The sequence below is a fragment of the Bactrocera dorsalis genome, chromosome 3 (assembly GCF_023373825.1).
Source record: "Bactrocera dorsalis isolate Fly_Bdor chromosome 3, ASM2337382v1, whole genome shotgun sequence".
NCBI classification, from domain to species: Eukaryota; Metazoa; Arthropoda; class Insecta; order Diptera; family Tephritidae; genus Bactrocera; species Bactrocera dorsalis.
Genome location: NC_064305.1, coordinates 62,435,126 through 62,576,408, shown reverse-complemented (window position 1 = coordinate 62,576,408; position 141,283 = coordinate 62,435,126). Strand labels below are relative to the sequence as shown.

Here is a 141,283-nt window from a genome sequence, read left to right as displayed (position 1 = left end):
TATGCCATATATATATGTATGTACTTTGCGTGATACAGTAACACTCGATAAATCCAAACTTTCTGTTCACAAACAACAGAACTGTCATGAAAGAATTTTTCAAATATAGAAATATACAGAAATTATATGAGCTTCCATATGTAAGAAATAAATTAGCAGATTTTTAATGTTCGACAATAATTTCACTACTGAACATGATACTTCATCAATCTGCAAACTTCTATAAACTTCTGGAAACGTATGTTTTCGATTGTTTGGTAAAACGAACGTTCTTATTTGGGTGTAGAGTATAATAATGCATATATCTTCCAAACGAATAAAGCTATATCCTCCATATTAGCACGAAATTAATTTTTTCAACCCTGTTTAAGATAGTCTGAAAATAAATGAAATCAGATGATAACCCACCCGCCCACTCTTCATGTAACAGTTTTGTTCGGAACTACTTAACTATCGCGATAAATCAATAATCAAATGCGTCAGAAAAATTATTATTAACATAACGGACGACACGATAATGCATTATAGGAGTCAGTGTCAAAATAAGACCATGAGTCATGCCATCTTTTGACCAAAAATAGTCCACATCGCACTAAAACTGTTAAAGCCTCTAGGCAACAAGTATGTGGACCCCAGTGCATTTAGCTGACTATTTACCGAAAATATTGGTCATTGTGAGATAAATAACTGAAATTCAGAGAATCCTTTTCTGATAATAGTATGTTTGAATGTCAAAAACTTCCCTTAGCCCCCATATACCTAATATAAAGATTTTCGAACTTCCGGGTGAATTTATACCGCATACCGCATATATCTAAATCGGGTCGAGACTGCACCAACTCCCATATTTCAATATAAACTTTTGCCTGCACCTGAAGGAGTTTCCCTACTTTGATTCTTTCAAGCTGCAAGCGCTTAAAATATTCGGTTTCATTCTAATTTAGCCCTTCCTGACTTGAATTTTTTCCATTTAACCAAACTATAACTACTTATTGATTCTCCCTCGTAAGTTGAGGGAATTTAAATATTTTCCATATCATAAGAACCATAAAAACCAGAAAAATAGGGGAGTACTATACTAGGTTTAGATAGTCCATTATTTAATTGTTTATATTTATATAAATCATTGATGGCGCAACGAGATAAGAAATGAAACAAAAACAGAAAAAATTTTTAACTTCGGCTTCAACGAAACTTAATATGAGCAATTTACACAAAAGTGTGAAAAGATCTTTATTTGGCTTTTGATCGATCAGTTTGTATGAAAAGTACATTCTATGGTAGTACGGTCTGAAGAAATTTCGGAGATAATAATCTCTGCCAAATTTCTTGCGAATACTTCGTCAAATGAAATACTCTTCCATACAAGTACTTGTTTCCAATCAGTAAGTAGCATAGCAGCTACATGCTATAGTGGTTTGATATTGGCGGTTCCATCAATTGAGCGGCTCCTTCGGTAGAAAAAGACGTGTGCTAAGTTTCATATCAATATCTCAAAAACTACGAAAATAGGTTGCGTATAAGGCAAAGGAAAGGCTAAATAGCAGCTATGAGGTCTTCGAAATTTTTTTCAGAGTCTTACAAACTTCATGGCGAAATTTATTTTCTAGATCCTGTTCATAATCTCAATTTTTTTGTTTCTCATTTTCTTTTTCCTAAGCTCAAAAAATGACTGAGTTAGGGGGTCTAAAGGATGAACGCCTAATTTAAAAGTCTCATAGCTTCATAATGGCGAACCCATATCGAAATGTTGGAGGACCGTAACAACAAATGCATTACTCTAAATCAAAGCTACTCACGCCGTAGCACATTTGGTACACTTTGGCGCTCAACAACAACGCGCTGGCTCATATCAACATCAATTACAACATTTTTGAAGAGAAATAATGCAAAATGATCACAGCAAACAAATTGACATGCGCTGTCGCCGCCAAGCTTGCGGTGGATCACAAAAATCGATCACCATTCATTCGCAGCCGACTGATATTAGCTCACATTCACTAAGCTCTAGCAAACGTATTTGGTTTGTTGTCAAACCTATCATTGCTTTCATATAGGGTCTATAGAAATATATGTAAATTTGATGCGAAGCACTTTTGTCATTACGGAAGCTATGTATGTATGTATGCTGAATTTCTATACAAAGTATAGTATATTAATATAATTAAAAGAGTAAAAATTTAATATCGAAGAATAAAGTCATCATTTGACTCCAAAGATTGTCTCTCATTGTTAAGCCAAAGGCTTTTCAATGGTCCAATTTACAACAGACTTTATATAAGTCAAACTATTTCAAGAGTTTTTTACTGTAAAATTTTATAAATAATTATTAATTATGAACATTATAATATAAATATTTTTTTCTGGTTACTTTATCTTACACAACTACTTATATATAAAAAGAAGAATGCTAGTAACTATATCTACGTGACTTTGTCAGCAACTTGCAGATAAGCAAGAGAGATATCAATATGCCGATACCCTGTGAAGTACAAACAAAAGTAATAATAATATATAATATAATATACTTATTAAATATTGTTTTTCAATTTTGAATCTCACCTCAAAGCCAATAAGCAGCGAATGACCCAAACGCTCATAGCGATAAATATTCATATAAGCACGCTTTAGCGCCACCAAACAGCCTTCACCATATGGATAAATGCTGCGCAAGCCGCTCTGAGAACGATAGCAAGTGAGCGGTATTTTCACATTGAGATTCACATAATCCAAACTACTCGAAACGCCACAGCATTCATACTTTACAAAGAGAAAATTAGCTTCATTGACATACATATTGATATATATCACAAAATCTCACAGCTTACCGTCTCCTGTATGGGATCCATAGCGCCTTTCTTCACCAGCTCCGACATCCAAGCTGCGGTTAGCATTTTCTCTGTTGCAGCCATTTGTTTGGTCTCATTATAACGGTATAACTTCCATATATGCGAAGCTATCATGGCTATTAGCATTGTGACATACTAAAATTTCAACAAAATTGTTTTAAAATTGTTTTTTTTTTCCTGTTGATTTATAGTATGTATAATATACTCACACAACAGAGTATCCTAACGGATCCATTAATAGCGCCCAAGCAGCCCACAAATGAGGAGAGTACCAATAAACTGACGGAAGCCAGCTGTACAAGTTTCTCTCTATGCTCAGCTGAGCCTTCTGTGAATTTCTCCAATTCATATATGCAGGCAACCACTGAGAGTATGCCAATTATCTATAGATAGATCAAAATTTTTATTCCAGAAATATATTTTTAGTACAAATTAAGACAATTTATGTAAAATTATGATTATAATACTGATAGGAGCTGTGATAGCAAAATCATAGTTAAACCATTTCGTTTTTTTTTTTCATAAAAAATTATATGTAGTCAAATTTTAATATCTTTTCAAGGGCAGTTTAGTCAAATCAACATTTAAGGATGTAATATTAAGCAGATATGGTACACGTAATGGGTTATTTTAGCAAATAACTGTATTAGCCTTGGTGTTGGTGCCTTTGATTTTCAAGCATAGAGCAAGATGATCATTCCTTGTCAGTTTTAGTTATTTCTGAGTTGCAGAAAGGACTCAAGTTGGTTTCAGCGTTTTGAAGTACTCATAGCTGAAAGTTGGAAAGTTTCGCCATTTTGTGAACAAGAATTAGCCAGACTATAACCTACATAATTCTGATTTTGCACAAGTTAGCAAAAAATATATTTCTTATGCCAAATTTAATATCATAACCGATTGGGTTCAACCCCGGATCAGCATATATAAAAAAAAAACGAAAAGACTTTTATATTGCCACATCTAAAAGAGTTGTCAGCAACTTCTGTCTGTTTTTGCTCGATGCCCGCCAATTTCCAATGTGTAGAATAATATATAATGCTTAGGGTAATTATAGATACCTATAGTTGAAGAGGGAAGCGAGACGCATTTGCAGACAAAAAGGAAAGAGACCGAAATGTGAAAGTACGAGTAGGTTACAAGCTGGCCGACAGAGGTAATGCTCGAAATTTCGACAAAAAGATGCAGCGACTAACAGAAGGTCTTAAGACCGAAGCATACTCTTGTAGAAGCTCCAGAAGTGATCAAAAGCTCCGTCGGAATTGGCAAGAATCTCTTCGATCTTGTCATGAAACAAACAGTCGTCGCACTCACGACTTGACTCCCACGTCACTATTGAAAGTCATAACTTCATTTTAGATAACTTCGTTTACCGTGGAACCAGCATGGCGGAATAACTCTTGCCAATAGGTGCTACTTTGGACTGAGTACGCAAATGAGAAGTAAAGTCCTCTCTCGACGAACAAAAACATAACTCCATAAGACGCTTATTATTCGCGTCCTGATATATTGTGCAAAGGCATGGACGATAACAACATTTGATGAGTCGACGTTACGAGTTTTCGAAAGAAAGGTTTAAAATTTATAGTCCTTTGCGCATTGGCCACGAGGAATATCGCATTTGATGGAACGATGAGCTTTATGAGATATCTGACGACATTCACATAGTTCAGCGAATTGAGAGTCACCGACTGCATTGGCTAGGTCATGTTGTCCGAATGGATGAAATATTTCCAGCTCTAAGGGTATTCGACGCAGTAGACGCCGAGGGAAGCAGAGGAAGAGAAATAAACCCGGCTATAACCGCGTAAACGTTGTCTACGTCAATAAAGAGGAAGATGAAAGTAAATATCATATAAAGAACAAAAAAAATACTTTATTTTTATAATATATATATATTTTTTTTTTGAAAACTAGAAAGAATTATGAATTTTCATATCTAGTTCGGATCCTTCCGGAAAATCATATAATAAGTGCTGTAATATGTACTTAGAATCCTTCTTTTTATAACATTAAAAATGTTTTTTTTAGCGAGCATTATTGTGAAATCTGATAACAGAAAAAAATTCCTGAGGAGCTAGCTATAAAGAATATGGTTGATGCGGAAGCAATTCGAAGCCCATATCGGATGTTTTTCGGCGATTCAAACGACCCAATAACGCAATGTAATAATCGCTGTTAATGTTCTTTCCTTTTTCAAGATATCCAATAAAAATTATTCAATGCGCATCACAAATACAAACGCCATAACCTTGCAAGCCGACTGTTGCGTTTTTCCACGCTTTGGAGCGGGTTCGTCATGTGGGACCCTCTCGTGACTGTCACATAAACTTTGGAGTGAAACGATGGAGCCATGTTTCATTCATTGTCACATAAAACTCGGGGCTATTACACTTGAACATTTCCAAACACTGCTCCGAATCATCAATACGTAGTATTTTTTGGTCAAATGCGAGCTCGCGCGGCACCCGCTTTGCACAGAGCTCTCTAAAAGTCTAATATTCGTAAATTATATGATATCCACGTTGAGTTGATATCTTTAAAGTGTCTGCTATCTCTAACAACTTCACTTTACGGGCATCCAAAATTATTTTGTAGACTTTTTTGATGATTTCATCTGTAACAACCTCTTTTGGGCGTCCACTGCCTGTATCGTCCTCTGTGCTCATTTCATGGTTGATTTTTTTGGGGCAGGGTCTGGAAACTCGTCATTAAAGTAAGTTTTAGCTTCAAATGCATTGCTTCCCTTCAAAAAGCAATATTTTATGCACATGGGAAATTCTTTTTTATCTATTTTATCATAATAACAAAAGTTATTTCACTAAGATTACATAGTTCACATACTAAGGATGCCTTAGCTGTAAAACTTTACAAACGCCTTTTGAAGATTTGGGCTAACTAAAAATTATATGGATTTAATTCTACTAGCGCCATCTATGTGTCAACCTTTTTAATCGTCCTGCTACTAAATGGTAGCAGTACGCCACATAATGGGTTAGCTCTAGTTTTATGGTAACATGACTTTTTTAATTGTTATTTATATCCGAAAGCAATAATGCTCCCTCCGAAGAAATTATTCAGGCCAGATAACTATAGCATACAACTGCCATACAAACTAAACGATAGGAATCAAAAGATTGTTTTCTATTTTTAAAGGGTATTTTAGCTGCGGTGCAACCGAAGTTAACGTGTTCTCTTGTTTTTACTTATTTTACAACAATTATTTTATAATTATAGTTAGCATGAGTTTTTGCAAAAACTCAAATTTATTTGCAACGATGCATATACAGTCGATAATTTATGGCTGCGGGCATCCAATAGTTGATTTGAGACATTACTCATACGGCATGGTTGCCCTCGCTATCCTGCTTCTCGTTGGTGAAAAACGACACTGAATGATTTCTTGTGGTACTATACTTATAGGAGATTGATATTAGCAGTTGCAGATTCTAAGTAAAAACAAAAAACTTGTTTCATGACAAATGTATCTATATTTAAGTAAAGTTTCAATAATTTAGGTTGCGTGTACGCCACGTTACATATATTGAAAGTGAACCTGAACACCCAAAGCAGGTAGTTGAAATCAGAAGTGGAACACATAAACTTTTAATCCAAATTTCTTCAAAATTAAACTTAAAAGAAAATGTCCATTTTTATATTAAAAAATAAAAATTGTAAATCAAAAATATCTTTAAATTGTTTGTTGTCACACTTATTAGTTCAACATGAAAAATTAGTGCTTTTAAATAAATATTATGTTAAATTAAAGTTATTAGTGTAATAGATATAATAATTAATGGATCATTTGAGACATTTTACGGCTCAAATAACCTTGTATTTGTCCTACTTATGGCCAAGCCGAAAAAAATGGCACAAGACGTTTTTCAGCCAATGAAATTATTTGCGTCATAAAAAATGGAAACAAGCTAAATGATAAGAAATTAAAACGAGAACAACAATAAAAAATAAAATTAATTTCGTGCGATTAATATTATAGTATATGAGTATGTATGTATGTGAGTAAAAATCTTAAATTAGCTTAAAATATAAGAGAACGCATGCTTGTAAATACATATTTGTGTATACATTATGCATATGTACTATGTATATAGATTTGTATACAAGTCTCATTTGTTTGTGTGTTTATATATTTATATATGTATGTCTGTAGTGTGACAACTTGACATTGTCTAGTTAAAAACAAATTTTTCATTTTCCACGCACAATAAAAGGTGTCAAAAACATGAAAGAGCATTTTGAGCATGAACCGAAAAAACCGAAATTCATGGAGATCAACTTAAAATGAGACATGATCCATAAAAAAAATATATGTATGAACACATTGTGGATAAAAATAGTGGATTAGTGGCAGATTAATAAATATTTATGCAAACATACATATGTATATAAAAGGGTGCCCGTTATTTCTCAAGCAGATTTTTATTTTGCAAACGGCGCTGAAGTTTCAGATTTTGACCTTAAAAGTTAAAGTTATGCATCACATATACAGAATATTCATAAAATTGCCTTATAAACTCGATGATGCTCATACGACATGTAGCCCAGAGTAAATAACAATAGTTTATGGTCATCTTAGTACTATGATGTTAGCGGGTGTTTTTTTTAATATTTCATTTAAAAATACAGTGTTATTGCAACATTAGAAGATAAGTTTACACCATATTTCGAGTAATATTTTTTTTTGTACAGAATAAAAATTAAAAACTCCAAATATTTGGATATTTGAATTGTTCAGCTAAATTTTGAGGTTACGAGAATGTATAAACATAAGTGATATATTTTTTATTAACTCCTTTTTTCATATAACTTTTTTCTATAGGGCTTTCAGTTTTTTCGGAAGTTTTTAACCCTTAAAAAATATAACCATGACCCTCCCCTTCTTTTTCCCGACCTTAAGTCACCCGTACATAAATTTTCCTTCAATTTTTCTTGCTTCATCTTCCACTTCCAATGGTTTTCAACCCACTTTGAATTTCTTTCACTTTTTACTATTTTCAAGGCGTTTTCGACTGGTCTAATGGTACTATATGCATGTTCAGTACACTTGTTTGAATTCGTTTTTTTAGAGAGCTAAGTTTTTTTTATTCACAACGGACACCCTAATGTAGTATATCCACGATTATTTAAGTATGCGAAGCTATAAAGAAATATCCTCTGATTTATTATTGACCACAAAGTCACAAGGCTACCATATTACTGCCAAAGATTAACAATAAGAATGAAAAGCAAGTAAGAAAGGGTTAAGTTCGGGTGCAACCGAACATTTAATTTCCGCATAGTCTTCAAATATCAAAGCCAGGGTTATATTTTAAAGTGTTGCAAAGCAAGTGTTACGTGGAAGTCAACATCTATTGTTCGAAATTATGACAGGAGTACAATCGCATTTGAAATCATTTGTATTACTGAATAACATAATGCTAATTGCCAATATCAGATATCTTATATTGTGACAGAAAGGCTCGAAATTGAAAATAGTGGGGCCAAAGTAACTGGTGCTGTGGATCACATATATAAAGAGTTGGAGCTTAGACCGATTTCGATCATATTCAACTAGTGCCAAAGAAAATACTAAGTTTCTGTTAAATATCGTACATATCGACCTAAGTAAACTGTTTAAAATAAACTACTTGTATATGTATTAGGAATCGCTAGGGGTTGTATATTATCCGAGTTCATCCATTTTTAGCACCAAGAGTTATTATTACCTAAATTACTTTTACAATAAGTTTGAAATTCCACATATTACATATATAGAGGTGGACAATGTATGGATCCGCTTATGACCATTTTCAGCCGAAGGACAAACAAATACCATATAATAGAAATAAACGTTATGAATTTCATTAAGAGTGGAAAGAAACTTTATGAAATTCATTAAGATAACACATATATTGACCGGCATATATGGTACAAAATCAAACGGAAATACGAAATTCGATATTAGAGAGCTAGGAAAACTATTGACCCGATTTTGCCGATTTTTGATACAAGAGCATATTATAATCAGGAAAATATGCCCTTTAAATTGACTGAAAATTTATGATCCGATTTCGTCTATTTCTACCTAAGAGTCGATATAGCTTGAAGGCACTAATTATGCAAAGTTTTGTTCCGACATTTTCACTGGTGCTTGATTCATTTACTTTAAGGGGGTATTCTAGTCTAAAAATTAAAAAAAAAAACGGAATTTTTTTTGTTTATTTTCAAAGTTTAACTATTCAAGAATATGTGTACAAGAGGATTTTTCAAAATTCAAATTATTTTCGGAGATATTGGCATTTTTCTGACCCGGCATCCAAACTGGTTCGGCCGGAACGCGAAACTTTAAACGCGTTTTTCTCAAAACTGACTTTTTCGGAACGATGCCCACGATTTCTCAGATTCTACTCGATCGATTTACTTGAAATTTTTATAGAGTCTTCTTTGTAGGCTTGTCTATAGTTGGAACTAGCTCCATCTCCAAATTTTTATTTTTATTATTTTTAAAAGAAAGAGTCAGAAAAAGTGATTCAAAAACACTTTTTTTTAGGCAGTCGCCATTTTGTGAAAAAATTTTTCCCCCACTTCTCCGTAGTTCCGACCATTGCGACATTATTCTAGATTAATAATCTTTTTTTCTTTTTGGTTTCAGATAACTAGGAGGGTTGAAATCATGGGCATGGTCACGTGGAAATTTTTAGAGACCCCCCACTTCGTCAGCTCATAATTTTTGAAATTTTTTACTTTTTTTAGTTTTTAATTTTTTTCTCTACTCTTCTAAAATTAACAAATAACTAGTAAAAATATGGATAACAAAAATATTAATTGCCTTCTTTTTACGACACTTTAAAAATTACCTGAAATTCATGCTTCTAGACTAGAATACCCCCTTAAAGTTAGAGAAATAGATGAAATTTAGAACTTTGATTGATGCGGTTGAATTCCTATTTTACCAATTTTCTCACATACATACAAGTATGTACTATATATCAACATAATGCGATGGAGCAAATTTGGTTGAAAATGGTTGAGACATTCCTGAGATATAAAATTTCACCTATAGGTGGGCAGTGCCATTTTCCAATTTGTATACCGATTGTTAAGAATTGCTTATGTACCATATTGAAAGCTGTGCCTAGTGAGTTCTTGTATTGTAGTAGTTTTCCACATACAGGTGTGGGCGTGCTCATCATCTCATTACACCTATTTTCACAGAGTATAAGAGGGCGGAGCCATGCTCACTATTAAAAATAAATAAACTTATCTTATATTGCGGCTTAACATGACTTTAGTTTTTTAGTGACATTATGAAGACGCATAACAAGTTTCATTACAGTATCTCGATTTTGATTCAAGTTATCGTTGGGGCGGGCATTTCAACTCATCTCGTTATCCGTTAACACATAACTCTGTATCTATCACGATTAGATTTAGGTGTTACAAACAACCATTAGGTAATCGAGATAGATATAGAGTTATATTTGATATACATATAACTAAACTACTTAAGCTACAACAACCAAATTCGCCAAGAGCAAAAAAAAAAAGAAAATTAAAAGAAGTACCAACTTATGAAAATGTATGAAATCGGAGGATAACTCCCTATATAACGGTACTGCTAAGAACTACTAAAACAATAAATCAAAAACAAAATACGCCAAAGACATCAAATTTTTCTTCTGAGATGGCTTTATAGGAGCCGGTGTGAAAATTGGACGATGGACATGACACCGCCCACTTTTTGGTGAAATCAAATAATTCTGGAACCGACTGACCGATTTCGACTAAACTTAGTACGTGGCATTATTTTCATAACCTTATATCACAGTGTGAAAATGGGTGAAATCGGACTGCAACCACGCCTACTTCCCATATAGTACAATTTTAAATTCCTTTTGATTCGTTCAGTTTCCAGTACACCAATCAAGAAGTAATTACTATAAAAGGTTACAATTTTGCACCAATAATTTCATTGAAGTATACCACCTTATGATCAAAAATTGCTCAAATTCAACTAAAACTGTTTCTAGATACCAAATATGTGGCCTCCTGACAATAGTAAACCTGTGTATCAAAAATAGGTCAATACTTTCCTGAGCCTCCACATACCTAGTATAAAGATTTTGGAACTTTTGAGTAACTTTATACTGCATATATTGTATTAGTCAATATTTGAGTTTTCTCAATGAAAATTACAGAGCATATTTTACTCATAACAGTGTATCTTTGTGCCTAAAATAGATAAAAATGGGCGACAACTTGACCTAGCCCCCATATAACTGATATCAGTATTTTCGAACATCCGCTTAACTTTGCTCCATATGATTGGTGATTGTATGTGAGGTACTTTAATCAACACCAGGGAACATTCTTTTAGTATATGTCATGATAACAGTTAATAGATAAAAATGGGTCGATACTACCCCAACTGCCATATAATACATATAATACAATATAATATTATTCATATATTCTTTTTATGGACCACTTTCTTTTGTTCACTTTATTTCAGTAAGATCACACGAAATTAATAAAAAAATATAGAAGATATTTTTATAAAATATTTTTTTTTTCACAAAATATTTCTTGTATGCAGAGATTATAACTATATATTTTTTTATCTGTAGTAAACATTTAACCCACCAAACTCAGCGTGTTGAACACGATCACGGTCCATTGCAGACAGGATCTGCCAAAAGCCATTGTTAACGGCATTTTTCTACTTTATTACTTTAAAATTATTTGCATAAAACTTTCAAACTTTTTTAATTAATTTTTTGTTTATTAAATGTGAATTCTACGCGTTGACTCTGCGACTATTACGGCCTTTTTCACAAACACAATTTATTTCCAGAACGCACAAGGTGCTTGCGGCACCTTTAAAGACGAACGACAAACTGTCACATTGAAAGCGATTTCAGATTTTCAAAACACTTGCATTTTCAAAAAATTTCGAACAACAAAGTCTCATTGATGTGTGAAATGTGGCACTTTGTGTGTTTGTTTGTATGTGTGTGCGCATAAATGGGCGTGTGATGAGTATGTTGTTGTTGAGTCTCATCTCAGCATAATCATATTCATAAAATTTTGGTATATATCTTTTCCACACCCCGCCGTCTTTACCCAGCCTCCTCACACCGAATTGTGACTACAGACCCGCTGACGTGACACACGTTCACCGCTTATGCGTTTATTAGCTAGCGAAAGTGGGCGACGCTGATGGATATATGTACATATGTTTGTTCTCATCTGCTTTGGAGGCGCAGAAAGGCGCGAAAATTTCGCGGTCACAATTGAAATTGCCAAATAAACAGACTCATCAGTTCTTCTGCTGCTGATCCGTTCTGTGTATTTTGCTTGTGTATATTTTGTGTTTTTATTTTATTTTTACTTTATTTTTTAATTCTATATTAGATATATCAGTCACAATGTATTTATTTTTAAACTTATTTTATTAGCTTATAAATATATGGACTCAGTTGAGTTCATTTGGTTTTCCAAATCTCATTGTATTTATACAACTAGACACTTGTTAAGCCGTCTGTCAGGATCGTTATAGCGAGAAATTGCGCGCAAGCTGATGGATTTCATGAGCACCTAGGTCAAGTCGATGGATTTGTTAAAGTATTCGTCATGCTTCATATTCTTAAGAACCATGTATGTATGTATATTCGAATTGTTATTATTATTAAACAAATTTTAAATGAATTAACTTTTAATTCTTCTCCTTTACTGGCGTAGACACCGCATACGCGGTTATAGCCGAGTTAACAACAGCGCGCCAGTCGTTTCTTCTTTTTGTAATGTGGCGCCAATTGGAGATTCCAAGCGAAGCCAGGCCCTTCTTCACCTGGTCTTTCCAATGGAGTGGAGATCTTCCACTTCCTCTATTTCCCCCGGAGCGTACTGCGTACGACATGACCAAGCCAGCGCAGCAGCTGCTCCTTAATTCGCTGAACTATGCCAATGTCGTCGCATAACTTAAACAGCTCATCGGTCCATCGAATGCGATATTCGCCGTGGCCAACGCGCAAAGGACCATAAATATTCCGCAGAGCCTTTCTCTCGAAAACTCATCCGAGGTTGTCATCGTCAATGTTTTTGCACCATATAGCAGGAAGGCGATGATAAGTTTCTTGTAGAGTTTGGTTTTAACTTCTCAATTGCCTACTTAGTCCGAAGTAGCACCCAAGAGTTAGTCGCTTCTTTATCCATTCTGGAGAAAACAGAACTAACGGCGCGATTGTTGAGGCCAACGATATCAATATCATCGGCGTACGCCAGCAGCTGTACACTCTTATAAAAGATAGTACCTTCTCTATTTAGTTCTGCAGCTCGAATTATTTTCTCTAAGAATAGATTGAAGGAGTCATGCGAAAGGGGGTCGCCTTGTCAGAAGCCTCGCTTGGAATCGAACGGCTCGGAGAGGTCCTTTTCGTACTGTCAAATGCAGCTTTGATTTGGCGCATGGTGAATATCTAGTCAGTTGTTGAATTTCCAGGTCTTCAGCCACACTGATAAGGTCCAATCAGACGACAATGGGCTTTAACCTTTCACACAATACGCTCGATAGTTGCGATGTTGAGGAGGCTTATTCCGTGGTAGTTGGGACAGATTTTAGGATCTCCTCTTTTGTAGAATGGACAGAGAACACTTAAATTCCCGAGGATTGAAATGCTTTCATCCCAATCATATTCTTCGCAGACGTATTTGTGTAGCTCGGCCGGCAATCCAACGGCTCTCGCCGCTTTGTGTTCTTCATACGGGTAGCTGTGGTTCGGACTTCTTCATGGTCGTGCAATGGAACGTCTGCTCCATTGTCATCATTTGGGAAATCGGGTTCGCCTTCTCCTGACATTAGACTTCCACTGAAATTCAGCAGGCTGGAGAAGTGTTCCTTTCAAAATTTTAGTATGCTCGGGGAATAAGTCACTAGATCACCTCTGAGGGTTCTACAAGAGTATGCTCCGGTCTTGGAATCTTCTGTTAGTCTCCGCATCTTCTCGTAAAATTTTCAAGCATTACTCCTGTTGGCCAGATTTTCATACTCACGCATTTCGGCCTCTCTCTTTTTATACTCTCGCAACAAAGTTGCTAAAGAGAGTATTATAGTTTTGTTCACATAACGGTTGTTTGTAAGTCCTAAAACTAAAAGAGTTAGATATAGGGTTATATATACCAAAGTGATCAGAGTGACGAGTAGAGTTGAAATCCGGATGTCTGTCTGTCCGTCCGTCCGTCCGTGCAAGCTGTAACTTGTGTAAAAATTGAGATATCGTGATGAAACTTGGTACACGTATTTCTTGGCTCCATAGGAAGGTTAAGTTCGAAGATGGGCAAAATCGGCCCACTGCCACGCCCACAAAATGGCGGAAACCGAAAACCTATAAAGTGTCATAACTAAGCCATAAATAAATATATTAAAGTGAAATTTGGCACAAAGGATCACATTAGGGAGGGACATATTTGGACGTAATCTTTTTGGAAAAGTGGGCGTGGCCCCGCCCCCTATTAAGTTTTTTGTACATATCTCGGAAACTACTATAGCTATGTCAACCAAACTCTATAGAGAAGTTTCCTTCCAGCATTTCCATATACAGATCAAAAATGGAAGAAATCGGATAATAACCACGCCCACCTCCCATACAAAGGTTATGTTGAAAATCACTAAAAGTGCGTGAACCGACTAACAAAAATCGTCAGAAACACAAAATTTTACGGAAAAAATGGCAGAAGGAAGCTGCACTGAGGCTTTTAATAAAAATTGAAAATGGGCGTGGCGTCGCCCACTTATGGACCAAAAACCATATCTCAGGAACTACTCAACCGATTTCAGTGAAATTCGGTTTATAATATTTTTTTAACACCCTGATGACATGTACGAAATATGGGCGAAATCGGTTCACAACCACGCCTTCTTCCAATATAACGCTATTTTGAATTCCATCTGATGCCTTCTCTGTATAATACGAGTATGTATATACATTAGGAACCAAAATAAAAAAATATGTAAATGACGGATAATGAAATCTCGATTATCACCTTATCATGCGAGAGTATAAAATGTTCGGTGACACCCGAACTTAGCCCTTCCTTACTTGTTTTATCTGCAATTGCGTCTCGTTTTCCTCCTCAGCTATCGGTATCTATACCATCCCGCACTTGTTATGGTCGATTGTAACGTTGCGAGATACAGTCTGCTTTCTCTCCACACGACACTCATCGCACCAGCTGCTCTCTTGCATTTTCCGGAAACCAATGGTTTCGGTTGCAGCTGTACGTAAGGAGTTTGAAATGCTGTCTCACAGTTCCCTTATACCGAGGATTGACACGCACACACCTATCTTGAAACCAGCGTCAACACCAACAACAATGTCAGTCTCGAAATCCAACGAAGAGTAACTCTTGCTAACAGATGCTACTTCGGACTAAGTAGGCAATTGAGAACTAAAGTCCTCTCTCGACCAACAGAAAGCAAACTCTACATTCACTCATCATCCCCGTCCTGCAACATCTGATGAGTCGGCGTTACGAGTTTTCGACTCAATTGACTCAACTATCTTCTAATACTGAATCAGTGGACTTCCCGTGAGCCCAGTAATATCAACAAACAACACTTGTGCTGTTGCGAGAACTTCGTAGCCCAGAGTGAAACGTAAGCGACTCTCAAAAATATATACTTATCCTTAGCAAGATTCTTCTCGAGACAATTATAGGTACTTTGACTGGTTACTACAAGCATAAATGCAGTGAGACTAAACCTCCTATTGATGGCATGGTCAAAGCATCTAGGCACTTTCACTCCTATCGAGCAACTTTCACAAAAAAAAGTTGATTCCTTTTTGTAGATATAATAAGTAAAGCGCGTCTGGAGAATTAGCTGAACTTGATACAACCATAAATGACCAATGTTTAAAACTGTTCAAGCAGGATTGTTAGTAAAAAAGTAAAACTTCGGAAAAAGTAAAGAAAAGACTAAGAAAAAATTCCACGGAACAAAACCTGGTGAATACGGCGGTTAATCGATGGTATTTATTGCGTTTTTGGCTTTAAATTCGGTCACAATCGTGACTCGATGAAATGGTGCATTATCATCGTGTGAAATCTATGAATTGTTCTTCCGAAATTCCGGCCGTTTTGGCGGATACTCGAACGCAAATGCCTCTATTCGGCCAAATAGAACTCCTTATTGACCGTCTTTTCCTCTAGAACAAATTCAAGATGCACCAATCAAACTAATAAACTCATAACTCATTGGCATTTATAATGCTCTCTCTGAATGTGGGATCGGAATTTCGTTGTTTATGGTATTCTTTGAAAAAATTCAGTTTTATCCTGACGAGTCGAGCAAGAACGCGTTTCATACCCGAAATATCCACCAAAATGCAGTCGCACAGACCCACGAGAAATGTTGAGCTACCTTGCCATCTCTCTAACACTTGCCTGCCGATTTTCCAGTGCCATATGCTTTACTTTTTTAATATTTTCATCAGTTGAATAAGTCGTTGGTCGTCCAGAACAAGGCATGTCTTCAACGATCTCTCCACCATCTTTGAAGGCTTTGTATTACTCTTAGGCTTGAGTTTTTGATAAAACTGAATCAACGTAAGCCTTTTTCCAACTTTTGCATGGTTTATCCAGGCTTTGAACCCATTCCCACTACACTCACCTAATGCTCACACCATGAAGGTAACTTCTTTATAACTTTCACGTGCCAATTTATTGAAATAAAATATCCAGCTACGTGTCAACATATATGTATATACTTTGTTATACCTGTTTATTACTTCTTTAACATATAATCTAACATTGTACATTGGCATACTACGTAAAATCGGGTGTATATTTGTATAAAAAAAAAATATTATAAAAAGCTTTACACCAAATACTTAGACTATAATACATATTATTATGCAACAGGTGTACAACAACAATTAGATTTTCACATGCTGACCAAATTAACTCCTCAAATTTGTGCTACAAATGGGTAACCCTGCAATGGCAGAATTTCTTTCTCCAATAGCAGAGCTTTACTGCAGGGCTGCCAGTTGCGAACCAGATGTAATTATTTTTCTATCATTTTTTTTGATATTTTTTTTGAGAGAGTTTATGGCCACTTAGTGAATAATTTCAGGTATCCAATTAATTCGTCATTTTTAAACAATTATTTTATATACTTATGTGTTAATACACATACACTTAAAGCTTTTCCTGTAGATCCTTAGTTGTCTACGAATTGATCTCTTCTTCTTTTATGGCGTATAGTAATACCCATTAGCCCAGAGAAGAATAAAGCCAGAACCTGGAGAAAAGAAAAATATTAATTCTCACATAACTGGTTCGAGTAAAATATAAAACTATATAGATTGCCAGAATTGCTTTCTGATATTGGCACAACTTCAACGCTGCGCTATTTCTCACCGTTTATTAACCTTAAAATACTCACCTCAAAACCAAATAACGTCAATTTAATCGCCAATCCAGTGCTGCCACACTTTCGTGCCATCTCTTGTAGCACCGTTAGACAACTTTCCGTATACAGATCACTTTCGGTGCCAGAGAAGTTTCGGTAACAATTTCTCGGTATGCGTTTATCCAATTTCACATAATCCGCTTTACCCAATTTACCACAGCATTCGTACTGGAAGGGAAATTGAAATATATTTAGTTCGAAAGTGGTACTATCTTTGTATTTATGTATTATTGAGTGGCAACCTGTTGTTCAACTTGTGCAATTTCGGCAGCATTTAATGTGACATTACTCCATAATTGGTCCAAATGATCAGTTGTGTTCTGAACGTAGTCGGTGACGCCGGCGACAGTGATCAAATAAATTTGGAATATGACTAAGATCAGCATACATATTACATACTAGACGAGAGAAGAAGATAAAAAATAGTTAAAAGTTAAATAAAACATTCAACGATTTGTCTTAAGTATTTCTTAGCTCACTATCTGTAAACGCAAGTTACTCACTATTATTATTATTAAGGCTTGAAATAAAATTTAAGTAATTAAAACAAACTTAAAGCATAAAGGTTTGTCGGAATCAAGGCGTTACTAAAATGCTTTTAGGTCTACAACTTTGCTTCCGCCGTTTTTTTTTATAAATTTAAGGCTTTATTGTATAAAAACGGTCCAAAAGTATTTTGCCTTATTCCCTCAAAAAGCAATGCTTAATTAACACACGAAATGCTTTATGATCCATTTTTTTGTAAACTAACACAAGTTGCTTTACAAAAATTCTATATTTTTTTAATACCTAATAGAAATCATATAGATGGTAGTAGTAGAGTAATAGTATTATCTATGTATGTGTCAGCCTCAGTAAAGCGTGGACGGGTCCTCAGCCGCACTTTTCTTGGAATTAAAAAAGAAAAGCAAAATTTCCCGCAAATGTCGAGAATTCGGCTCAAAAAGTGACATTTTCAGTTGAGAATAAGTTTGGGATGCAAACAGATCTCTACAAATATTTTGTTGGGTTAATGTTGACACAAATGTCCAAGATCGATATAAAACGATTTAATCGACCAGTGCTTGACCCTAGAGACATCTATTGGAAAACGGCGGAAGCAAAGTTGTAGATTTGGCGCAGAAAATAACATCTATCCGGCAAAAGGGAAGCGCAACACCATAACGCATGCATAAGAGAACATATTAGAGTTAAATTGCAGCACAAGTACTGCCAGTCTACTTTAATAGCAAGTATAGTATCTTTAATATATAAAATTTTACATTGTCATACTATGTAAAATCGTGTGTACATAAATTTGCATAAAAAAATATTTAAAAAAACTTTACTCCTAATAACGGTTTATGTATCGCCGACAGGTAATATCATCAAAGAGGCAATAATATCATCAGAGAGGCAATAAACACATCAACTAACTCTCTCTCTATCAGTAATAGAATGGTGAAAGCCAAACCATCACCAGTTGGCGATTAAATGCTGCACTTATTGCTAGAACTATCCACATGTATTTAGAACAAACCAAACTCAATATACTTAAATAAAAGATAGAATCTTAGACACCTCAAGGAAAGTGTCTTCAAGTATCAGCTCTTAATTGTAGGCGCAGTTTTCTGTTTTGTTTTTTTTTCTTTTTTGCTATCAGATAGAAAATCTAATCAGAAATTACTTAAAACAGTATTTGGTTTTTAAAAATTGTGTAAAATATTGAATGCTCTTTAAAAAAAAATCTATTACGATTTCTTTCGTAAAGCTAACTAAGAGTTTAAGTGGTTTTAAGACCAAATGCTATTAACTCAATGCAAGTTATTTAAATCATATTGCGGGTGGGGGATTGAAAGATTGAGAATTTTATGATCTTGTATAACAGTTTTGTTCACCTAACGGTTGTACGAATCACCTTAAACTAAGCAAGATAGATACAGGGTTGTATACAAGTATATCTAAATGATCAGGATGAGGAGAATCAGTAACTAAATATGTCAGAGACAATAAAATTTACAACCGAGATTGAATGAAAGGGCTTTGTGGGAACCAAAAATTGTCGAAATGCAACCAAAACTGTTTAAGTCCTTATCAACCGAATGTGTGAACCCCAGTAACTATAATTGACTTTTGACCGAAAATATCAGTCAATGTGTAAGATATAATATATAATTAAGATTCAGAAAGAATTCGTTCCTGATAATAGTCTGTGTATCAAAAATTTTTTGAATCGGGTCAATATTTCCTTTAGCCCTCTATAAAAATTTTTGAACTTCCAGGTGAGTTTATCATAATCGGTGAATGCATGAGTTATATATAGAATATGTAGATATGAAATTGGAGATTTTACGTTTTCTATCTATTTTCTAGTAAACAACGGAGGACCATTCCGTTACAACGAATATTTCAGACTTTCTTAGAGGTATCTAAGAACCTATTTTTAGAGTAGCGAGCGAAAAAAATACCCACTTTACAACTTATAGTTAAAGGGAGGGTAGCTTCTTACAACAAACAATTGTGCTACAAAAGCATAAAACTTAAGCTATAATTAATTTCGTGAGAACTTATAAGGAAATGACATATTAATAAGATCCTTGCATAAAATATTTATGATAATATAGTTTACCAATCATCAAAACAGACTGACATTTTTGAAATAATAAACAAAAATTTTTAATATACTACCATAGTATTACTATAGAGCATAACCTCAACGTTAACGAATTTACGATTTGAAAAGTTAACGTTAGCCAGCCACAAATACATACTTACACTCCACGTTAGCCCCAACGACTCGCGACACAGACCAAAGCAACCCAAGAATGAAGTTAACACGACAAACGAACCAATAAATATTTGTATTACGATCGAAATGTGTTGCATAGTTCCAGGCGTTGAGGTGTTCAACTCATAAACGGAAAGCGCAATTAAGCCAATGCCAAGCAGCTGTGTAACAACAGAAAGTTAAACAATCATTAATCGAAACCACACACACTACAGTTAGTGGAGGAAGTTATAACGAGGTTACTCATACGCACCGGCAGCACTGTGTTGACAACAGCCAGTACGGCTTTTAATAAGGAAATTTTCAATGCCATTGTTAATTATAGTAAGAAATTATGAACTGTTATTGAAATTGCGTGTATTTCGTTTGTTTTCGTGACAGCACTTTTAAGTACTCCACCGAAGCGCCTTTCGTTTAATTTAATTGGTGGAAATTTCGTTGTGCGTTTTCATTTGTGGTGATGTTTGTGCGTTCAAATGTTTTGTTGTCTAACTAAAATCAATATATTGTGTGTGTGTTTGCATGTAATGTTTGTTTATATACATGCATTTTTTATTGTTTAGAAATTATTATTCAGAATTTTATTATTTTATTCTTCAATCACCAAATCAACTGAAAACTTTTCGCTCGCAAATTAATTAAATAATTTAATTATCGCTTGTACGCTCTTTCAAAATTTTAATTAATTTATATTATTTTCACTTTAATCAACAGCTTTCTCCACGCACGCAACACGCTTCCTGCACAAACCGTTGTCCGCTTACAACTAAACTGTCAATTTGTCAACACTTTCGCTGAACTGCTTCACTTTCGTCCGTTTGGTTAGCTCACACTACGGCAGTCAGCCCACCATAGGCCGCCCACAGCTAAGGAGGCACTTTATGCCATATTTCCGCTTTAATATTTTTTTGACGCACACATTCATACAAATAATTGCTGGCTAGCCCTTATTTTCCATGCTAAAGCAGCTTTCAATTCAATAAACTGCGTCTAAAATATTCTTGTCTTATTTGTCATAGTTGTTATTGTAAGCAGCTTTTCGTTTCTTTTTGGTCAACAATTCCTTTCGCTTGTTTTCAATATCCTGCCACAAACATTGAAGCATACACACACATACATACATGTGAGTGAGTGGAAAATACATTCACGTTTCACTCTACTAATGATGTCATGGTTTAAGCTCCGAACCAGTTGGCAGACGTCATATTTCACTCGTTGTGGGCGCCTGTGAGCTTTTGAAATGCAGTTCGTAAAATTTTATCACTAAACTGTTGATTGGTCGTTCGTTAATATGAGAATTCGAGGAATTTTGGAATAAGTTTTGAAAGTTTCTATGTTTGCCGTTTTATTTACAGCAGCTGCCTGGGTTGGTACAACTCAGTAGTGCGTTGCGATATTTCCAATAGATAAAAACATAGAACAAAAAATTTGTCTAAAATGTTTGTATTCCTAACCGAATTTCGTGTGCGGAATCGTTACGAATGTTGGAAATGGCTTACGGTGATTCAGTTTTATCAAAAACACAAGCCATGAATGGTACAATGCCTTCAAAGACGGCGCCAAGAGATCATTGAAAAAAGCCTTGCTCTGGATGAAAATATTAAAAAGTGAAGGATATAGTGTTTGAAAATCGCCAAGAGTGTTGGAATAATTAATTCTCGCGAGTACGTTCGAATAATTTTGGTGGATATTTTGGGTATCAAACGCGTTTTTGCTCGACTCGTCCTGATAAAGCTGACTTTTTTTTTCAAAAATAGTACTCTAAACAGGCATATTTGGATATGCTTGATCGTGCGAATTCCAATCTCACATTTTTTGAGAGCATTATCACTGCCGATGAGACATAGGTTCATGAGTTTGCCGTGAAAACAAGTCAACAATCATCGAAATGGAGGGAATAAGACGAGCCAAAACCAAAAAATGCAGGCCAAAGCCGCTCAAAAATCAAGGTGGTGGTAATTGTTTTTTTCCGATATTCGTGGTTTGGTGCATCATGAATTTGTTCCGGAGGAAAAGACGGTCAATAGAACAATTCATGGATATTACACGATGATAGTGTACCATCGTATCGAGCCACGATTGTGAACAAATTTGAAGCCAAAAACGCAATAAACATCATCTATCAACCACAATATTCACCAGCTTTGGCTACGTGTGATTTTTTCTTATTTCCCAAACTGAAACATCCGCCCCGCCCCGTTGAACCCGTTTTCAGTCGATCGAAGAGATAAAGCAAGAGTCCCTGAAGGAGCACCAACCTAAAAAGTGTTTCGAGGAAAAATCGTTGCATATGTAGGTGTATTATATCTTGTGGGGATTACTATGAATAATTAAATATTTTTGCGTTTATAATGATATAGTGAATCGTAATCAATAAAATCAATTTCAAATTTTTTTATTAGATGTTGTTATGCATTTTAGGTGACGATATGGTACCAAAATAATGGTTCGGTTTGCGCGGCAGGTCATTGGTCCATATTTTTTCAAACATGAAGCCGACCATAATGTTATAATCAGGGTATAATATTATAAAGACATTATTAAATTCTTTTTCATGTCTAAATTGAAAGATGTTGATGTGGACGTTCTCTGGTTCTAACAAGACAGCGCTACACAATTTAATTTACATTTAATTTATCGAAGGATTTTTCTTAAGCGCATTATCTCGCCTTGTGAAGCTGTTACGTGGTCTTCAAGATCGTGCGATTTAGTACCGCTGAACTACTTTGGGAGGTTATGTGAAGTCGCTTGTCAAACCAAAAAACCCGAGACCGTGGACGCCTTGAATGACAATATTCGGCACGTTACTGCAGAAATACTGCCCCAAATGCGTTAACGTCTGTGAAACAATGCTTTCCGACTACCAGGATGACATGAAATGTATTACTTTGGCGATGAGTATTGGATCTATGCTTACGACCCGGAAACAGACGATCAATCGGGCGAATATCGTGGCAAAGATGAGCCGAAGCCGAAAAAACATTATTAAGTCTAGGTTATGTTCACAGTTTTTGTCGATTATCGAGGTGGGGCTTAGTCCGAATTTCTCCCAACCAACCAAGCTGTCAACAAGAAATACATACTATTGAGTGTTATGCGTCGCGAAGAGACCGGAACAGACAACTTTTGATTTTTGCATCACGATAATGCACCGTTGCTTACTACATTCATTCTACTTCAGTTTTTGCCGAATTTTCAACTGTAGCCACCGTTTTCGCCTCATTTAGCTCCATGTGACTTCTGGGTATTCAGCAAATTCAAGCAACCGCTTTGGAGAAACCGTTTTGAGCCAACTGAAACCATTAAACGTGAATCGCTATTGCGGAAATATACTTTAATAATTGTTTCGGGGATTGGAAAAAACGTAAACACAAGTGGGACGATATAAATTTTGAAGATTAAATTATGTAAGAATTTTAAAATTATTAATATTTTTCAACTAGTTCAAGTATAATATATAATGCATATAATTTAGTTTTACTGTTCTTTCCTATCGTCTCTAACCACGCACGCTGACTCACTCCCTATCTGCCACGGACAACAAAGAAGAGTACACAACTGCAAGCGCACTGAATGCTCAATTATGTGCAACTACAATTTATTCGATTTATTTCAATTTATAAGGTTGACTCCATGCGCCAGACAGTTGCCGCGCTTCTAATCATCACTTGATTAGCGACGATATTTCGCATGCAATTTATGTGTGTCACTTACAAAGATGAATACACTTACACACTTACCTACATACAAACAAAAAAACATAAAAATGAATGAAGCGAAAGTTCAAGGTGAGCGTGCGTCATCGCAATCCAGAGCATTCATTGTATAATCAACAAGTGGCTCCGACATTGTCTCCAACATTCTTGCGGCCGCTCTAAAAGACCAACACATCATATACAAACGTACATATGTACATACACATGACATATGTATATTAGAAGTTGTCTTGTTAGCGGCGTATTGTGCAAAAAGCATTTCGTCTCGCATAAGTGCACATAAACTGTAGTTGATACGCACACACCCACACACACATTCTGCTTTTAAAACGTGCCATATTGTTGTGTAATCAAATCCTTATTTCTCGTGACATTGTTTAGGTTATGGTCTCGCTCAAGTGGCTGTGGTTGTGGCTCCACAGTGATTTCCTGTAAAGCTCACTTCACAACCGGTGTTTCATCAGTTATGTCAGTAACAAGTGGCACTGCTGGAGTAGAAGACTTGAATTTCATCTTTAATTAATTTTACTAAAGAATTATTGTTTGGAAAGATGTCGTAGGCATACATGGTGCGAAGTTTTGATTTTTATACAAAAAACTTTTCCGTAAATTGTTTTCCAGCTTTTTCAACAAAAGTTTGATAACCCAAATTGATATAACCTCAAAATAGAGATTTTCTAAATTTCAGTACTATTATTACTGTGTTAAAAACTAGGCTATGTTCGTAAATGCATCATGACTTGCAGCATAAGCAACAGTAGCAACACTGCAAGTTTGACGTTTGATACTTCTTATACAATTTTTGACAATTTGCAGATACATTTGTTTGCATTTTTGAACGCGTATAATACTAAAATGGAAATTTTGCTGAATCTAACACCTGACGAAATTTGTGAGCAAAGAAATGATAGATTTTCTTTAAATTTAAGAAAAAGAAGGGTATTGAAGAAATCATTTATTAAAACAATAAAGTCGTGTGGGCGACGTTGACAGTACCAAATCCAAAGAGGCTTGCAAATTTGCTATTGGAGGAGTAATTGAGTGCCTTGTACCATACCTCCAGTATGTAGCTTCTCTACCGGAAGAATTATTTCTTTTCTTAATGCGCTTGTACGTTACCAAGAGATTTAAGAATTTTCTCTGCGCAGTGGTGCTGTCCAGTCGTATATGTGGATTTACATTTTTAACTTCGGTCACAACTTTCTTCCATAATACAATTTTTCCTTCTCGTCCTCCATATTCAACCGTACTCTCAGCAATAACTGTGTCTCCGCATTACTGAGATTTTCTCTAAAATAATAATTTATACAATTATTATTAACATAATTTAACTAAATTTCAATACAAAAATTAAAATAAAACAGTTTTGCACTTACTTTTCGTCAGACATCGTAGTTAAATGCAGTAAACAATTTTTTGATAGAAATTATGAGTGACAGCTGATAGAAGTGTTGTCTTTTTGAACGCTTGATTATTGCAGTGCTGCAATATTGGCATTTCTGAACGTTCTGTTTGTTATGGAATCGTCATGATGCGCGTCATGATGCATTTACGAACATAGCCCTACTTTGGCTTTCATATTTGAACCCTCAAATGTTTGCCATGTTTTTTCTAAAATCCCAACGCTTGTGGCGACCTGCTTTCACTTCTGTTTACAACTCAACCATACTTCAGTTGACATACTTCAATTTAGTCTTGTCGCCACCACTCCAAAGATTTGAAGTTGAGTTGTCATTATCTTACAATTTTGCTCCATTTTTATTGAGAGCTACCAAGCTCTCAACTAGCCTTAAGTTGACTTGTCATCTTCTTACTACGTATTTTGGTATTTACTAGAATTGCGCCAGTCGAATTTTAAAGTAACATCCACAGCATTTTTGACAAGGTTAAAAAACAAAAGAGTTTCGAATAATTTGAAATGAGATATGTAGAGGTTTCTTGCACACGTTTTTGGAAGAGATCGGTTAACTTGTTTAGCAAATAACAACATACTTCTTGGAATGGAAGTAATTTATGAATTTTCTAGAAAACGTTTCCAGAAAATTCAGTTACCAGCATAGCCGTTTGATCCTCAAGGGAAATAAATTTGACTTTTTTCAAATAAAGTTCAATTTAATTGAGTTGTTATCCGTAAATTTATCTTATGCAATAAGCTTAAGTCTCTGCAAGGTAATTTGATCTTAGGATAGTGTAAATTAAAAAAAAGTGCATTATAAAGAAACGTCGAATTTATTTGAAAGAGAAAATACAAGAATTAAAAGTACGCAGTCTCAAACTATGGACGAAGATATTGGATACTTAGAAGAAGTAAGTGTTTGGCCAGAATTACAGGAGATGGCATCAATGGCAACTCTTCACATCTTTGTAGCACAAAATAGAATTAGGCTAAGAGGTCGATGCTGATAGGGATCTTGTGTTATCTAAAAAACTACTACATAATAATCGACAAAGCGCTTTGAGTCTATCAAAAATTTTATTCAGGCGAACAATTTCAGTTTCGGCCATAACTCTTGATTGGCCGGCGCTCAAACTGCTGTCATGTTTCATTCACAGTCTTTTAAAAGCTGAATAATGGAGAAGAAAGCACCTGGATTTTTTCACCTCCTCTTTTCCATACAACTTTAACAGCTTACGTCTATCAAGATTTAAACCTTACCGCATGAACGCCTGTTGGACAATGTCTAGTAAAAGCGCCTATTAATGCGACAGGGCGAACTTCCGAGCCGCTGTTTTGCAAAAAGTTTTTAACGAATCTTGCAATAAATAGCAGAGCGTTATCATAATGAAAAATTATTGCCTCATGTCTAATCCGAATTCTGGAAACTTTTCGGCAGTCGGCCACTTCAGTTTATTGTCGGTAGCTGGTAATGGTTCCAGCCCGTTTTGGATACTATTAGTATAGGACGAACGTCTGATCCCACTAAATAAAGCGCATCATCTTGGCGTCAGGGATATACAGCTTTACCGTTGATTTAACTATGTTGTAGCATTCAAGCATTATTTCTGACTTGCAAACCCACTTTCAATGTTTCTTGACTTTGACTCACATGCACCCAATTTCGTTCCTGACTATATCCTGCTTTTACGCGTTTTGACATGGCTGCTTGAGTAACCCACGAAAATTCCATGAGCCCTTCTTATACTTGGCAACAATCTTCATCGAGTAGTACTTCATCTTTAAAGTTTTTTATCCGTCTAGCATTTTGGTGACAGATTCAGATTTTTGTTGGAACCACCTATGGTCGACGTCAAGAAGGGGACAGTATTTTTTTCAAAGTTGGCCTTTCTAGCCGCTGTTACTTGATTTGATAAATATAATGAGCGACTATTATACCCGAAACAAAATGGCGACCGATCCCGATTTTCAAATGAAAATTTTGTTTAACGATGAAACTAACTTTTGGTTGAACGAGTAAAATATTCAAAGATAAAGTTGCATTTGGCGTTATGATAATCTACAAGCCATTCTTGAGTTTCCGTTCCATCCTCAAAAAGTCACTGTTTGGTATGTCTATGAACACATAAATTCATTGGTGCATATTTCTTCAAAAAGCGCGGGACGATAAACGCTTTGCCAGAGAATATACAACGAGTTATTGAATTTACAACTGCTGGTCACAAACACAACCGAAACCATTTGTTTGCCACTACCACTAACTACCCCACTGTGGCTACTCGCAATAACATCTGAGTTAAAAGCAGAATTTTTACGCTGCATAACCGCACATTACGGTATGTAAATATTTTCGCCGTGTTTACTAATTTATCTGTGTTTCGCTTTATGTGACATCGTTGATTGATATGTTTGTTTATTTATAAACACCGTGGCGACGTGTAGATATTTTGAAACGTTTTAAAATACCTGAAAATGGACTCTGGGAATTTGTGTATGGAAATATTTGCAAACAGGAGATATTAACTTTAGCAGCTTATAGCGGTTTGTTGTGCAAATATTTGCGAAAGCCATATTAAACTGTCTGTGATTTGCTGAGCGCACGTGGGCGTATACGTAACATTTTTGTGTTCATGTTCTGTGCAGGCGAATTATGGCAATAATTTTATTTATAGAGAACGCAATTGATTCAAATTTATACATACATACATATTCGCAAATATTTGTAATAAAATTAAATTTTAAAAATACTCTTCCATAAAGTCACAAATTTAGATTATAGAATTTTGGATTTAAAAAATCCTATTTTTTGCTTTAAAATATTAATGCTTGGGAGCTATGCAATTTTTAAAAAGTATCATTTGTGAAAAGTTAATTCTCCCCTTAATTTGTTGTTATATACCAAGCAATATTGACGAGTGCATGAACCTCACAAACACGAGCAAAAAATTCCTCTTCAAATCGCTCACAAAACTAACTCTTTTGTTGGTATTCGTTCATTTTTACATACTAGATGACTATTATATTGGTGTTGAGATTATTTACTTGTTGAAATACTATTAAAGTTTTTGAAATTTGTTTTCTTTCTCAGATTTAATGTACAAGATTTCCTTAATCTTCCTTAGCTTTGAAAGCTTATTCCAATTCCTGAAGCTCTTTTTCTTTAGTAACTATATCGATAGTTTATCTCAATACATTCAGGAATGATGTTCAATCGTGTTTCTCGGGTTTTTTTTTCGAATTTGTTTTCGAAAATAGTGCATAAATTCAAAGTAATAGTTACATTCGGGTCAGTTAGCTTCGGCGCCTAAAACTTAAAACACGTTTTTTGTAACACTTCATTTTTTAAACCAGAAGAGAATGGTTCGCCTAAAATTATCTAGTAAATAACCCTGTATTTTTTGATGTTATTGAAGCTTTTTTTTAAACAATTTATAGTTTATTTTTTGCTACAAAATTTAACAAGCCTAAAGTCAACCATTTTGCAACAAATTTACATATATAAGTTCATAATTACATATATATAGTATATACATATGTGTAAATTTTTTTTAATTAAGTATATGTACTGATCAAAAATTGGTAATAAAGTGAGAGCCAGAATGGATTGCTCAGACCTGGAACTTAGGTGACCCTTCAAGCTGTAGGAATACTGCAGTATCTTCCAGGCGAGAGTCTTTCCGATCAGGAAAGCGGCTGTGAGGCGAACGAATTAGCTGATGAGGTTGCCAAAAGTGACATCCATCTGGCTACCCATCACCTAAAACGATACACAATGAAATTTCCGAAAGTGCTGGCAGACGGATCAGGGGTTAGGTGAAAAGCCATAAGAACAAGCAAGAGAGTCCGATTAGAAATACGCATGATTTTTACTCACATGGTCTCAAAACGACTACACGACGGTTGTTGGCCTAAAGACATGTCATAACCTACTGAGATCACATGCGAGCCGGATGGGCATAAGTAATGACGATACATACTGAAAATGCAAGGAAGCAGGCCAGAGAGATACGCTTGAACACCTCCCATGCTTCAGCCTTAGCTAGAACTCGTCTTAGATACCTTCACCAGAGACTAGATGATGTGTCAAAATTAAGTATCAAGAAGTTGGCAAAAAGCACGTATGATAAATGCTTCAGTTCGAATTAAACCGAACCGCCATCTAGCATTAATAAGGACCAATAGGTGCAGAATAGCCTAACCTAACCTATAAACTTGTCTAAAAAAGGCTGAAGGAGCGAAATTCGGTTTCTTTTTCCTTACTTCCAAAAAAAATTGTTAAAGTGTGGCGCTTTTGAGAACTCTAGACTGTAGACTGTGTTAACTGCTTAGTCTAAATGCATATAACTTGGAAAAGCATACTTTCTGAAGTCCTTTATATGAGCATCTATCATAGCTTTAATTATTAAATATCTTAATAAACTCTTAATTACACATTATTTTTCTTTTAATATAATCGATTACTCTGTAGCAATATTAATGAGTATTGAATACAATAAATACACAACAAATAAATTACAAAAATTGCACAAATAAAGAGGCAATTTCTTCAAGCAGAATACGAGTATTATTCGCGCAACATCAATCGCATTATTCGAGACGTTCAGGTTAAATTTGTACTGTACCACAACCAGCGCTGCCACATTTTAGAACTGCATGCGTCTTTGTTTATTGCGGAAATTGATGACCAAAAATACGGCCAGCAAAAAGCCAATTATCTGTGGGTAAATAAATGAAATCAAATTAAAGTAAATATTTATTTGTAGGAATTATGGCTCTCGCACCTCAATGGCCGCAATTATCCACGACGACACCGCGATGCTCGTGGTCTCGCTATCGTAGTATCGCTGCAACTTGGCGCTGCAACCTTCGGTGTAAATATTATTTGCATCCGCATCATTTTGACCCTCATAGCAGCTGAGCGGTATCTGACGATTCAGCAAAATATAATCCTGTGAGCTATCTTTGCCGCAGCACTCATACTCCCGCTGTAAAGCGTCAATTTTGTCGTGATCCCAGGCATCTTCCACGATAGCTATGCCGCTCTGCGTGTGACGATCGTTCAAAATGTTGATCGTAACGGCGATTTGCAGAATTGCCAACAGCAGCAAGAAAACGGCGCACTAAAAATAGAATTTATGTAATAAATATTTTTGAATTTTGTACTGGTATAACACTTACGGTCACAGTGAGGCAAATTGACTCACGTAGCGCAGCCACACAGCCTATAACGGCGAACACTATGACTAAGCCGAAGATGATGTATGCTGGTATGTCCCAGTCGTCTGGCACCGAACCCGGATTGACGGCGATCAGCACAATGGCGGCAATACTAAAAAGCTGCAAGCGAGAAATAATCAAATTAGTTTTCAGCGTTTCGGCAATAAAATTGAATGGAATATTTTCTGTGAATTCTTTAACAGCATTTAAATATATGTAAATAGTGTATATGTTGAATTTCTTGTTGGGTTGGAAACTAGGTTGTCATTTTGGTTACTAAATGACATAATAATTCTCACAATATAACTTAAAGCACTGGGCAGACTAGTTTTAAAAACTTGGTATGTTTGCATATTTTAATAATTATTAATCAATTATTCGAGTTTTTTAGGCGTTATTGCCTAAAAATCAGCTTAGATCAGATAATCGAAATAGCAAATTCTGTTTAATAAAATGAAAGCAAACTCCAAAGTTTATCAAATATTTGTGGTTACATAGTCATATCATAGTTCTATCCCAACGAAATTACACACAGTGAAAGAAGTTGACTATAGTGATGCCTTGGTTATTCAAATCGAGATTAGACGCACGTATATTTGGATACCGCTTATAACCAATGGTATAGCGAAATTTTGTGAAGATATCTCGTCTCTCATTATGCTTTCAGTATACTGGTGATGGTAACGTCTCTAAAATTCCAATATATCTTGATGGAAACTTTCCCTTTTTTATTTCGAATATGCTGTCATATTATCTTTAAATTTATATAAAATAAAATTTAAAATTTGCATCTTTAGAGACATTCTCCATTCAATGCTGGAGAAATTCTTAATCATATCAGTGATCAGTTTATTATAATTGTCAGCCTTGTGGTTTACAAAAAACACATGATCTACTGCCTTAACTCGGAATGTATAGGCGAATATTTTCAGCGGTAGTGAGTAGCATTATTCCTAATATCCTACAGGTAAGATAATAAGAGTCTCCAATAACTTCCCTCCCCTCTTCCATCAATTTAATTGCCTTTAATAGCATTTTAATATTGTCGTAATATTCTTTGAATTATACGGAATGGATGGAATTTCATTCATATTGTGTAATAAAACAGCATTTAGACTTTTTGTTGAGCTAACAATAAAAAAGTGTCATTCAGTTATATGGCAAAATTGAACTCAACGGATGGACCATCCGAAACGCAGCCAGGTCCAACATTTGAAAGAGATAATCTTTAAAAAAAAAATGCCAAAAAACTTTCTTTCGAATGATATAAACATTCTCCATTAAAATTGAAGTTTCTGTACTTTTTTTTAAAAAAGTATGGACCCTCGAAATGGATTATCAGCATATATTTAATAAAATCCAAGCTCAAAAAAAACTTGTGTTGTCCTGTGTAATGAAAAATCAAGCTCTGATGGCTAAAATACGTAGATAGAAGTCAAACGAAAACACATATGTATGCCTGAAGTTTCTCAAAGTTTATGGGAGAAATTTCTTATTTACAAGAATACGAGGTTTGACAATTAAGTAATGAGACTGATTTTATTTCCGCGCTTGTGATAACCTCTGACCTTGAAATTCCCTTCCTCTTTTTTCGGCATCCCTCCCCTCTCCATTGATTGATATACCATTGCTCTAGCTTATTTAGTTCGCCTGCTGCGTTAAGCTGAGTAGACGTGTGTTTGTAGTGATCGTCACGAAAATGGAAAAGCAGCATCGAATGACCGTCCCAGAAGACTGTTTGGAGCAAGTGGCAAACGATTCCACGCAGCTTGATCGAGTTATTACAGGCGATGAGAGCTGTTTTTTTCAATACGACCCGAAAAAAAGCTCGCATGAGCAAGTCGAAGGTGAAAACGATGACTATTACCTTTTTTGATAGCCGTGAAATCGTCCACAAAGAATTCGTTCCACCGGGGAAAACTGTGAATCAAGTCTACTATTGCCAAGTATTCGAAAGATTACGAAAGCGAGTCAAACAGGGTGCGCCCAGATATCGCTCGTAACTGGATCCTTCATCATGACAAACGCGCCGTGCCACACCGCCTCAGCGTGCCCCAGTATTTGGCCTCTAAAAGGATCGCCATGTTGCAAACAGCCGCCTTATTCGCCCGACATGTCACCCTGTGACTTTTTTGTTTTCTAAAACAAAATCGGTGGTCAAAGGAACCCATTTTGAGTCGACTACGGACATCCAGTCGAAGCGTTTCAGAAAAGTTTCGGAGCATGGAAAGCTGCCCAAGGAGACTACTTTGAAGGGATAGCAGAGTTGTAGAATCGTTTTCAAATATACGGTTTTTATGGAATCAGTCTCATTACTTAATTGTCATACCTCGTATATCCATACTTGTATTGTAACTACGTAAGATATAAAAACAGCCTTGGAATTTTTTATTAACTAATGAAGCGTAATTTTTAATAGATTAATCAAATTCGTTAAAATTTAGATTTGAAAAAAATAAATATAAAATTTGAGATGAAAAAATGTTGAGTTTTTATCAAACATTTTCAGTTATCAAACCAGAATATTTTTTTCGACTTTTAATATGTATATTTGTTACTTAAAATTTTTAATTCTAGTCAGATAAGCTGATCAATTTACTGTCAACCTAGATATTGGAGTATAAAAATATTTTTTATAATGGCAGGGAAATTATAAATGCAAACAAAATTATCCTTTCACATAAGTATATAGCAATTAGTACATAACAAATTAACCCAATTCACTGCTCAAAAACTAGTTCACCAGTTTATTAGATATGCATGTATACAGGTGCCTACAGGTATATAAGAGAACTAACAAGCGGCCACAGCTGGAAAGAACAGTTGTTCATTTTTCCACAGCACGTAAATATATAATTGCCAAGTGAGCGAACGAGCGTTAATAATTTACTATATCAGTATCTGCTAGAAACTTATCCAAAAGCTGACAATTTGTTAAAACTGTTGGAACCATTTAAAATAGTGCACCAAAGTAACTCCACCACAACATATAAAACTACTTTCATTTATGTACGTGAATTCCTCGAAATAGTTTCTCGTATATTTAGGAACCACTGTTCAGATTAGAAAATTTAACGTAAAGCTTTATGAACGTCTTTCTCGAAACTATTTATTTCGTGGTAGTTGCCACAATATCACAAATTCGAATCAGCCGATTTACTTGGAATATGACATACATATTCTTTATTCTGAATCTATCTCATGAAGCAACAAAAAAAATAATAATACAAATTTACATTATTTTGAAAATATTCAACAAAGTTCAAAAATTTGTGAAAAAAATGACCTCTGTTTTTGAGTACCCGCCATTTTATGAAAGAATTGTCAGTTGTACAGCTTCTTGAGATAGCGACACAACTTGGCGTATTTTGAGAAAGAATTTGGGCTAGCATCCATATAAAATTTTTTTCACTCAAAAGCTGAAGTCATTGGACCACCGTAAACGTCGGGAATTAGCTGATTTTTCTTTGCAACAACTTGGAAACGTTAACTTTTTTTTTTTTAAAGAAAATCAACTTCTCCGATAAGGCTCACTTTCATCTGACAAAATTGACGATGTTGGTGCGAAGAAAATCCTAAAGTTTACATGAACAACTTTTACATTCACCTAAATTGGCAATTTGATTTGATTTTGGGTCTGGCGGAATCATCGGTCCGCAATTCTTTCGAAATGAAGCTGGTGACACGGTTACTGTCAATGAAGTTGATCTTCACAACATCAGGTTACAACAAGACGGGGCAATGTACCACACAGCACGGACAACAACCAAATTATTGCGAGAAAATTTGGAGATTTGATTATTTAAAGAAATTGTAGCATTGAATTTCTTTCGAGAAGTTGTGATTTGACTACTTCTTTCTGTTTGAAATCATTGTACCTTACAATGGGTCAAAAATGATAGAAATCGAGACTACGACAATTTAATTCATTAAGTTTTCCAATTAAGCGGACTTTTTTTGATGAAACGAAATGTGCAACTCAACGAATATCTTCTTCTTCTTTACTGGCGTAGACACCGCTTACGTGATTATAGCCGAGTCAACAACAGCGCGCCAGTCGTTTCTTCTCTTCGCTACGTGGCGCCAATTGGATATTACAAGCGAAGCCAGGTCCTTCTGCACTTGGTCCCTCCAACGGAGTGGAGGTCTTCCTCTTCCTCTGCTTCCCGCGGCGGGTACTGCGTCGAATACTTTCAGAGCAACATGACCTAGCCAGCGCAGCCGCTGTCTTTTAATTCGCTGAACTATGTCAATGTCGTCGTATATGTCGTACAGCTCATCGTTCCAAAATGCAATATCCGCCGTGGCCAACGCGCAAAGGACCATAAATCTTTCGCAGAACTTTTCTCTCGAAAACTCGCAACGTCAACTCATCAGATGTTGTCATCGTCCAAGCCTCTGCACCATATAGCAGGACGGGAATTATGAGCGACTTATAGAGTTTGGCTTTTGTTCGTCGAGAGAGGACTTTACTTTTCAATTGCCTACTCAGTCCGAAGTAGCACCTGTTGGCAAGAGTAATCCTGCGTTGGATTTCCAGGCTGATATTGTTGGTGGTGTTAATGCTGGTTCCTAAATAGACGAAATTATCTACAACTTCAAAGTTATGACTGTCAACAGTGACGTGGGAGCCAAGTCGCGAGTGCGACGACTGTTTGTTTGATGACAGGAGATATTTCGTCTTGCCCTCGTTCACTGCCAGACCCATTAACCTACTAATTTCGCGATAGATGAAAAAAGTATAGCATTGGAAATACTCTAACAGACCTCAAACTGTCAAATCAAAATTAAACTGATTATTTATTTTTTAGCTCATTAAAATAAATAAACAATAAATAAATAAATCGAGAGAAAATTATAATATGAACACTTTTATCGAATTAATGGCCTTATAATTATATTGGCTGCAATTGATATGACAAGCGTTGGAGAGTAGCGAATCGAACAAACGATATCAGTTGTACAAACAAACTGACAGCTCTTACGCTGCAATATTGCTCTAATACAAGTTTATCAATTGTCATGCAAAGCTATATATATTTTCCAAAAGAAATATGTTTTATTTCAAGATTTTTTTTTTTAAATATAAAATATTTGTATTCTAGGTTTGTTCAGCAATTTGTCATTCACAATAATAAAACTTGTCTAAAGTTTGTAAAACAAAATTCGGTTGAAGAAAGCGGGCATACAATATTTTAACCTTATTTTATATCGAATTCAACAAACTAACTTTCTTGTTCTTTTAATATACAAAATATTGACAAAATAATACCAATCAAATAAACTAATTTCTAGTTTTTATAGCTTTACATCTGAAAACGTCATACCGCTAAACGCGACCAAGCATAAATATTGCTGTTATTAAAATTTCAAATGAAATTAGTCATATTAATTAAAAATGACGCTCAAACAATCAACGCCTAGTATGATTAAGGAAGTGTGAAAATAAGAAAAATTAAATTTATGAAAAAACAAGAATTATTGTTGACCGAACAGCCATATCAACTCGACTTTGACCATCCAGTTTGTACGGCAGTTATATGCTATAGTGCTTCGAAGCTTAGACAATAACCCTTGCTAAATCCATAAAAGCACTTTATTCCTATCATTTAGTTTGTATGGCAGCTATGTACAGTCTGTCAAGTAATAACGTGGTCGTGTTAATTTATAAACATAAATATTTTATGAAACTTTCATATTTACATATATATACATTGTACACATTACAAACAATGATGCAATTTGGTCAATAATATTTCCAGTCACCACCGGGGTCGATAATTGCCTGGTATCTCACAGGCATGCTTTCTACTAATATGGCGGCGTATTCTAGTGCCAAGGATCTACAGATCCGAAGAATTTCGTAAGACAACTGCTTCAAAGTGTATGTGCGTCTTCCACAAAGCTTCTGTTTAATATAATATATGCCCACACATTTTCAATAGGGTTTACATCGGGCGACTGCAACGGCCAATCCAATGTAACGATGCCAGATTGAGTTTTCCACTGAGTACAGAGCTTGCTGCGGTGTTTAGTATCGTTGTCCTCCTGCTGAATCTAATCTTCATTTTTTTCTGACGAACCATCGTTTGGCAGATAACAGTAAAGCCTTTTTGTAGATTTTTATCATTTTCTCTGTATTTAGGTTGTCAGTAAAGAGATACAAAGTGTCCAATCCCTGCTTTGAGAAGCAGCCCCAAAGATGCACCTTTATTCCATGTTTTACGGTCCGCTGAAAAAGCTTATTGGTGGTAGCTGACCGGGCTCGCGTGAGGAGAGAACGTGCCCATATAGGACAGTCATCAGTAAAAATGACATTTTTAAAATCTCTATCAATATTCTCATGCGCCCAAGCGAGTCGCTTTGTCACAAGTTTTTCAGTCAACAGAGCCTTCTTGATTGTGTTGCGCTATTTCAGATCATGAGTATGAAGAAGGGTTCGGATAGTTTCGTCGGATATATCTAAACCTTTTGCCATTAATTTTGCTTGTCCTTACCGCAATGTTAAAGCAGGATTTCGCGAAAACAGATTCATTATTATTTTTTCATCTTTTTTGTTCACTTTTCCTATCGAACCACGTTCTGGTAAATCATCGTCATTTTTAGCCATTATATATCGCTGTATCTACCTCTGTACAAATGCCTTCGACTTTCTCATATATTTAGCATCCGCTGATTGCGACATTTTGGGACCATTCGGGTGGATGCAAAGGAACACAGCCTCGTAGCGCGACGCGTACTTAGCACTCATGGCGTTTAAAGTGATTCTCTTTCAAAAGATCAACGACAACTGAACCTTTGTTGACAATGCATCAAGGACAAAGCTTCCCTCTATCGGCTCGCGAAGGAATTAGAGCGAAATCTTTCATTAACTGTCGATAACTTTCAGAAACTCAGAGAATAGTTCGTGTATACTTAGAGAGATGGATATTCCTCTGACGTTTTCTTTTGAGTCTTAAAAACATCTTGGCAAAACTGTTCAGGGTATAATACTCGTAGCTATAAAGTAAATCTAATGAAAGAGATTACCAATTGTATACAAAATTCAAAAGAGCGTGTGAAATGACACCAAAAGTACAGTTTTCCTGAACTAAAGTGAAAATACAGTTTTCACTTGAATTACAGCTCGAAAATTTTCACACACCCACATGCACACACACACACGCATATAACAATAAATAAGCCACAATTACATGAATTGGGTGGAATTGGATTGCTGCGCAATAAAGTTACGTCTAGCGCGGGAAGAAGCGCGCCGATAGTGGCGCTAGAAAGTAAGACGCATACAAGTTTGTACTAAACTATGATTTTTGCCGTGGAATGGGAGGCGCCAAAGTCAACTTTGTCATATTTCCCACTGTCTACGTAGTATATGTATGTGTTTGTGTGAGGATGTGTTGGCGGAAAATTCTGGTAAATAACGGTAAATAGGTCAATGGTGGTGCGGTTAACAAGTTGGTGTCTGCGGGCGAATATTCACAAGTGATATTGGTGGTGGTTTTGACGGTTTTTGTACACGTAATCGTATGAATGACGGTTGAGTTACGTTTGTTGCTATGTATAGACTAATATGCTTCACATACAGTTGATTTTTGTAGTTTTGTTATTTACTTTTGGCGTCTAAATATAATATATATGTATGTGAGAACGCAAACTATTAGTAAACAAACACAAACTGATGTGTCTCTTTGAAATTCAACGAATGAGAGAATGAAAAAATTGTGGAAAAATAAAAATATCGCACAATATTACCGCAAATTTTTCTATATTAATATAGTTTTTCAGTACAATTATAAATATGTATATATGTATGTGGTTCCAGATCGTATATCTGCGGTTAGCCATGCCTAAACACATTTTGTACTTTTGTGCACATTTAATTAAAACACATGTATGTATGTATATACTTTAATAAATTATACTGAATGAGTTGTTAAAAGATCAAACAAAAAACAAAAACGTGATTAACCTTTGTCTATGTTAATTTATGTTAACTTTTTGTTATATAGGCAGCATTAAAAAGTCAGTCAAAGTCAGACCTTGATACTACATACATACAAACATACATATCATGTTTTAAGCTTTGGATATATGTTTTGATGATTTCCAAAAAAAACTAAGATATAAAAAAAAGTTAACTTCGGCTACAGCGAAGCTTAATACCCTTCACAGGTACACTTCTTATAGCATAAACGGTATAAAGAGATCTTCATTTTGATTTTGCGCGGTCAGTTCGTAAGGCTATGCTATATTGATCCTACCTGAACTATCGGTTAGAAGATTGTAGCTTTGCCTTGGACAATAATCCATGAGAAATTTCCTGAAGATTATCTATTTTATTAATATTATTTATTTTTTGAAGATTATCGCTTTCTAATTTTGGCCGCGACTACGTCTCAGTTGGTCCATCCGTTGAGTTCAATTTTTGATGACTCGCTCGATCATTTCGACTGGTAAATGGCGAATCCATTGATTCCATTTCTTGAATCTGTTCAGATTGCTCTTCGTCCCACATGCGGCAATTTTATTTGTTTACATATCCGTTGAGTCAGAAACGGCCCTCGTCGTTAAACAAAATTTGGCTCGAAAACGGCAGATCTTCTTGGAAATTTTCAAAAGCTCATAGAACGAAGTAATGTCGCTTGGGAATGTCAAACGGCTTCAATTCTGTATTTTCTTCACTACTTACTGGACGTCGTCCATTCGGTCAAATTTTATTCAATAATGAATGCTGAGTCTCGTAAATCTATTCATAATGAAATTCCAAACAATACTGAACAAAAATAACATGACTGCTTCACACGACTCACGCGTAATCTGTCAAATAAGGCTATTGTAAAAATACATTTACTTAACATTATATGTATCAAGGACATCTGATCCAATCAGTTTAAACAAGTGTTTAAGAAATTATTACAATACAACCGTATATGAAATTCCAATCGGATATCTTTAATACTAAGGCTATAGCTTCTACTCATATAAAAAAAACGAATTTGAGAACTACATAGGCTGCTATATATTTCTGGACTAGGCAACACTAAGTGTTGCCAGGTGCAATCTGACATTTCCATTGGAAAGTTTGACATTTTTTAGCATAACATCACTCAGAACGTTTTGTCATTTAATCGTGAATTGTTTTATTTACAGGGAATTAAAAAATTCATCTCGGCCAAAAAATGGAATTAACTCGTGAACATTTTCGTGCGATCATTTTTTACAACTTTCGACGTGGATTTTCACGACAAGAGTGCATCGATGAACTAAAATCTTTGTATGGCTATGAAGCACCATCCTATAGCACTGTGAAAAACTGGTACAACGAATTCAATCGTGGCCGACGCTCGCTCAAAGACGAATTCCGTGAAGGTCGTCCAAAAACAGCCGTTGTGCCAGAAAACATCGATGCCGTACGTGAACTGATAATGCAAGACCGTCATGTAACATATCTTCAGATAGAGGCATGCCTATGCATTTCTCCCACCAGCATACATTCGATGTTACATGAACACCTGGCCATAAAAAGGGTTTGTTCTCGTTGGATCCCGCACAATTTTACAATCTCTCAAAAAAAGGCTCATGTGGATTGGTGTAAAGAAATGCTGAAAAAATACGATCGCGGTGCTTCAAAAGACGTGACGAATCATGGATCTATGCGTATGAGCCCGAAACAAAACAGCAATCGACCGTGTGGGTCTTCCAAGACGAGCCAAATCCAACGAAAACAACCAAAAAAAAAAACACCAAAAAAAAAAATGTTCGTTGATAAATATGCCTATTTTCATTTCGGGATAATAATCGAGAGTCTGTCTCTTTGTTCGGTTACTCTTACGAACATTAGTATTACGTTAAAACTTCTACAATAAATGTGAGAATAAAGAAAATCCGACACTCTTGTTATAGCGGTATTTGATTCGCTAAGAGTGCGATTGCAGGTTCCATTCGTATAACCTCGTATAATTCATATAAACAAGCATATTCAGGAGAATAAGTAGTAACCACCTACATTAGAGACAGTACCACTACACATTACGAGGGTACCAAGCACGGTTTCGATTCATATCAGAAAAAAGTATTTTTATTAACAGCGGTCGCCCTCGGCATGCAATGACAAACACTTGCCAACAATCATCAAATCATTCTGACATCACAAATATTTTCTTATTATAACCATTAGCCATTCGATGTAGGCTTAAAACTTATAGTGTTTACTACTCGTTTTTATGACACATACTTTCGAAATAGTTTCGTATTAACCCAGTGTACACTATTACGAGCTTGTACAAGTAATTCATTCAAATAATGCTTAAGGGTGTCTACTAGGTTTGGAAACGAGCTCAAACGGGTATGTGGAATGCTTGACACTTGGCTTAGTTCATGGCAATGGATAATTTCCTTAGTACGAATCGTAAGATTATCTTTTATCTTTGAACAAGATATCTCTCTACCCCAGTTTTCTTGGATTTTCTGATCACTTTTGTTTTTCCTTCGAGTGGTTTTTTAATCATAACTTGTTGCGACTCATTCGAATGAGTATTTGGAGATGTTTTTAAACGTTACCTCCAAGTCATTTCTGGTATTTTGGTAATTTTTAATTATTTTCGAGGTATTCACCCATCATTTACTAGTCAAAAACCTATTTAAGGTTAAGCCAATTAATGCTTATAACATTTAGTACCATAAGTTAAAGTTAACCAAAAGTTACCAGTTCCCAAAAGTTACCTGTTAACCAAAAAGAAATACGCACATATAGGCAAAACTTCATTAAAAAATCTCGTTTGTAGCCCCAAATCGGTTAAGTCACTATCGCCTCGTAAAATTTCAATTTAATTTAGTCTTTTTCATACCAATGGCCATTCGTTTTTTATAGCTTTTTTACTTTTGAGGTGACGACCATGACATCATAGTACAAACGCCACCAACGCGCAGCTACAATCGCAGTCATAACAGTACAATGTTGGAAAAAAACAAAACAACAACAGCATAAAGTCAACAAACTTACCGCCAAAAGTGTGTTTAAGAGAATCGAAGATATTTTTACGGTGGTCGTAGCGCAGCCCATTTTTCACCTTTAGTGGCTTACTAGTGGTTCGGTGTTTATTTATTTTACGATTTTATTAGGTTTGTATGTTACCACTGTGTATTTGTTTATATACTTTGCAATTTATTTATTTTTCCAACACGGTTTGCTTTTGAAAAATCACCACTAGCAGTTAACAGCTGTTAAAAACTCATAAATAATTTTAATTTTTTTTTGAATTCCACAAAATATCGGCGCAGTCAAATTCCTTGCAACGCCACTTGCTGTTCGAAAATTAAATATGAACTACAAACACACATATATATGCTTTGTGTTAATTAAACAGGCTCATAAAATTCGCCGCAATTTTCCAAAAATTTTGCTCTAATTTTTTTTTTTTTACTTTTTCTAAATTAAGTTGTCTCAAATGCGGCGTCGATTGTGTGGGTGTTTTGGCGAGCTCTTCAGTAGACGTAGGCGATGCTCCGACGGTCTCCCAAAACTACAGATGCACTTATTTTAATTAAAATGCCGTTTATTGCTGCTGCTCTCTATGTAAATGTTTTAAGTTCTTGAGAAATATATTTATAAAAGCTTTACTTCTCACAATTTTTATTTTTCTTAATTAATAAAAATATTTTACGAGCATTTAATATAAATATAGATAAAACCACTTTTCACTTTCTTATTTCCGTTCTTCACGACTTTCACTTGGAGTACAAAATATCTCGAAACTTTTTCGTTACACGTTCAAACGCCGACTGATATAAAAGCTCACGAATATGCTTCAATGAAGTCGGCGTGGTCGCTGCCGCCACCGCCACTGCCAGTGCCACCGCTGCTCTTGTTGTCTTGTTGTTATTGTGGTTGTTGCCGCTGTTGTCATTGTGACTCGCCGTGGCATTGTTGTTTTTTCCTATAACACTTGCCGCGTATTCAGTTTTTCTTTAGCTCAGCGACTATGCCGCCTGTCGCCCGCCGTCGACGCCAACGTTGAAGTCATCATTCGCTTCGCTCGAGCGTGTCCATTACGTTCATACTATTCTATGCCATGCGTACCGTGATGACGTCACTTTGACACTGTGACTCTAAACAGATGCCATTAATGCACATGTAGCGCTTGCTCACCAACTGGGCAATACCTTCGATGTGTTGGCCGGGGCATTGCGGAGCGGCGTTGGGCTAATTATGAAAACAGCAGCACTTCGATCTTACTCAGGGTTAAATACATACATACAAACAAACTAGCGCTAACATAAATAAATACTATAGCATTGCGAGTATGTATAAACAGTATATACAAATGTATGTATGTCAAGTCATAGGTGTGGACAAATATATTCATGCTTTTAAAAATTGTTGTTTTCGTTTTCAAAATATTTTATTGTTATTGTTTTTTAGTACATCGTTGCCATGAGAAACGATCAAATTTTTATATATAGGCAGAGACCCAACAGGAAATTTCAAATGTTTGGTCACCTAACTTCGCTTATTTTACGAATCTGATTTAAAAGAACATCATGATGAGATCATGAGCTTAAGTTAAAAATGAAGCAGCTTCAACAGCCTTATAAAATATTTAGTAAAACTTCGTTTCGACATTTTCATACGATGTGATGTCATATCAAGTGATCAGAGGTGATGTGATGAGATGTGACATTTGTGCGTGACTTGATGTAATGTGATAAGTTGTCATTAGGAATGATGTGATGGAATATGATGATGAGTTATGATGTAGTAAGAAGTGATGCGATATACAATCATATGAAGGAGACCAAATGTGGTGTGCTAAGGAATTATAAGTAGTTGTGATATAAACGACAGCGATTCTTTATGAACCTATATGAAAACTCTGATGGGTAAAATCTAGAGAGTATGATATAAAGTAATTGAATCAATTTGTGGAAACAATGAAGCTGTGATCCGGTGTATTATCATGGTGAAAGAGAACTTTCTTCGGCGCCAAATAGCGTAGCTTTTCTGTGCAATGGGGCATCGAAACGATCAGTAAATCGATAATGGTAGAACACTGTGATCTTGTGAATCTAAGAAAATGGTGGCCATACAAGTTCCAGATCTACTAATTGTACAGCTCCTTGGGCTTTGTTGCATACCGATGGAGCCATGTTCCGTCGACTGTTACGAAACAAAGCAGCAACTCTTTCGTAATGCATCTAAGCAACGGCAAATACTGCTGTAAGTTGGGGACATGGCCACATGATGAGCGTTCAGATTTTACTTAATGCTTGGTACATCAAAAACCTGTATGCAAGCACGTTGATGCCAAGTTGATCGCCACCGAAGGAAAAGAGACATTCAGTACACAAAAGCTCTTCAATGCGAACTTCCTTCCAAAAAAAAGAATCGAATTACCAGCCTTTGATTTTTTCTACTGTTCTAAAATCTGCTGATGGATCCGCTTCAACATGTGTTCAAAATGGAATTATAAGTACGATTCTGCTGGAAATTTTGAGAGTAGTCGTCTATAGTTATGTCTATACCATCTTCACCATCTGGCGGTAAGAATAAGTACTTATTGAACCAGCGTTGTTGATGCATTTGTTAGAACATTATTTATATTCGTACTATCTCAGTTCCTTATGATTCCAACAAATGAACAAATTGGATCTGCCTTTCCAGGATCTGCCTTTCCAGGATCTGTCTTGCATTTGGAAGCGTTTTTTAATTTTAAAAATTTCACAAACACATCGCGAATAATAAGGTAGAATGACTTAAGAAAACTGAAGACGGAATCCCCAAAACTAATGTCATAAAATTCCATACCAATCGATATTAGTGTTTGTGGTTTACTATTTATTTCTTGGAACAGAAAAGCATATCAAAATTAATTATTATGGTTTTATTATTTTCGGTTATACTTGATCAATTGCCAAACTAAAAACTTATTACACATTAGGCTGATACTTACCTCTATTTGAAGCAATTCTTTTTTAGGAAAAATTAATGGAAAATGTACTTAAAATGAAAGAAATAAAATTAAAACTCGATTTGTCACTGAAAAAAAAGTATTTAATGCCTAACCAAGATTTGACGAATTTATCAAGACTTCATTTGATTACTTGAATAAAATATCTATAGCCTGGGTTGCGAAAAGAGTAGGGTTGGATGAGGTATCCTGATTGGCTTCTAGTAAGCACCTCGGGAAGTAGAAGAAAGAAGCGAAAAACCCATCCGCCTTTTAGCATAAGGCTAAAATGTTTAAACCAAAATGAGCGTAGGAGACAACATAAGGATTAATTCACCACGTGGCACCCACACAAGTTGTAATCCATCCAAGCTTCGGCCCCGGTCACAGACGAACAAATAAGTTCGTCAACCGCCATTTTTAGAACAGACGGGAACCCTGTTCAAAGCCAAACGCTTCGGGGCAGCTGGACACTGCTTTCAGAACAGTGGAGACAAAGTGGTATGGCCTCATGGACCTATTCCTGTCTTCAACTTCAAACAGGTGGCTCGCTTCGAAAAGGGAGGCAATCTTATCAAACGACAAATACCACCCAATCGTTTGGAGTTCAGGCAGCACGCGTAGGAAATCGGTTGACACCGCCCTACTTGAGGACTTTATGGTACGATCTATCATTTTCTTTAAATTAGGTTTTAGTTAATCTTAGGCGATTACTTATTCATCATCAATAAATTTCTTTCCAGAAAATATTACCTTGAGATCAGATAACCAGAAAAATTGTGGCGCGCTGGAGACCAGAAAGTATGCGGTGGAAACTAAACGAATACCAATTAATTTTTCATTCAGTTTTCTATCGTTTTAATTGATTTGTGACACGATGTAAACTTACATACATATATATGTATATACTATATGTTTTTTCATTGTACCGTTCTGTTGGACAACAAAGCTTGCTTATTCTTCAAATTGGACCGCGATTTGTCCTTCAAACATTCCAATAATAGTGTAATAATATAATATAATGGATTTTACTATAAATTAATCGAATTGCATTCGAATCCAGATGCCATAACTTTTTCAACTGACTGTTGCATATTTTCACGCTTTGGATTCAGTCATCATGTGCTGTTCACTCAAAATATGCACTAAATATAATCAAGTACCCTAAAGTAATATTATTATTTTCTTGGAAAAATATCAATTGAAGATACATTCTAGTGACGTAATTTGCACAAGGGAAATTCCTGTGGTTACTAAACGATGTGATGTAATTGTTATAGAATCTTAACGAAGGTAAATGAGTTGGCTGCTATATTCATTGTATGAAAATGAAATACGAATATTTAAATTTACGATCTAGTTTTTTCATGAAAATATGGCTTGATTCTTCGATTTACGTTGTGACAAAAAAGTACCCGGCTTTTTCTAGTCCTCGAAACACTTTTCTTAAGCACTTTTTGGAATAGCCTTCAGCTCCTTCATCGAATTTTGTTTTATCTCTTCGATAGATTAAAAAAGGTTTCCACGAAGCGGCAACTGCTGTTTGGGAAACAATATAAAAGGCAAATCTGGTGAATACGGTGTTGGTCGAAGGTATTCTTTGCGATTTGGCTTTGAATTCGGTCAAATCACACTCTTTTTAAAAAAAATCCGCTTTATCGGGACCAGTCGAGCAAAAACGCGTTTCATACCTAAATTTCCGCCAAAATCATTCGAACAGACTCGCGTAAGATGTCGAGCTCTCTTTCCATCTCTGCAACACTTGCCTGGCGATTTTCAAGTACCTTCTTCACTTTTTTTTAATATTTTCTTCCGTCTTGGAATTTACTTATAATTTCCGGGTGCTTTTTTGTCCCAATATGCGCGTATATTAATGCATTTATGGATTTATGGCACATAAATGTACATATGTGTGTGTACATATAGTATACATGCATACATATATGACATATTCGAACGCTCTAAAATTAAGTGGAAACCGAAAGTGAAGCTGCAACCACACAAACTTTAATTAGCTTATCAAGAAAAAATAAATAAACTGCAAGAATGCAAGAAAAGGCCTCCAATGTACTCCCACAAGCACATGAAGAAATGCAGCTGCAACCAAAGCATCAATGGCAAAGCAGAAAACGTAACCCAATAACATAACAATAATAAACAAACACAACGAGATGTTAGAAGTCTTTCGTTTTGTCGCTACACCCACAGACTCAAAAGTTATGAACGCACTCACTCGACCGATTGACAGTTTGCTGTGAAATACTCAACATTAAGTCAAAAAGCTCTAGAAATCGCTCAATTGAGCTTTTTTAATTATTGTCAACATACTTGTATACATATGTACATATGTGAATATATTGTATATGTGTTTCCATTAGCGAACAATTTATGCGATATGAAATTGTTAAAGGTCGCGACTAGTAATTAATAAAAGTTGAAAGCCTCATTAAAAGGCTTAATATGGTGTGATTTGCAGACGGGCAGGAAAGACAAACATATGCTAGAAATTTATGATAATAATCTAGTTATTAATATGTAGTATATCTATATGTATTTAGATATTAGACATAATGTGAAATTTGGGATCCAGATTATGTTATAATGTGTAGAACTGAGCTTTCACTGGAGCTTTTTTAATTAAATTATTGTTGTGTTAAACGTGGTTTGAAGTTTAAGGCAGGATTTCTCTGTTTTGATTTCTAAAAATTCTCAAAACTATTTGATATTTTATTGAAAGCTTTGTAAATAACTCATGGAAATTTAATGCATCTACTTTTTCAGAACTATTCTTAATATTACAACGTTTATGAAGAATAGTCATGGACTCAAAAAACTTTGGTTAATGTTTTGCGGGGCAATGCTAAAGTCTTTTGCGAAAACTACATCGGGAGGAGGTCGCAAAAGAGATGCTTGATAATGAAGCTGAGGACTCTATATTCATCAAATACACTGTTACTGTAAACGAGACGTTGGTCAACAAATATGACTTCGAAATCGTCTAACAATCTAGTAAATAGCGCTTCGAAAATGAGCCGAAACGGAAAAAATCACGCGTTAGCGTGTTTGTATTAGATCAGGAACCTATTTTGAAAGCCATATTAAAGTTTTGTATTAGAGGAATACTCTGGTCTAGTAATAAAACAAATCGTTTTTTTTTTGTATAAACTTTCTAAGTTTATCTATTTAAGAATCCAAAAGGATTTTTCAAAATTCAAATTAATGCTCACCTGGCATCAAAACTGGTTCTGGCAGTTCGTGAAACTTTAAAAACGTTTTTCTTCAAGCTGTCTTTTTCAAAACGATATCCACGATTTCTCAGGTTCTACTGGACTAATTTGCCTAATCTTTTAAAAAATAGAATAGACTTGCTTATGTCTGGAACTATCCATATCTCAAAAATACAATTTTTAATATTTATAAAAAATTGGGAACAGTCAAGAAAAGTAATACACACATTTTTTTTCAATTTTTTAGAAGAACTAGTCATTGCGCCATTTTTCTAGATTAAAATTTTTTTGCTTTCATATTGCTAGCAGGTTTGAAGTACTGTATATGGTCACATACTCGTATTAATGACTTTTTTTACGACACTTCAAAATTTAAATTCAGGCCTCTGGATCAGAATACTCTCCAATAATACGAGAATTTTTTTTATTGCCCATGATATTTCATCAGATATTACATCAACTTATACCCATACTTATACTATACAAATTATTAAATTTCTTCGAGCACCTTTGTTGAGATCTTTTCCAATTCTAATGAATCGGTTAATATTACTCAACGTTATTTTGCTGTTTTTTTTTTATTTTTTGGCTTGGTTTTGCCGCTAATACAAAGTGTTTATACCTTGTTATCTCCAAAAATTCCATTCGGAATGACAGACGGAATTATATTTTCTAATCAAATTTTTTTTAAATAATTAGTTTGCTGATATCACCTAATAATTAGTAAATATACGAAAATGTTTTGTCATGAATGTGAGTAATTTATTATCATTCTACTGCTTTGTGATGATATCGAACGATTACAATAGTTATGATGAATCGATTTCTTTTTATATTAACACACTATATGTTTATAATTAACATTTAAATTTAGGTTCTATGCTAAAATGGCTAGGGTATCTAAGTAATTATGATATAAAGCTTATACAACCAAATAACAGATAATAACGAAATACAAAAGCTTCAATTGATGTCCATAAGCGGTTGAGGTTTAAAGATTATTTGGATCTTCTGATGTCGTGATGTGAGTACACATATGTACAGTTTTTTGAAGATACAGTCATGATATCCAATGAAGAGGGATTATTAAAGCAAACATCTTTCAGAGGCTCAATTAAGTGCGGGAATGGATCTACAGGTATAATGAAACCGTGGTCTTCATAACCATTGTTAGAAGATCTCAGTATTGTACAGTCTGATAAGTGTACTTTGGAAGCAATAGAGTGCTCTGGAGAGTTTTGATATTATTCACCTTTAACCAGAGGTACTGGATATGTATATCGCCTCCACTTAAGCGTTATTAGCAAAGCCATCGCAGCGAACAGCTATTAATTGAGCATTACAATTAACTGTGATTAAACAACAGTTAGGCGAATAAAAGATAGAATATGAAACTGCTTTTGTTATTCTGCTGATTTGAACTGCAGTCTTCGTCTATTGTGGCCTAAAAGTTAATCAAACGACCTTCATTAAATCATCGTCCAAAATTATCACATTTTATCGCTATGTACCTAATGTTACACAAATTAAATAAACCGTGAATGTTGAAATTGTCAACGCGGAGATATTTTACAGCATTGGTGACTCTTATCTCTGCAAGAGATGTAATTAGTCAACACATGTAATGTTGTAACTGAAATTCCTAGACAGAAAACGATGTTCATATTTCTTTCATATAAAAGTACATTGTACACACACTTTTGGTAATTTATATTGGGGCAAAAAAGCACCCAGAAAGTGTAATTAAATTCTAAAAGAAATGTATTTTGCTAAGTTGGTCGACCTCTTCAACCGATAAAACTATTAAAAAGTGAAGGCTATAGCTGCTTGAAAATCGTAATGCTAGTGTTATTCACCAGATTTAGCTCCATATGATTTTTTCTTGTTCCTCAAACTGAAATTGCTGCTCCGTGGAATCCGTATTCAGTTAACCGAAGAGATAAGCAAAATTCGCTGAAGGACTGAAGACCATACCAAAAAGTGCTTATGAAAAGGGTTACGAGTACTGAAAAATCCTTGGCATATGTAACTGTATTAGTGGGGATTACTTTGAAGGCAACAAAATAAATATAGATGAATAATTAAATTCGGGTACTTTTTTGTCACAATGTATAACGGAATTATTCGCATTGAATACAGAGAGATGACTTCAACTTCCTTATCATTTTTGATGAATGTTGTTTGCAGATTGTTTTTATTTCGTAAATTTATCAGTGTATTTTTTAAATTAAAAACATCGTAAAATAATTGCTTAATATTTGTTTTTCACAAAAGCAACTATGCAGTTCGTTTGGCTGTTGATAACCCTCACGGGACCCTAAGTATAAAGTATTTATAAATCGCTCATATTTAAAGAATTCTAAAACCAGAAATAATAAATAACTTTTTATTCTAATTTAATAGTAGTTTCTTATTAATATATTTTTATTTAGATAATTTCTGAAAATACTCAGAACTTGGTTCCGCAAACGGTAATAACATCACAGCAGCCGTTTTTTGAAACAATTGTATCAGCTGACTTCAGTTTACTTCAGGTGCCTTGAAAAGAGGTACTTATGTATGTACTAAATACATATGTTAGGTATGGAGAAGTTGGTAGTTGAAGTAGAACGTAACCCCTGCAAGATGGGTGATTAGATCAGGTTTTCTAATTCGTTGGTGGGGCAGCGGTCTTTGGCCTTCGAACCTGCCTGTACATGATCAACCGCTTGATCAAAGACAGACGCCCGCTGTAGCCGTCAATATTATGTGAAGCAGGCGCCACGTCTTCCGTCAGAAAAGGACTGCGGACTGTTTTAGCTTCTGTATTAACCTTCCACCTTACAGGTTTTGGAGCCCTGCTATTAGCTAATCTACCGTCAGCATCGCTCTAAGAATCTCTGCACTTACTGAGACCCCTCATCACGACGTTAAAAATAATCGCTGAGGAGGTCCAAAACTCCAACCGGAGTTATATGTAAGTATGTACATATAATATGATCTTCTTACCTTTTACATTGTCCTAAAAATTCGTAATACTAGTTTTGATATCATTATTTCAACGAGAGATTTCCGATATCATGGAAAAGAAACAGGTAAAAAACGTTTTAGAAGAGAATGTGAAAATACAGATTTTGAACCGAACCGCCTCTTTTTATGGCTTTAAACCACGAACCAAAGCGCTATTATTTTTAAATTCGAAAAACGAATCGAAAACTACTTAAAACACATGGTTCGGATCGGTTCCAAATGAAAATCTCCAATAAATTTTTAATTTAAATAATACACGATGTGAAAAAAACACAGACCTAATGATAAGTTGCTAAAAATTTGCTTAATTTTGTAACGGAAATTTATCAAACCCACAGTTAGTAACTTAATAATTCTTTCTTCTTCTTTATTAACGTAGACACCGCTCACTGTTTAGAGCCGCCGTATTTTCGTGATTTAGGGATCATAAAAAAAAGTTCGACATTTTTTGAGATATCCGAAGAATTTTAAGGAGCATTGTGATATTTTATGGATAATTCGCCGGAATCGGCCAAATCGGATAACTATCATATACTATACATCATATCATCCATAAAACCGATTATTCGGTTTTTTTTTTAACTTCGCCTTGAAAATTGCTGGCTCAAAACCGGTTGTAGACCCATTGTCTCTTAAGCATAGTTGTTCAGAATAATTCGTAAAACATTTACCGCATACGCCTTTCGATTCGATTCGACCTGCACTATGCATATGGGTATCTCCATACCAATTATATAAAGAACTAAACCATTTGAACTGAATCCAACCGCGACCATTTTTGTGGTGATTTGCAGCTCTGGAAAATATCTTTTACAAAGTCGTATTTTAAATATAAAAGAGATTTCTTTCATATTTTTATTTTTCTACACACTAAAATTACTATAAAGTTAAATTACGAAAAACATTTTCAAAAAATTAATGTACAATAAAATCCACTGGATTTCAAATAAATAAATATATTTTTAAATATATATTATCTAACACTGTACAATAATTATATTAAAGTTATTTATTCGATTGGCTTGGAGGTACATGTGACATTGCATAAAAGCATTCATTGAAAGCTAAACAGTTATTAATATTAAATGCAAATATCTTATATAAATTTATAAGTAATAAAAAAGTTATTTATAATAAAATCGTTTCACATTTCAATAAAAGCTACACAAGTGAGACTCAAATGCTTTTAAGCTTTCACATTAACTAAACAAAAGCTTAGTAACTAAAACGCCGTTTGCGATTCTGATAATGTATTGCCAGTATGACCGTCAAAAGCAGAATGAGGCACTGCAAATAAATTATAATATGCAAACAAATTTAGTTAAAAAATACTTGACATGGAAGCTGCGTTATACTCACACCAAAGGCCAACAGGCCATACTGCTGGTATGCCGTAACAGTGGCCTCGTCGGCAAAAGCTTCTTCAACCTTAGGCAAACAACCTGTGAGGTAGAGGTTCAAGGGATTTATGCAATTCGAGTCCTTGCAGCAACTGGCGGGTGGCGCGCGTGCAATGCGTATGTAATCCTCAGCAGAGTTGAGACCACAGCAGGAATACTTTAAGAAAAATAATTAAATGAAATAGATATATTTATGTATGCTAAAATGCAATCACTATGATTTTACATACCACCGACTGCACGGTGTCCATGGAACCCGGTTGCAGCAGCTCCTTGCGCCATTGCTCCTCTACACCATCCATGGCGTAGCGCTTGAAAACATCGCGCGTGCTCAGACAAATGAACGCCACTATTACAATGATCAGCACGAAGATGCAAGTCGCATACTATATAAATATATAAAATTAGTGGTAATGAAAAATTAATAAACATAAAAATAATAATTTCTGTTACCGTCCACAAAAGGCGCGCCGATTCGCGCATTGTGCCGAAGCAGCCGAAGAATGATATGAATAAGATGACACCGCCCATAGTAATAAAGCCGATGGCATAGCTCTGTGGCATAGCGCCCCAGCCAAGGCCACCGAAAACTACCACCAGGATACCCAAGATCTGGAAGAAATAAAAAAGAGACATTTTTGTAGATACAATGTGTTGAGGTTCAATAAAAGCTTATGTATAATCTAAAACTTTCTCATTAGAAACTACAATATGTGTGAAATCCTCAATAATCTGAAGTACATGTTATTTTTAAGCAGGAAATTAATCGTTTGAGTTCTCAAAACCGATAATGGAACTGGTTTAAGCAAAAAGTATTCCAAATGATCACACAATCGAAAACTATAACCGGCAACTGTGATATCTTGCTGCCTCAAAATTCGCTATGAACTTCTGAGCATGAATAAAATCGTAAAGCAGGTTTCTTACAGTACTTCAGTTAAGCCCTTCTGAGTTATTTAATGAAAGAACACAGAAATTTCAAATTTAATGGAGAATGTTTTTTATTATAATTCGAAACAACATTATTTGGTATTTATTTTTTGAAGACTATCTCTTTCAAATGTTGGCCAGGGCTACGTCAATCTGTTCAGTCCAATTTTTGATAGCTCATTCGAGCATTTCGACTGGTAACTGGCGAATGACACTCTTGATGTTTTGCTCCAAGACTTGAATCGAAGCGAGTTTGTCCGCATAGACTTTAGACTCTACATATTCTCACAAGAAAAAGTCACACGACACCGAATCGACTCTCCACGATCTTCGTGTACACTTTAAACTACAGCTGCTTTACGTGGTCTATTCGGTCGAATATTATTCAATAATGAATGTTGGGTCTCACAATAGTACGCTCAGTATGCCGATTATGTTGACCATAAGTTGAGCGATTCACGTGAAACAATTCTTTACAGAAAGGCTATTGAAAAAGTTCTTATACTTGGACAATTAAATGTGTTGTTTAGATATGTGGTTTTCAAGAAGAAATACAACACATATAATTTAATATTATGGCCAAGAATTTACTCACAAAAAATTTCCCTTCAATAAATTTATTTTTTCATTGGATGTATGGCATGTAGAGCCGTTCTGTTGAAACTTAAAGTCCTCCAATTCAGGCACGAAAAAGTCAATTAAAGTCCGCATTGACTATAACATTACGGACGGCTTTACTTTTGAAGAAATATAGACCAATGATTCCCTCTGCCTATAAAGCAGACCTCTCAACAATGGCTTGTGGAGGATTATCATCATTTGAAGCGAGAATTTTGTTTATTAATGTACCTATTTAACCAAAAGTGAGCTTCATCGCTGAACAAAATTTCCTTATGAAAATCGGGATCGGTGGTTATTTCACCGAACTTACTTCGCCTTTTATCGTTGTACGGCTTTAATTCTTGCTCGAATTGAATTATGTAAGACTGCAAACCAAGATTCTTCCACAAAATTATCCAGAAATTATTGATGGCGGTTGGACGCATTTGCGTCCTCTTCGATACGCTGTTCCACAGCGCATTATCCACTAGAGTAAACATAGGGCAGGACCGATCCATGGTTGCTCGAATAACCGAGTCTGCTGGGTGAATATGGTGACCGAACATTGGACGCAGTGTGCGAAGGGCCGCTCGAATCGATCGATTCTTTTAGTAATAGATTTGCACAATTTGCAAAAATTGCTTCATAGTAAGTCTTTGTATTATAAAATGACAAACCAAACTAAGAATAACTCAAGTACCAGCTATCAAAAAGACGAACTTCGAATAAAGTGCTGAAAACCACACGTTAAAAAAACGCAAGAGAAACACTCTAATATTTTGGAATATTTGGAAAAATCAAAAAGGCCATGAAACACGGAAGTGTACAAATTGTCTTACGCCCCATAAAAAATCGTCTAAATTGGATTTTTGTTTAATTTTATGTGCCTTAAGCTTACATTTCTCGATACATAGTATAGCAACTTTATGTCGAATTTGGATGGATGGAGCCATGTGTAGAAGTCCAGGCAAGTGAAGAAAGTTCTCTGAGCGCCATTTCCTTGGAAGTGGCCAGAAACCATTCTTTTACATACTTAAACAATACATAATTTGCTCTCTTTAATATCTGAGCCTGATTTTTATAGTAATTCATTGTAAACAATAATTTGTCAATAACCTAGATAAGAAAAAAGAAAAACCAGAGTTTTAGTATTCGCTTTAAAGAACGGTTCATTTTTTTTTAATCTACCATATATCGCTCTACATATGCACATATATCGCTATGAGTAATTTAGGCATGCCTCCGCAGTTTTGAGCTCTTCTTTTCATCCAATTAACTATCCTATATTCGAACCGATTCATCGTTTGAGTAGATACCTTTCTAAATTAAAAGTTATAGTTAAATTTTTTATACTATTTGTGTCCATATTATAAACTTTTTTTTACTAAGCAATTGAGTATATTATTCATTTTGCTAATTGATTGCACAATATATTCTAAGCTTTGCTCAAATCGCAATCGGTAAAAAGCTGCTTATTACAAATTAAACGACAATTAAAGTCAAGCAACAATAAAGCTGCCGTAAATCTTTTCATTAACATGTCGCTTCGTTTCCCTTCCCTTTTGAGAAAACAACTTTTCCATAATTGAAGCTTGAAAACTTGAGTGGTGCCGACAGATTCTTGATTCAGTCACAGTATTTATAGTTTATAACGCAAATATTAGCGTTGCTTAACTCTGTTGGAGAAAACAAGGTCTGTAAGAGGGTGAGTGACAGGCGTGTGTGAATTCATTTTAAAAGCCACAGTGCGCAAATTCTCTGAAACAATGGCATGTTGCATGACAAACGTTTTTGATGGGGGAAATTTGAGATGGACAAGCAATCGAGCTTTCATGCGTTCCGGCGCATAGGCTGGACACAGCACTGACTAATGGCGCAACTAATATGCTTGCGCACGACAATTACTTAACACATATTAGGTTTCGTACGTAATGTGCACGCAAATTATAGCAATTTCCAAATTAAAAGCGCATAAGGATTGGTGATAAACGAGTCAAACCGAATTTTCGAAACCGTCGCGCTTTAAAGAACTATTTTTCTTCTTTACTGGCGTAGACACTGCTTACGCGATTACAGCCGAGTTAACAACAGCGCGCCAGTCGTTTCTTCTTTTCGCTACGTGACGCCAATTGGATATTCCAAGTGAGGTCGGATCCTTCTCCACTTGGTCCTACCAACGGAGTGGAGTCTTCCTCTTCCTCTGCTTTCCGCGGCGGGTACTGCGTCGAATACTTTCAGAGCTGGAGTGTTTTCATCCATCCGGACAACATGGCCTAGCCAGCGTAGCCGCTGTCCTTTAATTCGCTGAACTATGTCAATGTCGTCGTATATCTCACACAGCTCATCATTTCATCGAATGAGATATTCGCCGTGGCCAACGCGCAAAGGACCATAAATCTTTTACAGAACTTTTCTCTCGAAAACTCGCAACGTCGACTCATCAGTTGTTGTCATCGTCCAGGCCTCTGCACCATATAGCAGGACGGGAATTATGAGTGACTTATAGAGTTTGGTTTTTGTTCGTCGAGAGAGGACTTTACTTCTCAATTGCCTACTCAGTCCGAAGTAGCACCTGTTGGCAAGAGTTATCCTGCGTTGGATTTCCAGGCTGTCATTGTTGGTGGTGTTTACGCTGGTTCCAAGATAGACGAAATTATCTCCGACTTCAAAGTTATGACTGTCAACAGTGACGTGGGAGCCAAGTCGCGAGTGCGACAACTGTTTGTTTGATGGCATGAGATATTTCGTCTTGCCTCACGTTCACTGCCAGACCCACCTGCTTTGCTTCCTTCTTCAGTCTGAAGAAAGCAGAACTAACGGCGCGGATATTGATATCATCGGCATACGCCAGCAGCTGTAAACTCTTATAAAATATTGTACCTGCTCTATTAAGTTCTGCAGCTCGAATAATTTTCTCCAGCAGCAGATTGAAGAAGTCGCACGATAGGGAGTCGCCTTGTCTGAAACCTCGTTTGATATCGAACGACTCGGAGAGGCCCTTCCCGATCCTGACGGAGCTTTTGGTGTTACTCAACGTCAGTTTACCCAGCCGTATTAGTTTTGCGGGGATATAGAACTATTGAGGTTGTTAAATATTTGAAATTAGTTATAAATTCATTTAAGATGTTTGACCTCTGAGGAAATAAACGTCTCACTTTTCCTCCCATATATCACGGGTATCCCACGAATTAACGCAAAAATAAACCGAATTTAATCTACGAACAATTTCAGCGAAAGCGGTGTTGGTTTGTAAATGGGCCCAAACGGTGGCCAAACTAGAGTTGTCGGTCAGAAAAGTGTTGCAATGTATTTGATGGAATTACCTGAGACTCATCTACTATGAGCAGCGGGCTTATAGCCAAACTCTTAATTCAGACCTGTATTGTAGACAATTAGACCTTCTGATGGAAACCATCATCCAAAAGCGGAGAACTTTGGCTAGTAGAAAAAGAATTGAGCTGTATCTGTAAGACCGTACATATCGATATAAACTCGCTAGCTCCGGTGGTTGGTCCGGACAATGTACCAAGGATTACTACTGTTCCTGTTCATAACGAATGATTTGCTAGTGAAAAATGCGCCTAGAGAAGCTTGTGAAAATCGACTGTACAGTTTTTTTGCCAATAGGTTTCTATGAGAGTGGTATTATGGAATTACCTTATCAATAAATCGAATCATTCTCATTATGCTAAATAGAATGCACAGAAAAAGTGTGAAGCTCGGCTAAAGGACGTTGGGGAACAGAGCAAAGTGAACGCTATTCGCAAATCTACCAAATAGCCCAATAACCAAGCTTCTTTTAACACAAATAATGAAATATGTATAAGTAACTACCAAAATAGAAATCCAGTTGCATTTGAAATACATACATAAGTAAAGGGTGATTTTTTTGAGGTTAGGATTTTCATGCATTAGTATTTGACAGATCACGTGGGATTTCAGACATGGTGTCAAAGAGAAAGATGCTCAGTATGCTTTGACATTTCATCATGAATAGACTTACTAACGAGCAACGCTTGCAAATCATTGAATTTTATTACCAAAATCAGTGTTCGGTTCGAACATTTTTATCGACAAATTTTGTTCAGCGATGAGGCTCATTTCTGGTTGAATGGCTACGTAAATAAGCAAAATTGCCGCATTTGGGGTGAAGAGCAACCAGAAGCCGTTCAAGAACTGCCCATGCATCCCGAAAAATGCACTGTTTGGTGTGGTTTGTACGCTGGTGGAATCATTGGACCGTATTTTTTCAAAGATGCTGTTGGACGCAACGTTACGGTGAATGGCGATCGCTATCGTTCGATGCTAACAAACTTTTTGTTGCCAAAAATGGAAGAACTGAACTTGGTTGACATGTGGTTTCAACAAGATGGCGCTACATGCCACACAGCTCGCGATTCTATGGCCATTTTGAGGGAAAACTTCGGACAACAATTCATCTCAAGAAATGGACCCGTAAGTTGGCCACCAAGATCATGCGATTTAACGCCTTTAGACTATTTTTTGTGGGGCTACGTCAAGTCTAAAGTCTATAGAAATAAGCCAGCAACTATTCCAGCTTTGGAAGACAACATTTCCGAAGAAATTCGGGCTATTCCGGCCGAAATGCTCGAAAAAGTGGCCCAAAATTGGACTTTCCGAATGGACCACCTAAGACGCAGCCGCGGTCAACATTTAAATGAAATTATCTTCAAAAAGTAAATGTCATGAACCAATCTAACGTTTCAAATAAAGAACCGATGAGATTTTGCAAATTTTATGCGTTTTTTTTTTAAAAAAAGTTATCAAGCTCTTAAAAAATCACCCTATATATGAAATGTGACTTGCAACGGGATTTCTATTCCAATTATTTTTCGCATAGACAAAGAGCAGGGTGTGCCTAATAAAAAACTAATAAAATCAATAACACTCATATATGTATAACTTCACATATAAATTTTATGCATATCTCGATTGCTTATGCCGTTACATATAGTACAACCGTTAAATGACCATTACCATAATAAACTTGTTTGCAACTCTGTTGCGCTCGGGTATAAAAAAATGGCGGCAAATCAACAAATTGACTCTATCACACGTGCGCCAAAATGAATTGCTAATGAATTGCCATGTAGGGGTGTAGGAGTATACAAGAAATTACTTATGTGTGTACTTATATAAAGTGCATGCTATTATTGGGGGCGTATAATTGAAATTTTTGTAGTTGTAAACAGATAATCTGATAATTCCAATGTCTATGCTTAAACGGAATATGCATAAATTAATATCAAAGTTGTAACTATTGGCACGGAAATGTTCCACTAGAAGTATTGGAATATCACATAGGTATTTAACAAAATATATACTACATACATATCGTCACCTAAAATGCAAAACAGCATATCATCAAAAAAAATGAAATATCGCTGTCAGATATAATAACCAATACATATATATCCTTAAATTTTATTTCAATATGAGTCAATGATAACCAATATATAACCATTATACCATTAAATTTTGTTCAATTTGAGTGGTTTCTGTTATATCGTTCTTCTTTCGCCTGGAAAGTGATTTTACGTTATTTTGCATTTTAGGTGACGACATATACAAGCATACGTACGATTTGGGGTATAATTTCTTTACCGAATTAATTACTTTTTCGCTTTTTTCGAATTTGATTAGACTTTGATTTATAGAATTGATTATTCATGGCAAAAAAATTCCCAATACAAACTAGCAACTAGCAGTCAATTATACACTTGTATATGACTCATGTATGCTTGAAGATTTAAGTTCATAGATACAGGTCACATCATCCGTTTTACTTGGAATTCTTTCAATTCATGCAATGATGAATTCTTTATTTGCTAGATGGAGTATAAAAGCAAAACACCAAATGCAAATTTCTGATACTGAAACTAAGACATGAAGTGTCTTTTTTTTCGTAAGTTAACAGTGATTCAAAATACTTAATACAGCTCTGTTGCTATAGACCATACAACCGCAAAGCAAAGACAGCACTTTACTCCCATTGAAGACATAACATTAACTAAACAGCAATAAGTTTGATTCCACTGGACTTTGGTGGCAAAGTGAAGCACTTCACTCGTTTGTCGTTTTTTCCTAAACTTTAATAAACACATTTTCCTAAACAGAAATGAGTATTAGCTCGGCTATTGTTGTTGACGTGTCAATACAAATCAAACTTTTGACTGGTTTTCGAGTAGGATGAAAACAATATAATGAGGACTCAATTAAAGCCGAGAAACAAAGCCGAGAACATATGAGAAATCAGCAAATAAACAATTCAGATACATGTCTTATGAAATTTTGAGAATGCGAAATCCTCGTTCAAAGTAGATGCCTTGCGATCTCCCAATGCGCTGATTCACCGGGTCAGAAATCATGAAAAGCAATGCCAAGTTGGGTCTTACAATTGCTTCCGCTTGCACCGTATTCAGCTGATCTGAAACACAGCGACACTTTCCCTTCTTTAGAATTCAAGGGTTTCTTTGCTGTAATGATACCGCCGAAACTGAAAAAAAACTCATCACATCATGTATGGCCGCCGGTTGTAACTGTGTTTAATAATAAAATCTGGATTTGCCAAAAAATAGAAAGGCTTTCAGCATAACATTTTATTATCCTGAAGAACTCTCTTAAGGGGTTACATGGGCTTACGAGTTTCAAAAAATCGATTTTTTTTTTATTTTGTAATTAAATTCTACAACATCTCTAGAATATTGTCCTAAATTTTCAAGTTAATCCGAGTATTATTTTCGGCGATGCAGCCTTAAGAACTAGAACTAGGATAAGTGCGCTGTCTTTTGACGCGTTTTCCTCAAAACTGTGTTTTTGAAGCCGCTTTGCAAGATTTCTCGAAACTACTCAACCGATCTTCTTAAAGACTTTTTTTCGATTTCAACTACATATTTAAAAAAAAATCGTATTTTTTCACTTTAGATGATCCTGTAAGGATTTATCCTGCCACCGAAGGCTCATCTTTTTTCCGAGGCGTCACCGGAAATGGCGTCGCAATGGTCGAGTTTAAAATATTCTTTTCCAAACATTTCAGAATTTCTTTGTTAATAGTATATGTTTTGTAACAAAAAAAATTCTAATAAGATGTTCTCTTTTTATATGCGAAAAAAAAATTTATAAAGGCTGTTTTTTACCCGAGGGAACCCATGTAACCCCTTAATATTTTTCATTGTGTTAATAGTAATCTTCATATAACTGCTGAAATCTCTGAGTTAAGGTTCAAATTGCTATCTCATTCCAACTATTCACAGAACCTGGCATTTAAAAGCATATTAGTTTTAAAAATCTGAATCTGAAGGTATTGTATTTTGAGTAATTTCATGGTTCCTACTATGAAAAATGTATTGATATTGATGTTAGATACTTTAGAACACAAACGCTCGAAGACTAAGCTAAAGAGTAAAGCATATTTTCGCAATTTGTATGAAGTTTTTAACCGCAGATCTATTTTACAGATAAGATAGTACCTACAACCTAACAAATAATTAAAAATCTAAGATCTCTGAGGACCTTACCTATAACTGCAACATCTCATTTTGAAGAAGCTTTGGAACTATACTAGTTTTTAATAATTATGTGTATAATTGACTGACCCACATAAATTTATAGAAAACTTTTTTTTCAAAACTTAAATTCTTTATCTGCTATCGAAAAAAAGGTAAACTATACGTCAATTAAGGTCTTGAAAACAAATCCACTGAAAGAGCCAAAACTTATCGGATGTGTATTGAAATTTTTTAAATCCTTTTTTGTGCTTTTGTAGAAAATTGTAAAAAGTAAATCTTTGCCCCACCCTATTGTGAATACACAATACGATATACTCTTATTTTTAGGTGGGTAATATTTCACTGCTTGAGCCAAAATGACAGCAACAGCTAATGGTGTTAATCCAGTTAACGCCATAGGTAACCAACACAATCTGTGGAGAATATTTTATGCGTGAGTATGTTGGCAGTAACCACAAGAATATGCTGGGACAAGGAAAGAAATTAAGACGTGGAAAATTAAAATAAAATATTGACAAGCAAAAAACATGACAAATGCGTACACATAAGCATAGATAAATAAAAACATGAAAGCGTCATAAACGAGCAAGCTCAACTCAGCCGCAGTGAACTTTACTGCCTTGACGTTGCGTTGGTCACGCCGCGGAGGAAGCCAAAAGACTTTCCTAGCCCAGTATACGAGTATATGTAGAAGTATAGGTAAACTTGCTAGTTTAAATTAATACAGATGATATCATTTCCACTTCGACTAAGTAAGTTAACACCACCACAACGGGTTGCGATGCGACTCCACGTTTACAATGGGTGCGGGCATATGACGCACCAAGGTCTTTGTGGCCCTATCGTGCGAAGCGTTAATGTGTGCGGTAGGTCGTTAGTAAGTTAGATATAATAATGTTTTTCAGTTAGGTAGGCATATATATATATAGTATATACATATGTGTAATATGTGCAGCAAAAGGGAAATTGTGCGTGTAAAAAATTATTAATTTCATTTTTTCAGCAGAAAATAATGAGCATGGATTGGATGAGTAAGTAGGCCTTAATTACGAGCGCTTTTTGGTCTTGCATGTTTAGTTATGCTTAGCAGTTGAAAATTTTATGCTTCTATACACTTTAAACAGTTTTTTGTTCTGCGTTTTTTGGCAGAAATAAGAGAAATGCGTAAGCTGCTATAATGGCTATAATCGCTTAGGCGGTGAATACGCCTATAAACAAGAAGAAACTGCTTTAAGTAATTGTTTCTAAATGCTAAAGCGTTCAAGAAGCTTTAATACGTGAAATTTTTTTGCACTACATTTCTAAATTCATAGTTGAATTCTAATATCTCTCCTTCCCGATACCACAAACTTAATTCTACTCATGTACTAAAAATTCAGAAACTCTACTTATGTCTCTTTTGCCATTATCCGTTTCAAATTTGCTATTAAAGTTACTCATACGACTCAGCGGCTTTTGATTGCTTATGAAAGAAGTGAAAATATCGCGTTTTTTTATAGAAGTTGGTATACAAGTATTTATATATATAATTTGAAACAACAAGACGTATAGCAATTAAATTGATTAGTCTGAGGATATTTAATAAAATTTAAATTTTAAAATAAATTTTGATAGCCAATGGATATCGATGTCATCGGCGTACGCCAGCAGTTGTACACTCTTGTAGAAGATTGTACCTTCTCTATTTAAGAAGTCGCTCGATAGGGAGTTGCCTTGTCTTAAACCTCGTTTGATTTCGAACAGCTCGTAGCGGTCCTTCCCGATCCTGGCAGAGCTTTTGGTATTGCTCAACGTCAATTTACACACGACGAAAACACTCCAGCTCTGAGAGTATTCGACGCAAGACACACCGGGAGAAACTGAGAAAGGGGAAAACCTCCATTCCATTGGAAAGACCAAATGGGAAGAACATTTTTGTAGTAACTGACTTTATTTCGTTCCGTACTTCACCAATATTCAATTGGAATGTCGGAGAGTGTGAATTTATATTGCAACATTTACATACATATGACCCATTCGTGTGCGAAATCGTTGCGAATGTTGGAAAAGGCTTACGGTGATTCAGTTTTACGAAAAGCGCAAACCTACGAGTGTTGCAAATCCTTCAAAGACGGTCAAGAGATCTTTGAAGACATGCCTCGTACTGGACGACCTTCGACCTCTTCAACTGTTGGAAATATTAAAAAAGGGAAGGATATGGTGCCCAAAAATTGTCAGGCAAGTGTTAGAAAGATGACAAGAGAGCTCAACAACTCTCGCGAGTCCGTTCGAAAGATTTTGGGGGATATTTTGGGTATGAAACGCGCTCTTGCTCGACTCGTCCTGATAAAGCTGAATTTTTTCAAAATGAGTACCGTAAACAGGTCTCTTTGGACATGCTTGATCGTGCGCATTCCAAGCTCACATTCATGGAGAGCATTATAACTGCCGACGGGACATAAGTTTACGAGTTTGACATGCAAATCAACAATGATCAGAATAGAAACCGTTTTCAGACGACCGAAGAGATAAACCAAAATTCGCTGAAGGAGCTGAAAGGACCATCCCAAAAACAAAATTGTAACAAATTGTTCGGATCGAAGCACTGTAGCCTATAGCTGAAGGATCATAATAAAAATAAAAATTTTCATAAAAGATTTGTAAGATATTTTGTAGTTTCGGTGTTGCTGCTTTTTGTCTCACAAAAATCTGTGTAAATTAAGCAGTTATTTCGAAAAATTTAAAACTTCAAATTTTGCTGAATTTAACTATGCCTTACCGGCTTTGGTCTAGTTTAGTGTAAGGTATAATTGTAAATCGTAGCTTTTAAACATTTATTGTCAGCACACGGTTTCATTGACATTTAACGTCGCTCATAATATTCATATTGTGATCACTGCAGGGTCTAAGTCTAAATCTAAATACTTATTATACTCCAACAATGCCAACAACTTACCGCCCACAGCATATTCAGCAAGAATAGCGCGTATTTAAGTGTGCCCGTGGCGCAGCTCATTTTTGCAATATTTCGTAATTCCTTTCCAATACAACAACAATAATTGTAAAAATTTCAAAAACACACTCAATTACACTCAGTTATCCGGTATTTCGAAAGCGCGCCTCAATTCGTTTAAACCGCCAAATCACGACTACCTTTAAGCATCGCACATTAAATAAACACGCCACATACTCGACGAGAATCATTAATTCACACACTTGGAATAAAATATCGCATAGAATACTGTCTGCTAACACTCAGCATGTTAGTCCATTCTATATGCCTTAGTACGCGTAGATTGAATAATAAAGCGATTTTTTTCACATTTCAGCGTCTATGCACGAGTGTTGGCAATTGGCAAAAAATAGCGAAAAATTGTCGAAAACAATCTTGAAAGTCCACGCCAAGCGTATAGCATATGCTGGCATAAGTTTAGACGCAAAAACGTGAAATCCCCCCAAAAAACAACACCAAACACTAGACACGCACAAAATAAAAGCCGAAGAAGGTTTATGCGTTAACAGGGAACTCACAAAACATACGCATATGTATGTACATATGTGTATGTAAATAATAATTTAAAAGCAATAAATTTTCAGATTTTTTCGCGTCCCAACTAAGCACTCAATAGCGACGTCACTACTCTGCAATTCGACTCGATTATTGACTCGTACAGCCAGCGACGACAACGACTATGGTGGCTGCTGTGGCACGACTCGACTCCGCTGCTACTCAAAGGCAAATGTGCTCAACAGGCGGCCAACTATCAAAGCATAGCTAAGCGAACGGCCAAAGCGTTTTCCAAAGCAAAGCTCTTCACCGAAACATTTGGCGAACCGGTGGAATGGCGACGCAACGGCCACGGTCACGAACAAACTAAATAGCGTCACGCTACTTTATTTGCATTTATTCGAGAGCAGCAGCGGCAAGAGCACAAAAACAACGCTATGTACTCCGGTGTATGTTCATAAACAGTGAATAGACGCGGCAACCACCAAGCTCATTACCAACAGCAGTAACAACAAATACAATTAATAACAACAAATGGTAGGCACATCAACTGTTGACACTGTTGATTTCTACACACGTATGTTTGTATGTATGTGTGTGCATATTTACTCGTAATATATACAAACATGCCCACATTGAATAGTTTTCGCTTTGATTTTTTGTTTGATTTGCTCTCATTCGTCGTTTTTTCTAACGTGGCGAGTGAGCATTTGGAGGCGTCTTAGTCGCTTTGCGGCAGGCGGTAGCTAACACATACACACATACCCACAGACAGTATGAAAGCTCAACACTTTACCAGATGTTTATAGGCCCAGCAATCACTAGAACGACGCCATAACTTAGATGTGTAGTATAGTTTTCTGCTTCCAGCGGTACCCCCATCAAATGGCAAATACAGTGGTAACAGTCGGTGATTACATAGGTTTAATACTGAATTTAACCGTATACTTAATCTTTAACCTCGCATTGAAGCTTCTCTAATGAGATGTGTTTTGCCAAATCGGTCCTGTACCTTCATCTGTAAGAACGTATGGGATATTCCGATAACATCAAAATCGTTGACCCGAACAAAAACACCGCCAATACCGAATCAACTTAAATTTAATAAAATTTGATACGCTGACCGAAATATGAACAGACACCAAATAAAGTGTCAGCTCTCCCTCCTTGCCTATACTTCAACTGTTGACAGCTATAATTAAAACTTTTCACTACATCGACATTAACTCCTAAAATTATACCAGAAACACAAAGTGGCGTACTTTTACCAACAGGGTTTTTTTTGGTTGAGTACGCTATAAGGGATGCAAGATAGCTGACGATCAAGCTAGGATAGTGGTGACCATCAACCGTCCGAAATAAATCCATACATCATGAAAAAAGGGCTCCGGAAATAAAAAACATTGCAGTGATCGCTATTGACTTCGAATTTGTGAATTTGAGTGGAGTTTTATCTGAGAGAAGGTATCTAATATAGTCCAGTACCCCCTCAATCTAATGTCCCTTTTGTTACTCTTTTAACCGAAGACATACACCAAATAATATTGAGTAATTTTACCACGATGAAAGATTTAGAGCAGATATAAATTCAAGTCCGTTCCGGTAATTCAGATCTTAATTGATCTAATGACAGTCTTAGACGAGGGCGGAAACACTCTCAACATTCGAGGAGTTTGCTCTTGAGGTATTCGGCAAAAGTTGTGGGGTAAGATTTGTGAACTTGTGCGGTGGTGGCAACCCTCAAGCTTTAAAAAATTTTGAATGCGGTGACAGCTGATGGTAAGTGCTTAGCTGGTATCAGAAGAGGTTCTTCTTACGAAGAAAAAGTTTCTAATAATAACTTAAATGCAAAGTTCTAAAAATGTTTTTTTTTTTTTGTGTGTAATGATATTTGCCTATTTGCCTCTCTTTCTTTTACTACTGTAGATGTTCTACTTAATTGAAGAACTCGAAATTGTAACACACCTTTCAATCCTAATTACGTATCTTGGCAGAAATCTTTGTTATCGCCTTCAAGAGGAGGTTGGAATAGGAAAGATTGTGAACAAAGCGCTATCCTGACTCAGCTAAACAAAAGTTAATCAAACTATATTCGCCCAAGGCTAGGTGTGAGTGGAGAATAGGGAGAAAAGGATGGTACTGTCTTTATCTATACCGACGAGTCCAAAATGGACAGCAAAGTGAGTGCAAGTGTTTACTCCAATGATCTTGAAATGTCTCTCTCTCTCTATCCGACTACGAAACTCGGCCAGCATTTTCCAAGCGGAAGCATTAGGTATAGTGAGCCTGGAGTGCCCTGTGAAATAACTACGGGAGGATACAGAAAGCAACCATATACACGGATAGCCAATAGCACTACTGGCGTTGTCGACGCAACTAATTAAATCCAGGGTACTCGTAGTTAGCAATTGCAGAAAAGCTTTTAACTCATTAGCGAATCAACTCCACCTGCTTACGAACACGTAATCCAATTTTCAATACTCTTGTTATAAGGTTCGCCTGGGAACGCCTTTAGTGCCTCCAGCGAGTTTTAGTTTTTTTCTGTTTCAGCTAATTTTGGGCGCCTTTTGCTAGATTGTTAGTCAGTTTCCACATCATATTCTACTCAACGTCGTTTTCACAAAGATCCAAATCCTTTGGTATGAGTCTGGTAATTTACACGTTTAATTCCCAAAACATTAATGAAAAACTATGGCGTCTATCTACAAAAGATGTTTAGACCCTCAGCTATCTCTCGGATGTCAACACGATGATTTTCAAACTGTGCCCCTTTAACTTTTACGATGTTATCGTCAGTTAAGGAGTAGAAGAGAATAGGCGTTTCGCATTAAGCAAGCTTTCGATTTCTTCAATCTTCACTTAAAGCTTTGTGCCACTAAAATACTCCCAAAAACACTTCTACAACAGTTTTAAAGATTGCTTAGACGTAATTCCATTGGAAACACAAAATTGCAAACGAACTCGTTGTTACATTTCTTTCCATGCCAAAAATCGACAGACAGTAATGACAGAAATACGTTCAGGGGTATTTGTTTTTGCTCAGGCTTAACGGCTGTTACAGAATATAACCTCTTCTTTTTATTAAGGACGTATAATAACCAACGTTCTTCTCCTGGTCGAAAATTTAATTGGATAGCATCTTTTAAAGACACTGTGCTCTGGCAGCTGCTTGAGTTTCAAACGAACGGCAAGCTAACATTAGAAGTACTCATAAAAGCATGATCAACTCAAGAGCATGTTCGGTATAAGACTACAAGGGCGATACAAAAATGCCCGGATGATATAAACAATAAAATTTGATATTGATTTGATATTGAGTTGAAGGTTCCAAACAATACCAGAGAAGAAAGCGGAACCGATCATCGGCAAAAACTCAAACGAAGTCGAACCAAAGACTTCGCTCAATAACGTCTAGTCCAGAAATTTGTAAAATCTGTTTCTTTTATTATTCTCCCCAAAAGGGTTTTTCAACATTCAAATTTTATTTTTGAGAAGCTGACATTTTATGAATTCTTTCAGTTTTGCAACTTCTTGAGATAGCGATATTCTTACTAATCACTGCATATAGTAGAAGTAAGGACATTATCTTAGACAATTGTAGGACATTTTGGGATATCGTAGCCGTCGACGACAGCAAGTATATTGATCGAAAGACAAATTCGACCAACTTTTTCATAGACGATATTCGCAAATCAGACGATTTCATGAATTCTTTATTCTTTCCCTCTTCTTCTTTCAGGAATTTGCAACTGCAGCCAGGTCCTTCTCCACCTCATCTCTTCAACGGAGTAGAGGTTTCCTCTTCCTCTGCTTTCCCAGGAGAGTACTGCGTCGAATACTTTCAGAGCTGGAGTGTTTTCTCTCGTAAATTCGTAAGGTCGACTCATCAGATGTTGTCATCGTGCATGCCTCTGCGCCATATAGCAGGACGGGAATATAGAGTTTGACCTTTGTTCGTCGAGAGAGGACTTTACTTGTCAATTGCCTACTCATTCCAAAGTAGCACCTGTTGGTTCTGCTTTTTCCTAACCTCAAAAAAATATCCGATTATGTAGAAAATTTCTACGATTTTCGGTACTTGTTTAAGGGAAGTTTAATGAAGCAAAGATAAAAAACTTTCAATAACTTTTTTTCTATTAAAAGTTCGGAAATTTTAGGGATGACCCTAATACACATGTAATTTTTAAATGCTTGTATATGTATGATCGTATGTACATATGTGCAAGCGTGTATGTTTGTAATGCATTACCCATCAGATGGTCGCACGTAAATTGTGTGTACGCACACCTCAAATAAACGAAACAAACAACAATAACAACATTATTTAAATAGACAAACAATAAACTAGATTCCTTGGGCACTTGAGACACCGGGCCATGTGGAGCGCAGTCATTACGACTTTGGTCATTGAGTTTGTCGTTGTAAGAAAGTTATGCTTGCGCTTCTATTTATTGTTGTTTAATGTTTTGTTTGCGGTGCGAGGCGCGTAGGCCAACACCGTTACGTTTACTCAATATCGCTCGCTCGCTCACTACACACACGGCTTTGCCCTCCAACTTCGCATCAATGGATGGCCGGCAAAGCATTATTGCATTCACCTTTCAAGCATGCGTGAGAATACATTTGTATGCATGTATGTAAGTATGTACGCAAAAGTGTGTGCGTAAGAATGTGTAGGATTTTCATTCATTGATTTTAGAAATGGTTTGTCACGCTACTTATGCGCATGTGTAAGTGGCCGGTTGGTGGCCTTGTTGATTGAGTGAAGAACTTGGCACAAATGGAATTGCACCATAACTGCATTTGGAAAAAAATAGATTTTACCCACGTTAGCTTCCGGAAAATTTGTTACACATTGTAGCGCGACGAATCACGATATAATCTCGGCAATTTAGTTGATTTCATCAAATGACCACCTGAAGTTCCGACCACCAGTAAACTATGGTGGAAGAGCGAAACGGAAGCCATATTTGGAGGCCTGCCATCTCAAGTTTATTTCATGTCTCTCTTCTGCAATCAATATGGATCTTTATTGAAGAATTATCGCTCGTTCAACTCGAGGAACATTACTAGCTCGTACAATACAATAAGATTCCATCGAGCGAACGAGTATTATGTGAAAAATTAAAGCCCACCGTCAACAAACTGATTGCGCCTTATCAGTGTGGTTTTAGGCATGGAAAATCTAGAACTGACCAGACATTCACCATGCGATAAATCTCGAAAAGACTCTTGAAAAGAAGATCGACACACAACACCTCTTCATCGACACACGAGACAGTTCGAAAAGGAGCTGCCTTTAAGCCGCTATGTGTGAATTTGGTATCCCCGCAAAACTAATACGGCTGTGTAAACTGACGTTGAGCAATACCAATGGCTTCTTCAGGGTCGGAAAAAACCTCTACAAGCCGTTCGATACCCAACGAGGTTTCACGAATACCTATCGTGCGACTTTTTTAATCTTCTGCTCTAGAAAATAATTCTAGCTGCAAAACTTAATCGAGCAGGTACATCAAAGAAACAATCGCCCTACTCGCGACTAGGATCCCACGTCACTGTAGACAGTTATAACTATGAAGTCGTAGATAATTTCGTCCATCTTGGCACCAGTATTAACACCCGTAACAAAGTCAGCCTCGAAATCGTAGAATAACTCTTGCCTACAAGTGCTACTTTGGACTCAGTATGCAATTGAGAAGTAAAGTCCTTTATAAATCACTCATTATTCCCGTCCTGCTGCATGGACGATGACAACATCTGATGAGTCGACGTTACGAGTTTTCAAGAGAAAAGTTCTGCGGAAAATTTTAAAATTTTATGGTCCTTTGCGCATTAACCACGGCGAATACCACATTCGATGAAACGAAGAGCTACGACGACATTGACATTGTTCAGCCAATTAAGAGGCAGCGGCTACGCTGGCTAGATCATGTCGTCCATATGGATGAAAACATTCCACCTCTGAAAGTATTCGACACAGTATTCACCGGAGGAACCAGAGGAAGAGGAAGACCGCCAATCCGTTGGAGAGATCAGGTGGAAAAGAACCTAGCTGAACTTGGTATCGCGAATTGGCGTCAATTGCTATAAAAAGAAACGATTGACGCGCTGTTGTTAACTCGGTTATAACCGCGTAGCGGTGTCTACGCCAGTAAAGAAGAAGAACGAAAAGCTTCTACTGAAGGTAGATAATTAATGATCCAACTTTTCCAATCCACACGAAAGTTAAATATATTAGACTTAAAGCCAAAATAAGCCTTAAAACGGTCCTATCTCTTATCCTAAGCTAGTACAGGTTTTGTCGAAATTTTTTACTTAATTTTACTACGCAGATCAAGCACCAGGACGATACTTGAGGGTCTATCTAGTAAGATTGATTCTTTTGATAAGTGACTTAAACTGATAATACTCAACGCATTGTTGTTGTTGTAGTTTTAACGGGATACTAATCCCCGTTCGGGTGGTAAGGATCATTTGTGTTGTCGACGACGTCATCTAACGGTAGGCCCAGGAAACGTGCTGTTTCGACGGGGTCGGACCAGAGGGAGGAGGGTGTTAGATGTGTGGGGTTCGTAGGGCATGCAAATAGGTGGTCAGTGTCATGCGGAGACTCGTTGCATGCAGGACATACATTAGGTATGTCAGGGTCTATTCTGGATAAGTAGGAGTTTAACCTGCTACAGTATCCAGAACGAAGTTGCGCTAGGGTCACTCGCGTTTCTCGCGGCAGCTGGAGCTCTTCGTCTGCTATAGGTGGTGGTTTGACTCCAAGAACGCCATTCACGGGAAGGGAGTTGGTGAAGGTGTTGATGGCTCCACTGTGAATGGCGGTCAGTACCTGTCGAAAGTCAGTTGCGTCCGAAGTCCGGTCGGCGTACTGTACGATGTCGTCGACGTAGTCCAGGAAAGACCTTTTGATGCTCCTAGGAGGCGGTTCCGCTCCAAGCAGGTGGCTGCAGGGGTGGTTTCTGCGAAAACATCCCAGCAGGAACTGCCTGGAGAGGAGTTCATTATGCTTCTTAACTGGGAGCATAAGCGTCTCACTATGTAGGTGATCGATGGGAGACATCAGAAGGCATCCCGTCGTGGTCCGGAGTGCAGTATTTTGACGGGTCTGTAATTTCCTCATCTGCGTGCCACTGCATCCAGGCGACCATATGGGTGCTGCGTAATTGAGGACCGGCCGGCCGATTGCCTTGTATGTTGCCAACAACGTTTCTTTGTCTTTTCCCCAAGTGCTGCCGGCTAGCGACTTGAGAATTTTGTTGCGGCTCTGTACTTTGGCGATAATCGCGGTCGTATGGGGAGAGAAGGAGCATAGACTATCGAGGATTACACCTAAAATCTTAGGGTTATTGACAGTCGAAATTTTGACGCCGTCGACTGCAATATTAAGTTCAAGTCTATACTCCTTCGTTCAGTTCGTAAATATGGTCGCTGTGGATTTGGTGGGGGAGAGTGTTAAGTTCCGTGCAGTGAGGAAACGAGAAAGGTCGGTGAGGTAGTTGTTTACCTTCGAACACATGCCATCGATTCCATTGCCCGACGTCAATATCGTGCAGTCATCAGCGTACCCTCTCTGGTGGTTGAGGAAGTTTCGAGATATAGAAGTTAAACAGTAACGGGGAGAGGACACCACCCTGCGGAAACCCCTGTTTAATTCTTCTCAGTTTAGATGTTTCACCTCGAAATAGTACGGATGACTGACGACCGTTCAGATAGTTCATGATCCACCTCTTTAGCCCTGGAGGGAGCGTGGCTTTTTCAATGTCCTGCAGTAGCGTTGTGTGATTGACCGTGTCAAAAGCTTTTGACAGGTCCAACGCTACGAGGATCGTTCTTTCGCAGGGTGGCTTCTGGTTGAGGCCACGAACTATCCGAGCGTTTATGACGCTAAGTGCTGTGGTGGTGCTGTGCACTTTTCGGAATCCATGCTGGTGGCTGGCTGGGCTCAGGTGGTGAGTGAAGGTCGGGAGTTGCAAAGCCTCAAGTGTCTTCACTACTGGGGAGAGGAGAGTTATCGGACGATAAGATTCCCCTTTGTTGGCGGGTTTCCCAGGTTTCAGTAGTGGGACCACTCTTCCGACTTTCCACACATCGGGTATTTGAAGAGTGGTCAGCGACAGGTTGAGGACCTTGGTGAGATATCTTACTCCCGTCGAGCCTAGATGCTTTAGCATTAGCATGTTGATTCCATCAGGGCCAATGGATTTGGAAGATTTTGCCTTGTTGATGACACCCTGAACCTCCTCATCGGTGAAAGTAAGTGACGCGCCTTTGTTTGGCATTTTGCACAGCCGTCGGTTAACACATCGTGCAGTGTAAACTGCCGTCTAAAGTAGCTCGCGCACTTCTTTGGGTCCGAGGAGGCATGACTATTGAATTGAACTTCAACTCTTTGACAGTAGCCCAAAGCTTACTCACACCGGTGGAGAGGTTGCAGGTCTTTAGATGCTCTATCCATTTCGTTCGCTTATGCTGGTTTACCATACGCCGAATCTCCAAATTGAGATCCCTTATTCTGGGATCCCCGGGATCGGCTTGGCGTAAGGTGTCGCGCTCATTACCTAAAACGGCTGCTTCGGCTGGGAAATTGGGGCGGATTTGTTCTATTCTTACAGCCGGGATGAAGCGAGCTGTAGCTGCTGCGATCACCTTGCGGAATTGACGTTCGCCAACGCATACGTCCGAAGGAATGGGTAGAGCGTCGCAGGTGCTCTCAGTAAATTCTGTGAAGCCGACCCAATTAGCTTTATTAAAGATAACAAAGGTGCGGTTGTCCACAGAAACAAAATCAGGAGGCTTCTCGATCGAGATAATTATGGGCAGATGGTATGATGCGAGAGGTCGCCAGGTTATGCTATTTATCAGACCACCGCCATCAATGGTAATATCAGGCGAGCTATTGCAGGTGCCCATAACTCTGGTGGGAGCTTCGTCATTTGTTGTGCAGAATGTGGAATCGTCAATCTGTTCCGCCAGCTCCATCCCCCCACGGTCGTTTGACTGGCAGGAATGCCAAAGATCGTGGTGCGCGTTAAAGTCGCCTATTACCAAACGGTTTTAACCGCGAAGTAGCGCACCTATATTCGGGTGAAATCCTGCGGGGCAACATGTAACTGGGGGGTTGTATATATTAAATATTTCGAGCTCGACATCGACTGACCGGATAGCTATACCCTAACATTCTAGGGTAGTATCGCTGGAGTCGATGTCTTCATCGATTAGACGATACTGCACGGTGTTGTGCAATATGAATGCTAGGCCACCACCACTATCTCGCTCGCGATCTTTACGTATAACGTTGAAACCGGCACAACTCAGAAGATCTGAGTGGCTGTTTAGCTTGGTTTCTTGAACCGCAGCTCTCGATAGACGTTCCCGATTCATAAGTGCAACTATCTCCTCGATCTTGCTCTGGAGTCCGTTGCAGTTAAATTGAAGTAGCCGGGTTTGTCGCGGGTGTCCGTGGGTGATCTTGGGGGTGAGGGAGTGACGTGTAGGTGGTAGTTGTTGCTGCTGCAGAACCCGCAGGATTGTTCATGTCATTTGGTTTATATTTTAGAAAACCATACCTACTTACGTAATAATTATAATTGAAATGAATACCACCATTATTATTTGACAAAAACTATTGTGAATATTTTTTTTTACACGAAGAAGCAACAAATAAAAAAGCAATTTGACAGCTGACATTTGCCGACACAAATTCGTCATTCTCGCGAATTTTATTTAAAGTCGACAATAAATATTATTTAATTGCTTTGTGCCCTTAGCCAAATTTGTATAATTAAGATGGGTGATGACTTTGAACCAATGGAGCCAAGCTTGCGTAACATCGTCGAGCAATCATCGTTGAAGTGGATATTTGTAGGCGGCAAAGGTGGTGTTGGAAAAACAACATGCAGGTAAACTATACCATTATTTTTTTTGTAATATCATTTGATTAAAAATCAAATTGTGTTTATACATAACAACTTGTATAACTTTTTAATTGCCCAACATACAATAAACAGCTGCAGCTTAGCCGTACAAATGGCCAAAGTGCGTGAGTCAGTCTTGATCATTTCGACAGATCCAGCACATAACATTTCAGACGCTTTCGATCAGAAATTCACAAAAGTTCCAACAAAGGTATGCAAAATGTATTATAATATGCTGCACTTCATTTCAACAGTTAATTAAATGGAATGCAGGTGAATGGCTTCACAAATTTATATGCAATGGAAATTGATCCAAATGCGGGCCTCAACGAATTGCCGGATGAATATTTCGAGGGCGAAAATGAAGGTCTGCACTTAAGCAAAGGTGTGCTGCATGAAGTAATTAACGCTCTGCCTGGTATAGATGAAGCTATGAGCTATGCAGAAGTAATGAAGTGAGTAGAAAAATTTACCTTCATTAAAATGGTTAACCCGAAATTATATATGTGCATGTTCCTCGTAAACGTATATTCTACTTTATTTACTACAAATTATAGACTTGTCAAAGCAATGAACTTTTCAGTGGTCATCTTTGATACGGCGCCAACGGGGCACACATTACGTCTGCTTTCCTTCCCGCAAGTCGTTGAGAAGGGATTAGGCAAACTGCTGCGTTTGAAAATGAAAATTGCTCCCTTTATCTCACAATTTGGTAGCATACTAGGTATGGCGGATTTTAACGCCGACTCGCTAACACAAAAGCTTGATGAAATGTTGAAAATCATAAGACAAGTGAATGAGCAATTTAGAAATCCAGTAAGTATTTTTTATTTCTAAAACATCAGTTCATATTCTCTAACCGCTAAATTTTTAGGATCAAGCTACGTTCGTTTGTGTCTGCATCGCCGAATTCCTTTCATTGTATGAAACCGAACGACTTGTGCAAGAACTAACTAAATGTGGCATAGATACACACAATATCATAGTCAATCAACTACTATTCAAAAAACAAAACCAGGAACCATGTGGAATGTGTGCTGCGAGATATAAGGTATGGTACTTTGCATTATATTCTGATTTCGTTTTTAACTTTTTAATATTTTAGATACAAGAAAAGTATCTGGATCAAATCGCTGACCTGTATGAAGATTTCCATGTAACAAAATTGCCTCTACTCGAAAAGGAAGTTCGAGGTGTAGAGAATATTAAGAATTTTTCAGAAAACCTGGTTAAACCTTATAGTCCTAATTAATTTCTAAATATACAAGTGTATATACTGCTGGTACGGAAGCGATGGTGTTATAGTTTCAAAAAAGGCGTTTTTTATTTCATATAAGCGTAAATGAATTAAAACGTTTTTCAATCACAGCTGTATTCCAATTCATATACTTTAATAATAAACGATAAAAATTAATTATTAATTATATATGCAATTAATGTAGAATTTGTTCTCTTACAAAAGGATACCACTTGAAGCATTTTAAAAGCAATATTGATATATAAATTTACACTGGCTTTCAGTTTTACTATAAAAAAAATGATATTAACAATACTAAACAAAATGTGTGACTAGTAGGTCTCTCTATAATACACAAAAATTTTATGTGCTATGGAATTTTGCAAATCATTTTCCATTTTAGCAACTACGAATTAGTGTAATTAAAAAAGAGCTTATAATCGGCAAAGGTATTCAAATACAAAATTCCGATTACTTATCAACAACCGACAACCTCACATCACAAATGAGGGCGAAAATAAAAGTGACGTCTAGCTGTGACAAAACCTCTCCTTTATATAACAAGCAATGACATTTGTGTAAATTCACCGGTGGTAGACGAACTTACGAAATTATCGCATTTTCAACCACGAAATATTTTATTAACGCGTATCAGACACTGCATCAGCTTTAAATAAAATACTACGCAACAAGAATAACAGCAGCACAAAACAATGGCCAGCGAAGGAGCAAGTAACCAGAATGCAGTTTGCACACTGTGTGACAAGATCGGACTTAAGCCATTCACCAAGCAGAACGTATTCTACTATTACATACCATTACATGGCGTAGTATCATACTCTGCACTCGCCGTAAACGTAATGAATCCGGGATTCATTTCACAAGTCCTACCCAAAAAGGATTTGACCAATGTGCTATTACTGAGCACATTAACTGGTACGGCATTTTACATATACGGACGACCACATCTACGTAGTGTGCCGAATTCTCGACGCGGTCTATATGCCGTGTTAGGTGGTTCACTCTTTAGCATGGGTTCAGTGCTCGCTTGGGCTTTAATGAGATCGATACTGCCAAGAGATAACGCAGCAGTTGCTACCATTGCGGGTCTGGCTTCCGGAGCAGTTTTGGTTAAGCTGAGTACTGACTATTTTACTGATTGTGACAAACTGGTTACAAAGAATTAAACAAGAATAGCAGTGATCGTATTGCTTTGGTGCTCATTCAATCAAATGGACAAATCTAATTTTAGTCATCGACTTTCATCTCATTTTTTTATGTAGCAATTAAAAGTTCAATACACCAACGGGAATTTTGCGATTGAAGTGGAATATGTAAAATACAGTGCCGCACCCTGGCTGACAACCCGTGTTTATATTTGGACAAGCCTTTGGTCGTGGAAATTGTATAATTAGTACGTTAAAAATATTTGTAATTTGAGTCTGGTAAAAATAAAGTTTAAAGTTAAAACTGCTCCTAATGAATTTCTATAAGTATGTAGTACAAACATCAACATATAAATGTGTAACAAAATAGAATAGTTAAATATATTAGAAAAAAACTCAGAGTCAAAGAAAAATAAAAAAATCGAAATTATTTTCTAAAAAAAATGTTTTAGACCTGTCTATTAACGAAGCGATCAATTTATTTTATTTTTTTTTTAAATTACATTTCGTATAAATTTAAATAATCAACTTTTTAATTAATAGTAATTATTTTATTTGTTATATTTTAATACTTGGAACTAAAATTTTAAACGGGTTTCGGGTACAGGTACCGGTTAAACAAACAAACAGCACTACACGTAATTGACAATGTAACTATTCACAATAATAAATGTCAAGTAATGTATTCATTCATTGAACACACGTTCTCGTTGCCGAACAAACGAATTTTGATCTGGAGAAGAAAAGGTTGGTGTGCAAATTTTGCTTTTGTGTGGTTTATGTAATTATTATACGGATGAAAAAGCAATTAATTGTCTAATATATTAATATTGTGTATCATCTTGAATAATTATTAAATCGTGATATAATGCGAATTTTCATTTAATACTGCACCCATGTGACAACCTGTGATAAATACCGACTTGCAAAAATCAGCCTATACGGAAGTTAAAGCGAGTGAAAAGTCGTCTTGTTGATGATGGTGGTTGTGTTTATTATATGTTGTAATGTATGTGATGCTTGCCAGGAAAGGTAAACATACAGGCGGCGAAAACTGCCTCCTGCGAAGAAGTATTCCTGTGATAAAACAAAGTGACGCCAGAAGCCTGTGTTTTTCTTTTTTGACAATAAAACTTCATTAGGCCCCCTACAGTGCGCTGGCTAATGGATTAGCAATAGTTCCAGATTTGAGTGACGTGCAAATAATCACATATATTTAAAAAAAAGCGTTGCACAGAATTGCACATTATATTATTGCATTTATTGATTTTACTCAGTTTTTTTAAACAACGTAACGAGTCTGAAATAAATTTGTGCTCCATGTGAAGATAAGAAAATCGAGTTTCTCTATTTTTTATAGCTTTTCGAGTCAGTGAACTAAAAACTTACAAAGGTGTGAAAAATCAAAACAAGAAACTAAAAGTTATTTGCCGTAATGTATATGTACGAACCATTTAGCATAATAAAAGGAGAAATTGTAAAAATTAAACTATGTCAGGTTGCTGTGTAAAATAGTTTTTTCACTGAAAGTTGTTTGAATTTGGTTATCGCTTTGATAAGAATACCGTGTGATACATTTGTTTAGTAATCTATATGATATTGATTACTTTAATAATCTTCTATAGCAACACTATACACTATTTTTTATTACAGATATATTTATCACATACATAACATGTATATATGTACTCGTATTCTTAAATTTTTTGCAGTGAGCATTGCTCAAATTCGCAAGGCATAGATGAGTAGTGTACAAAGCAACTTATGGTAGCATTCGCATTATTAACACAGATTTAAGAAACACCTTGCAATACTAAAAACAGACGTTATTTGCAAACACTTCCCCGCCAGTAAATACAACTTACCAAAATCGTAATTATGGTCCAATACAACTCCGCTCAGCGAAAAAATGTTCGCATATTGTTGGTTGGCGATCCCGGTGTGGGTAAAACATCACTTATACTTTCGCTTGTAAGCGAAGAATTTCCTGAGGATGTACCTCCAAAAGCTGAGGAGATAACAATACCCGCTAATGTAACACCTGAGCAGGTGCCTACGAATATTGTCGACTATTCAAGTAATTGAATACAACATAAATATTAGCATTCAATAATTTATTGAATTATATTTTTTAAGATACCGAGCAAACGGATGAAATTCTCAACGAAGAGATCGTCAAAGCACACGTTGTATGTATTGTGTATAGCGTGGAAGATGAAGATTCGCTTGATCGCATAACATCCCACTGGCTGCCTTTAATACGAACCGCAATTGGAGAGGACCAACAACGTAAGCCTGTTGTGCTGGTTGGCAATAAAGTTGATCTAATCGAGTACTCAACCATAGATGTAAGTCTATTAAATTGTGAATATTGAATTTTTATATAATCTTCTTTATTTTATTTTTAGAGTGTATTGACAATAATGGAAGACTTTCCCGAGGTTGAAAGCTGTGTGGAATGCTCTGCCAAAACGCTACACAATATTTCCGAAATGTTCTACTATGCGCAAAAGGCTGTTCTACACCCAACTTCACCGCTTTATATAATGGAAGAGCAAGATGTAAGTCCATTAATACATATAAATAATAAGCATATTCGCAGCATGTAATATTTAAAGTGCGTAAAAATTTGTTTATGTTAAATTATATATTAAGCATTCAGAAATGTCGGTACAATATTGCAGCATTTTTTATGTTTCTCTTTCACAAACATATCAATTAAAAAAATCGTTGTTTTTTCAGCTTACGCCGGCTTGCAAGAAATCACTTGTTCGCATATTCAAAATATGTGATATCGATGGTGACAATCTGCTCAATGATTACGAATTGAACTTGTTTCAACGTCGTTGTTTCAACACACCGCTACAGCCACAAATACTAGACGAAGTGAAAGTTGTTATACAGAAAAATATTCCAGATGGCATCTTCCACGATGCAGTTACACTTAAGGGCTTTCTTTTCCTGCACTGCTTGTTCATACAGCGCGGACGTAATGAGACCACATGGGCGGTGCTACGTCGCTTCGGTTACAATGAACAGTTAGAAATGTGTAAGGATTATTTGCGGCCAACATTGAAAATACCACCCGGTAGTAGCACTGAATTGTCACATCGCGGCCAACAATTTCTTACAGCGCTGTTCGAACGTTACGATAAAGACGGCGACGGCGCACTATCACCAGAAGAGCATAAAATGATTTTCAGTACATGCCCATCAGCGCCTTGGTCCTATTCGACAGATATACGTAAATCATGCCCCACCAACGATCAAGGTTGGGTGACGCTGCATGGCTGGATGTGTCGTTGGACGTTAATGACACTTATCGATGTCTTAAAGACTCTAGAATACTTAGCGTATTTGGGGTTCAATGTGCATGAGAACGAAAGTCAGTTGGCGGCGATACATGTGACACGCGAACGGCGTATTGATTTAGCTAAACGGCAAAGTAGTCGATCCGTGTATATGTGTCATGTGATTGGTCCAAAAGGCGCTGGTAAGACGGGGTTATGTCGTGGTTTCTTAGTAGAGGACATGAAAAGTCTGATTGGTAAAGAATTCAAGACTAATGTGGTGCATTGCGTCAACACTGTGCAGGTAAAAATTAATTGTTTATAATAATGCATAAAATTATTTATTTGTATATTATTAATAGGTTTATGGTCAAGAAAAGCATCTTATACTACGTGATATAGACGTAAAGCATGCGCTAGACCCATTGCAGCCGCAGGAGGTGAATTGTGATGTCGCTTGCCTCGTATATGATTCATCCAATCCGCGTTCGTTCGAGTACATTGCACGCATCTACATCAAATATTATGCGGAGAGTAAAATCCCAGTGATGATTGTTGGCACCAAAGGTGACTTGGATGAGCGGCGGCAAGATTACTTACTGCAACCGTCAGAGTTTTGTACCAAATATAAACTACTGCCACCACACCTGTTCAGCTTGAAGAGTAATAAAAAGGAGGTTTACACGAAATTGGCAACCATGGCGGCATTCCCGTGAGTAGTGCATACAAAGCGTTAAAATTATCTATCATATTTACTTCTTTATGTGCAATACGTTTAACATTTAACACACATTCAAACGAATTGGCTATGGAGCATTGCTTATCGTTGCATTCTGGTATTTGTTATACAAATATGTTAGGTTAGGGTGAATATGTTTGTTTATGTGATTGTGGTTGTAAGCGGTTAGTGTCTACTGTTCTATTTGTTTCAAGTGTTTCTTAAAGTAATCCACTAATAAGTGTTTATTTACTTACGATATGAAGTAGTATTATCGTACTTGTAGTATTAGTGTAACATTTTATCAAGATTTTTTTGTAACACAGTGCATAGAGATTTGTTGAATTTAACAATTATTCGTTGTTGCAAGCACAGCTAAATTTTTATTTATTGTAAATTTAAGTTCACGCGTAATTGCTTCTTCTTTTTTTCAACATTTATCAAATTCATTTGCTTACTTACCATACAAATGTTTAAATATCCTTAGCCGTATGATATATTTTTCATTTCTCTTTTTTTTATTAAAGTTTCCACAAAATCAAAATTTCGTAACATAGTATATTTATCTAAACACCAAAAATGTATACAAATTATGCACAAATTCTCGTTCAATTAATAAACATAAATTTAATATTATTCTTCCTTTATCTTCTAACTGCTGCATCAACTAAAATGTAATAATAAAACAAAACCAAAAAATCGAATATGCTCCAATGTCTCGCGTACGCGCCTCAAAACTCCTCACCACTCCCCTGAATCTGAATTTTGATTGTCTGCGCTTTGGCTGTGGTGATTGTTGCACAAAAACAAATAAATAACGTCATATGATAATGAAAACATATAAAAAATCCTAATTGTAATCGTTAATTTACAACAACAACAATGACTGTTTGCTCTCGATAAATCGCAGTCGCTTTCAAGCCGCATGGATACTCTTTTACAAGCACAGGTTGGTACAGCTGTGGGAATCAGCGTAAGTGTGAATCTTCTTAATGCCATTTAAACAGCCGAACGAGCAACTAATATCGTACTATCCATACATTGTGTTTATTTTTTTCTCTTTTTCGAGCAAATATTTTTTGTAAAAAGCTATACACCATAGTCAAATATGCATAGCCGTACCGCAAAATACGAATAATAATAATAGCAACATAATTAGTAACTTATAGTACATGTTTAATCGTAGATATTATATCTATCACTATTTACAAACAAAATTGTATATTATTTTAAACTAAAATTACTATTTTTCAATGATATTTTATGTTTTTAAGCGATTGGCGAGTTTTTCTAGCCATCATTTGCACATTTTATGTTTTTCGTCATATAGTTAGTGTATGCACATGATTGTATGGATATATAAACATTTATATTTGTGCATTGAATATTTATACTCTTTGGTAAAAACATATGTACTTTCGTATTTTGTTTCAACTTATTTGTTATTTGTGTATTTCACTCATCCATCCAAGTGCGCACCTTATTTACTCTTAAAAAGTTTTGTAATTAAATGCATTCTGGTGTTGGCAGGCTATTGAATAATTAAGAAAAATATATTTTAATATTTTTTATATCCTGTACACGTATATTAAGTTTGCCACGAAGTTTGTAACACACAGAAGGAATCGTCGGACATACAGGGTGTCATTAACAGCATGACGTACTGAGTCTATTTAGCTATGTCTGTCTGTCTGTATATACGCGAACAAGTCCCTCAGTTTATGAGATATCGATTTGAAATTTTGCACACGTCCTTCTTTCCTCCTTTATCGCAACCACCGATATTGGACTACTATATCTTACAACTGCCAAATGAACGATAAAAATCATGGTCATGTTATGGATGGACAATTTTTTATTTGACAAGAAATCTCCAAGAAATTTGGCATGGAGAAATCTCCAAGGCAACAGTAAAATCTCCAAGGAAATTGTTCAGATCGGACAACTATAGCATATAGGTGCCATACAAACTGAACCATCAAAAACATGTTTTTGTGTGCTATCTATAATAGTTTCTTGTTATAAAAAACAACATCAGCTGTCCTTGGTCGGATAAATATCCAGGTCCATTCTGGTTACGTAGACCCGACTATCTTGGGGAACAGGTAAATTCTGGTAGCGTATCATTGCTTGTTTAGGGAATTGTATCCAACATACCTTTTCTTGGTCCGATTCCGTCCAAACAGCTCGTCTGTAAATTAGGACTCGACAGTTTAATTACATATTTTATTTTCCAAAATTCTTCCTGCTGAAACTTTAATGCATTTATAGTACTTTTACTTGGCACATTTCCCTCTACTCCTGCAACCTCTTTGTCCCCCACATTTTCTGCACGCACTAAACACCACCCTTAATTATTGTGAATATTTTAGGTACATCCGTCATTTTCGATCTCGATTTTTTGAGCCTTTAATAATTTTTCATATACTTTTGAGATGCATCAACAACTTACTAAGCGTTTTTGCTTCAGTTGTAGTAGAACTTAAAACTTGATTGCATGTTTATAAATACAACCATTTCTATTTCAATTTAACTAATATTTACATTTTTGTGTTCTTTCTACGCGCGTTGCAACCATCCGCCCACAAATAGACATCTGCGTCAGTTCGGTTTGATGACAGAGGATCCGACACTTTGGTGGAAAGCCGGTTTAGGTGTTGCCGCCGCCACCGTTCTGGGTTTTGTCGTGCTCAAAGCACTGCACAGCGCCGGCACGCATGTGCGTTACTAATGTTAACTAGCGTGGCAGACTAAAATAACAATTCAGCGGGATAAGGCGCAAGCATACAAGAATACAATGCAACAAATACACCGACAAGCTGTATGGAATCGCGCCTTGTTTCCATTTTGGAACTTTTGTAATATTCTACTATGATAAGATCCCACAACACTCGCGTTCCACACTCCATCCATTTAGAAAATTGTACAAAACATTCTAATTTGTTAAGTTTCGTTGGCAAACGCGTTTTTTCCGGCGTCAGAGAAATTGTTTTGTGGAAATAATAAGCAGCTAAATTGTTGGTGAGGAAAATATTTAAAATTATTTGCAACCACTATGAAAAATTTTATTTTAACGTGAAAAAAAACATTGAAAAATCAATTGCAACCAAAAATTGTAAGAACTTTAGTTTAATGCTTATTTAAAAAGGAAATATAAATAATTTATGTAAAGGAGCGTACATACACATATGTATATCGTTTCATAAATAACATGTTTTTGTTTGTAAATACATACTTACTAACCTTTAAAAAATTTGTTTAATGCACCTCGATGATATCAGCGTTTCGTTTAACGCATAAATCCATAAATTAGCGCTGGCATCATTATATTACACATTTGTAATATTGTATCTACACTTAAATATACATTCGCATACACTATAAATAGTAATAAAATTATTTTAACATTGAACTTAATGACGACGAGCATCATTTGGAAAACAATCGGATAGCAATACCAATATTATATAAACAATTGCGTATATGCATACATATGTACATATGTATGTTACATAATGTAATCTATATTAACCACATAAATAAAATTATTTTTGTAAATCATAAGATAAGTAATACATACAACAGAGGAACTGAACTGTTTGGCTGTTGCGCGCTTGGAAAAGCGTCAACTGAAATTCGTCGGGTCAGGAGCGGCATATGCGGGCATTTTTTAAATTAAGTACTCCTTATGTTTTGTGTGTGTTTGTTTATTTTTCAATAAAAGATTCACATATAAATACACTTACATATTTACTTATATATATATATATACTTATATTGTAATTTAATTTAAATGAACTTTATTATAAAAGAAAAACACAAAATAATCGGCTTCATGAGTTCAAGAAATTATCGATTCTTCCAATAAATAAATCGAAATGAGAAGCAAATATTAAAATGAGTTTTTATATAGCCATAAGGTGTTTTTTCATGAAGTTGAAACCACAGTACATATGTATATAGATCAAGGGTGTACAACAAATTTAACTTACTGAGCCAGTCAACAACAAAAGCTATAAAAATTACAATAACTTCATTTGGCAACGATATTTCAGCACTGAATGGATGGCAATCGATGTTTTTAATTTTCTCAATAAAAAAATTTCAGACAGGCGGGAATCATCTCACTTGTCAATTTTTACATGTTAGAATATAGTCAGGCGCTTGGATGAATTTAAACTTCTAATATGTAAAATGGCATAAGGTTTTGTAGCAAGATTTCAAGCACATCGATTAGAGCGCACCCCTTGCGCAGCTTCGCTCTGGATACTGTAACGGTTTAAGCTGCTACTTATCCAGAATCAAAACCAACATACCAAATTAATGTCCAGCATGCAACGATTTGCCGCATGACTCTAAACACCTCTTTGCTTGCCTAGCTAACCGCATATGTTTGATACCACTCTCCCAATGGTCTAACCTCGCTGACTAGATAACCGTTACAACACAACAACATTATTACACGCCACAGGGTAAAATCCGAGAGGATTTCCGTAACGCAAAACCGAATGTCAGAATAACCACATCCTACAGTATTCGGCTATATCATTCATTAGATACTACCACGTATTCAAATAAACCATTTCTTTACTTTACAACAATAGTACTACCGAAAACATTTTATGCAAATTTTCGTTCATTTACTTTTAGTATTTTATTCATTATTATTTTGTAGTTAAAATAAATAAAAACATTACCAACTTAGTAATACAAGTGTATATTCGGAAATTAATACAAGTTATTCTCATAAAAGCGCATACAAAAAAAGTAATTTAATACGAATGAGGTATGTTAACTTAAATGAAGTATTTCAATTGACCATTGTAGTTTGATGTTGTTCTGTTATTACTACGTACGTATTTATTAATTTTTTTTACTTATATTGGATTACCATATGCATGTATGTATGTATGTTTAACGCTAAGTCGATAATTTGCAAGCATTTCACTTTTTCACAGCACTTGTCGAATTTGCTGTTGGACCAGTTGTAACGGCGGCTGCTTGTGGTGACATACAATTTCCGTCGGGATATCTCTTCTGGAATTGTGTTATTAACTCGGGATCCACTAAGCGTATGCCATCCAATTGATTGCCCAATGTAATCCAATTTGGTTGCACGTTATGTGGGCGACCGAAAAGCTCAATTTTGCGTGTGCCCGGACTAAGACGTTCAATTATGCCGTAGATTTCATCGGGTTTATGTGAAGTGGCGCGTACTTCCGCTACAATGACATCACAATCCAGGCCACGATTAAGATTCTTCGGATTACCCTTCATGCCCACCAGACAATGTTCTTTTCCGTGATTTAACCAATGACCAGTACGGCCGGTGCGTATGATGCGCTGCAATTGGTTCGTTTTCACCCAAATGAGTTCGTCCACACGTTCGTAGCTTTAAAAAATACAAAACAACAATTTTTATTATAAACGCTATTAAGTGCAACATTTCGAAACATACCCCCAGAGCTTTAAGCATTCCCTTCCTAATTCCATCGCACGCCCTGTTACCCATAAAAAGATAAGTCCATCGTCCTGCAGTGCTGGCACGCCCAACTGACGCATCTCATCGTCCGACATTGTGCCTATTTCATTATTCATTCAATGTGTATTAAAATTATAAATTCAGGAATTTTTTATATGAAAATACTGACCATACGGCAATTCCATGTGTATATCCCAAGGTGGATCCGCCATTACAACAGCAAATTTACCCAGTACCGTCATGTCGAGATAACGCAAATCACATTGTATCCACTGTGGCGGATATAATGTGACGCTAGGGTCGATGCTACGCTTAATGCAAAGTTTGGTTTTAACATCAACTGGCTTATTAGTGTTGATATTGGGTAAAGTGTCAACCTCATAATGTACATATCTATAAACAAATAAAGATAGTTATATATATTTTTTTCATTTAATTTCGTTCAAGTATTACTCACTTGCATGTAGCCATGTGGAAGCATGTGTTTAGGAAACTGCAATCACCAAGTGATTCATCAGTATGTGATTGTATGATTTTCTTAAAATGCAATTTCGTACAAGTATCCAATGTTTCTATTGATTCGTCTGTTGATTGTTGTGAATCAGCTTCGACATCTTTCAAATTTTCAGAAACGATCTCACCATCCTCTGCGCCGGAGTCGCTAGCCTTATTATCGCTTTCCGTTTCTTTTGCACTGTTACCGTTACTATCTGATGTTGAATTTGCATCAGCTATATTTGTCTCTTCGACATTGCTTTGTGGATTTGATTCATCGGCCTCTGAGCTGAGCTTGCTAGGAGAGTCATTTTCGAGTTTGCGATCTCGTTTCTTTTTCGAGGCCATTTCCGCAGTGGCTTGCTGCGCTTTGAGGCACTCTACCTTGGTGCCATGTGGGCAAAATTCCATTACCTGTGCACCGCCATGTGATTTAAACTTTTCAGCAACGGACCTTTCTTTGGCAGTTGGTTTTGTTAGCAATTCGAGTATTTCTTCGCCTACTTGTTTACTTTGCTTCTCGCGTGTAGAAGGCATGGAGAGCAGAGACTAGTGCAAAGATTTACAAATGACATATGTAAATACAAAACAAATATTACGTGCAGATACGAACCATTATATCATCCGAAGCATCCGCACTGCTGCCGTCCGCTCCTTTACGCGTATGTGGTCCCGTATTCGCATCAATTTTTGTCGATTTATTAAGGTTACAATCCTTGTTCTCCGCATCATTTGCATCGACTAAATTATACGGTTTAAGGGGTAAGAAGCATTTATTGTAATTATTGAAGACACTTACATTTTCGCTTCAGTTCTTCTTTTATACCAATGTATCCATCATTCACCACTTCCTTATACAAATCTAAAATTAGGTTTGTTTCAACCGAAATAACTTCGCAGCCCACATCCTTTCCGATTGTAACACTCTTAATATTAACTGCACCTTGCTCAGCCAATTTGTTGAGCGTGTAATTGATTACATGCTGTGCAGGTGCTTTATCCAAAAATGTAGCGACTTTTTCCAATAGTTGTGTTGAAATGATGGGAAGCACAAGTGTGTTGGAGGAGAGCGCCTGCAATACCGCCTTCTCTGCTTCAGCATTGTTTTCTGTGGTAATAAATATTTACCAAAATAAAATGGTTTGTTCAATTGCTATTGTAATTGCAAACAAACCCAATTCCCCTGTTGGATTAGGCGAGTCCTTAACTGTGTCAACAACACTATTTGGTGACGAAGATAGTAAACCGGCACGTTCTTTCTTTCGTTTCTCCAACTTTTCTCGCAGTGTATGACGCTTACTTTTCACGGCTTTTATTTCATCCCAAGCATCTGGCATTATACAACGCAATCAAAACGCTTCCTAGTGTTTCTTAAAAATAAATATTTATTTTCACGTACGGTGACGATTTTACCAATTAACAAAACATAAATTGCAGAAGATGAAAAAAGAAAACATTTGATGCTACTTGTATGCTTCCTCTGTGATATTCACCATTCACAATAGTTAAGAAATGAGCCGGACGCATAGACAGATATGAAGAAGCATAATAATAACAACAATATGTTTTTGTTATTGCCTTTGCTCAATGAAAACATCAAACCCAATATCAAGTGCAAAAGAGAACAACAACAACCTTAAGGGCTAAGAAATTACTTAATTGTTCAATATATTGCTAGTAAAAGATCTTGAAAATTTCATACAGAATGTTTGGGTGCAATCCTTTGGATTACGATTTGAAAGTGGAATTATCACGCTGCTTTAATGGTATTGGGACTGTTTACTTAGCACAATATTTACCCAATGGACAGCATATCGCAGTAAAAAAATATCGAATGGATAAAGCCAGTAAAGAAGAGAGCATCTTAGCGCGTGATGAACTGCTTATCATGCGTCAGTTCAGTCATCCTAACATACATACATTCCATACATCGTTTGTATATGGAAATGAGCTCTTTCAGATAGCACCCTTGATGTGCTTTGGCAGCTGCAAGGACACCATTGCTAATTGTTTTCGGGCGGGTAAGTGGCTACCAAAACATACCATATAAACAAAATTCTTCAATTGTGTTATGAATTAGGTTTTCCCGAAATTTTCGTTGCTTTAATAATGCGTGATGTACTCTCCGGGCTCGAGTACTTACATCGCCGTGGTTATGTACATCGCTCCATTCGTGCCAGTCATATATTACTCAATCAAACAAAAGCGGTCTTAGCTGGTTTCCGTGAATGTACCAGCATTGTAGGGCATGGTGAACGCATTGCATCTTTACATCACTTAGCCCCTTGCAGTGCACGTAGTTTAAATTGGCTAGCACCAGAAGTGCTAGAACAAAACATAATTGGTTACACAGAAAAATCGGATATTTACTCAATTGGTATAACGTGCTGTGAACTAGCGAATGGCGTAGAACCCTTTGCTGATGCACAACCAACCTTTATGTTTACTGAGAAAGTACGCGGCAATGTGCCGACTTTATTAGATCGTTCTACATGTCCTGCCAGCGAAGAAATGATAGGTAAACAATCATTAAATTATAAGAGATATTTGCATTCTGTTTTCACTATTTTTTTCTGCTTATATCAATTTTTAGAAATCGTAGCAAGTACTGATTCAGACTCTATTAGGCAGGCACAGCAAATATACTGTCAACGTGTATTCTCTGATGAGTTCCATCAATTTACAGAAATTTGTATGGAGAAAAAACCGTCCAGTCGTTGGTCGGCATTACAGCTCCTCAGTCATTCCTTTTTCAAACAATGTCGGCACACAAGCATTCTAGATCAATTGCAACGCTTCGGTCTAGAGACGAAGGACTATTCACAGATAAGAGGTATGAAAAGTTTACGAAATACACTTAAGTAGAAAACTAGAATAATCTTATTTATCACTATAGACGAAAGCTTGGTACTTTGCTCCGACTTGAGTGAGATGAATGTACACAGCAATGATTGGAGCTGGGATTTTTAATCTACCATAAATGGATTACTGGAATTATTATAGTCAAACCATACCAACATACACGTTTATACATGTACAAACATATATATATATTTATAAATAAATATTTATAAAATAAATATATATATACATACGATTTTATACGTACAATTATATAGTTATAATTTTAGTCTGTATTTTTTAATTCCATGTTAAATTTAGAATTCAAGTGTTTGTACTTACGCAATGCCTCCAATAGAGAATTTTAAAGACTATCAAATAAAGCAGTTTGCAAATTCATCACAAGGGATTTATGCAAAAGAATTTTCATTTTAAAAATCAGTTTTACTTTGTTCTACTTAATTGTCCAAAAAAGGTGGATTTAGTACGGGTTTACGCAATCGGAACGGTACCGGATATTTATGCAGCCATGTACTTTAAACTCGACTGCCTTCTTAAAAATCATTTGGAATATTTTCTGCCTTTACAACAACATCGGAACAAGCGAAATTAGATCGTTGGAAGTGTAATGGTTCACACAGACAATTACCATAAAATAAAACATGGAAAATTGTATTTAAAATGTTTCTTTTATTTAAATTAAATATTATGCACTTTTAATTCTTAATTGCTTATTCAATATTAATATTAAGGTTTAACAATTTTTTATTATTAATACAATTGTTGATTGTGTAAAACAAAATCATAAAACTAGAGAAGCAGATTGTGGCTTTAATTTTGAAAATTGCACTATTTGCATCACTTGCTTTTGTTTTATTTACAAATTCCAAGCACTTGTGGAATATTACATTTTATCTTTCGGCTTAAGACATGTCTTCAGCTCAAATATACTTATATTTAATAAAATGTAAATTAATGCATTTCATTTTATGAAAAAAAAAATCTCAAACAACATTTCATTTGGTTGATGTATACTAAAGGTTATAAAAGAGAAGTAATTACATATGTTTATTAAAAAAGATATACTATTATGCTCGTAATGGGCATTTTCGTGAAATTTTTCAAAATGGCTAATTTAATTTAAACTACTCATGCGATGAGTTAAATGTTTTCATGAACGATAATACATTTTTTTCGCCGTTGTGTCCATAGACAAGACTTCAATTTTTAAATTACAACAATTAAAGCAAATATTACATAAGCCCGGCGATTTAGAGAAAGAGTGGTACTACAGGCCGGCGTCATTTTATAAATTAAAACTTGAAATGAGTTTATGCCTATTGACCTAACCACAATTCAATTTATAAACAAGCTTTATTATATTGTGCTCACACGCTCAGCAAGTTAGATAGTTATACAACTTTTAATTCAAATACAACTTGAGAATATTGTTATTTTTCAATTTAAATAAAAAACTCGTTACTCATAATCGGCTTTTAATGCTTACTAAATATTATTTGAGAAAATCATACCAATTAGCTTTTGTTAAACATTCCGTTTATTTATTTCTTTTGAGGTGAGTTTTTGTATATGCTTCTCTTTATAAATTGCAAAGGATTCTCATATGTATATAGAAAATATAATATAATTAAAATTATATGTGTGTATAGAGTACAATTTAATCATAGAATATATGTAAATAACTGACTGATTTCATAACGTTCGATAATTTTTATCGAATAAATCGATATTTTCGCTTAATTTACTCTTAATATTTTACATGTAATAACATAATTTTGTTTGCAATGTTTATGTTTTTACATATATTTTTTAAAGTAACCAAAAATGTTTAATTTCACTGAAAATTCGTAGCAACTATAACTGTAAACAAAACTTAATACGTTCTTTTCTTAAACATTTCCAAATTGTATAACTAAAAAATTAACACTAGCGGGGATTCCAACGACTATAGGTGTAAATGTATATTGCAAATGTATATATAATTGTATAAATGTGACCAAATAAAAATGGAAATCAATTATTAAGCGGTGACTTAAAGCCTTACTTAAATGTAGGAATATATAAAAGTTAAGTTATAAAGTAGTGCCAAATAACATAATAGTAACACAATTCCGTGTTTAATTTGGAAGCTACCTGTGTGATGCACAAAAAATTACATAATATAAAAATTTGCACGCATTAATGCTAAAATACGTAAATTGAATGTCTTTCTGCCACCAGCAGCAGAAGATTTGCACACTGTGTCGTTTCTACAAAACATCTAAATCCATTTAATGCTTACTCGCCAATTAGCGCTTCTTTTGAATGTGCTAATAATAGTAAAACTGAAAAAGGTCATACTTCATAACGAAATCTAATATTAATTGAAGTTTTTCTTCGCGTTCATAGTTTTAGTTTAAGCTACAAATTTATACTCCTTGTGTTAAAAATAATTTTTGTTTGTTACTCATTATTTTTTCATATTAACGTACAGTTTTTGCTTTTTAATTTTGTGTGATGTAACGTCTTTATTTCAATTAGATTGAACATTACTGCCACCACCGCCGCTATCAGCGTCAGTAGTTGCGCCGCATTGTTCGAAGCGCTTCCGTCGCTCCTCCTCCTCTTGCTCTTGCTTTATTTGAGCGGGCAATTTCACTTTCATCTGCACCTTAAGCACTTCACGCAGTTCTTGTAACTCTTGCTGACCTTGCATTAGACGTTTGACACCACGCGGTAAACCACGACACGATGAGAGATTTATTGAACTCATGTGCGCACAGTTTGCAAGTATTTCCTTGACTGCTTCATCTGAAACCGACGAACCACAGAGATTCAAATGCCTGCAAATTAGAAGAAATATATTTTTTGAACTTCATGTAGCTTTAATAAGATTGAATTGTACTTACGCTAATGGCGATTCGCTGCCCTTTTCGGCCAATGCACGTAATGCATTGTCAAGCGGTTGCTGCACATTCGCCCAAGCTAAGTCCAATTCTATAAGACTATGAGCCCATTTTGAGGCGATCAACTCGAGGCCGGAGCTACATATAGAATACAAATGTGAATTTAAAACCAAACAAAAGTAGTTGTTAAACAATTACCCAACATCACGTGTCACTGAGCAAAATGACAAAAATAAATGCTTGATGTCCCATGCAGGTAGGCGTATAAGACTTTCGTGCGTGAGTCGTGCGCAACCGCGCACATCCAAGAGCTTTAGTTTCGAACTGGTTTTCAATATGCGCTGCAAATGGTCATCACCGATAACGCGGCATTCATCTGTTAAAGCTGCCACCGAGAGTTCCTCGAGCTCTGGGAAACCTGGCGAATCCATCTATAAATATATGGTCACTGTCAATAAAACGAAACCAGTTTGACTATTATTAATAATAATCATACCGCTTCTTGCAGTGTTGCATTCCCCCATGTTATGTGTGAATTCGTGACTCGTAGTACTTTTAATTTGGGGCAGCCATGCTGAAGCTTTTCAATGTGAAAGATGCCGTGTGAAGTCGCTTGTGTTGTAACATTTGAGAGATCTAAGTTCACCAAATTGGGGCAATGTGTCTACGGAAGGTATACAAAATATTGTTAATTACCAAAATTAGAAGAGTTTAAACGTTAAATGCTTACAGCCAAAGTAGCGACTATTTGTGGGATCCCGGCCAGCCGATTATGTGCCAAATAGAGATGCGTTAAACGTTTATTCATTATTTGTAATGCATTGCAGAGCGATTGTGGGCCCACTGCACTCTTGCTCGCATTCATTTCCACCTGTGTTGTAACAATAAAGGCATCTTTACAAATTTGGACCCGAAATGAAAGATTTACAAACGCTGAAACTTACATTAACAGAACTCAAATCGAGGCGTTCCAGTTTTTGCATATTTTCTGCTAAATAAGCCAAATGATCTGAAGTGAAACCTTTCCAACCTGATAGAGTAATGCTCGTTAAATTTGGACAACCGACCGCCAATTTATTTAGAAAGCAGTTTATATCCGACATTTTCCAGTTGGCTTAAATGATTATAGTGATTAACGATAAATTTTTCCGACATCATGTGGAGTACTTACCAACATTCAATTCTGTACACTCGCTGCATCGATTGTCTACAAACCATTTTAGTTTGAGTTCGGTGCGATATTTGTCCTTTATCCACGTAGATAGATCCATAGTTTTCCACAATGATGGCGTTAGCGCAACATTTCGCCACAGTGTACAAACACGACCAAGTCGACAAAGTGTTGGCAAACAACCTTCACGATCAACTAGAATTTCAAAAATCTAGAAAATAATTTTATATGAGATTGTCTTTTCCATTTAAACGTTTTTCAATTTCATGCACACCTTAAAGAGTATTTCCTGTGGGATCCGTGCACCCCAATCGCCTTGCTCAATTGTGGCGCGATGTTTCTCGCCTTGTTCTTCGATGCCACTAAAAGAGACTTTCTTCTGACGTTCTGCATTGCTGGCCTTGTTCTTCCCACGCTTTACCGTCGTTACCTCAGGCTCACTTTCGTCGTCATCGACGCGTGCCTTTGATTTCGTTTTGCGGGAACGTTTGCGCGTCTGCTTAGGAGCAGTAGTTGTAGTCTCTACCGATTTCGCCGTAACGGTTGGTACTAAAATTCCCGTTGAAGCAGCCAAATTGCCCGTAGAATCTGATTTCTTTATACATAATTTGATTCCCGTTTTATTGTCGCTTATCTGTGATAAAATAAAATAGACGGGAATTAAGTACTATTTACAAATAATAAATTTACTTGATTACCTCGCTTTCGTACATAGGCAACGTAGATTTTTGTTTCCTTTGTCTTGGTGCACGTGTCGTTTTTTCTTTCAATTTTTTATTCATGGCCGACATTAGCGGTTTCCCACTAGATTTGGGTATGGTGCCGTTTGCAACAAGATTAATCGGTTGTATAACGCGTTTGCCACCACCTTCTGCAACTGAGTCAATATCGGTGGCACCCCTCTTGGTAGCTGTCTTAGAGGGTGTTGACTCTCCACTATTATTGGAGACAGACATTTCTGGTGCTTCTGGTGGTGTAGTTGGGGTAAGTGCTGCACTGCTCGCAATTGAGGTTTCGGTAATCATCGGCGAGAGCTGAGAATCCGATGCTGGTGATGAGGATGATGTAGCAGTGTTTGCATCATCGGTTAGTGTTTCTGACTTGGGTGGCGATAAAATTGTGTCTGGAATAGAAGCTCTTATACCGGCAGCTGCCACAACTACGGAAGCCGCTACCCCAATTGCTGAAGCAATGGATGCACTTGATGTCGCAATTGTTGTGTCTCTAAGTGGTGGTGATTGCGATTGTGTTGAAGGCGAAAGACTGTTGTCATCGTCAGCTGTTGATGCTTCTTCCTTCTGACTTTCGTCATCCTCGACAGCATCTTGCGAATCTTCAAATTCATTTAGATCATTTAAATTTTCTCCACTTTTGGTCTCTTTAAAATCAAGACTATTTTTGTTCGCACTTTCTTCCAACTTTGGAGTTTTGGAGCCCTCATTGTTTTCAGTGACTTTTATTAATAAGACTTCTTGTTGTTTTACCGATACATCCGATATATTCTCATTCTTATTTGAATCTTCTTCATTGGTTTTGATAGCTGAATTATGTGTAGGCTTCTTCGCTGTTTCGTCACTTGTTTCATCTTTATTAGTTTGGCTTTTATGATTTTGTGTTTTGTTCATATCTTCCGCAACTTCAATATTTGATTTATCTACGGAGTTTGTTGCCATTAGAGAAACATTCGTTATTCCTGCATCTCCACTACAATTGCTCGGTTCAAGCTGCCTTTTTTCTACTTCCATTTTTAAATTATTTTTGGTGCTAAAAACCCATAAAAATATAAATTTCGAGTAATTGTATTTAATTAAAAGTTAGTTAATCATCAGATATAATTTGTATCCACTTTAATAAATTGTGCAATTAGAAGATTGTGCATATCTCCTCCATTGTTTACATTCAAGTGTGTGCGGACTTGTCGGTTCTCACCTGCTTATGTTTTGTTTTTCGGTGCCACTTTATTTCGCTGTCGTATTATTTCTTATTTATTCATTGTTTACATCATCTCATTCGTAACAATTACATATTTTCAACTCTTTCACAGCAGGCGAAAAAATGCATTTCATTGGCCTTTTAGTCCGACCAACTGTAGATAAACACAAAACACAATTTTTTAACTGTAATCTCAACGTTTACTGTACTACCAAGTATATTAATTATTATATATTTTTATAATATAAAACTTTGCAATTTTGGTTTATTTTTTCTGTTCTTTTAGTTTCGAGTTTTTCGCGCCTTCGACTAGCTGGAATGTTTATCTCTTTTCAATGATTTATTTATTCCTATTTGCATATAAGCCTTTCTTAGTCCCACTTATAGTCGTTTACTAGATTCCATTCTACGTGAGATTCGGATGGGAGAGATAACATTTGCACAAAAGAGATGGAAATATATAATTTACCGCGTATGCGGTTCTCGCAGATTGGAAAATTTTTCTATTGTTTTTTTTTTTGGGATCACAAATTTTTCACTATATAAATTTCACATTTTAGCTATTCGCACTAAATTTTATTTCAAAAACAACTTTAGCAAAGAGTTATAGTTGCTATCACAATATAATTTTACACTTTTTTAAGAATATCAGCGCAACAAAAATTTTTCGCTGCAACGACGTAAAATTGTAGTGTAGTGGACGAAGTACGACATACAATGAAGTTTACGTGCTTTGTTTTCTCTTTCCTTGTACATAGGGTTGCATTTGCTAGTACTGGTCGAAATTTATTTTTTTCATACACTAAACAGCCGGAAACAAAAATTTTATTAAAGAATAAATTTGGATTTAACTAGACACTATTTGTTTTCCCGAATATGCTCATTGTAATGAATTCATAGTGTTGTTAAAGTCATTATATTACAAGGTTTTTAATAAAAATTTTTCCGAAAACAATTTCCAGCACACATTACTTTTATAACATGTTTCTAATGTCATTTTGCATACTTAATATTCGATTCCAATAATCAGATTAGAATAGAAGAAAAAACCTAGAAAATGATTCTGTTCGACATAATATTTCCAAAATAATTTAACAATACAGAGAGTTTAGAAGTAATGCCGCGAAATGCTGAAGTTCTTATCGGAATGCTATAAAAAAAGCCTTATCCGCTCTAACCTGCTAAACAAATTTGGATTAAACAAAAAAAAATTCAATTATTTGAAAAAATAAAAAATGCAAAGCCTAGTTTTATCAAAACTGTTTGCTAAACTTAAAACCTTCAATTATTTAATACATAAAAACAATTTTCGCTTTATTTCGGAATAATTTTAGAGCATATTTTATTATCTAATTTCATACTATTACCAATGACTCCATAGCAAACCTGTTATTCCAGTTGTAAATAATACAGCACTTATTTATCACCTTTCTATGCATTCTGTTTCACACATTTTAACGATTTTCAATTCAGACAAATACAATCATCAATATTTTGCCATCTTCTTTCTAAACTAACATATTTATTTATACGTTTCTCTCTCTACGATGCATTTGTGAAAAGAGATTTCAACATTTTGCAATATCCATGCCGATGCAAACGTAAACAAGTGCTCGTGCAAGTGAGACAACAATATATGCAACCGCTTGTTACACACAATTACATACTCCCACACATACCCATTTGAATATTCAAGTTCTTAAAAGCGATTATACCTTAATTTCCAATTTACTTGCAGATATAGCATAAGTAAAATTTATTTACCGACAAAATACTGTACTTTTCTAGGTTATCTTTTGTTTTAATATACAGATAATGCGACATTGTTTACCAATGATAATTTACCGCCGTTACGTCGCTACTTCACTTTCTTTGTATGAATATATATGCAACACTGGCACCTTCACTTTGGTTTGTATTACGCTTTTTTCATCCACTCCACCTTCTTTGGTCAATTGCAGCAGGTACAGATAAAAACGCACTTAACTTAATTTCTCTACGTTTTTGTACTTATGAAATTTAGATTTTCATTTTATTGTACCTCTGGGACACTAGCAAATTGTAAATAATACCACTTTTAACTAATACATGAACCGCTCACCATTTCATCACCCAACAAACTTTATTTTTGAGAAGATGTGCACAGATCTATTGAATTATTATTCTAACTGCATCACTCCCGTATTGTTCAACACAAACTATGTTGAAATTTCTATATTGGTCCACTCACATTCCAATTTTGCGTTTGCTTTCTTCGTTAACTATTCCTTTATATATCTACATGCACCGAATTCTTAGTGGGGAATCTATGATAATTTTTAGTGAGTACAGTACGAACTAGTGTTCTGTGTTTTTAGTTTTTTGGTGCAATGGCAACACTTGCTACTTTAGACAACTGTTGTTATATACTTTTATATATGAATCATATATGTATATATATATTCCTATACATTTCATATACTGTACTTCATTTGGTTTCCGCTTCCGTTAGAATAACAATTGTTTAATAAAAATTATTGAATTCAAGTTTGCAATGGATTTCCCGAGATTTCCTTACATTGAACTCATTAAAAATAATGTTGAAATAGTGGACAATACATTGGTTGAGACTTTTCTTCACAACTTTATTTCTCAGTTGGTAAACGGGATAGTATTCAATTTAATGACTACAAATTTTACTGTTAATATTTATAGGTTGATGAAATCTCACAGTTGGAAGCATCCTGCGAAAAATTGAGAAACTCAAAAAAAGATTCGCAGGCTTTAAAGGAAAAATATTTAAGAGACATATTTGCAATTACACATGGCAAAAAAGAGGACGAAATTTTGCCCCAGCAATTATCGAAGCGAATGCAAAGCGAACTTGGTCTATTTCAGTTGGGTGGACGAAGAGTTAATGAATTGTTAGAGCGTTTTCATAAAGATTATAAAGATTGGCGGTTCACACTGGAGCAGCAAATGCAAAAATCGCTTGGAGCAGATGAATTATTTTTTTTGGTAATACACTGTACAACTAAATAAAGTCAACGGTATTGAACAGTATTCTTATATTTAGCCACAGCAACAGTTGATGGATAAAATGAACACACTTGGCATACTTACTAGAGATGTCAAAAATGAACTAAATGTTGTTGAGAAAACAACAGAGGACCAAAATAAAGTATTAGAAGACAAACTTAGAGCAATGCAAGAGGAAGTAAACAAACTTGAAGCGATAAAAGCAGAAATGAGGTAAGTAACTTATATAGTTTATTATATAAATTAAATTACTGCCAATGTTGATTTCAAGCGCAGTAAAGCTAACGCGTTTTAATTCATTTAATTATAACAAATAAATAATTTTATTTGTGCACACCATTACTTAAATGTTATTTATGTTTAAACAGCGCTGCACAGCAACGACTCATTGACGCATTAAAGGAAAAGCAATTTAAATATCAGCAAGATAACAATAAGTTGTTGAGGGAAATTGCTGGCTTACAAGAAAAGCTCAATCTCTACGAATAAAACTCGTAACTTTTATATATACTTAAAACTGTTAATTTTTTCTTATTTTAATGTACATACATTGTATATTAAGTACTAAATTTTCAACAAAAATAATATTTATACTATAACAAACTACAAAATGGACTATTTACAGAAATTACGAATTTGTATATTTGTTTTCATATGCACGAATCATAGTTATTTGATTAGTCCTTATGCAGTGCCAGCCAATGCTTTGCATCTACAGTAGCATCACCAAACGTACGCCCGAATGTGAAAGTTTCTCCTGGTACGTGACCTGCATATTTCGGCACCATTCCAATTGTACGATGATAGATAACAAAGTGACCAGTATTCGGGCAAGAACTCCCAATACCGGCATTTTCTTGTGGACACCACTCAGCACTTCTTCTGTGATGGTAATTATTGGTGAACTCACATAGTGCACTGTTAGTCAATTGTTTGCTAGTTTCGCCAAAACGTGTCAACGCCATTGGTATATGACCACCGTAACCTAATAAAGATAAAAATAAAATATTGTGAAGGTTTAGATTAAAATTCAAATAATCGTAAGTTGCAGTTACGCGTGGAATACGACATTTCAATGTATTCTGTTAATTAATACAAACTAAAACTTTACACGTTAAAAATTTATGAACTTGAATTTAAGTAAGTGAATTTGTTGGATCGATTATGGTCCAAATTAATATTGCAATAAGTTATCTAAAGAAATTCAACATTTGTAGTATATCAGTTAAATTTTTGCTCTGAAGTGTGTCAGTTGGTGAACGTTGTTAATGGCAACCGAATTTATAAATAAAGGCAGGTTGGATTAAAAAAAAGTACACCATATGTACCTAGTGTATTAAAGCTAAAAATATAATACCATTAACAATATATTTCTCCTCATCATCGTTTTCCATGAAGTGTGGTACAGTCGATTTGGAATATGGCTCTTTTTTCTCCATAAAACTACAGTCCAATTTTTTAAAGGCTTTCGAACGCGCATTCACCGGCATCAGTGGCGAACGATAATGTGTATAAGGTAGCTAAAACATATAATTTCACACATAATTTGTTTCCAATACAATTGGCATATCGCTCACCATGCGTTCGTTCATTTTATTTTCAAACACACCAAATCCACTACCCAAAAGATCTCGATGCATCAAGTTTCTGCGTTCGCAACGTAACTGATCCATTAGTAGTTCATGTTCAGCCATACCAGCTGTGGCCGCAGCAATGTATCGTTTGCCAACTTTCGATGCCAGATTTGGTACGAAACCATCATAACCGGGAATTATAGGATTACGATAAACGGGATCCACATATTTTTCACGTCTATCCAGGAGCTCTGTTTCTAGTGTAGTCGGGTAGACCAATGAAATTGGTGCACGATTTGAAGGTGTCACAATTAATTCGGGTGCATGTATGACACAGGGATCGATAAGTAATTTATGCGTTAATTTTCCATATGTTTTACCCGCACGAAAACGAAATTGTGGACAATGACCAGTATAGCTGTTAGTAATTAATAAAAAATATCATGTTACTTCCGAAGTGACCTTAGCGTTAAGAATAACTCACCCAGGAATGTAATGCGGTTCTGGGGTAATAACCAAATCCATGATATCTGCTTAATTTATTTAAATTTATATTATTTTTCTCAAAATCACTGCAAATTTTATTTTGCCGAATATTTTTCTATGCTATTTTTTACAAATTTTCTACACTTCTAATTTTTGCGTTCTATTTTTCATACATTTGCTCTTTTTCATAAAATTTTTTACAAAACTATTTTTAGACTTTAACAAGTTCATCATTTTTTTTAACAATTATAAATAGATAAATGTCGTGAAATAGAAAAATATAAATTGTTTTTATTCTTTCTACTTAAATTCTAAGCTATTTCTATAATTTACAGCCCTGCCACCTTAAGCATTTCTTCCACATCCACAAACTTCTCGCGTGGTTTCCCCAACACTTTACCAGCTTGAGTTTCAGCTTCATCGATGCGTTGCCAATGTCTCCATGTTACAACACGATGTAATTGCTTCGTATCCAAGCCCGCTTTGGCCGTGCTAGTATCCAACTTGTTTGACAAAATGTCATCACATATTGTTTTCGCAACGGTAAATGCTCCATTCATGGTGGTGAGAATAACACCTGTGGGTCCTGTACCTAACCAACCTGCTACATATATGCCTGGGTCTACTGTTTTACTAACAGCATCACGCAAGACTCGTCCTACACCAAAAATATATAACAGTAAATAATAATTACATATATATGCGTGAGAGCTTTTAAGCGCATTTACCATTCTCATTGTGCACACGTCCACTCCGCTCGTCGAAACATATGCCACCATCGACGCAAGTAGATTTGTAGCCTATGCTACGCAGCACCAAATCAGTTTGCAGATGTTCGGTTTGATCAGTTGGAACGGCCATGTCATTTTGCAGCTTCGTAACAGTTAATTCCACTTCATTCTCCCCAATTGCTTTTGGTGCACGCAAGAATATTGGTAAAAAACGCTTATTTTTAGCACTACTGCTACCAGCCTGTTCTGACAAGCTTTTCAACATCAATTCGGTGAGACGTTTACGCGGGCGTGGCAGGTTGGCTAATTGTGCAGGTACATCTTTAAATAACAATTTGTTTTTATATTTAAACGTTATGGTTTAAAAATTTAAATTAAAGTTAGTTGCCTGTAAAATCATCAGGTCTCCATAAGGTTTGAACATTTGGTAGTTTCAGCATCTCGCGCAATTCTTTTATGGTAAAAGCCGCCTGAAGTGGACCACGTCGTCCAACCAAATAAACCTGCTGTACTTTACTTCGGGAAAGCGCTTCCAGCGCATACTCAGTAGTATCTGTTTTCTAAACATATTGAACACGTTAAAATAATATAAATTATGATATTAACTTTATTACCAACCCGTAATGCATCCAATGAGCTGAGCAGCATACGCGCCGCATCCACCGCTACGTTGCCCTGACCTAAAATAGCTACAGTATTTCCGCTCAGGTCGGGATTCAGATGTTGTGCGCCGGGTAGACCATTATACCACGCCACAAATTTACGTGCAGACAGCACATTCGTTCGGTCCTCATTAGGTATATTCAACTGCCGATCTTGATCAGCTCCATATGTGAGTAGAACGGCATGATAACGCTTACGCAAGTCTTCTAAGCTTATATCTTTGCCTAATGCTATGTTGCCGTAAAAATTGAAGTCTTTATGCTCTGCTGTTTTATTAAAAGTATTGATAACGTTTTTCACCTCAGGATGATCGGGCGCAACGCCGTAACTGTAAGTGACATATTTAACAGAATTTACCTATTGGCTTTAGAATAAAAATGTATACTTTTCTTAGGCGAACAATGTTTATAATAAACAAGAAATGTATGGCAAATTATCAGCTTCCTTGAATGAAAAGCACAGATGAAAAGTTTAGAATGATATTTGAAAAATTGTGGTTTTCCGACGTTTCCTTTTGGCTGTTTAAAAACTTCGTGTTTTACTTATCAACCCTATTCAAGGTATAAGTGTATATGTACAAATAAATTTATCTACAAACACTAGCTACTTTCTCCACAGTGTTTGAGCACTCAATTTATTATTTTATTGATCACAAGGTGAAAAGGAGTAACAAGTAAACAATTTACAAAAAAATTTGTTTAAAATATAAATATTGTAAATTTAATGAAATACCCGATTTTAAGATGTTGTTTTAATCACCAACTCTTTATTAACATAAATAATTAATTTGTTTTTGCCGCCAAGCTAACGTCATCGGTTACACTTACCGAACCAAGCCGAATGGAACTGGTAATTTTTCAATTAAATCCACGGCACAGTCACTAAGATGTTTCAATATATATTGTGCGGCATAAAAGCCTGCCGGTCCGCCGCCGACTATACAAATTCGTTTTATAGCGCCACTACCACTGACTCCCGTGCTAAGTCCTTGCTTGATGGTATTAAAATATAATTGCTTTGTCATTACTGATAGCGACAGGCTACGTGACAATAACATTTCTTAACAGAATTTAACAAATTGAAAGTTTACAATTGAAGCTACTTTTTATCAATGAAGTTAATAAACAAATGAATGGAATGCTTTAGGAATCATTTATCAGCAACAGCTGATTGTCGAAAGCTTTTGTTTTTGTCTGGGTCTCATTTCAGCTTGTTCAAAAGGTAGTATTTTTATTTGATACTTTTTATATACATTTACTACCCTAATTTCTAGAGTAGATTTGACAGATAAATGGTTGAGATAAAAAAAATCATATTGCGAAGATTACTTTATATAAATGTGTAAAAAGCACAAGCGGAATTTCTGACCTTTTTAGATAACTAAATATTTTGAGAATGTTTCTTTACCGCACTATTGATCGTTTTTCCAAACGTCAACAGTTGATGACAGAAAGGGGAGTGCCATCACCTGTCACGATGTCATAGATACATATGTATGTATGTTTCGAGGCACCGCTATCGTATTTTGTTAAAATTTTTCTCGGCCAGTGGACACGACACGAGTCTTTTTAATTAAGTTCATCTATGTATTCTTGATGAGTTAATTCACGTTGTTGAAAATATTCGCTTGAAAATGTTCCTGATTTAATTCCATTTTTTGAAAATTTTAAGTTATTGTAAACGACATATACCAACAAAAATGTAAAATTTTACGATAAAGTTGTTAGTTTCCAGATTGCAATACTGATGTTGACGAATCCCGAAATAGAAAAGGCAACCTATGTGTGCTTTGTTTAATAATATTAACTGTATTTTTCATTATTGTAATGGTCTGAACTTGTAACAGAACTTATGGCAGGTTTTCAGTACGAACCCTTTTCTTTTGGCTCTTTCTCATTTGACTGTCTTTGAAGACGAATTTGATGAACTTAAAAATTATCACGTTATATTACTACAAAATTTCTGAAAGTCTAATCTCATTCTATAACAAATTACTAAGAACATTAGTGTACGTGTTATTTATTTCTGACGTGAATAATAAAGTGATAATGACAGATAACTATATTATTTATGTACATATGTATATACATATATACATACATTTAGATTGTAGATCACACCTTTTTTTTATAAGTGGGCGTGGCTTCGTTACCATAGAAATTTTGCGTACAAATGTCGACATCTACTAAATTTTTGTTTAAACAACTTTTCGGAAATATCAATTTTTATCGTTACATAGCCGGATGTGAAAATGGGTGAAATCGGATATCAGCCCACTTAAAGCTGAACAACAGGTATATTATCGAGAAAGTTTCATATTTCACAAATTATTTGACAGAGTTGAACGAAATATGAGAGCAACTAATGTATCTTCCTTGTTTCAATACACACACCTTACATCAAATGATTTGAAAACGTTACCGGTTAGCCTTATATCACATTTGGATGTATGGTATGTACATACATATGAAAATACACGAGCACATTGGAGTTCATAATGATGTTAGTAAAAAAGACTAAAAAAATGATATTTTATTGACATTGAGGGCAATTGATTAATATTTTGTATTCCGCATTCGCATTTGAAGTTACAGCCGCAATTGCATAGCGAAACTGCAAATGAAAAAAATATAAGTAAATAAATTCTCAATAAGCATTGCACTTCATGCTTATCAGTATACACCTTATATAGCACCCAGCGAACTAAGAGTAGCCTTCAAGTATACCTGTTGCTACAGAGTATAATAGTTTTGTTCGCCTAACGGTTGTACGTATCACCTAAAAATAATCGAGATAGATACATATATGTAGATAGAAGAAGAGTCGAGTTGAAATCCGAGTGATTGTCTGTCTATCCGTCCGTCCGTGCAAGCTGTAACTTGAGTAAAAATTGAGATATCTTGATGAAACTTGGTATGCAGGCTTCTTAGTACAAAAAAAAAAAAATTACGAGTTTGTTGATGCACGTAAGCGGAAAACGACCACGCCCATAAATCGCCATTAACCGAAAACATATAAAGTGCTATAACCAGGCACCAAATAAAGATATTAAACTCATATTTGGCGCAAGAGATCCCAGAAGCACGACACACTTGTGGGCAAAAAAATTCTTAAAAAGTGGGCATGGTCCCACCCTCTAATAAGTTTATTGTACATATCTCTTCAACTACTAAAACTCAGAGACATTAAATTTTACCTCCGAGATGGTGTGAGATGGCTTTATGGGAGCCGGTGTGAAAATTGGACGATAGTAGTGGCACCGTCTACTTTTTGGTGAAATCACACATCTCAGGATGGAACCATTTCGACTAAATTTAGTAAATATTTTCATATACCTATGTTACAGTGTGAAAATGGGCTAAATCGGATTACAACCACGCTTACTTCTCATATAGCACAATTATAAATTCCATTTGTTTCTTTCACTTTCCAGTACACAAATCAAGAAGTAATTAATATAACGGATACAATTTTGCAGTAATAATTTCTTTGAAGTATACCACCTTATGACCAAAAATTGCTCAAATCCAAGCAAAACTGTTCAATCCGCAGGTACAGAATATGTTAACCCCATAATTTATAGTTGGCTTTTGACAGAAAATATCGGTCAATGTGTGTTGCTGACAATAGTAATTCTGTGTATCAGAAATGGGCTGAATCGGGTCAATACTACGCTGAGTCCTCATATACCTAATAAAAAGATTTTTAAACTTCCAGATTCGTTTATGTTGGATATATCGGCCAAGATATTTAATGCAGCTTTGTGCCTAAAATACTTGTAGATAAAAATGAGTGAAAACTTGATCTAGCCCCCATATAACTAATATCAGGATTTTCGAACATCCCGCTGACTTTACTCCATAGGATTGGTGATAGTATGTCAGGCATCTCAATGAAATCCAGGGAACAGTTTTTTGTATGTTGCATGATATTAGCTAATAAATAAAATCGGGTCGATACTAACCCAATTCCCATATACTACTCATAATGATTTTCGTTTTTCTAACAAAAATTATGCCGAATATGTATATGGAATAGTATATGAGTTATATATAGTATATGTATATGTGTATATTGGAGTCATGTGTAGAAGTTCAGGCAAGTGAGGAAAGTTTTCTAATCGTCATGCAGTTGAGAATGTCCAGAAACGATTTTTTTAATACCAAAACTGGTCAAATGGGGTTGGTGATGCGAATATATAGCCTATCCCTCCCAAACGTCAACCTCACCTTCGCGTGGTACCCCCTGTTCACTACAAACGATGCCCTGTCGACCACCTGCGAGGAGGAAATTCCTACGCCCATGCCTACCTAGATGCGAAACCGGCAGCCCCGGAACTAGGCTCGGATGCATAAGGCTAATCACCTACTTATCTTAAACCCTCTGATTACCGAAACCAAAATATATATATATGGTGCATGGACGATGAGAATATCTGATGAGTTGACGTTACGAGTTTTTGAGAGAAAAGTTCTGCGAGAGATTTATGGTCCCTTGCGCGTTGGCCATGGCGAATATCGCATTCGATGGAATGATGAGCTGTATGAGATATACGACGACATTGACATAGTTTAGCGAATTAAAAGACAGCGACTACGCTGGCTAGGTCATGTTGTCCGAATGTAGGAAAACACTCCAGCTATGAAAGTACCCGTCGGGGGAAGCAGAGGAAGAAGAAGACCTCCACTCCGTTAGACCTGGTTGGGAAGGACCTGGTTACACTTGGAATCTCCAATTGGCGCCAAACAGCAAAAAGGAAAAACGACTGGCGCGCTGTTGTAAACTCGGCTATAACCACCTAAGCCTTGTCTACGCTAATGAAGAAGAAGAACTATGAAATAAAAAGTTGTTGACAAGATATCTCCACAAAATGAATTATTGTCCAAGACCACGCTACAACTTGCGAACAAATTCTTCAGATCGGGCACTTACTTATAGCATATTTGTAAGCCAAAGACCTTTTTATGTCATTTTATGCTATAATAAATGCACCTGTGATGGATATTATTGCTTTGGTACTGCCAAAGTTAACGTTCTTTGCCGTTTCATTTCGAAATCATTATCAAAGTTTGCATCTTTTCATCTAAAAACAATAAGAGTGTCGAGCACACGCCGCTGTATCAATCTCAACCTGTTTATAGTTTTGCAATAACATTAGTTAGTTTCTTAATAAACGGAATTGTTCCTTTGTAAAAAATATATACATTTTTGATAGATTAAAGTTTTTTGAACTTTCATTTAACAAGGTTATCACATACCAAATAAGAAAAACAAAATGGCAATTCACCTTTAAACAAAACTTCATCATCTGACAGTTAGAAATTTGCAACGTTACCCAACAAGTGTAATGTCAGGGAGCAGTGAATCACAACTAAAGCAGTTAAATTCTTATCACCTAAATTTTTACAGATAATTCTGTTCATAGCAGATCAGCAGTAACGGCGCGTGTTTCTATCTTAAATAAATATATTTAACGATTTTCATGTAACAATATCAATGACGCATGGCTATATAACTGATGAATCTATCCGATAGCTTTATTTTCAGTTCAATCTACACTCTAAAGCCTAAAGGTCAACTACTTAAATGCCAATATTTCTGAAAACAAATACCTTAAACTTGCAGCATATTTTTTTTTTTTGGGACAAAATCAATTCATACATCATAAATGCGAGAAAACTTACAAAAAAATCGGATCTTTCAAGACTCTTTTGTTTCTTGCCTACTTCTCTGACATCATGGAATGTATGTGGTATATATTTATATTACTGTACATATTACATTAGGGGTATTCTCTTGCTCTTGTAAAATTCTTGCATGGTGCACGAATTGCAGAATTTTCCTCTGGGTGCACGCAGAAAATTATTTGCAACGGCTGAAAAATATATATGTCAGACGAAAACCCATGTTTATTTTCGTGCAATGACATGTTAAAATATAATTGCAACCCTGTTTTAGCTGTCATTTTAGATAAAGACATATTACGCCGTTAAATAGTTGAGGAAGGTAAATTTTAAATAGATTTTATAATTTCTACCTAAATTATGAAGATTTGTTATAGATTTATATTATATAGTTATAGATTTGTTATTTTGTTTTTATTTTGTTAAGAATAAATGCAGAAGGTGCGCCAATTCACAATAGCCATACACAATAGTCATTAAAATGACTGAATCAGCCTTTCATATATCACTAGATTCTGCAATGGGTGCCCTCGTGCCCTTGTATATTTCGGTATAGGATTTTTGCAATCTGCAATTTTGCAAGAGCAAGAGAAATCCCCTATTATATTTTCCGAATATAAAATTACTCAGAGTTCTATATTGCTCAAATTCTATACTTTATCTACATACATATATAAACTTTGGTGCGCCGGAGGAAAAAAGTCTTTCCCTTTTCATTTCAGATAGGTTTTTACCATTCAAAGAGGGTCAAGAATGCGTTGACGACGAACCACGTCCAAGTGATGATAAACACGTCAATAAAGGAAAGCAATTGGTGTTTTAGATTTGACGATTAACAATAAAAGATCTTATTGGCATCGTGGGAATATTTGAAGGATCAGTGAAAACCATTTTGAAAGATCATTTGGGCATAAGAAAAGTGAAAACACGATTCGTTCCAAAATCCCTAAATTTTTTCGAAAAACGGCGTCGCGAAACGCGAAACAATGCTTTCCGCATAACTATCAGTCGCTACGCGCATTGAAGGCTATTCCGGAAATTAACTTTAACAGCTGGTAAAGTTAAACGTTGGCACAAGTGTATCGGGACAAGGGGACGACATAGATTTTGAAGAATAAATTAAGTATTTTAAAATTGGTAGCAAAGTCTTACTTTTGTTCATAGTGGTAAATAACCGAGAATCGATTCTATGTGGTTCACTGAATATATTAAACTCAGTTCTTTGATAAGAAAAGGACGAATGCGAAATTTTAGATCGGTAACCGAGTTCGTATGTATACAGTCGGACGGGCAGACAGACTGAGAGGCTAAATCGACTTAGCTCGTCACCCTGATCATTTATATAGATATACATATTTTATGTGGTCTCTGACATTACCTTTATGGTACTGCAAACATCGTGGCAAACTAAATATACCCTGTTTGCTTACGTGGCCATGCAATCAACTTCAGTCTATTGCCACAAGTTTTGCGCTGAAACTCAATTTTGGGACCGTTATGCCAAATATACTTTCCTTGCTCATCCTGGTCACTAAACAAGATTTTTATTAGCTTATCGCGTCGATTACTTCTACATTGAAATATCAAGAAAATTTTATAACAATGGGTGATCCACTTATAGGTAAGGTCAATTGCCTTTTTTGACCGTTATTGTGCCATGATAACCGACTATTTGATGTCTGAAATTGAAGCTCGTGATCTCGGCGGAATTCGGTTTCAACAAGACGGCGCCATCGGATCAATCATTTAGTTTATTGAGAGAACACTTCGGTGGGCAAATAATTTAACGTTTTGGTCCGGTCGTTTGGTGTGATATCACACGGCTAGACTCTTTCGTGTGTAGATATGTAAAGTTTAAAGTCAATGTGGACAATTCCGCTTCGATTCAGGCCTTGGAGCAAAACATGACGTGTGTCATTCGCTAGTTACCAGTCGAAATGCTCGAACGAGTCATTGAAAACTGGACTCATTGGATGGATCATCTGAGACGTAGTGCGACCAACATTTGAAAGAGATTATCTTCAAAAAATAAATGCCAAAGAATTTTCTCTCGAATGATAAAAATTCCCCATTAAATTTGAAGTGAATCTCGTAATTAATCACCCTTTATATATGATCTTGCTTAATTCATTAAGTTGGGTTTGTCATCAACTATGTGAGTCTCATCTCTTTTGACATTTTGCCATATATAATATTAAATTTGTCATGAAGTTTGTAACACCCAGAAGGGTCAAAATCTAGTTCTTATATGGAAACTATTTTATTTTAAAATGGTGTTATAGCTTTTAGTAGTATGTACGGGGCTTTAATGGTAGGGAACTTGTCGACAGCGCCACAGACCCCAACAGAGATCTATTATGAGCTACAACTATTGTTGGACGGATTTCTTCAAGATTTCAACCAAATATAGGCGAATAATTTCAACATAACTCACTCAATCACGTAGTCACCTTATCAGGTCTATAAGACTATGTCATATACATATGTATAAGTATATATGTTATATGCAGTGTTAGATGGAAAAAATTATATTCGAAAAATTCATTCTCTTGCTGGCTTCTGAGATCAGAATAAATGAAAGCAATGACAAGACACTTTTACTCTTGAGCATCTAGGTATTGGTATTCTTTACTCGAAGACAGCTTAAAGAGAAGATAAAGATTTAATATGAAGTAAGAATTATCTTATCAACGTATATCTCTATATGGCTCTTTCAGTTTCTTTATTAGTTTTTTATAAGCGCATCAAGAAAGCATGAAGAATATTTATGTAGTTTTATAGTCAGTTCATATATAGTTTTGACTGCAATCCAAAACATTTCTACTTGTAAATGATTAATTAATCATTGAATAAGCTAAGCTTGGAAGTAGAACTGCATACCGGCGTTTAATTATAATAAAAAAAATATATATATATTATTTATTTATTATTATTTATATTCATATGAAAGCACTAATGTGTCTACTTCATCGTAATCACTTCGCACGCTTGGGAGTCAAATCTGATGCAGAGATAACGCGGCTTATTTCCTAGCCGCTTATTTCATTACATACCATACACACGTATATATGTACATATATATAAGTATATACATATGTATATAAAGTAAAGTATATATATAAAAGTTTCTATTTTGAGTAATTATGCTTACGTGTTGCGTCTATTCGAGTATATAACATTTTATTTACCTTTTTCCACGATTTAAATAAGCTCCGACTGAGCGATAAGGGCGCCTATAAGATGCCTGTGAACCCCGAAAATCAGCTTCATTCCCAGGCAGTCGCTTGATAGCAGTAGACAATTTTGTGGTTTTTAAAAACTAAAAAAAAAACAAAAAGTTATAATTTAAAATAAATATAATAAATGTGTTGTTGATTCGAGTTGTGGTTTTCTGCGCTTCGTGTTGAAAAAAATACTGTGATAATCGGCTGTGGTTTCTAAAAAATTCTATAAAATAGTTGCAGTTACAAAAGTTCCACACATTTTTACAATCTTTGGTGCTGTGTATAACAATTAAAGTTTTGTGCGTTAGTTATTGTACGAATATTAGGAATTTGACAAAATGGAATTGCCAGCGCCCGAGCAATTGAAGCAATCGTTATATGTGCCGAATAAAACGCTGATGGGACCCGGTCCCTCCAATTGCACACAGCGTGTACTCGATTCGTTAAGCAATCCAGTTCTGGGACATATGCATCCAGAATGCTTCGAGGTATGTACATACATATACATTTATTCGATTATAAGTTTTGAAACAAGATCAAGTGCAAGGGACTTTTGAGAATACTTAGAAAACGGACTTGTTCACACAAATACTATAACCTAAAGTGTTATGGATCTTTATCTCTCTTATTACGACCTTGTTTATCAAAACACGCTTTAGTCTATGACAAACGAGTCGAATAAACCTTAAAATTGCACCCGAGTCTTAATCATTGTTCTGAATAACATGTGACCGTGGCATTTGACCCTAAAAACGACAATTGATTGACAATAAGTAATGTAAAAAAATGCCTTCCATTCTTCTTATTTATTGGTTATAGCCAAGTTTACAACAGTGCCCCAGTCGTTCCTCCTTTTCGCTGTTTGGCGACAATTGGAGATTCCAAGTGTAGTCAGGTCTTACTCCTCTTGATCTTTTCAACGGAGTGGAGGTCTTCCACTTTCTCTGCTTCCCCCCGCGGGTACTGCGCCGAATACTCTTAGAGCCGAAGTGCTTTCATCCTTATATCTCCATCATTCCTTCGACTGAGGTATTCGCCGTTGCCAATTTGCAAAGAACCATAAATCTTCGGCAGAATCTTTCTCTTCGAAGTTATGACTGTCAGCAGTGACGTCAGAGCCAAGACGCAAGTGCCGCCTTTTGCATTTAATTAATATTTATTTGATAACCGAAAGCTTCAAAATCTCAAAATCAAAAATTAAAAGAGCTATACACTTTTCGATTCGAAATGTCACAGTATACAGAGCTGTTAACTGAGATACTGAAAATTTGTTGAGATTGAAGAGAGTGTCACTACTCTTACTATCCATGATTAGCAATAAGGGCACCAATTTATGAGTTCTTTTCGGTGATTCTTATGTGCCTTTAAACATTATGAAATACTCGTATATATACTGTTTCTACAGAGTAGAGAAGAATATTCCGCTAAAACGTATTGTTACGAATTTACTGCTTGCTAGTTCACTTTGTTAGGTTCGTATCTCTGGATTGACAAATAAAATCAACACTGTTTAATTTAATTCAACAACTCTTTATTTCACAACTCGTCTACACTATAGCAGTTTACTCTTAGCACTGATCGATTACGTTGGCGCTGCCACGGCTTATATAGCCACGCACTTCTCGCTGATGCCGACGTGTCCTTCTAGAATATTGCGTCTGAAAATTACCAGAACATAATGCTATACGGCGCCAGACTCAGCAATTGTTGAAGTAGACAAGCAGACAGTGCGGCGCCAGATGTCTATTGTTTCGACAAGCAGACAGCCGCGGCGCCAGATGTCTACAACAAGACAAATGCTATTCCATATACCTACAGCTATTGTTCATAATAAGGGATGCATATAGCAATACAAATACAACTTAGTACTACTTGTGGAACACTCCCCTCCACTAAAGCCTAATCGTCCGGATTAGGCACAAATCCTCTTGAACCAAATGGGGCGAGCCTCTCCAAATGTACTACTTTCATTTTACATCGTGCTTTTCCATTTCTTTGTATGCGGTATACCACGTCATTAAGTCGTTTCATCACCATATAGGGTCCTTCCCAGGCTGTCTGCAGTTTCGGGGACAAGCCTTTCTTTCGAAGTGGATTGTACAACAGGACCAGATCACCTTCTTCAAAACCTTTTGAATTTGCCGCTTGATCGAACCGGTCCTTCATCTTATTGCTCATCAGATGCGTATGCTGTCTTACCATTAGATGCAATTTATTCATTTCTTCCTTTAAGGCAGAACAATAATCTCCATTATTTCTTACAGCTGTAGGATTCGTTCCAAACTTAAGATCAGCAGGGAGTCGCAGATCAGATCCGAAAATAATCTTTGCTGGCGTGTAACCAGTTGTCTCGTGCTTCGCTGAACGATACGCCAGCAGGAACATCTGGATGCACTTGTCCCAATTCCGTTGATCTTTATCAACGATTTTCCGCAGATGTTCTTCGAGCGTTCGGTTGAATCTCTCCACCATTCCATCTGATTGTGGATGTAACGCTGTTGTCCGTGTCTTGTGGATGCCCAATAATGTACAGACTTCTTGGAGAATGGAAGATTCGAAATTCCTGCCTTGATCTGAGTGTAATTCGACGGGCACTCCGAACCTTGTTATCCAATTTTCTACAAACGCTTCGGCTACTGTCTTCGCTTCCTGGTTTGGTAAGGCATATACTTCTGGCCATTTACTGAAATAGTCCATGACAACCAGTAGATATTTGTTTCCGGCCGTACTGGTTGGGAACGGACCTGCAACATCCATTGCGACTCGTTCAAATGGTGATCCCACGTTGTACTGTTGTAGCCTACCGCGACTTTTGGCTTTAGGACCTTTAGCTGCCATGCACTCTACGCAATTACTTATCCATTCTGCTATGGAATCTCGACAACCGATCCAGTAGAACCGTTGTTTAATCTTCTCTATAGTTTTTGTAATTCCAAGGTGCCCTCCACTAGGTCCATTGTGATATTCTTTCAATACTTTTGGGATCATGGACTTCGGTACTATGATCAGCAGACGAGACTGTTTGCCATCTTCGCTTTCCCAGGTACGATGAAGGTATCCATTAACGAGGTTTATGCTGTTCCATTGGGCCCAATATGCTTTTGCCGTTGGACTCTCGTTACTTATTTGTTCCTTTGGTGGTCGTACCCCATTTTCTTTGGCTATTATCAGCTTTGCAAGATCAGGGTCCTCCAGCTGATTGATTCTGATGCGGTGAGGAGTCCAATCATCCTCAGGTTCTATATTCAGTAATCGCACGTCGATTATATCTTCTTTTCCCTCTGATTTGGAGCAATGTTTACATTCCAGTGGGCAAGGGCGACGTGATAATGCATCCGCATTTTTGTGGTGAATCCCCTTTCGATGTTCCGTTTCGAAGTCGTAATTCTGTAATCTTTCGATCCATCGTGCAATTTGGCCTTCCGGATTCTTAAACTGTAATAACCATTTTAATGCTGCATGATCAGTCCTCAGCAAGAATCGTTGTCCATACAAATACTTGTGGAAATGTTTTACACATTCCACCACAGCTAGTAGTTCTTTTCGCGTCACACAGTAGTTTTTCTCTGGTTTCCTGAGCACTCTGCTGTAATACCCAATTACTCTTTCTTGTCCGTCGATGAGCTGAGATAGGACACCTCCAATTCCATAAGCGCTCGCATCTGTATCCAGGATGAATTTCTTTCCAGGTATTGGATAAGCTAACATCGGTGCCGTACAAAGTAGTTCTTTCAGCTGCTCAAACGCTTTTTCTTGTTCCAACTGCCATACAAACGGGCGATTCTTCTTTGTTAAATCATGTAAACTTCTAGCCACGTTCGCAAATCCAGGTACAAAACGGCGGTAATACGTGCATAAGCCGAGGAAGCTGCGGAGTTCATGTATGTTGGTGGGTCGAGGCCAATCTTTAACTGCTTTTATTTTTCCTTCCTCGGTGTGAATCCCGTCAGTTGACACTTTATGTCCGAGATATGTGACCTGCTTCTTCCATAATGAACACTTTTTGGGATTCAAGCGTAATCCGGCTGATGCTATTCGCTGAAAGACTTCCTCTAGATTTTTCAGATGATCATCAAAACTTTTTCCCATGATGATAATGTCATCAAGATACACCAAACATGTCTTCCAGTTGAGTCCTTTTAACACATGTTCCATAAGTCGCTCGAACGTTGCAGGCGCATTACATAACCCAAATGGCATCACAAAGAATTCCCATAACCCGTCGCCCATACTGAAAGCGGTCTTTTCGCGGTCACATTCATCAATCTCGACTTGCCAATATCCACTTTGTAGATCCAATGTAGAAAACCATTTCGCTCCAGACAAGGTGTCTAATGTATCGTCGATTCTTGGTAGAGGATAACTGTCTTTCTTTGTGACATCATTCAACTTCCTATAATCTACGCAGAAACGGGTGCTACCATCTTTCTTTTTAACTAAGACGATAGGTGAGCTCCATGGACTTATTGAAGGTTCGATTACACCGTTTTTGTGCATGTCTTCAATAATTTTGTTAGCATCCTCACGTTTTGCTAGTGGAACCCTACGCGGAGCTTGTCGGATAGGTTTAGCGTCTCCAGTATTTATGCGATGTTTGACAATGCCGGTTCTTCCTGTGTTTCCTTCGTTTGCAAATATGGATGCGTATCTTTCTAATAGTTTTTCTGCTTTTAATTTTTCATTCCCATGCAGTTCGTTCAGCAAATTATTTAGGAGTGAAGGACTTATCTGCTGTGGCTCAATAGTAGGCTTCTGTTGTGACCGTTCGCATCGTGCTATTGCACTTATATTCTGGCACTGTCCAATTACTGCTCCTTTCTTCAGCCTTATAGGCGTGTTGAATTCATTCACTACTCTGACCGGAATGGTGGCGTCTTCTCTAGTTTTCACAAGCGTTCTTCCTACCAATATGGGTGTATCTATTTTTGTTGGTTCCACAATCCACAATTCTTCAGTCCCACCTCTTCCATTCATTTTAGCCCAAACAATCGCCTCAGATTTTGGTGGAATACTCTGTAATCCTCAACAATCACCCTCTTACTTTCAACGTTGGTCACATATCAGGTGTTTATAGGCATCTCCATGTTCTGGCAAAACAGCATTTGCTTGTTTAAATCCAAAGTAACCCCGTGATCAATCATGAAATCTACTCCCATTATAATTTCATCCGTGATTTCTGCTACGATGAAGGTGTGATTAACTTCCAGGGTACCAATCATCACTTTGCAAAACACTTTTCCCGCGACAGCTGCTTCCTCTCCGGTGGCCGTTCGAAGCTTGCAACCGACTAATGGTTCAACCGTTCCTCTTACCACATCCGGTCGGATAATTGAATGTGTGGCACCAGTATCCAAAGCAAGCGTTGACAGTCGTCCATTTACGATACGTCCGATTACTCAATTGAAGAACTTCTGATTTCAAATTTTCTTCGTCATTTTTAGCGTGCTTAATTCGTCTTCCAATTTTGAAAATTTCTGTTGCACTTGTGTATTATTTTCTGTAATCTGTTGTACCAAACGCTTTTCTAACTGCGTATTATTTTCAGTCATTTGTTGCGTAAGGCAAGACTTTAACTGTGATGTATTTTCAGCTATTATTTGCTTCATAGCCACTAACAGCATGTTCGTGTCTATACTTGATGATGTTCGTTGTTCTTCTACTTTTTCTTCTACCTTTGTAGAAGTTTCTGGTCCATCAAATTCGAACTCGTCCACATTAATTCCATCCGCTTCCATTGCTTCACGTAATCGTGCCTGCAGATCCGCCTTTTGCCCGCTTATCGGCAAATTACGCTCCTCCAGTTCCTTTTTTAATTGCTGAATTCTCAATTCTCCGAATTTAACCATCTTGAATTTGGATTATTTGACAATCCCACTTCTGACACCAATTGTTACGAATTTACTGCTTGCTAGTTCACTTTGTTAGGTTCGTATCTCTGGATTGACAAATAAAATCAACACTGTTTAATTTAATTCAACAACTCTTTATTTCACAACTCGTCTACACTATAACAGTTTACTCTTAGCACTGATCGATTACGTTGGCGCTGCCACGGCTTATATAGCCGCGCACTTCTCGCTGATGCCGACGTGTCCTTCTAGAATATTGCGTCTGGAAATTACCAGAACATAATGCTATACGGCACCAGACGCAAGCAGACAGTCGCGGCGCCAGACTCAGCAATTGTTGAAGTAGACAAGCAGACAGTGCGGCGCCAGATGTCTATTGTTTCGACAAGCAGACAGCCGCGGCGCCAGATGTCTACAACAAGACAAATGCTATTCCATATACCTACAGCTATTGTTCATAATAAGGGATGCATATAGCAATACAAATACAACTTAATACTACTTTTTGTAACAGTATGCATTTAAGAAGGGTTTTCGCATTACCGAAAAGTCCCTTACTTGTATAACAATAGTCTATTATTTAATTTTGATACCTTAAATCCCCCGAAGGGGTCGACTGTCCTCTCAAAAATTAATTTCTCGGCTTATAAGACCCTATAGTTTCTTAGCAAGCTTCATACCTTTCTCATGATTCCCCCTACCCCAAACAACAATTTATTAATATAGGGTGATTTTTTAAGAGCTTGATAACTTTTTTTTAAAAAAAAACGCATAAAATTTGCAAAATCTCATCGGTTCTTTATTTGAAACGTTAGATTGGTTCATGACATTTACTTTTTGAAGATAATTTCATTTAAATGTTGACCGCGGCTGCGTCTTAGGTGGTCCATTCGGAAAGTCCAATTTTGGGCAACTTTTTCGAGCATTTCGGCCGGAATAGCCCGAATTTCTTCGGAAATGTTGTCTTTCAAAGCTGGAATAGTTGCTGGCTTATTTCTGTAGACTTTAGACTTGACGTAGCCCCACAAAAAATAGTCTAAAGGCGTTAAATCGCATGATCTTGGTGGCCAACTTACGGGTCCATTTCTTGAGATGAATTGTTGTCCGAAGTTTTCCCTCAAAATGGCCATAGAATCGCGAGCTGTGTGGCATGTAGCGCCATCTTGTTGAAACCACATGTCAACCAAGTTCAGTTCTTCCATTTTTGGCAACAAAAAGTTTGTTAGCATCGAACGATAGCGATCGCCATTCACCGTAACGTTGCGTCCAACAGCATCTTTGAAAAAATACGGTCCAATGATTCCACCAGCGTACAAACCACACCAAACAGTGCATTTTTCGGGATGCATGGGCAGTTCTTGAACGGCTTCTGGTTGCTCTTCACCCCAAATGCGGCAATTTTGCTTATTTACGTAGCCATTCAACCAGAAATGAGCCTCATCGCTGAACAAAATTTGTCGATAAAACACATTTCGAACCGAACACTGATTTTGGTAATAAAATTCAATGATTTGCAAGCGTTGCTCGTTAGTAAGTCTATTCATGATGAAATGTCAAAGCATACTGAGCATCTTTCTCTTTGACACCATGTCTGAAATCCCACGTGATCTGTCAAATACTAATGCATGAAAATCCTAACCTCAAAAAAATCACCCGTTACAATATGTATAAATGAATTTGTTGTAAATATATAAAGCACATTTGTATTTGTTGTATAAAAATATAACATCTGCAGCGATACAGTCATGCGGGCTGACAGACAATTTCGCTCCGCTTCATATAAAAAAGTCCCTGATAACTTAGCTGCCTATATCTGCTTGCCGCCATTGACTTCTGATCCCAAACTGTGTTGTCTTACAAGGCGTTTTCGTCGGAACTCTTGTAGGAGTGAGTACATATATTCCGACGCTGATCGATCGGTTTTCAATAATGGCAAAGAAGAAAACAAAATGATGTAAACAAAAAAAGTTAATGACTCCAGCAATCTTCTTGATCAGTACAAAGTCTGAAGATTTAATTCGGTTATTTAAATGTTGTATCGTTTCCTCTTATGAATGAATTGAACTTGTTATTTCATTACAGTTTTGAACTCAACCTAAAGTAATGCATTCCTTTTAGGAAGTTGTGTTAAAAGTAGTACTACTGTTTATTAACAAATTAAATAGAAGACAAAGTTGAGGTAGCATGTCTGCACCTCATGCATAGCGCTTCTATAGATTCGATTTATGTTGTTCCCTAAGTAATATTGTGGAAGCACCAAGCGATTTCTGCTATATAAGCGACTACTTTGAAGTAACCAGGTTTGACGGTATAGGTGAGGTCAAGAAAATGTCTGACTTTAATCAGTCTTAATTTAATTCTGCAGAGTTGACAGTCCTAGACCGGATAAAACAAGCCAGGTCCATTCCGGTTAAGTAGACCCGACTGTCATGGGAACGACTTTAATCGGTTTGTCAAGTATATGCGCTCAGTTTTTGGGATATCAATCTGAGTTTTTGCACTTTGGTCCTCAAAAGCTGCTCATTTGCAGGAACTGACGATATGAGACCACTATGGCATATAACTGCCAAACAAACTGATCGATCCAAATCAAGTCCTTGTAAGGAAGACTTTTTTATTAAACAAGCTACTTTCACAGATTTCACAGATGTTGATGTCCAAGGAAACGCCGCAATCTCCACACACATTCAGTTCAGCTCCGATCGCATACCACACTCAATGTCCGTTCAAAATTACGATTAAGATCTTTTTATTTCCTTTTATGCTTGTAGTCCTTGGACGGAAAAAAATCCACATTAGTTTCGGTCCTGATCAGATCAATCTAACTTTTATGCAAACGTAAGGCTAAATTTTTTAAGCGTTCTCATCAATGTCAGCCACTAGTAGTTCGAGGAAATTCGAATACGCGTACTCTTGCACTCGTACTGTTTAATAAAATCGTAAACCGAGATCTCTACCAATATTTAATACTTACGATAATTTCATTTACTTCCAGATCATGGACGATATCAAGGCAGGCGTCAAATACCTTTTCCAAACGAAAAACACTGCTACAATGTGTATTAGCGGCTCGGGACATGCCGGCATGGAGACAGCTTTTGTTAATCTCGTGGAGGATGGTGACGTTGTGCTACTCGCCTGCACCGGTTTGTGGGGATATCGTGCCGCCGAAATGGTTAAACGTTTAAATGGCGATGTGCGCTATGTGGAGTCACGTTTTGGTCACGCATTGTCACTGAAAGAAATCGAATTCGCCTTTGAGGGACACAAACCTCAAGTTTTCTTCATTGCACAAGGTGATTCCTCGACGGGCATTTTGCAGCCACAACTAAAGGAAATCGGTGAGCTTTGCGAAAAATACAAATGTCTTTTCGTGGTTGATACAGTCGCCTCACTGGGTGGCGTTGAATTCCTAATGGATGCCTGGAAAGTTGACATGGCCTATACGGGTTCACAGAAGGTGCTCGGCGCACCTGCCGGCATTACGCCCGTCTCATTCAGTGATCGTGCCATCGCGCGTATAAAAGCACGCAAATCCTACGTAAAATCATACTATTTTGATGCGTTGCTCGTTGGACAATATTGGAACTGTTTCGACACGCCACGTATCTATCATCACACCATTTCTTCTACGCTTTTATATGGACTGCGTGAAGCATTGGCACAGTTTTGTGCTTTGGGTCGCAAGAATGTGATACATCGCCATCAAGAGTGCTCACATCGGCTGCAATGTGGTGTGGAGGAGATCGGATTGGAAATGTTTGTGGTGAAAGCCAATGATCGTTTGCCCACCGTAAACACCATCAAAGTGCCAGCGGGTGTGGAGTGGCAAAAGGTGTCTCAATATGCGATGAGAAAGTGAGTGCGGAAATATCTCAATTAATTTAAAAAAAAAAATTAACTTTTTGATTTTTTCAGATACAAATTGGAGATCAGTGGTGGCTTGGGACCCACAGCCGAACAAGTCTTCCGTATTGGACTGATGGGCGCAAACGCCACTTACGAACGCGTCGACTTAGTACTCAACATTTTGCACGAAGCCATACAAAGCACAAAATTTGTTGAAAAATCCAAGATTTAACAGAAATATTGATTCTAAATTACTCATCCGCTGTCGTATATGCCTATATATTCCTATTAATTTAGGCTATCCATTAATTTTGTTACTTTCCTATACAGATCCATCGTAATACTCATGCATATAGTTATAATTATAGAGTAAATGCAAAATATTTGAAAACGAATCTAAAAACTAATATTTGAGGATCTTGTCCTCTCCCCGTGAGTTACGGGCTAGCAACTTGAAGATTTTATTGCGGCTATTTTGGAATTTTCCGCAGTCATCGGGTACAGACAGTAACAGTTGTTGTAACGGTTATCTAGTCCCTATTAGGGTGGTAAGATTCAGATAAGTTGTCGTCGAGTTCATCTAATGGTAGGCCCAGGAAACGCGCTGTTTTGACGAAGTCAGACCATAGGGAGAGGTGTGTCAGATGTGTAAGGTTAGCTGGGCTTGCAAAGAGACGGTTGGGGTCATGTGGAGCGTCGTTGCTTTCTGGACATATATGTCGGGATCGATTCTGTATAAGGAGGAGTTTCGCCTGCTACATTATCCAGAACGTAGGTGCGCAATGTCACTCTCAATTCTTGTGGCAACTCGAGCACGTCGTTTGTAATGTGGTGGTTTGATGCCAATTAATTCATTCACTGGGAGGAAGTCGCTGAAGCTTATAGCTCCACTGTGAATGGCGATCAGTGCATGTCTGGAGTTAGTTGTTATAGTCCGAAATCTGGTCGGCGTATTGTCTTATGTCGTCGATGTAGTTGAGGAAGGACGGTTTGAAGCTCCTAGGAGCCGGTTCCGCTTCAAGCAGGTGTCTGCAGTGATGATTTCTACGAAAGCGCCCCAGCACAAACTGCTTGGCGAGAAGTTTATTATGCTCCTTAACTGCGAGCAAACGGAGCTCGCTGTGCGGATGTTCGATAGGAGACATCAAAAGGCATCCCGTTATAGTTCGGAGTGCAGTGTTCTGACATATCTGAAGCTTCCTCGTCTGCGTTTCACTGCATCCAGGTGGCCATATAGGTGCGACGTCGTTTAGGACCGCCTGTGCGATTGCCTTGTGTGTTGCCAACAATATTTCTTTGCCTTTTCCCCACGTGCTGCCGGTTAGCGACTTGAGGATTTTGTTGCGGCTCTGTACTTAAAGGCCAATATTTCTGAAAACAAATTCCTTAAACGATATCATTGATTGCCTCAAGCCTACACATGTCTTAAATTGAAGTTTCATTCATAGAGTAGTATATATTTAAATATAATATTTTCTGCAGCTGACTCACTATCGAACTCCAATTTTAAGTCTTAAAACTTGCAGCATATTTTTTTGTGGGACAAAATCAATTCATACATCATAAATGCGAGAAAACTTACAAAAAAATCGGATCTTTCAAGACTCTTTTGTTTCTTGCCTACTTCTCTGACATCATGGAATGTATATGGTATATATTTATATTACTGTACATATTACATTAGGGGTATTCTCTTGCTCTTGTAAAACCCTTGCATGGTGCACGAATTGCAGAATTTTCCTCTGGGTGCAACGGCACAACAACAAACACACGCAGAAAATTATTTGCAACGGCTGAAAAATATATATGTCAGACGAAAACCCATGTTTATTTTCGTGCAATGACATGTTAAAATATAATTGCAACCCTGTTTTAGCTGTCATTTTAGATAAAGACATATTACGCCGTTAAATAGTTGAGGAAGGTAAATTTTAAATAGATTTTATAATTTCTACCTAAATTATGAAGATTTGTTATAGATTTATATTATATAGTTATAGATTTGTTATTTTGTTTTTATTTTATTAAGAATGAATGCAGAAGATGCGCCAATTCACAATAGCAATGCACAATAGTCATTAAAATGACTGAATCAGCCTTTCATATATCACTAGATTCTGCAATGGGTGCCCTCGTGCCCTTGTACATATATTTCGGTATAGGATTTTTGCAATCTGCAATCTTGCCAGAGTAAGAGAATCGCCCTATTATATTTTCCGAATATAAAATTACTCAGAGTTCTATATTGTTCAAATTCTATACTTTCATCTACATATATAAACTTTGGTGCCACGGAAAAAAATCTTTCCCTTTTCATTTTAGATTGGTTTTTACCATTCAAAGAGGGTCAAGAACGCGTTGACGACGAACCACGTCCAAGTAATGATCAACACGTCAATAAAGTAAAGCAATTGGTGTTTGAGAATTGACGATTAACAATAATGTTATCTTATTTGCATCGTTGGAATATCTGAAGGATCAGTGAAAACCATTTTAAAAGATCATTTGGGCATAAATCCCTAAATTTTTTCGAAATACGGCGTCGCGAAACGCGAAACAATGCTTTCCGACTATCAGGCTGTCATGAAACGTATTATTACTGTCGATGAGTCTTGGATCTATGCTTACGATCCGGAAACAGATGATCAATCAGCCGAATCCGTCAAGGCATTTTAAAAATCAAGGTTATGTTGTTTTTTTGCACTCCGAATTTCTTCCGACCGATCAAACTGTCAACAAGGAGCATTATATGAATACGTTATTTACGCGAAGCTATTCTTAAAACGAGGCCGAAATTATGGGCCGAAAACTCTTAGTTTTTGCACTACGAAAATACGCCCTCTCATATTGCATTGAACCAATATCATGCCGAAACCATCGTGTTTGCCAGATTTAACTCCGTGCGACTTCTGGCTATTTAGAAAACTCAAATGACCGCTCTAGGGAAACCGTTTTGAGTCAATAGAAGACATTAAACATGAAACGCTATGCGCATTGAAGGCTATTCCGGAAATTAACTTTAACAGTTGGTAAAGTTAGTCGTTGGCACAAGTGTATCGGGCCAAGGGGACGACATAGATTTTGAAGAATAAATTAAGTATTTTAAAATTAGGAGCAAAGTCTTACTATGCTTTTGTTCATAGTGGTAAGTAACCGAGGATCGATTCTATGTGGTTCACTGAATATATTAAACTCATTATTGTGATCTTAATTATAATTGCTTTGACTGACAGACGGAATTAATGTCGGTACTTGACAGATTTAGGTGTTATATCAATTACGCCTGGTATGTTCGACTTGGTTCATGATAACATAGGAACAACAATTTTTGCTCAGATCAAAGGCAAATGATAACGAAAATAAGAAAAAAGATTAACATCGGTTGCAACTAAGCTATAATACCCTTCACAAATACCAAAGATTCCATTCAAGATTCTACATATAATCCAAATAGCGACTTGATCTGAACAATTTCTTTGAATATTGTAGCTTGTTGTCTTGTATAAGATTCCATGCTAATTTCGTGAAGATATCACATCAAATGAAAAAGTTTTCCATACAAGCACTAGATGGCAGTTATACTATATGCTACAGTTCACTGATTTCGGCCGTTCCGTCAAATGAACAGCTTTTTGATAAGAAGAGGACGAATGCGAAATTTTAGATCGGTATCTCAAAAACCTACCTGAACTAGTTCGTATGTATACAGTGGGACGGGCGGACAGACTGAGAGGCTAATTAGCTCGTCACCCTGATCATTTACATAAATATACTTTGTGTGGTCTCTAACATTTCCTTTATGGTACTACAAACATCGTGGCAAACTAAATACGAGGGCTGCTATATATATTTCTGGCCTAATAATGAAAATAGGAATATTTATCAACGAAAATGGTTTTACTCTTTTTCAAAATATTCTCCATCAAGATTTATACACTTTTGCATGCGCTCAAACCAATTTTCGAAGCACTTTTTCCACTCCGATTGAGACACCTCCAAAACATGGTTTTTGAATGCTTCAACAGCATCTTCTGGCGACGAAAATCGTTGACCACGCATTATTTTCTTGGTGTGGGAATAAAAAGAAGTCATTGGGTGTCAAGTCAGGGCGGTACGGCGGATGACCGTTTTGGCCGGTCAAAAAGGGGCTGCTTTGAGCCGATGTGTGAGAGCTCGCATTGTCATGGTGCACAATGATTCGTCTTCTCTTGTTCGTTTTCCGAATTTCTCCGAAGACTTCAGACAAACAAATGGTGGTGTACCACTCAGAATTGACCGTCCTACGTTGCTCAAGCGGAACAGTCGCCACATGACCAGTTTTGCCGAAGAAACAGGCGACCATTTGCTTCGAAGTGCTTCTTCCACGAACAACTTTCGTTGGATTTGGCTCGCCTTGGAAGACCCACACGGTCGATTGCTGTTTTGTTTCGGCCTCATACGCATAGATCCATGATTCGTCACCTGTGACAATCTTATAAACGTCTTTTGAAGCACCGCGATCGTATTTTTTCAGCATTTCTTTACACCAATCCACACGAGCCTTTTTTTGAGCGATTGTCAAATTGTGCGGGATCCAACGAGAACAAACCATTTTTACGGCCAGGTGTTCATGCAATATCGAATGTATGCTGGTGGGAGAAATGCATAGGCATGCCTCTATCTGAAGGTATGTTACATTTGGTTTCAACAAGAGGGCGCCACTTTCCACACATCAATCATTTAATTTATTGAGAGAACACTTCGGTGGGCAAATAATTTAACGTTTTGGTCCGGTCGATTGGCCACAAAGATCCTGTGATATCACACGGCTAGACTCTTTCGTGTGTAGATATGTAAAGTTTAAAGTCAATGTGGACAATCCCGCTTCGATTCAGGCCTTGGAGCAAAACATTACGTTTGTCATTCGCTAGTTACCAGTCGAAATGCTCGAACGAGTCATTGAAAATTGGACTCATTGGATGGATCATCTGAGACGTAGTGCGACCAACATTTGAAAGAGATTATCTTCAAAAAATAAATGCCAAAGAATTTTCTCTCGAATGATAAAAATTCCCCATTAAATTTGAAGTGAATCTCGTAATTAATCACCCTTTACATATGATCTTGCTTAATTCATTAAGTTGAGTTTGTCATCAACTATGTGAGTCTCGAGAAATTACAGCTTTTAGTAATTTTCACGGGGCTTTAATGGTACGGAACTTGTCGACAGCGCCGCAGACCCCAACAGAAATCCATTATGTGCTACAACTATTGTTGGACAGATTTTTTCAAGATTTCAACCAAATATAGGCGAGTAATTTCAACGTAACTCACTCACTCATGTAGTCACCTTATCAGGTCTATAAGACTATGTCATATGTGTATAAGTATATATGTAATATGCAATGTTAGATGGAAAAAATTATGTTCCAAAAATTTATTCACTTGCTGGCTTCTGAGATCAGAGTAAATGAACGCAATGGCATGACACTTTTACTCTTGAGCATCTAGGTATTGGTATTCTTTACTCGAAGACAGCTTAAAAAGAAGATAAAGATTTAATATGAAGTAAGAATTTTCTTATCAACATATACATATCTCTATATGGCTCTTTCTGTTTCTTTATTAGTTTTTGAAGTTATACTTCTTATACGACGCCGGAAAAGGTTGCGATAGATTCTGGTTGCGCAACCTTCCATATAAAAGTAACGCAAGGTTGCGCAACCTCGCTCCATCCATATGAATGTAACGCAACCTTGTCTGCGAAGATGTGCGAGCAGCAAGCGAAGCGGTGACAATCGGCGATCGTGTTTTCGTTTCTTTCGGCACAGCTCGGCTTTTCTACCAACAACACAATGTTGCCATTCTTATGCTTATGCTGTTGATGTTTTTGTTTTCGTAGAACAATGATTCAATTTTTGGTTGGTGACATATTCACATGTGTGCGCATAAATATGTTTGTATGCTTGTGCATTATTGAAGTTATACTTCTTTTTCTTTCGTTTGTCTTTCATTTCTGCGAATTCTCAACTATTTTGTGTGACTTTTAATTGAAATACTCTGCGTTGGCCTTTCAGAATCACACAGAATCATTTCTGTGGTTTTTGAAATCGACCCACGAGGACGAGGTATATCGTTTTATCTGGGAGCGTGAGATTTAAGAAAATCGTTTACAAGGGATAAAACGACTTCTGAGTGGCGATTTTAATGAATAAATTCACAGAATAATTTCTGTGCTTTTGGAAATCGACCCACGAGGACGAGGTCGTCCTCGCTTACAAGGGATAAAACGACTTCTGAGTGGTGATTTTAATGAATAAATTTCTTTTGGTTGAAAATACTCTGCGTTGGCCGTTAAGAAGTTAAGACTATACTTCTAAGAGATCACAGCAATATTATGTATATGTTTATACATATTATGTATGTATATGTATGTATATTGCTGTGATAAATTTATTGCGAAAGCAAATGTTCTACAAAGTATGTATATTTCTATACTTAAACAAAATTATTAGAACCATCGTATGTTTCTTGCATGAATGACCAAATCATACTTAAGTCAGCGCAATCTAAGTGTCAATGGTGATGTTGGTGGTAAGCGGCTAGAATGTCACGATGTGAACACTGGTTCGAATCTCAACAGAATTTCTTTTTAAATTTTTGCTTTTTAACATCGTATACTATACTAATAAATATTTTTTTCTTACTAATAAAAAATAAATTTATGACAGCAATATACATATACATACATAATATTGCTGTGATAAATTTAATTTCTATTAGTAAGCAAAAAATTAAAAATAAATTTGTTAAGACTATACTTCTCAGGGCATCACAGCAATGTTATGTATATGTATATACATATTATGCATGTGCGCGCATTGACTTGCATGTTCATACATTCATATATACTTATACATATGTATGTACATATATTTGCATACATTGGCGAAAAAATAATGCACAAGCATACAAACACATAATAAATTTATAAAATGTGAATTTAAGTTTTCTAGTTTTCTTTTATACTAAATGATATGCATTTCTGAATATCACTAAGAAGTATAACTTCATCCGCGCGTAGGGACTCCACGCACCTTTTTTTTTTTTTTAACGGCTGAAATATAGCCAATGTTGTGAAGCGCTCGTCGTGCTGTCCATTCACTAACGTGCTTATTTTTGGCAACTAAAGTATTTTTCGGTGTAATGGTCTTATTCTGCCTCATTTCTGCCATCATAAGACGTGCATCCGCATCGGTCAACAGTTTGCGGCAGCCTTTGGTTTACTCTTTGGGAGCAGTATGTCGTCTTTTTTGAACGCAAATGACCACAGATAGACTAATATTTAACTCCTTGGCTATTTCCCGAGATGAAGCACCATTATTTGTTAAGGAAACTACATTATTCTCCACATCACACGATAACTTTTTCATTTTTTTAAATACAGAATATTATTGCGGTACACTTGATATAACACTTTATTTATTACTAATCACACGTTTTTACACATAAATTTGCATTACTGGGTCGTAGACGATAGCAAACAATTCAAAACTAACGGTATAAACTGGCTTTATGCTGAGTACATACAAGAGTGCAAAATTGAGTGCATGCGAGTTATTTTTGTTATGGTTTTTTATCTCTATGAATTTGTTGCTTTATGTTTTGAATTTTTTGTTGTTTTATTTAGAATGGAACAACGAATAAACGAAAAAATATTTGTTTTTATTTTCTTTGTTATTACTTATTTTATCGGACATAAAAGTAAAGAAATGAATTATGCACTCATTTGTGCACGCCACTGTATATAAAGTAAAGTATATATGTCAAAGTTTCTATTTTGAGAGATTATACTTACGTGTTGCGTCTATTCGAGTATATAACTTTTTATTTTCCTTTTTTTTCCTTGTGAACCCCGAAAATCAGCTTCATTCCCAGGCAGTCGCTTGATAGCAGTAGACAACAGGCACGTAGCCAGGGGGGGAGCTAGAGGGCTGAAGCCCTCCTATTGTCAGTGAAATAGCAAATTTATTTAGAAACCATTCAAATGCAAACACAACTTTCCAGGACGTTATACAGAAGCACGCACCAGAAAGCAAAAAAAGACGACTTGTTCGCCTTTGTGAAACAAGGTTTATAGAAAGGCATGAAAGCATTATAAGCTTTGTGGAGCTTTTCAAATTCATTGTACTAAGTTTGGAAATAATTTCGAGTAAGACATGGTCCATTTCGTCTAAAGCATCAGCCTTCTTAGCAGCGGTAGAGAAAAGCGATTTTTTGCTAAGTCTATTGTCTGTGAGTCTGTGAGCAATTGTTCAGCTTAACGCTGCCACTGTCTGTGCAACTCCAAGAAAAATGTATGGATTTTGTATCAGCAATGAACCGAGCCAAAGAATTAATAAGAACTCTGCACCAGATAAGAGAAACAGCGGATGGTTTTTTCAACGATATTTTCCAAACAGCATCACAAATGTCTAAAGATCTTTATGACATAGATCTTGTAGTGCCTAGAGTGACTTCGCGTCAAACTACTAGTGCTAATCCACCTTGCACAACCCCTGAAAGCCACTTCAGAGTTACAATATTTATTCCATGCGTTGATGCTCTGATTCAAAACATGACAGAACGTTTATTAGTGAATGAGGATATACTCTCGTCATTTCAAATTCTACTCCCAGGTTTTGCTGCAATTGATAATGCCGAAGAATTAAAAAATTTAACTATTTACTTCGAGGAGCAAATATCAATGACAGCATTAAAATCAGAGTATCGATTGTGGTGTGCCAGCTTATCAACAATAGATCCAACCATATAAGTGTTGAAATTACTGCAACATTGCGATGCAACGTATTTTAAAAATATTCAGTACCTGCTTACAATTTTACCAACTCTTCCAGTGAGGACCGCTTCCTTCGAAAGAACTTCTTCAACCTTAAAAAGAATAAAAACTTTACCACGCAGTGTGATGGGCAATGAGCGGCTGAGTGCACTTGCTGTTATTGCAGTGCACTTGGATATTAAAATAGATCCAGATGAAGTAATTAATGATATGGCAAACAAGAAGAAAAGAAAAATATTACTTATTTAAGTTACAACTACCAAATAATTTAAGTAATATGTATATGAATTTATATTGTTTTTTTTTAATAAATAGAAAATTCAAAGTTTATATATGTTTTTACTTCAGCCCCCCCCCGAAATGAAAAGCTGGCTACGGGCCTGGTAGACAATTTTGTGTTTTTTTAAAAACTAAAAAAAAACAAAAAGTTATAATTTAAAATAAATATAATAAATGTGTTGTTGATTCGAGTTGTGGTTTCCTGCGCTTTGTGTTGAAAAAATACTGTGATAACGGGGTGTGGTTTCTAAAAAATTCTATAAAATAGTTGCAGTTGCAAAAGTTCCACACATTATTTATAATCTTTGGTGCTGTGTATAACAATTAAAGTTTTGTGCATTAGTTATTGTAAGAATATTAGGAATTTGACAAAATGGAATTGCCAGCGCCCGAGCAATTAAAGCAATCGTTATATGTGCCAAATAAAACGCTGATGGGACCCGGTCCCTCCAATTGCACACAGCGTGTACTCGATTCGTTAAGCAATCCAGTTTTGGGACATATGCATCCAGAATGCTTCGAGGTATGTACATACATATACATTTATTCGTTTATAAGTTTTGAAACAAGATCAAGTGCAAGGGTATAAATGACTTTTGAGAATACTTAGAAAACGGACTTTTTCACACAAATACTATAACCTAAAGTGTTATGGATCTTTATCTCTCTTATTACGACCTTGTTTATCAAAACACGCTTTAGTCTATGACAAACGAGTCGAATAAACCTTAAAATTGCACCCGAGTCTTAATCATTGTTCTGAATAACATGTGACCGTGGCATTTGGCCCTCAAAAAGACAATTGATTGACAATAAGTAATGTAAAAAATTGCCTTCCATTCTTCTTATTTATTGGTTATAGCCGAGTTTACAACAGCGCCCCAGTCGTTCCTCCTTTTCGCTGTTTGGCGACAATTGGAGATTCCAAGTGTAGTCAGGTCTTACTCCACTTGATCTTTCCAACGGAGTGGAGGTCTTCCTCTTCCTCTGCTTCCACCCGCGGGTACTGCGCCGAATACTCTCAGAGCCGAAGTGCTTTCATCCTTATATCTCCATCATTCCTTCGACTGAGGTATTCGCCGTTGCCAATTTGCAAAGAACCATAAATCTTCGGCAGAATCTTTCTCTTCGAAGTTATGACTGTCAGCAGTGACGTCAGAGCCAATTGCATTTAATTAATATTTATTTGATAACCGAAAGCTTCAAAATCTCAAAACCGCTTTGAAATTAAAAGAGTTATACACTTTTCGATTCGAAATGTCACAGTATTCAGAGCTTATAACTGAGATACTGAAAGTTTTTTGAGATTAAAGAGAGTGTCACTACTCTTACTATCCATGATTAGCAATAAGAGCACCAATTTATGAGTTCTTTTCGGTGATTCTTATGTGCCTTTAAACATTATGAAATATATACATATGTATGTATACTGTTTTTACAAAGTAGAAATATTCCGCTAAAACGTATGTGTTTAAGAAATGTTTTCGTATTACCGAAAAAACCCTTACTTTAAAAACAATTATCTATTATTTAATTTTGATACCTTAAATTCCCCGAAGGGGTCGACTGTCCTCTCAAAAATTAATTTCTCGGCTTATAAGACCCTGTAGTTTGTTAGCAAGCTTCATAGCTTTCTCATGATTCCCCCTACCCCAAACAACAATTTATTAATACAAGATGTATTTGTTGTAAATATGTAAAGCACATTTGTATTTGTTGTATAAAAATATAACATCTGCAGCGATACAGTCATGCGGACTGACAGACAATTTCGCTCCGCTTCATATAAAAAAAGTCCCTGATAACTTAGCTGCCTATATCTGCTTGCCACCAATGACTTCTGATCCCAAACTGTGTTGTCTTACAAGGCGTTTTCGTCGGAACTCATGTAGGAGTGAGTACATATCGCTCATTTGTTGCAAGACCGGCATAAGTCAAAAAAATCGATTCTCCAGAAAACGCGTTTAAAGTTTTCAACTGACTACAACCTTACACGGTGACTCCAACTTTACACCTCTTCTCAAGCGGAGCATATAAGAGGTATTCATATGAATTTTTCACTCAACATGAAGTATGATATAACGAACAATTCTGCAGCATTAACTCCAAAATCACGTTTTTTGATTTATGCCGGTCTTGCAGCAAATGAGCGATATATTCCGGCGCTGATCGATCGGTTTGCAATAATGGCAAAGAAGAAAACAAAATAATGTAAACAAAAAAAGTTAATGACTTCAGCAATCTTCTTGATCAGTACAAAGTCTGAAGATTTAATTCGGTTATTTAAATGTTGTATCGTTTCCTCTTATGAATGAATTGAACTTGTTATTTCATTACAGTTTTGAACTCAACCTAAAGTAATGCATTCCTTTTTGGAAGTTGTGTTGAAAGTAGTACTACTGTTTATCAACGAATTAAATAAACACAGTTGAGGTAGCAGTCTGCACCTCATGCATAGCGCTTCTATAGATCCGATTTATGTTGTTACCTATCTAATATCTTGGAAGCCACCAAGCGATTTCTGCTATATAACCGACTACTTTGAAGTAACCAGGTTTGACGGTATAGGAGAGGTCAAGAAAATGTCTGACTTTAATCGGTCTTAATTTAATTCTGCAGAGTTGACAGTCCTAGACCGGATAAAACAATCCAGGTCCGTTCCGGTTAGGTAGACCCGACTGTCATGGGAACGACTTTAATCGGTTTGTCAAGTATATGCGTTCAGTTTTTGGGATATCCATCTGAGTTTTTGGACACGTTCTTTGGTCCTCAAAAGCTGCTCATTTGCAGGAACTGACGATATGAGACCACTATGGCATATAACTGCCAAACAAACGGATCGATCCAAATCAAGTCCTTGTAAGGAAGACTTTTTTATTTAACAAGGTACTTTCACAAAATTAGGATGTTAATGTCCAAGGAAACGCCACAATCTCCACACACATTCAGTTCAGCTCCGATCGCATACCACACTCAATGTCCGATCAAAATTACGATAAAGATCTTTTTATACGCTTTTATGTTTGTAGTCCTGGACGGCAAAAAATCGACATTAATTTCGGCCCAGAACAGAACAATTTGACTTTTATGCAAACGTAAGGCTATACTCTTCAAGCGTTCTCATCAATGTCAGCGACTAGTAGTTCCAGGCAACCTTAATACGCGTACTCTTGCACTCGTACTGTTTACAAAAAATCTTAAAACCAAGATTTCTACCAATATTCAATAATTACGATAATTTCATTTACTTCCAGATCATGGACGATATCAAGGCAGGCGTCAAATACCTTTTCCAAACGAAAAACACCGCTACAATGTGTATTAGCGGCTCGGGAACTGCCGGCATGGAGACAGCTTTTGTTAATCTCGTGGAGGATGGCGACGTTGTGCTACTCGCCTGCACCGGTTTGTGGGGATATCGTGCCGCCGAAATGGTTAAACGTTTAAATGGCGATGTGCGCTATGTGGAGTCACGTTTTGGTCACGCATTGTCACTGAAAGAAATCGAATTTGCCTTTGAGGGACACAAACCGCAAGTCTTCTTCATTGCACAAGGTGATTCCTCGACGGGCATTTTGCAGCCACAACTAAAGGAAATCGGTGAGCTATGCGAAAAATACAAATGCCTTTTCGTGGTTGATACAGTCGCCTCACTGGGTGGCGTTGAATTCCTAATGGATGCCTGGAAAGTTGACATGGCCTATACGGGTTCACAGAAGGTGCTCGGCGCACCTGCCGGCATTACGCCCGTCTCATTCAGTGATCGTGCCATCGCGCGTATAAGAGCACGCAAATCCTACGTAAAATCATACTATTTTGATGCGTTGCTCGTTGGACAATGTTGGAACTGTTTCGACACGCCACGTATCTATCACCACACCATTTCTTCTACGCTTTTATATGGACTGCGCGAAGCATTGGCACAGTTTTGTGCTTTGGGTCGCAAGAATGTGATACATCGCCATCAAGAGTGCTCACATCGGCTGCAATGTGGTGTGGAGGAGATCGGATTGGAAATGTTTGTGGTGAAAGCCAATGATCGTTTGCCCACCGTAAACACCATCAAAGTGCCAGCAGGTGTGGAGTGGCAAAAGGTGTCTCAATATGCGATGAGAAAGTGAGTGCCGAAATATCTCAATTAATTAAAAAAAAAATCACTTTTTCAATTTTTCAGATACAAATTGGAGATCAGTGGTGGCTTGGGACCCACAGTCGATCAAGTCTTCCGTATTGGACTGATGGGCGCAAACGCCACTTACGAACGCGTCGACTTAGTACTCAACATTTTGCACGAAGCCATACAAAGCACAAAATTTGTTGAAAAATCCAAGATTTAACAGAAATATTGATTCTAAATTACTCATCCGCTGTCGTATATGTCCTATCAAATCCATTACTTTTGCTTCTTTCCTATACAGATCCATTGTAATACTCATGCATATATGTAGTTATAATTATAGAGTAAAATATTTGAAAATGAATCTAAAAGCTAATATTTGAGGATCTTGTCCTCTCCCCGTGAGTTACGGGCTAGCAACTTGAAGATTTTATTGCGGCTATCTTGGAATTTTCCGCAGTCATCGGGTACACACATTAACAGTTGTTGTAACGGTTATCTAGTCCCTATTAGGGTGGTAAGGTTCAGATAAGTTGTCGTCGAGTTCATCTAATGGTAGGCCCAGGAAACGCGCTATTTTGACGAAGTCAGACCATAGGGAGAGGTGTGTCAGATGTGTAGGGTTAGCTGGGCATGCAAAGAGATGGTTGGGGTCATGTGGGGACTCGTTGCTTTCTGGACATATATGTCGGGATCAATTCTGTATAAGGAGGAGTTTCGTCTGCTACAGTATCCAGAACGAAGGTGCGCAAGGGTCACTCTCAATTCTTGTGACAACTCGAGCACGTCGTTTGCAATGAGTGGTGGTTTGACGCCAATTACTTCATTCAATGGGAGATAGTCGCTGAGGCTTATAGCTCCACTGTGAATGGCGTTCAGTGCATGTCTGGAGTTAGTTGTTATAGTCCGAAATCTGGTCGGCGTATTGTCTATTGGTCTTATGGCTGGTCATTTAGGACCGCCCATGCGATTGTCTTGTGTGTTACAAACAATAATTCTTTGCCTTTTCCCCACGTGCTGCCGGTTAGCGACTTGAGGATTTTGTTGCGGCTCTGTACTTAGGCAACAATCGCGGTCGTATGAGGAGTGAGGGAGCACAGGCTGTCGAGTATCACACTTAAAACCTTAGAGTTATTGACAGTCAGAATTTTAATGCCATCCACGCAATATTAAGGTCAAGTCTGTACTCCTTCATTCACTTTGTGGATATACAGTACTTGTCCAATAAATTACGAACGAGAGCAAAAAAACAAAAAAAAAATATATATATATATGGCGACAAAATATTGAATATTATTCAATACAAAAATATATTAATTTAAGTTTAATGTATATAGCTTATAAAAAATAATTTTTTTCTAAAATTAGCCAAATATTTTTATTTTTTATTAATGATTAAAGTTAGAACTATTTTTTACTTCGTTCGTAATTTATTGGACAAGTACTGTAGTCGCTGTGGATTTAGTGAGGGAGAGTGTTAGCTTCCGTGCAGCAAAGCAGAGAGAATGGTCGGAGAGATAGCCGTTTACTTGTCTGTCGAAGGGTGCAGTGTTAAATGCCGGTTAAAATAGCTTGCGCACTTGGTCAAGTCCAAGGAGGCATGGCCATCGAATTTTAACTCGCTCATCATGCCTCTTTGGATTAGACAAAGTCTTTACAGCAGTCCAAAGCTTACTCACACCGGTGGTAAGGTTACAAGGCATCAGGTGCTGTATCCATTTTGTGCGCTGTGTTAATTTACCATTCGCTAAATTCGGAGATCACAGGGATCGGCATGGTGTAAAGTGTCGCCCCGGTAACCAAAACAGTTTCTTCGGTTGAGAAATTGGGGCGTCATTCTTTCAACCGCTTTGAAGCGAGTGGTATTAATTCCGCTCACCTTGCGGAATTGACAGAATTGTCCACAGAATGAAAGTTTTTCGATCGAGAAAATTATAGGCATATGGTCTGATGTAAGGTTTAGCTTAGGTCGCAAGATTATGCTATTTATCAGATACCACTACCGATAGTAATACCAGCCGATCTATTACAAATACCCAGATTTCTTGTGGTGGCTTCGTCATTCATTGTGCAGTATGTCGAATCGTCTATGTGTTCCGGCAGCTCCATCCCCCTACAATAATTTCCCAAAGACCGTGATGCGCCTTAAAGTCGCCTATGATCAAATGGTTTTGTTGAACAACACGCAACAGGGGGGATGTATATATTTAATATTTCGAACTTGACATCGCCTCACCGTATATTCCTGGCATTGTGCAGAATTAATGCTGGGCCTCCATCATTATCGCGATGACGTTCCTTGTAACCTGCACAACTCAGAAGATCTGAGCGGCTTATTAACTTGGTTTCTTGGACCTCAGCTATCGATACACGTTCCTGATTCATGAAAGCAACTATCTCCTCGATCTCGAATTGTAGTATTCGGGTTTGTTGTTGTCCTAACGGTTATCAATGCCCGTTAGGATGGTAAGGGTTGTCCAAGTTGTCGTCGACGTCATATAGCGGGAGGCCCAGGAAACGTGCGGTTGCGACGGGGTCGGACCAAAGGGAAAGGGGTGTTAGATGAGTAGGGTTGGCAGGGCATACAAAGAGGTGGCCAGCGTTCAATTCCCACGATAGCCGGTTCTACGCACCGGAATTAACCCGGATTTTATCCGGCTAAGGGCTGTTTTTTCGGCGATCTAACCCCGCTTAGATCGATAAGTGTTATTCGGGATTGTCGCGGGTGTCTATGGGTGATTCAGGTAGTGAAAGAGTGGCATGTAGGTGTTTCTTGTTGTAGCTGTAGTACCCACAGGAACGGTTGCTGCACTGTGGTGTTATTTGGCGACGCCACTGTACGATGTTGCGAAGGCAGACTCTTTCAGCACGGAGAAACGTGCGACACTCTCTACTTACATTTGGTGCGCAAGCCGCAACACGTAAGGAAGTGACACCAGCCAGTGCAATGATTGGCCTTAACTGATGTGGCGTTCAGCCGTAGTGGCATGGTGCCACTACCTGTGCTTTAAGGCCTAAACAGGTTTTAAGTTGGGTTCATCCATTGCATGTATTACCCTTATGTTTGGATAAAGCCTTTTAGCGTATCATGACAGTCCTAACCTAAAACTCACCGATCCAAACAGGGTTAGATCGCCGAAATAACAAACCTTGGCCCGATAAAATCCGTGTCGGTTCCGGTTATGCCGAACTGCCTGTCATGGGAATGGCCTAAGCCAACGGTATAATCTTCGAAAAAATTATTCAGATCGGAGATGAAAATCACTTAAAACGCTATAGTTCAGAATAATACGAAACGTCATCACATAAATAGTGCAGGAATGATACTTTAGACGGCATCTAATAGTCCGTTCCCACGACAGTCGGGTCTACGTAACCGGAACGGACTCGGATTTTTATCCGGCCAAGGACTGTCAACTCGAAAGAATTCTGCCGCTACAGCAACAACAACAACGGCATCTAATAATATAAGAATATGCTTTTGGTAAAGTATTTCCACACAAGATAAAATTCCATTTTAAATTTTGTGTAAAAATTAGTTGAATGTTTTTTATTGTTAAACATACATAAGTAATAATACGCCGTTTTAAATTTAGGTGTAGGTTTCTTTCTTTATAGTGGGATATGCAAATGTTGCCTTGATCAAATAGCAAGCAAGTTCGAACATATTAAAGAGCTACATTGCGCATCAATAACAATACAATTAAATATAGTACATGAATATACATATATAAAAGGTAATTCAGTAAAAATTCTCGAATTGGCAACATATGTTCATATACTTGCGGAATACTTTTGGTTTCATATAAATATTTACTTTTTAATTTTAATTTACTTTTGTTTTAACTTTTTTGTTAATAAGCAATTTTAATTAATTGTTATGGAAACAGGTAGGCTTGTAAAGGGAATTATAAATTTTTTCAATATATATATATTACTTTTAATTACTTAAATGCAGGCCACTATTACATATATCAACGACACTTTCACTTAGCCATTCATGACCATACGCACAAATTCTTCATAATTCACATTGCCCTGTGTATCCTCTTGGTTGGTCATTAGTTGTTCGACCTCTTCATCGGTGAGTTTCTCACCCAAAGTGGTTAGTAAATGTCGCAATTCAGCTGATGAAATGAAACCGCTAGCATCCTTATCGAAATGACGCAGACCTTCAATGAAATCGTCGGCAGTGTCACCAGAACGCGCCTTCGAAATCGCTTGGTAGATGGGTAGGAAAACTTCGAAGCTAATGCGTTCATCCGGCTTCAATTGATGTGTGCACTTCTTCACATCCGATTCGGTAGGGTTTTGACCGAGCGCACGCAAGCACTCACCCACTTGACTCAATTGAATTTTGCCATCACCACGATTGTCGAAGAGATTGAAGGCTTCTTGGAATTCTGTAAGCAAAAAATTCAAAATTAGCTTTTATAATTAAATTTAAATGTAAAATGATGAAGGAAAAAACCTTCCACAGTGGTAAACGAGTTTTTAGTTGGCGGCTCGTAGATGTACATTGTAAATAGTGGCAACAAGGAACAAAGCACAAATTAACTGCTATATAGTTAATCGATTTGTTATGTATAATCAATAAAACTTTGCAATATTCACGCAATGTGTTGCATGATACGCGCAACTGACGACTGAATTGCGCAAAAGTGGTTTAGTGATGTGCCACCGCAAAAACATTGAAGGTGAACTTCGTGCTTGTGTATGGGCTGACTGTCGGTGAATGCACAGAATAAAAGTAACAAAAATAAATTCTTATAGTATATATTATTTGGAAAAACAATACTTTTTTTCTATTTATGTGTGCGCTTTCATATGTCAGAGCTTGGCTTTAAGTGTACATATAAACACCCTGTATTGGTATTTACTATCAATGTAGTTTTGAAATTTCATCCTTATATGGGAAAACATGTTTTTTCAAAGTGCAATGCCTTTTTAGTTGCACACTACACCCATTTATTCCCACAACTGTCGTCATAAATGTTGTAACTGCCGTAATGGTTTGGCGAAAAAATCGGAAGAAGAGACACTTGCAAAGTTCATAAAGCGTCTAAATCTGTTTTTAAATATACTTAAAAATATTTTGAATCAGATTTATTAGAATTTTTAGAATGGTATATACTTGTGTACATATGTATCTCATCAACACGCAAACCATATTTAGTCTACTTGAAAATATGATTTAAGAAGAGATTTAATAACGGGTGATTTTTTTGAGGTTAGGATTTTCATGCATTAGTATTTGACAGATCACGTGGGATTTCAGACATGGTGTCAAAGAGAAAGATGCTCAGTATGCTTTGACATTTCATCATGAATAGACTTACTAACGAGCAACGCTTGCAAATCATTGAATTTTATTACCAAAATCAGTGTTCGGTTCGAAATGTGTTTCGCGCGCGTGTTTTGTTCAGCGATGAGGCTCATTTCTGGTTGAATGGCTACGTAAATAAGCAAAATTGCCGCATTTGGGGTGAAGAGCAACCAGAAGCCGTTCAAGAACTGCCCATGCATCCCGAAAAATGCACTGTTTGGTGTGGTTTGTACGCTGGTGGAATCATTGGACCGTATTTTTTCAAAGATGCTGTTGGACGCAACGTTACGGTGAATGGCGATCGCTATCGTTCGATGCTAACAAACTTTTTGTTGCCAAAAATGGAAGAACTGAACTTGGTTGACATGTGGTTTCAACAAGATGGCGCTACATGCCACACAGCTCGCGATTCTATGGCCATTTTGAGGGAAAACTTCGGACAACAATTCATCTCAAGAAATGGACCCGTAAGTTGGCCACCAAGATCATGCGATTTAACGCCTTTAGACTATTTTTTGTGGGGCTACGTCAAGTCTAAAGTCTACAGAAATAAGCCAGCAACTATTCCAGCTTTGGAAGACAACATTTCCGAAGAAATTCGGGCTATTCCGGCCGAAATGCTCGAAAAAGTTGCCCAAAATTGGACTTTCCGAATGGACCACCTAAGACGCAGCCGCGGTCAACATTTAAATGAAATTATCTTCAAAAAGTAAATGTCATGAACCAATCTAACGTTTCAAATAAAGAACCGATGAGATTTTGCAAATTTTATGCGTTTTTTATAAAAAAAAAGTTATCAAGCTCTTAAAAAATTACCCTTTAGTTCAATAGTTTGATAAGTAAATTTGGGAATTGCCTGATTCTAATCTTTTGTGTATTTTCACTACTGTCTTATTATCTAAACTATACACGTATTTTTGTAATTTACAGTCTACAGTTTTATTCGGCCAATAAATATGGGCTTATCAGCTTATCAAAAATAATGGTAAAAAAAATAATTTTACTGCAATTAAAAAATTAAATCGGACATTTGAAAAGTACAAAAAACCAGAATCTTAACCGCAACATAAATCTAAGTATATACATAGATGTATCCCAATATATATTATATTTTATTTAACTTCTTAATTTGTACGCAATTTTAGAAATGTGATTTGGTCAACAATTCTTAGCTGCTTGCAGTACAAATCGTTAATATTGACCATAAAATGAACGAACGTGTATACACAGCGTTTAAAATTTGCCAAATATGGTAAAGAAACTGCCATACCTCGACATAAATAATTTAACGCTGATATAAATAGGCAGTTTGGAGCAATTCAATTTCATTTTGACTTTAGCAGTATACGTAGAATGCCAAAAGTTCTTCAAACACACACTAATAAATTATAACTTCTTCCAGCAGACCGAAATAAGTTTTATGTCAAAGCAGCTGTACTGCATGTACTTGTGTAGCATGGTAGTAATCACGACTTTATACACATTCTTCATACACTTAAACCAATAATCGCAAAATGGTGTACATTTATTGATGGAGTCATCGTTTGCATTTATTGTCGCACGAACGCTACGTCAATATACCGCAGTGATATCTTTTCATTTTCTTTTTGTTTATTTTGTGCTTTTTAAGTACTTTAGTATGTAAAACGGTTACTCGATCAAGGTACAATGAGTCATCTGCTTGCCGCAAGAAATATGTAGAGCGAAAAACAGCGATTATTCATCTTAATTTAAATATGCTCAGACCATTGCAATGCTCTATTAATGTTATAATATTGGTTGAAAGCTGTTTACAATTAATACCTTTAGTAAGGAACACATTCAATGGTTTAAACACACCCACTGCCATTCCGTACAATACACATTCTAATATTTACCACAGCTCCTTGTTTTCGTGTTTTACTTACCGGCTAATTGATCCTCGCTGAAGTTTGTCTGCAAAAGAATTATAATATATTAAA

General features: G+C 36.5%; 17 protein-coding genes and 1 pseudogene across 29 annotated transcripts in view; 8 read left to right on the top strand and 10 right to left on the bottom strand.

Moving 5' to 3' along the window:
• Nucleotides 1-2,231: 2,231 nt before the first annotated feature.
• LOC105224232 (protein late bloomer) lies at nt 2,232-11,738 on the bottom strand. Its single transcript, XM_049452430.1, has 5 exons — nt 11,490-11,738; nt 3,059-3,232; nt 2,829-2,984; nt 2,563-2,760; nt 2,232-2,482 (listed from the first exon to the last, which is right to left on the bottom strand). The coding sequence occupies exons 1-5, from the start codon at nt 11,559-11,561 to the stop codon at nt 2,411-2,413; spliced, it is 672 nt and encodes a 223-aa protein (XP_049308387.1). The 5' UTR covers nt 11,562-11,738; the 3' UTR covers nt 2,232-2,410.
• Nucleotides 11,739-16,587: 4,849 nt separating this feature from the next.
• Nucleotides 16,588-20,920, bottom strand: LOC105224637 (protein late bloomer). Its single transcript, XM_049452432.1, has 5 exons — nt 20,340-20,920; nt 20,074-20,247; nt 17,562-17,717; nt 17,293-17,487; nt 16,588-17,148 (listed from the first exon to the last, which is right to left on the bottom strand). The coding sequence occupies exons 1-5, from the start codon at nt 20,397-20,399 to the stop codon at nt 17,068-17,070; spliced, it is 666 nt and encodes a 221-aa protein (XP_049308389.1). The 5' UTR covers nt 20,400-20,920; the 3' UTR covers nt 16,588-17,067.
• An 8,698-nt stretch (nt 20,921-29,618) lies between these two features.
• Nucleotides 29,619-42,210, bottom strand: LOC105224636 (protein late bloomer). The gene is made up of 5 exons (XM_049452435.1): nt 41,839-42,210; nt 41,418-41,719; nt 30,377-30,535; nt 29,980-30,318; nt 29,619-29,913 (listed from the first exon to the last, which is right to left on the bottom strand). Exons 2-5 carry the CDS (start codon nt 41,475-41,477, stop codon nt 29,842-29,844), a joined length of 630 nt encoding a protein of 209 aa, XP_049308392.1. The 5' UTR covers nt 41,478-41,719; nt 41,839-42,210; the 3' UTR covers nt 29,619-29,841.
• A 9,323-nt stretch (nt 42,211-51,533) lies between these two features.
• Nucleotides 51,534-64,906, bottom strand: LOC105224635 (protein late bloomer). The gene is made up of 5 exons (XM_011202787.4): nt 63,992-64,906; nt 52,451-52,609; nt 52,228-52,383; nt 51,957-52,154; nt 51,534-51,884 (listed from the first exon to the last, which is right to left on the bottom strand). Exons 1-5 carry the CDS (start codon nt 64,049-64,051, stop codon nt 51,813-51,815), a joined length of 645 nt encoding a protein of 214 aa, XP_011201089.2. The 5' UTR covers nt 64,052-64,906; the 3' UTR covers nt 51,534-51,812.
• A 7,292-nt stretch (nt 64,907-72,198) lies between these two features.
• Nucleotides 72,199-73,531, bottom strand: LOC125777706 (uncharacterized; the record flags this gene model as incomplete). The annotated part of the gene is made up of 2 exons (XM_049452970.1): nt 72,895-73,531; nt 72,199-72,443 (listed from the first exon to the last, which is right to left on the bottom strand). Coding segments are annotated over exons 1-2 (882 nt in total), but the record flags the coding sequence as incomplete, so codon positions are not given.
• A 689-nt stretch (nt 73,532-74,220) lies between these two features.
• Nucleotides 74,221-75,899, top strand: LOC105224634 (ATPase ASNA1 homolog). The gene is made up of 6 exons (XM_011202786.4): nt 74,221-74,451; nt 74,560-74,677; nt 74,740-74,921; nt 75,024-75,282; nt 75,341-75,517; nt 75,572-75,899. Exons 1-6 carry the CDS (start codon nt 74,339-74,341, stop codon nt 75,716-75,718), a joined length of 996 nt encoding a protein of 331 aa, XP_011201088.1. The 5' UTR covers nt 74,221-74,338; the 3' UTR covers nt 75,719-75,899.
• Nucleotides 75,900-76,253: 354 nt separating this feature from the next.
• On the top strand, nt 76,254-77,183 carry LOC105224633 (uncharacterized). Its single transcript, XM_011202785.4, has one exon. The coding sequence runs from the start codon at nt 76,417-76,419 to the stop codon at nt 76,888-76,890; it is 474 nt and encodes a 157-aa protein (XP_011201087.2). The 5' UTR covers nt 76,254-76,416; the 3' UTR covers nt 76,891-77,183.
• A 284-nt stretch (nt 77,184-77,467) lies between these two features.
• Nucleotides 77,468-84,704, top strand: LOC105224632 (mitochondrial Rho GTPase). Of its 6 annotated transcripts, none has more exons than XM_011202783.3 (8): nt 77,468-77,616; nt 78,582-78,946; nt 79,006-79,217; nt 79,278-79,430; nt 79,612-80,463; nt 80,522-80,871; nt 81,788-81,826; nt 83,470-84,704. In XM_011202783.3, the coding sequence occupies exons 2-8, from the start codon at nt 78,748-78,750 to the stop codon at nt 83,606-83,608; spliced, it is 1,944 nt and encodes a 647-aa protein (XP_011201085.1). In that variant the 5' UTR covers nt 77,468-77,616; nt 78,582-78,747; the 3' UTR covers nt 83,609-84,704. The 6 variants fall into 6 exon arrangements, with proteins under 6 accessions (XP_011201085.1, XP_011201083.1, XP_011201086.1 ...); XM_011202781.3 differs by having other exon boundaries at nt 81,788-81,850; XM_049453783.1 differs by lacking the exon at nt 77,468-77,616 and adding an exon at nt 77,666-77,878 and having other exon boundaries at nt 81,788-81,850.
• A 1,071-nt stretch (nt 84,705-85,775) lies between these two features.
• On the bottom strand, nt 85,776-88,341 carry LOC105224631 (N6-adenosine-methyltransferase MT-A70-like protein). The gene is made up of 7 exons (XM_011202780.4): nt 88,029-88,341; nt 87,654-87,962; nt 87,468-87,595; nt 86,817-87,403; nt 86,529-86,752; nt 86,336-86,459; nt 85,776-86,269 (listed from the first exon to the last, which is right to left on the bottom strand). The coding sequence occupies exons 1-7, from the start codon at nt 88,189-88,191 to the stop codon at nt 85,822-85,824; spliced, it is 1,983 nt and encodes a 660-aa protein (XP_011201082.2). The 5' UTR covers nt 88,192-88,341; the 3' UTR covers nt 85,776-85,821.
• An 80-nt stretch (nt 88,342-88,421) lies between these two features.
• Nucleotides 88,422-90,104, top strand: LOC105224629 (putative serine/threonine-protein kinase STE20-like). The gene is made up of 4 exons (XM_011202778.4): nt 88,422-88,875; nt 88,935-89,372; nt 89,448-89,687; nt 89,751-90,104. The coding sequence occupies exons 1-4, from the start codon at nt 88,560-88,562 to the stop codon at nt 89,822-89,824; spliced, it is 1,068 nt and encodes a 355-aa protein (XP_011201080.1). The 5' UTR covers nt 88,422-88,559; the 3' UTR covers nt 89,825-90,104.
• Nucleotides 90,105-91,189: 1,085 nt separating this feature from the next.
• LOC105224628 (uncharacterized) lies at nt 91,190-97,947 on the bottom strand. Of its 3 annotated transcripts, none has more exons than XM_011202776.4 (11): nt 97,806-97,947; nt 95,702-95,858; nt 94,471-95,536; nt 94,047-94,406; nt 93,773-93,983; nt 93,546-93,715; nt 93,332-93,472; nt 93,098-93,265; nt 92,800-93,032; nt 92,605-92,739; nt 91,190-92,538 (listed from the first exon to the last, which is right to left on the bottom strand). In XM_011202776.4, exons 3-11 carry the CDS (start codon nt 95,515-95,517, stop codon nt 92,229-92,231), a joined length of 2,775 nt encoding a protein of 924 aa, XP_011201078.2. In that variant the 5' UTR covers nt 95,518-95,536; nt 95,702-95,858; nt 97,806-97,947; the 3' UTR covers nt 91,190-92,228. The 3 variants fall into 3 exon arrangements, with proteins under 3 accessions (XP_011201078.2, XP_029405412.2, XP_011201076.2); XM_029549552.2 differs by having other exon boundaries at nt 95,702-96,110; nt 97,806-97,917; XM_011202774.4 differs by lacking the exon at nt 95,702-95,858 and having other exon boundaries at nt 97,806-97,942.
• Nucleotides 97,286-99,229, top strand: LOC105224661 (uncharacterized). 4 transcript variants are annotated; one of them, XM_029549553.2, is made up of 5 exons: nt 97,286-97,453; nt 97,517-97,615; nt 98,399-98,701; nt 98,760-98,935; nt 99,091-99,229. In XM_029549553.2, the coding sequence occupies exons 2-5, from the start codon at nt 97,520-97,522 to the stop codon at nt 99,209-99,211; spliced, it is 696 nt and encodes a 231-aa protein (XP_029405413.2). In that variant the 5' UTR covers nt 97,286-97,453; nt 97,517-97,519; the 3' UTR covers nt 99,212-99,229. The 4 variants fall into 4 exon arrangements, with proteins under 4 accessions (XP_029405413.2, XP_029405415.2, XP_029405414.2 ...); XM_029549555.2 differs by having other exon boundaries at nt 97,517-97,668; XM_029549554.2 differs by lacking the exon at nt 97,286-97,453 and having other exon boundaries at nt 97,493-97,615.
• A 156-nt stretch (nt 99,230-99,385) lies between these two features.
• On the bottom strand, nt 99,386-100,922 carry LOC105224626 (UPF0605 protein GA14893). The gene is made up of 4 exons (XM_011202772.4): nt 100,781-100,922; nt 100,300-100,714; nt 100,080-100,242; nt 99,386-99,707 (listed from the first exon to the last, which is right to left on the bottom strand). Exons 1-4 carry the CDS (start codon nt 100,819-100,821, stop codon nt 99,400-99,402), a joined length of 927 nt encoding a protein of 308 aa, XP_011201074.1. The 5' UTR covers nt 100,822-100,922; the 3' UTR covers nt 99,386-99,399.
• LOC105224627 (NADPH:adrenodoxin oxidoreductase, mitochondrial) lies at nt 100,826-103,340 on the bottom strand. Its single transcript, XM_011202773.4, has 5 exons — nt 103,004-103,340; nt 102,132-102,504; nt 101,902-102,073; nt 101,511-101,834; nt 100,826-101,440 (listed from the first exon to the last, which is right to left on the bottom strand). Exons 1-5 carry the CDS (start codon nt 103,231-103,233, stop codon nt 101,112-101,114), a joined length of 1,428 nt encoding a protein of 475 aa, XP_011201075.2. The 5' UTR covers nt 103,234-103,340; the 3' UTR covers nt 100,826-101,111.
• A 7,774-nt stretch (nt 103,341-111,114) lies between these two features.
• Nucleotides 111,115-128,489, top strand: LOC125777877 (alanine--glyoxylate aminotransferase-like). Of its 2 annotated transcripts, XR_007422439.1 has the most exons (4): nt 111,115-111,572; nt 119,929-120,791; nt 120,852-126,889; nt 127,026-128,489. XR_007422439.1 is itself a non-coding variant. In XM_049453996.1 (3 exons), the coding sequence occupies exons 1-3, from the start codon at nt 111,423-111,425 to the stop codon at nt 121,012-121,014; spliced, it is 1,176 nt and encodes a 391-aa protein (XP_049309953.1). In that variant the 5' UTR covers nt 111,115-111,422; the 3' UTR covers nt 121,015-128,489. The 2 variants fall into 2 exon arrangements, 1 of the variants encoding a protein (XP_049309953.1); XM_049453996.1 differs by having other exon boundaries at nt 120,852-128,489.
• On the top strand, nt 126,836-126,961 carry LOC125777989 (small nucleolar RNA U3; annotated as a pseudogene).
• Nucleotides 128,490-129,988: 1,499 nt separating the features above from the next.
• On the top strand, nt 129,989-134,345 carry LOC125777878 (alanine--glyoxylate aminotransferase-like). The gene is made up of 3 exons (XM_049453997.1): nt 129,989-130,402; nt 133,134-133,996; nt 134,054-134,345. The coding sequence occupies exons 1-3, from the start codon at nt 130,253-130,255 to the stop codon at nt 134,214-134,216; spliced, it is 1,176 nt and encodes a 391-aa protein (XP_049309954.1). The 5' UTR covers nt 129,989-130,252; the 3' UTR covers nt 134,217-134,345.
• Nucleotides 134,346-137,919: 3,574 nt separating this feature from the next.
• The window catches only part of LOC105224625 (myosin-2 essential light chain), a 3,527-nt gene continuing 163 nt past the window's right edge, over nt 137,920-141,283 (bottom strand). Inside the window, exons 2-3 of one of the 2 annotated variants that reach the window (XM_011202771.4) lie at nt 141,230-141,257; nt 137,920-138,399 (exon numbers count right to left, since the gene is read on the bottom strand). In XM_011202771.4, coding sequence (XP_011201073.1) covers nt 137,987-138,399; nt 141,230-141,257 — 441 coding nt within the window. In that variant the 3' untranslated portion in view covers nt 137,920-137,986. Of the gene's footprint in view, nt 138,400-138,467; nt 138,704-141,229; nt 141,258-141,283 lie in introns of those variants that run through there. The other variant, XM_011202770.4, reaches the window with a different exon arrangement.

Excerpts from the sequence above, each read along its gene's own strand:
- LOC105224635 (XM_011202787.4), bottom strand. The coding sequence starts at position 64,051 with ATGAGCTGCGCCACGGGCACACTTAAATACGCGCTATTCTTGCTGAAT. Across the intron at positions 52,610-63,991 it reads TGCTGAATATGCTGTGGGCG|ATCTTGGGTATCCTGGTGGT; the intron begins GTAAGTTGTTGG and ends TATTTCTTCCAG. Across the intron at positions 52,155-52,227 it reads TGGACACCGTGCAGTCGGTG|TATTCCTGCTGTGGTCTCAA; the intron begins GTATGTAAAATC and ends TTTTTCTTAAAG.
- LOC105224232 (XM_049452430.1), bottom strand. The coding sequence starts at position 11,561 with ATGCCGTTAACAATGGCTTTTGGCAGATCCTGTCTGCAATGGACCGTG. Across the intron at positions 2,985-3,058 it reads CCGTTAGGATACTCTGTTGT|TATGTCACAATGCTAATAGC; the intron begins GTGAGTATATTA and ends TTGAAATTTTAG. Across the intron at positions 2,483-2,562 it reads CGCTGCTTATTGGCTTTGAG|GGTATCGGCATATTGATATC; the intron begins GTGAGATTCAAA and ends TGTACTTCACAG.
- LOC105224636 (XM_049452435.1), bottom strand. The coding sequence starts at position 41,477 with ATGGGCTGCGCTACGACCACCGTAAAAATATCTTCGATTCTCTTAAAC. Across the intron at positions 30,536-41,417 it reads TCTTAAACACACTTTTGGCG|CTTTTTAGTATTGCCGCCAT; the intron begins GTAAGTTTGTTG and ends TCTCGCTTGCAG. Across the intron at positions 29,914-29,979 it reads GGATAATTGCGGCCATTGAG|ATAATTGGCTTTTTGCTGGC; the intron begins GTGCGAGAGCCA and ends ATTTACCCACAG.
- LOC105224629 (XM_011202778.4), top strand. The coding sequence starts at position 88,560 with ATGTTTGGGTGCAATCCTTTGGATTACGATTTGAAAGTGGAATTATCA. Across the intron at positions 88,876-88,934 it reads TGCTAATTGTTTTCGGGCGG|GTTTTCCCGAAATTTTCGTT; the intron begins GTAAGTGGCTAC and ends GTTATGAATTAG. Across the intron at positions 89,688-89,750 it reads GGACTATTCACAGATAAGAG|ACGAAAGCTTGGTACTTTGC; the intron begins GTATGAAAAGTT and ends TTATCACTATAG.
- LOC125777878 (XM_049453997.1), top strand. The coding sequence starts at position 130,253 with ATGGAATTGCCAGCGCCCGAGCAATTAAAGCAATCGTTATATGTGCCA. Across the intron at positions 130,403-133,133 it reads TGCATCCAGAATGCTTCGAG|ATCATGGACGATATCAAGGC; the intron begins GTATGTACATAC and ends ATTTACTTCCAG. Across the intron at positions 133,997-134,053 it reads TCTCAATATGCGATGAGAAA|ATACAAATTGGAGATCAGTG; the intron begins GTGAGTGCCGAA and ends TCAATTTTTCAG.
- LOC105224661 (XM_011202814.4), top strand. The coding sequence starts at position 98,238 with ATGGATTTCCCGAGATTTCCTTACATTGAACTCATTAAAAATAATGTT. Across the intron at positions 98,702-98,759 it reads CAGATGAATTATTTTTTTTG|CCACAGCAACAGTTGATGGA; the intron begins GTAATACACTGT and ends TCTTATATTTAG. Across the intron at positions 98,936-99,090 it reads GCGATAAAAGCAGAAATGAG|CGCTGCACAGCAACGACTCA; the intron begins GTAAGTAACTTA and ends ATGTTTAAACAG.
- LOC105224633 (XM_011202785.4), top strand. The coding sequence starts at position 76,417 with ATGGCCAGCGAAGGAGCAAGTAACCAGAATGCAGTTTGCACACTGTGT.
- LOC125777877 (XM_049453996.1), top strand. The coding sequence starts at position 111,423 with ATGGAATTGCCAGCGCCCGAGCAATTGAAGCAATCGTTATATGTGCCG. Across the intron at positions 111,573-119,928 it reads TGCATCCAGAATGCTTCGAG|ATCATGGACGATATCAAGGC; the intron begins GTATGTACATAC and ends ATTTACTTCCAG. Across the intron at positions 120,792-120,851 it reads TCTCAATATGCGATGAGAAA|ATACAAATTGGAGATCAGTG; the intron begins GTGAGTGCGGAA and ends TGATTTTTTCAG.
- LOC105224637 (XM_049452432.1), bottom strand. The coding sequence starts at position 20,399 with ATGGCATTGAAAATTTCCTTATTAAAAGCCGTACTGGCTGTTGTCAAC. Across the intron at positions 20,248-20,339 it reads TTGTCAACACAGTGCTGCCG|CTGCTTGGCATTGGCTTAAT; the intron begins GTGCGTATGAGT and ends GTTGTTACACAG. Across the intron at positions 17,718-20,073 it reads CGTTGGGGCTAACGTGGAGT|TATGTAATATGTATGCTGAT; the intron begins GTAAGTATGTAT and ends TCTCTCGTCTAG.
- LOC105224628 (XM_011202774.4), bottom strand. Across the intron at positions 93,473-93,545 it reads TCGATTTGAGTTCTGTTAAT|GTGGAAATGAATGCGAGCAA; the intron begins GTAAGTTTCAGC and ends GTTACAACACAG. Across the intron at positions 92,539-92,604 it reads GGCAGCGAATCGCCATTAGC|GCATTTGAATCTCTGTGGTT; the intron begins GTAAGTACAATT and ends TCTAATTTGCAG.
- LOC105224626 (XM_011202772.4), bottom strand. The coding sequence starts at position 100,821 with ATGGATTTGGTTATTACCCCAGAACCGCATTACATTCCTGG. Across the intron at positions 100,243-100,299 it reads ATAAAATGAACGAACGCATG|CTACCTTATACACATTATCG; the intron begins GTGAGCGATATG and ends TATATGTTTTAG. Across the intron at positions 99,708-100,079 it reads GGAGAAATATATTGTTAATG|GTTACGGTGGTCATATACCA; the intron begins GTATTATATTTT and ends TATCTTTATTAG.
- LOC105224631 (XM_011202780.4), bottom strand. The coding sequence starts at position 88,191 with ATGCCAGATGCTTGGGATGAAATAAAAGCCGTGAAAAGTAAGCGTCAT. Across the intron at positions 87,596-87,653 it reads AGAAGAACTGAAGCGAAAAT|TCGATGCAAATGATGCGGAG; the intron begins GTAAGTGTCTTC and ends CGTATAATTTAG. Across the intron at positions 86,753-86,816 it reads TTCCACATGGCTACATGCAA|ATATGTACATTATGAGGTTG; the intron begins GTGAGTAATACT and ends ATTTGTTTATAG.
- LOC105224627 (XM_011202773.4), bottom strand. The coding sequence starts at position 103,233 with ATGTTATTGTCACGTAGCCTGTCGCTATCAGTAATGACAAAGCAATTA. Across the intron at positions 102,505-103,003 it reads GTTCCATTCGGCTTGGTTCG|TTACGGCGTTGCGCCCGATC; the intron begins GTAAGTGTAACC and ends TGTCACTTACAG. Across the intron at positions 101,441-101,510 it reads ACGTGTGCACAATGAGAATG|GACGAGTCTTGCGTGATGCT; the intron begins GTAAATGCGCTT and ends TTTTTGGTGTAG.
- LOC105224632 (XM_011202781.3), top strand. The coding sequence starts at position 78,748 with ATGGTCCAATACAACTCCGCTCAGCGAAAAAATGTTCGCATATTGTTG. Across the intron at positions 79,218-79,277 it reads TCGAGTACTCAACCATAGAT|AGTGTATTGACAATAATGGA; the intron begins GTAAGTCTATTA and ends TTTTATTTTTAG. Across the intron at positions 81,851-83,469 it reads GTACAGCTGTGGGAATCAGC|ACATCTGCGTCAGTTCGGTT; the intron begins GTAAGTGTGAAT and ends GCCCACAAATAG.
- LOC105224634 (XM_011202786.4), top strand. The coding sequence starts at position 74,339 with ATGGGTGATGACTTTGAACCAATGGAGCCAAGCTTGCGTAACATCGTC. Across the intron at positions 74,678-74,739 it reads TCACAAAAGTTCCAACAAAG|GTGAATGGCTTCACAAATTT; the intron begins GTATGCAAAATG and ends AATGGAATGCAG. Across the intron at positions 74,922-75,023 it reads AGCTATGCAGAAGTAATGAA|ACTTGTCAAAGCAATGAACT; the intron begins GTGAGTAGAAAA and ends TACAAATTATAG.